This window comes from Culex quinquefasciatus, chromosome 1 (genome assembly GCF_015732765.1).
Source record: "Culex quinquefasciatus strain JHB chromosome 1, VPISU_Cqui_1.0_pri_paternal, whole genome shotgun sequence".
Taxonomy (NCBI): Eukaryota; Metazoa; Arthropoda; class Insecta; order Diptera; family Culicidae; genus Culex; species Culex quinquefasciatus.
Genome location: NC_051861.1, coordinates 98,926,931 through 99,071,109, shown reverse-complemented (window position 1 = coordinate 99,071,109; position 144,179 = coordinate 98,926,931). Strand labels below are relative to the sequence as shown.

The following is a 144,179-nucleotide window of genomic DNA, read 5'->3' as shown; positions in this document are numbered from 1 at the left end:
AACTATTTTGAAAAGTCGTCGTGGGCCGGATGAAATGGCTTCACGGGCCGGATCCGGCCCGCGGGCCGGACGTTTGGCAGTCCTGATCTATGCTAAGCTTCAGTGAACGCAAACACGACGCAAGCAGCTATTCGTTCTGAAGCCCCATGCTCATTCTCTGATCGAACCATGCGCCAGTGAAAACGCACAACGCGGGTTTTGTTTTCTAGCTTCGGTACGAGTCTTTTTGTGTGTTAGTATTTTGGTTCATCGTACCAGCGCACCACGACACGTATGAGCCAAGGTTGTTCACTCGGTCGAGCACTCTGTCGCAGTATGCTTCCCAAACCCACAAACGCCAATTTTCTGGCTTGCTTTAAAAGCTCACAATTTTGCCTAACGCCTAAATGTCAGTTTAGTGAGTAGGCGTTTCAAAGCTTTCAAAACTTTTAAGCGGTTTAACGTTACATCGTTTACAACACGGCAAATTCTCGGGTGTGGGAACACTTTCTGCCAGTCATTTTGTAACCACTTGTTAATTCTTGATATTTTGAAAAGTGAAAACAATACTCAGTGAATACGAACAATTTAGCGATAGGCTGAAAACATTACGAACATCGCAAATTGTGAGCTAATTCTCTTCCTCAAAAATAATTTGTTCTGATTTAAAAAATCGAAAATGCTTGTGTGTGAGCGATCCGGTCGTAGCAAATGAGGCAAAAAATGGGGCTTTTCAGTTATATGAAAAAATCAGGTTGAGTTTTGAATTGATAAATGAATGAACCATTCTTTATTTTGCTATTACTTTGAAAAAAAAAAATCGGTTGCAGTTATCTTCCTTTTGTAAGAAAGGCTCTATCTCACCCCAGGTGGGATTAAATCGGGTTTTTTTTACTTTTTTCAGACGTTTTTTAGACGTTTTCATTCATTAACCAACAAACTGAAACTTATAATTTTAAGCAAAATAACTCACGGATTGCTAATTCAATGTAAATTTATAAATATTTTTTTTAAGGTTTCTTGAAGTATTTTTGATATTTGTTGCAATCGTTACAAATTTAAAGCATTGTTAATGATTATAGATTTATGATTTTTTTTAAATTCATGATTTTAAAATGAAAATAAATTAAAATAAATTAGAGTAAAAAAGAAACTTCACAGTTTGTTCGAAATTTATCGTTTTCATGTTATAGCCATTTAAGGGTACACTTTAAGTGATAAGTAAATTTTTGTGTTTTAAGTAACGGGTAATTTTTTATCAATTTCACGAAATCTTTAAAAGTAGCCTTGACCAAAATTTCGATCACATATGGAAATAAAAAAATAGAATTGAAATTTATTTCCAGCAACTTTGCCCAAGACACAAAATCATTTAGATTTTTTTTCACGGATTCTGTACTATATTCATGGTAATTTTATTCAAACTATAGGGATTTTGAACGTAACAAATTAATAGAGAATGTTCAATTGCATTAAAAATAATTTTGTGAAAAGTCCTTATTGTCCAAAGTTTTTGGATTTTGAATGAACCTTTGCCGGTTTAATAAAAAATGCATATTTTTGAAAAATAGAAAATAATAAAAAAACAGAAAAAAAATTAGTCTAAAATTTAGATATCCTGTTAATATTCTTATAAATTTTTCTTTTTTGGTAGCTTTACGCGGTCAATCGCTGCCATTTATGGGTTTGATTGATCTTTAAAAAATAAAATCATTTTCGTCAAGCTAGTTAATTTTGTCACTGTTCCTGAACAAGACTTCTTCCAGCCCTTTAGGTGAACTTACCCCACTGTCTCTGTTGCTTTATTTGCACTCTGTGAGTTTGTTTGTGTGCGCTCTCGGCGGCTGTTCTCTTCATTTTCATTCACTTTTATGGTGGAAAAACAAGGCGACTCGTCGCGAATTCGCGACATCCACACGGCGGCGACCGTCGACGATGGGACGGGGAAAATGGAACCATATCCATAATAAATGCAAGAAAGAAAAACACACCAACGGAGCTTTTTCCTCTTTATCCACCCCACACCTCTCTGCCCTCTTCTTTCAACGCTAGAGATGAGGGGGTACACGAGCAAACAGAATAAACGGAAGATTTATTACCCTTCTCGGAATTTCCCAAAGAGGTGCGCTGCTCGAACCCCCCTCCTTCCGTCGCTGTGGGGCAACTTTCGAGATTTCGGTACAGCTTTCCCGGTCGCTCGGAAAAATTACACACAAAGTCTGAGCATGCCGTGGCGCGTTTCACCGGAGAAAATTTATTTCCTCTTCGAATGAATAATTCTTCTCTAACGGGAGTTACCGCGGCTACATCGGCAAGGCAAGGTTCCGGCCGCGTTCCTCTCGCATGCCAAATGTCCGCCGATCCGAGATCTGTGAGCGTGTGTGTGTGTGAGTACTGCTAAGCCGAGCGTATGATTTGTATCCCTCTGTCAGGACGGGTTAGTTTGAGTTCGGAGCTCTCCGAGGCTGATGAGATGTTTTACGAGCTGGCAGCCGGCAGCGGCGGGAGAAAAACAAGGAGTGACAGGATGGCAGCCGGGGTTGCCAACAGAGATGGATTAATTAATCATTGTTCGGGTGGGATTCACGGGAAAGTCGTACTGTTTTTAATCCTGAAACGTATAACACTGACGAACCCGGAAATGGCTGCTCCGAGCCCTCTTTGATTTCTGAGAACCTTTACTCTAAGAGGTATATTTGGTCCCTGATCACTAGGGTGCCCAGAAAAAAAATTACCCCCTGCTCCACAAGCGGAAAACAGTTTTTTGGGTTATTTTAAGCATCTGTGTAAATTTTTGACCGAATTTGGTTGAGATTAACCACCCATTGAGACCCGAGCCTAAAGTTGGTGAAAAAAATGTTTTTCAAACAAAAATTACTTTTTTAAATCGCTTATAACTTTTCAGGATCAAGTTTTACTGCTTTGGTATGTTCTACAAAGTTGTAGAGCATTGACTTTTTAATAAGAATCTCTCTTTTTGGAATATTTTGATGGAAAAAGCGCACCGAGCAGACCAAACCGTAAGAAAATTGGGTTTTCCATAAATTTTTTTTCGATTTTTCCCATACAAACTTCACCTTCAAGTATCAATGGATAAATGTTGACCTATTTTGCTCATATTTGGCCCAAAGTCCTAAAATAGCTCAAGGAACAATATTCAGCTTGTGGAGTGAGGTTTTGAGCAAAAGATCCATATTAGTTTTTTTTTAAGTTCCATTAAACCAAATTTTCAGTTTTTGCTTTTTGGGTGTTTTTTAATACCCCTGACTTAAGGCGGATTCAAAAACATCAAAAAACAAAAACTGGAAATTTGGTTTGTTGGACCTTTTCAAATTTTTTTTTTAAATTTTCCGATATCTCGTGACTGTGGGGCAGTACAATCCTTTTATTTTTTTTAGATCTTTACCAAGACAGCATTTTTAGTGATTCGTAGCTCGAAACCGTGAAGAGATTGAAATGTGGTGTCAAGGAAACTTTTGAGTAAATTGGACGCCCGATTTGCTGGAGTATTCTAAAATTAACGAATCCTCTCATTCTAGCAATGCACGAATCATAGAAACGTTGAAAGGGTGATTCTTAAGCAAAATTTGCTCGAAAAAATACTTTAAAAAATACACGACTGAGTTTAGGGAATAAAACTGCGATAAACTTGGCAAAATGGACTTAATTATACCCTTTAAAAAAAATCTTTTTCGTATAATTCTGATAACTCGTACAGAATACATGCATCCCCCTAATGTTACTGTTTATATACCATTTTTTGTTTTTGTCTGTCTTAAAAACTTTTTAGAACATTTTTAGATTCTTAAAAGTTAGTTAAGTTTTTTAAGTTCGGGAAACTTGCTTGAGTTGGCGAAGAATTATCCATAAAAACTTCCGAAATTGGTTTTATCCTTTTTATTTGCATTTTCTTAAGACTGTTCAAATGTCTGCCCAGCAGCGTGGAATTATCGTTATGCTAATAAAGCTATTTTACTTAAAATGAAGACCTCCTTTTTTGCATAAATGTCCCACATCAATTTTCATCACACATCACTAGTAATCTGGAGGAAAACCAGGACGGACGTAGCCTTATGTGTGGAAAATTGCCTTGCGTTTTCTCAGCTTGCTGTTTTTCCATTCTCTAAACTGTTCAGAATATGTGTGATGGCTGTAATACAGTTTTTTGCCAATATAGCTTTTTGATCGATTCGATCTTTTTTTATTTCTTTTTCAATTTTCTCCATGAGTTCTGGATTGCTGAAAACTTGTTTTTCAGAATCTATAGAATAAAATGTCGATTTTGCTGACGGAACTTACGGAACTTTCAAGATAAATAACATTATTTGTTATGAAATACTTAAAAAAAATCATTTGACATTATATTTTAATTTTAAGCGACAAACATTTTGTTGCATTTCCAAATACTTATTTTGAAATTCAAAATATACAAATCTTACAAAAAACTATTTTGCAAATATTTTCACGATTTTTAATTTATCTTTTTTTTTTGATTTGGATGAAACTTTATCCATGCATTCGAAAAGTTAAATGAAAAAAAAATAAATATAAAAATGCAATCGAAAATTATTGAACTTTTTTTGGAAAATTACTTATTTGTAAACTTTTCGAGAGTAAAAGCTTGATTTTAAAATTTAAAAATTTATTTTATCGAAAAGATCAAAAATATTCAAAAAAATTTGATTTTTTAACATTGAAAATCGGATCGAAATTTTAAATTGAAAATTACAACCAAATTAGGTGACACTAATAAAAATTATTTTCATCGATTCGAGTTCTTTGTGAAGAAATTTTCTCCACTTTTCAAATATATTGTTTGGGGTACTTTTTTCTCAAGAATTATTTTTAAAATGCAGAAAAAATATCAAAAACAAGCTTTTCCCGGCAAACTTCGTCCTGCCTTTTTTGCTTTCTTGACGTTTTTAGCTTGTTTGCTTATTCAGCCTCCTGTGATCAAAATTTGATTTTACGCAACTTTTCCCATACAATCTGCAGATTTTTCGGAATCGGTTCAAGAGTGGCCAAAGTTGTCACTTTTTGGCGTAAGAACCTCCCTTGGACTTATACGAACTCAACGCAACAAAAATCACCTCGATCCGACGCTCCGTACTGAACTGATTCGCGTTCGAACAAAACCGTCGATTTTTTTTATATACAGCAATTTCCCACGAAAACAGCATGATTCGAAAAAAAATTTCTCCGATCGGGCTCAAATTTTTTTTGTTTGGCCATTAGGGTGACCTACGCCGTGTTAGGGTGGTCTGAAAAATGGCAATTTTCGTCGATTTTCGCAAAAACCACTTTTTTTCCAAAAATCATATCTCCGCGCCATTTCATCAGATTTTAGCTGTCTTAGATGAAAAAGAATGGTGATTAGTTTGAATATTTAGGAAAAATAGTAAGATGTTTCAAAAATCTTGCTTAACATTTGAAAAGGTCGTATGAAAACTTTAAATGCTGTTTTGAAGGTCTCGGGACCAAAGAGCCTATGTCTGAAAATATTTTTATCGGATTCCTCGGAAAATTTCACATAACATATCAAAAAGTGGTAGAATTATGTTCTCGATACTCTGAGATACGAATTTTTGAAAATAAAAACTGAGTTTTTCGACGCGCCATGCGCAAAAATGGGAAAATTACGAAAACGGGAAAAAAATCGATTTTTTTCACTAAAACTGCGATAACTTGAAAATTTCAGATATTACCTATACATGTCAGGGTACCAAAAGTTGCGTATTTCAATTATGAAAATTTTGGTACCCTAACATGTATAGGTCTTCGCTTAAGTTTTTAAGTTATCACCGTTTTAGTGAAAAAAGTCGGTTTTTCCCGATTTCGCTATTTTCTCATTTTTGCGCATGGCGCGTCGAAAAACCCAGTTTTTATCTTCAAAAAATCGTATCTCGAAATATCAAGTATAACTTTACCATTTTTACATTATGTAATGTGAGAGCCTCGAGGATAAACACTATTTTCCTCAATAATCAAACTAATCACCATTCTAATTTATCTAAATCGGATGAAATGGCGCGGAGATATGATTTATGGAAAAAAGTGGTTTTTGCGAAAATCGACGAAAATTGCCATTTTTCAGACCATCCTAACACGGCGTAGGTCACCCTAATGGCCAAACAAAAAATACGAGTCTAAATTTTTCGGCCAAGGAACCCCCAGAAACATTTTGAGCCCGATCGGAGAACTTTTTTTTCGAATCATGCTGTTTTCGTGGGGAATTGCTGTATAGATAGATAGATGTATACCAAAAGGTAGCAAAACATGAAAACGGTACAATTTTTTTTTTGTGTTTAAACATGATTTATAATAATTGTTTTGTTCAGGTTTTCGAAACTTTAAAAAACATGTCTCCTAAACCAGATTTTGCAGCATTACGCACTATGGCTCAGAAGATGTATTTTTTATGATCCTACAACATGTAAAAAAAAAATTTTTTTTTTGGGAATTTAACTTGTAATGATAACCGTGAACCTATTTTCGAAATTCGTTTAAAAAAGTTCAAATCAAAAATGGAAATTTATGTAGAAAGCAATAAATTAAAATTAACAATTGATTGAATAATTGGGTTAAATTTTTCAATTGAATATAATTCGTTTTGTCCACAATAACAAATGTATACTTGCAGACTCGATCAACAGCAAACACCATTATTATGCAAATTAACTGAAACTGCTAACTCACGAACTGTAATTTGATATTTCCCACATTATTTTTTGTATCCTCGTCCAGCCCATTCCGGCACTGGCAGTAATCTTAAAACCACGTCAAAACGTTGAATTATTTAATAACCACTCTCCACTGGCTGGCTGCTGCTAACGAAATTAACAATTATTAGTTTTGACGTTAATTGACGAGTCGTGCCGTTTTTTGCGCAGTCAAATGCCAACCAGCAAAACCAGCCGGTAATACATGAAGCCCCCCCGCTCCCTGATCCTGGACTTCGTTTCAACTCAATTAAAGTCAATTTAGTTTAAAGCTAGTTTCGTGAGTTTCTTCATTTCGAGAGCCACAACAAAAGGCGCACTTCTTAGTACGGACTGCTCTGTCGCAAAGTTTTGTGACTCGTTCGGAAAAGACAGAAAGTCAAGAGCATAACCTAGAATTAGAGTAATTGAATAATTAAGGAACGCTGGCCCTGCAAGCCACCACCATTTTAATCTGAATAATTGATCACGAACCGAGCAGCAACAGTTTGCGTTAAACGACGTGACCGGGAGCTGCCACGAGGCCAGTAAAGCATCCCCAATAACATCATCGTTAGTGCTCGCCCGCGCCGCCGGAGTGAGGTTCTGTGGGAAGTCGGACATTTTGGACAGGGGGTGGTTATTCTGTTAGAATTTCGGTTCAGATTTGTATCATAAGAAGACTTTCTCTAACTCTGAATCTGACTCTGACTCTGACTCTGACTCTGACTCTGACTCTGACTCTGACTCTGACTCTGACTCTGACTCTGACTCTGACTCTGAATCTGACTCTGACTCTGACTCTGACTCTGACTCTCTGACTCTGACTCTGACTCTGACTCTGACTCTGACTCTGACTCTGACTCTGACTCTGACTCTGACTCTGACTCTGACTCTGACTCTGACTCTGACTCTGACTCTGACTCTGACTCTGACTCTGACTCTGACTCTGACTCTGACTCTGACTCTGACTCTGACTCTGACTCTGACTCTGACTCTGACTCTGACTCTGACTCTGACTCTGACTCTGACTCTGACTCTGACTCTGACTCTGACTCTGACTCTGACTCTGACTCTGACTCTGACTCTCTGACTCTGACTCTGACTCACTCTCTCTGACTCTGACTGACTCTGACTCTGACTCTGACTCTGACTGACTCTGACTCTGACTCTGACTCTGACTCTGACTCTGACTCTGACTCTGACTCTGACTCTGACTCTGACTCTGACTCTGACTCTGACTCTGACTCTGACTCTGACTCTGACTCTGACTCTGACTCTGACTCTGACTCTGACTCTGACTCTGACTCTGACTCTGACTCTGACTCTGACTCTGACTCTGACTCTGACTCTGACTCTGACTCTGACTCTTACTCTGACTCTGACTCTGAATCTGACTCTGACTCTGACTCTGACTTTGACTCTGACTCTGACTCTGACTCTGACTCTGACTCTGACTCTGACTCTGACTCTGATTCTGACTCTGGCTCTGATTCTGACTCTGGCTCTGACTCTGAAATAGTTCTGCCTCCGAATTTGAGTTGCGTTTTTTTTACAAATTGGCCCCGAATAATTCCCCAGAGAATCCGATCCTGGGCCATGTGTTTGGTATCCCGGGCGGAAGCCCACCAGTTTTTTTTCCAAAAGTTGGAATAATTGATGGCCTGCCGTTAAAAATGACAAAATTGCAACCGTTCCGACCATCCATCAGTGGCGTCATCAGTTTTAACTGCGCGCCGTCCCATGTGGACCTTCGAGGGCCACGTGGGCCCTACCGCTGCCCATAGAGACACATACACATATAAATTTCAAATGTCAAGTGCACACAAACAAAAGAGCGGTAAACATCCGATACATCGGTCGCGAAGGATGGTCCGCGGGAACATTAAAACGGGGTTCTAAAAGTTCAAAACCCATCGCAGCAGCAGCATCCTGCCAGTTTGGTTTGGTTGGGTGGTTTTGCTGGGTCCGTTCGTGACAGCAAGATAAATGTGACACGTGTTTGAACAAATATTACACACTGTGTGCAGGCCACCACGCTGAATGGAAGTTGGGAGGATGGTCCACCACCACAACGCGCTGGCTGGGTAGGGGATGGAAACGTTTAGTGGGTGGTTCTGGTGAAAAATGGACTTATCATTATTTAACGATCTGTGGTAAAAACGCCACTGAAATGTAAATTAATGTTTGAAAAGGTAACCATTACTGTCATGAAACATTCACTTGCAATTTTTGTTTTGCCAGCATACCAATTGGACTCGTTGTATGAATGATTTTAAAATGATCAAATCAAACCAGAACAATGTTTTTTTTATGCTTCTTAGGCCCCTAAACAACTCCTCAAAATTTGCGCATTGAATTTCAATTTTGTATCAGAATTAGTATGGAAAACCCCTCTTTTTTAAGTTTTAGCTTTTATAATTTTTATTTTCCACCTTTTTTTCAAAACAACACAATAGCGTTAAAATTGAGAAAATTCTTTAAAACTTTCCCGAAGAAAGTAATCTTGCTTCTGTCAAAATGTCAAAACTGGTCTAAAACGTGTTTTTTGCTCGGAAAAAACGTTTAAGACCAGTTTTGAGGACGCTGTATATTTCCACAATTTTAACGCGATTGTGTTGGCTTGAAAATTTAGTGCAAAATAAAAATAATAAAAATCAAAATGTCAAAAAGAAGGTTTTTTCATACAAAATTGAAATGCAATGCGCAAAGTGTGAATGCAACCAAACGCTCCCAAATTTTGGTAAGTTGTTTAGGGGCCTAAAGGCAACCGAAAAAACATATTCTAAAAAATCGAGCCATCCTAATACCTTTTTCAACAAATCCAAAGTTGGTATTTCAAAAAACCTAAATAATATCTGTTATTTGCCTTAGTAACTTTGTAGGGGCCTTACCCATGATCGAAGAAATAATTTTGCGTTATTGTTCGATCATAAGTTGTCGTAAAAATTTGACTAGATTCTGTAACTTGAGACTGGCCATTTTTGCGATTTAGTCAGATATGTGGAGGCTTGTAGGCTAGACCCATATGAAATTTTTTAAGGTCTACACTCCTCGAATATCTGACTAAATCGCTCAAAATGCAAAGTGCCTTTAAAGTACCCTAAACGCGAATAAAAAATGATTAAAAAATAAATAAATTAAAATGCTTCAAGAAATATGACCTTAAACCTTCGGACGAATGATTCTCCCGACATTTTGTAGTTGAATGATCATACTTGAAGCCTACACCCAAAACTGGACATCGGCTTACGAGAGGATAAAGAGCACGATTCGGTAGTAAAATGGTACTGTGTGCGGACTGAGAGGATAAATCACGAAACTAGCGAGAGTACTTTACTCATGGGTTCATCTTCAAAAAAAGTTCATCTATAAAAAAAGCACCGGTACCGAAACTCGAACCCAAGACCTTCGGCATATTGAACCGTGCCTATGCCGTATGGGCCACAATGGTTCGGTGACTAAGTGGCGGTCATTTGTCCATATAAGGCACTCAATAGGATGAACTGTTCCAATGAACGAATGAACACGCGAGAGGACTTTACTCTCGCATAATAGCACTTTCCTCACGTTTCTTTTCGTGAGGACTATCCCCTCGTTCTTTAACTTTGGGTGCACTCAACGTAAAGATAAAGCTCCGGCGTCTTGGACAAAGTATGTGGAATATTTCTGCCCTACAATTTTGCGCACTACAGTCCAGACTCGATTATCCAAAGCCTCGATTATTCGAAGTTTCAATTATCCGAATTTCGATTATCCAAAGGTTTCTATGGGACTTCGGATAATCGAATCACGTATTTTTTTTATTTTTTTTGTTTATTACATAAAATTTGAGTTGTTGATTGCCTATATTAAAAAATAAAATGCATTTTATCAATATTGCATCACTGCCATTTTGGCCGCCATCTTTGATTTAAAAATTCTAAATAATTTTATTTGTTTTATATTTTTTCTATCTCATCACCGTTTTAGGCTGCAAATTATTGAAAAAACACCTCTTTTTTCACATGTTCAAAAATGAAGGAGTTCGTACCGCCCCTCCGTCACGAGATATCAACAAACAGACCTCGGATTCATGATCAGGGACAAAAGTTACCCCTTAGGACTAAGTTTCACGCAAATCGAAGAGGGGTCGGGGTAACTGCTGTGTGAATTGGCGGAGAATTACCCTTATTAGATGTGGTTCCGAGGCCTTTGGATAATCGAGTCTGGACTGTGTCTCTATCTCTTAACTGTCAAAAGTTTGAAATTTCATAGTCTGCTGAGATGAGTTAAAAACAAATCACCAAAAGTAAGTCATGACAATGATAAACAAAGTTGTAGAAAATTGCATATCACGAAAATGTTTATTTTTAGCTCTAATCAATAAAGTTTGTCAAAAAAAAGCCTTTAGAACCACTGCACAGTGTTCGGAATGGCAAAATTAACTCTTTTATTTGATATCTTAGCGAAATGTTGTCTTCGGAAGAGTTGTTGGACTTGATAAGGGCTATCTTTTAAAGTTATTGACATACAGGGTGACGACCTTCCAGTGTGTCAACCAAAAACTAACTTTGTTGGATGACGTTGTAGGGCTTTGGTGTCTTTGGCAAAGTTGCAGAGGAAAAATTTTCTTGAAAGTTAGTTGAATGTGCAAATTTGTAGCTGTTATTCTTCTTCAGATATACGCATTTCTTGCAAAAATGGCCCAAAAAAACCTTTTTTAATGATAATTCAAAATGCTTTTCTTTTTAAATTAAATATGTCTTTATTGAACTTTCTTATAATAATTACATTTCATTTACATTCTAAGTGGTATGGCTACATGCTCTTCATCTTTGTTATATTTTTCGTTTTCTTATTAGCTGTTCACATTCATTTATTTACTTCAAATTGTTTTACATTTTTGCATTGAATCGAATACATTTGGGAAAAAAAGAAAAAAAAACACTAAAACAACTAATCCTAACTTAAAACTAAAAAAAAGTAAATTCATTGAAATATTCAAAATCATTAGAACGAATAAACTATGAACTGTATTTTAAGAATTCAAAATGTTAGTTTTTTTTTTTTTAGCGGCCTACTTTGTTCTGAACAGTTGTGTATGACATAAAATTACGCATCTTAGCCGAAGACAGCAAAATGTTATGAGCCTTTATTGAGGAGTTGGCAGTGCGTGGCCGAATGGTTACGCTGTCCGCTTTGTAAGCGGATGATTCTGGGTTCGATTCCCATCTGCTGCAACCTTCCATCGGATGAGGAAGTAAAACACCGGTCCCGGCCTTGGTTGTTAGGCCGTTAAGTCATTCCAGGTGTAGGAGTCGTCTCCATGCCATAAGTACAAACAACACACCAAACCAAGCCTACTCCGGTGGAATCGCTGGCGGCGGTTGGACTCGCAATCCAAAGGTCGTCAGTTCAAACACTGGGGTGGAAGGTTCCTTGGAGTAAAAAGAGGTTTGGGTGCTCTCTGTCTCGAAGCTTGGATGAATTTGGTTGCCGAAGTCCGGCGTTATAATTACGAATTTGTACGGTAGTCGGGCATGTACGTGTGTCAAACGCGTTTTGACCTGAATTTCCTTTGGCCAGTTGTCGCATTTAAAGCAACATTCAGCGTGCATCAAGATAGCACGACAAGATTGAGACTTCTCTCATATGAAGAGTGACAACAATGGACGGAGTTTCTGGGGGTTTTATTGAATATATCAGAACTTAAATTGAAATCTGGGGATATGTGATGGTCAAAAAGTGAGGCATCTTGAGCTGCAAAAATCGCTTTCTTAACTCAATTTGACCCAAAATGCACTTGCGTGCACGTGAAAATTGTTTGAACCGGCAGAAATATTATCTGGAATCGCTCATTTTTGTTGCTGGTCAAATTTAATAGAACATGTAAAAAAACTACTGGTTTAGTAAAAATTGGCGTTGTCTGGGGGATAATCTGCATGCTTTAAATATTAACTAGATGATTTTTTTTGTTGTTTTGCTAGAGAATCTGCTGGTTCTGCAAAATTAAGTTGCTGTTTTTAAATAAGTGCAGCTTCTGGATTGACAAAAAATCACATGATGAGAGAAATATTGGCAAATATCAGAAAATGACAATTTCATTTCTGAAAAATGAGTTTCCAAACAATTTGTAGCAAAGCTTACAGGTTGTTATCTATTTTAAAACGATCTGGTGACTTTCAACGAATTATTCTCACCGTATCTAAACACCTCTCGTTCGCGAAGTCATCTATCAGCGACACGGTTATCCAACACCCGTTTGTGACACGATCATGTATCGTTACCAAAAGCACAGTAAACTTTTGCCGGTGAAGCGCAACGCAACTGATCTCGCGACAAGCAAATAAAACACTCACTCTAATCACTTGGGCAAACATATTTTATTCATTTGTCACGCTAACACGCACTTTACATGCAGTTGGAGGCGCACCGTTCGTTCGCGCCCAGCTGCCTAACTGCAGGCGCACAAACTCCACGCGCGATGGGCGCGACATCTATCGGCGGAAGAAGAAAAAAATACACCTCTGAACAACGCTTGCACCAATATACATTGCATTGTGGACCGATGGGAGTACGCGATGCGTTACTGCACTATTTGAACAAGTTCGGTTGACAAGCGAAATGCAATTCTGCACGGTTGGTTTGAAACCGAAATTTTCTACGTCAAATTTTAAAGTTAATTTTGGAATTTGATAAGCCAAAACTGTTGATCCTTCATAAACTACAAATATTTTATTCTACTTTTTCCCCCTGATAACTCACCGTTCACAACCACCCTAGTCCCGAGTATCATCCACCAAACAAAACTCTTCGGAATGATTGGTCCAAAAGCTGGCAGCTTTTCTGCCAGCCCAGAGTGACAATCCTCCCGCTCTGAAGCTCTCTCCAAATGGAACAATTCCGTTCCGTGTGGCTATTCCGGCAAATGGCCCACGTGCGACACGGTGCCAATTCAGAACTTTTGCCATATGCCGGCCGTGGACGTCATAGCCATCGTGTCGCTGTTAATGGGCCATATTTTTTGCGCCACGCGATGCCATGTGTGTCCATGTCTGGCTGCTGTAGTGTCTGCCGGCCACAACTACCAACCGAGCGCGGAGCATCACAAGTATTTGTGTGTGTGTGTGTGTTATGGACGGACAGGACACTATTGAGTGCAATCGAGTAAACCGAGGGGGAATGTGCCAATTTTTCGCAGCAAAATTCTGAAATTTTTTTTTTGGTAAAACGTTCTTTAGGATTTTGCATTATTTCTTATTCCGGCTGAAATTTTTTTTTGTCCCTTCGGTATGTCCAAAGAAGCTACTCTGCATCTTTAGGTTGTCCATATAATTTGCCATACAAAGTTGGCAGCTGCCCATACAAAAATAATATATGAAAATTCAAATCTTTTGAAGGATTTTTTAATCGAGTTGGTGTCTTCGGCAAAGTTGTAGGTATGGAAAAGGACTACACTGAAATTGTAATGCACGATAAAAAAATTGGTGATTTTTCATTTTACATTTTCTCATTAAAACTTGATTTGCAAAAAAAAACAATGTATTTTTTTTCAAGTGTTTTTGGGGACTTTTCTGAAATTTCCAGAATATGCAAAAAATCTTTGACCGAGTTAGAAATTCTTGAATCAATACCGATTAAAAAAAACGATATATTGGTCGCCAAAATTTTTCAACTGCATTTTCTTTTAAAAAGCTGAGATAATTCTCGATATTTTGTTGATACGACACTTAGTTGCTGAGATATTGCCATGCAAGTGTTTAAAAACAGGAAAATTGATGTTTTCCAAGTCTTACCCAAACAATCCACCATTTTCTTATGTCGATATTTCAGCAAATAATGGCTTTACAATGTTAAAATTTGAAATATTCATAAAATTTTCCGACCTTTCCGAAAACAAATTTGGGTCATTCCAGGTCAACTGGGTATACTTTTGGGCTCGACCTTCATCGATTTGTATCAAACTTGGAGCGAACGTTCATCTATCGATAGTTAACAGAAATCCTAAGTTTGGTGCGGATCGGACCATTCCTTAATTTTTGGCACTGACCTCTTTTTGTCGATTTTCTGAAAAACTTTTTTTTATCATAACTTTGCAACTTTTCGAGCCTTAAATACCCCCTACTCAGACATGCATCGGCACAAAGAGCTATTCTTAACAGCACTCAGCTTGTTCTAGATGGCAAACAAGTTCTTCCAAAAGAGGAGTCAGAGCGGATGGACGTCTGCCTCTGAGCAATTCTCTCAGCTTTCGGTCATTCGGTTTCTTTTTTGTATTTTTTAATTCGGCTGAAACTTTTTGGTGCCTTCGGTATGCCCAAAGAAACTATTGTGCATAATTAGTTTGTCCATATAATTTTTCATACAAATTTGACAGCTGTCCATACAAAAATGATTTATGAAAATTTGAAAATCTGTATCTTTTGAAAGAAATTTTTGATCGATTTGGTGTCTTCGGCAAAGTTGTAGGTATGGATAAGGACTACACTGAAAAAAAATGATACACGGTAAAACAAATTTTGGTGATTTTTAATTTAACTTTTTGTCACTAAAACTTGATTTGCAAAAAAAACACTATTTTTATTTTTTTTTTATTTTTTGATATGTTTTAAAGGACATCAAATGCCAACTTTTCAGAAATTTCCAGGTTGTGCAAAAAATCTTTGAGCGAGTTATACATTTTGCCTTCCTCACTGAGGTAAGGCTATAATCCTGCTCTAAAAATGAACTTTTTATCAAAAGCTCGAAGACCCACCTTCATATATACATATCGACTCAGAATCGAAAACTGAACAAATGTCTGTGTGTGTGTGTGTGTGTGTGTGTGTGTGTGTGTGTGTATGTATGTATGTGTTCAAAAATCTTGCCAAGTTTTCTCAGCACTGGCTGAACCGATTTTGATCAAACCAGTTGCATTCGACTTGGTTTAGGGTCCCATACATCGCTATTGAATCGTTTGAAGTTTCGATAAGTAGTTCAAAAGTTATGTATACAAATGTGTTTTCACATATATCCGGATCTCAATTATATGCATGTCAACGATGTCCGGATCCATCATCCAACCCATCGTTGGTTAGGTAATCAAAAGACCTTTCCAACAAGTCCACAACATTGAAGATCTGGCAACCCTGTCTCGAGTTATGACCACTTAAGTGATATTTATGTACTTTTTTGAAGCCGGATCTCATTTAAATGCATGAAAACGATGTTCGGATCCATCATCCGACCCATCATTGGTTAGGTAATCGAGAGATCTTTCCAACGAGTCCACATAATTGAAGATCTGGCAACCCTGCCTCGAGCTATGACCACTTAAGTGATATTTATGTACTTTTTTGAAGCCGGATCTCTCTTAAATGTATGTAAACGATGTCCGGATCCATCATCCGGCCCATCGTTGGTTAGGTAATCAAGAGACCTTTCCAATGAGTCCACAACATCAAAGATCTGGCAATCCTGTCTCGAGTTATGACCACTTAAGTGGTATTTATGTACTTTTTTGAAGCCGGATCTCACTTAAATGTATGTAAACAATTTCCGGATCCATAATCCAACCCATCATTGGTTAGGTAATCGAGAGACCTTTCCAACGAGTCCACATAATTGAAGATCTGGCAACCCTGCCTCGAGCTATGACCACTTAAGTGATATTTATGTACTTTTTTGAAGCCGGATCTCTCTTAAATGTATGTAAACGATGTCCGGATCCATCATACGACCCATCGTTGGTTAGGTAATCAAGAGACCTTTTCAACGAGTCCACAACATCGAAGATCTGGCAACCCTGCCTCGATCTATGACCACTTAAGTGATATTTATGTACTTTTTTTAAGCCGGATCTCACTTAAATGCATGTAAACGATATCCGGATCCATCATCTGACCCATCATTGGTTAGGTTATCGAGAGACCTTTCCAACGAGTCCACAAAATTGAAGATCTGGCAACCCTGCCTCGAGCTATGACCACTTAAGTGATATTTATGTACTTTTTTGAAGCCGGATCTCTCTTAAATGTATGTAAACGATGTCCGGATCCATCATCCGGCCCATCGTTGGTTAGGTAATCAAGAGACCTTTCCAATGAGTCCACAACATCAAAGATCTGGCAATCCTGTCTCGAGTTATGACCACTTAAGTGGTATTTATGTACTTTTTTGAAGCCGGATCTCACTTAAATGCATGTAAACGATGTCCGGAACCATCATCCGACCCATCGTTGGTTAGATGATCGAGAGACCTTTCCAACGAGTCCACAACATTGAAGATCTGGCAACCCTGTCTCGAGTTATGACAACTTAAGTTATATCTGTGTACTTATTTTTCTGGACTTTAAAAAAATGGCTGAAATATGTGTCCAAACCACTCATATTACCCATTGTTGGTGAAAAGTGAGGAAGGCATCAACCACATAGGTGGATTAAATTAGTTTTTGAATCAATACTGATTTTTTCAAAAAATCGAAAAATTGGTCGCAAAAATTTTTCAACTTCATTTTTCGATGTAAAATCAAATTTGCAATCAAAAAGTACTCTGGTGAAATTTTGATAAAGTGCACCGTTTTCAAGTTATAGCCATTTTTAGGTGACTTTTTTGAAAATAGTCGCAGTTTTTCATTTTTAAAAATTAGTGCACATGTTTGCACACTTTTGAAAAAAATATTTTTGAAAAGCTGAGAAAATTTTCTATATTTTGCTTCTTTTGACTTTGTTGATACGACCTTTAGTTGCTGAGATATTGCAATGCAAAGGTTTAAAAACAGGAAAATTGATGTTTTCTAAGTCTCACCCAAATAGCCCGCAATTTTTCAATGTCGATATCTCAGCAACTAATGGTCCGATTTTCAATGTTAAAATATGAAACATTTTCCGATCTTTTCGAAAACAATATTTAAAATCAAGACCAACATTTTAAAAGGGCGTAATATTGAATGTTTGGCCCTTTTGAAATGTTAGTCTTGATTTGAAAATTTTGAAAATATTTTTTTCGAAAACGTCGGAAAATATCACGAATGTTTCATAATTTAATATTGAAAATCGGACCATTAGTTGCTGAGATATCGACATTAGAAAATGATGTGTTGTTTGGGTGGGACTTAGAAAATATCAATTTTCCTGTTTTTAAACCTTTGCATGGCAATATCTCAGCAACTAAGGGTCGTATCAACAAAGTTCAAAAATGCAAAATATAGAGAATTTTCTCACCTTTTCAAAAATATTTTTTCCAAAAGTGGGCAAACATGTGCACTAATTTAAAAAAATGAAAACTGCGACTATTTTCAAAAAAGTCACCTCAAAATGGATTTAACTTGAAAACGGTGCACTTTATTAAAATTTCGCTGGAGTACTTTTTGATTGCAAATTTGATTTTACATCGAAAAATGAAGTTGAAAAATTTTTGCGACCAATTTTTCGATTTTTTGAAAAAATCAGTATTGATTCAAAAATTCATAACTCACTCAAAGATTTTTTGCACATCCTGGAAATTTCTGAAAAGTTGGAATTTTATGTCCTCTAAAACATATCAAAAAAAAAAAAAATAATAAAAATAGTGTTTTTTTTTGCAAATCAAGTTTTAGTAACAAAAAGTTAAATAAAAAATAACCTTATTTTTTTAACGTGTATAATTTTTTTTCAGTGTAGTCCATATCCATACCTACAACTTTGCCGAAGTTTTAGTCGGATTAAAAAATACAAAAAAAAATCGAATGACCGAAATCTGAGAGAATTGCTCAGCCGCCAAATTTGTATGGAAAATTATATTGACAAACTAATGATGCAAAATGGCTTCTTTGGGCATACTAAAGGCACCAAAAAAGTTCTGGCTGAAACTTTTTTGGTGCCTTTAGTATGCCCAAATAAAAAATAAATCGACTGACCGAAATCTCAGAGAATTGCTCATTGGCTTTACACCCAGAACTGGACATCGGCATACGAGAGGATAAAGAGCACGATTCGGTAGTAAAATGGTACTGTGTACGGACTGAGAGGATGAATCCCGAAATTACCGTGAGTACTGTGAATACAAAGAGACGAGTTGTTCCTTTTAATTCCGCTATATATATAGCGGAATTAAAAGGAACAACTCGTCTCTTTGTATTCACAGTAATGCATTCTGCTAAAACGCTCAACCAAACCACAATTACCGTGAGTACTTTACTCATGGGTTTATCTTCAAAAAAAGTTCATCTATCAAAAAAAAAAAAACAGTACCGAGACTCAAGCCCAAGACCTTCGACATATTGAACCGTGCCTTTGCCGTGTGGGCCACCATGGTTCGGTGACTAAATGGCGGTTATTTGTCCATATAATCCACTCAAAAGGATGAACTGTTCCAATGAACGAATGAACATGCGAGAGGACTATACTCCTGTAAAATAGCACTTTCCTCGCGTTTCTTTTCGTGAGGACTATCCCCTCGTTCTTTGGCTTTACAAAGCTTTTTAAAATGCCTTTTCTTTAGCATATTCCAAGTTTAATACAAATTATACTTTTTCATAATTTCACACAAAATCGCGTTATCATAAATGTCAACACGTGTTTAACGATGAATGTTTGTATTTTTTCCTTCAATTTCATTTAGGATCATCAGTCGTAGATATCTACCGCTTCCTCTCCGGAGGTCGTAACTCTCGGAAAAGGAAAAAAACTTTTCAAATAACTCAAACACATCAAATTGTGGTGTGTGCTCTGCTGAAATGTGAACACAGACACACCAAATCAAACACGTTTAAGCACATCCCAGCAGCAATCATAGCTATCAACCCTCCTCAAATGTTCACCGAGCTGAACGATGGGAAATGTGGCGTAGATCGATTAAAAGTTTATGTAACTCTCTCTCTCGCTCTCTCTCGGCTCAAATGGCAACTGTGCGGTTTCTTGGCGAGAACAGGATGGAAAGTTTTATTGGCCTCGAAAAAAGAAAAACAACTGGAACTGCCCATGTCTGGCCTTGTGGCTCCGATAACGACCCACAAAAGGGGCAATCGATGCTGCATCAGAAGAGATACACCCTGCTGCCAGCAGCAGGATGTTATTTTTAGTCCGTTCGGATTCGGTGGTTGGAAAAGGTTTACATATGGGCTGGGGGGTTGTTACCGGTGAATACCACAAGCAAACTCGTTACCCCAAAAAGGCAATTCCGACTTCGATGGGGGGGGAGATCCCCCGATGCCGAAAGGGGCTTAATTTTTAATTTTTCAATCCTGTGGTGTAACCTTTCGAAAATCGATCTTCGGACAGGCTACTACAAAGTTTCAATTCAGCAGAAGTTTGTTCGGGGAAAGGAAAACAAGCTTGTTTTGTAGGCCAACTGAATCAATTTTCCTTTCCAAATAAATGTTATAATAATTCTTAGGAAATCTAAGCCAGGGTTTTCCCCATCAGAAAGACACAGAAGCTACGAAAATTTGCTGTCTATTTCCCACTGCAATTTGCGCACTTTACGCTCCTTTTGTAATGCTGACAAGCGATTTTCTACGCAATTTAATCACTCAATTGAACTCGAACTTTTAGTTGATTTAGTTTAAATTAATGTTGTTTCTGGAAGTGCATTCTGAATCTATCGTCGTCTTGCAATCAACCTTACTTTTTTCATCCAGCTCAACTCCGTAAGAACTTTTTCTCGTTATCAATTTGCCTAGGTAAACAACCCCCCCCCCCCACCCCTCCTCCCTCCTTCCGGAAAAGCTGCTTAAGTAAGCCAAACCACCCAGTCCACAGCAATCAGCCCGTGGATGGAAGAGATACCTACTCTTTGCAGGAGGATAGAAGCTTGGTAAACGCACTGCCCAGATTTGTAAATTGCGTTTCATCTCGATAAGAGCGACAGGAACTATAATAAAAGCACGATTAAAGGCAATCTGGCCCCAGGGTGCCCTGGAGCGTACAAGTAGAGCTGGGGTGGCAGGGCTTGCCAGCTAGAACAGGAATTTGTCTCAGCGGCGGAATGATGCTCGATAACTGGGTTGGGGAAAGCTTGGATTGGGACAGGGAGTTTATATAGATCGGTGGAAGAGCCATTACAGTAAGATAAACGGAACAAGTTTCAAGTCAGAAGGTTGGCGCACGGAATGAAAGAAGTTGAGTTTGGATTGAGTTCATAAGTGGTGGATTATGCAATTAAGTTGTTATTTTATCTGCAGAGCGAGTTAATATCTTGTTCATTGTGAGTTTTTTTTCATGTTTTCAAGTCTTTCAGTTTTCGTGAAATGAATTGTCATATTTTATTGGGGTGTCTATAGCAACTTTCTCATCAATATATATTGAAAGACTCTCAAAAGCATTGAAGACAATATTTTAAAACAATTCAATAGTTTTCAAGCTCATCAGTTCAAGCTTTCAGTTTCCTATTTTTTTTTTAATTCCAAAAGTATTGTACGATCAGTACTCCCAAAACTGGCAGCGCTTGTCTGAGAGAATGATGGTCTCGAGTCGAGAGAATAGTGGTACCATTCACGGACGCAGAGAACACAGCTCGAGATGGGCGATAGAACTATTCTCTCGAGGTTCATTTGCAAAAAAAGTTCATCCGTCAAACAAAAAACCAAAAGTGTCGAATCGAACCAGAGACCTTTGACAAACCAATCCAATGACTAAGCTGCCTCGGCCACCACAGCTTGGTGACCAAGGAGAAGTCAAAAGTCGATGTATGACACTTGTTGGAGATTTATTGATTCAACTAACGAATGAACTCATTTGTTATGATGGTGTGAGTTGGTACCATTATTCTATCGATTTTGACACTGAGCCCTCAATAAATTTTGAGAGAACGATTATCTCGACTCTGAATTTTGGGTGTACCTAGCTGGACTCGGACGTTGGAAACGACCGACGAAATAGGCGGTGGGTCAGATGCGAGCATAAAATGTCAAAACCTCCCCCACCTCCCTTTACTTTGTCTCACCATCCAGCAGCAGCTTTGTTGACATACAAACGGAGCACGCGGTCGCATGATGGCGGCATCGAGCCGCCATTAGGGGTGATCATGTGATTAAAAATGAAAGTTTTTTCAAGAAAAATAATATTTTTCCGACTGAATAAAAAATTTGCGATTTGTTCAAACAATTATTTCTGATGTCGGAAAAGTGATTAAAAACCAAAATTTTAATCCATACTTTTTTAATAAATTGAACTTTTTCACTACAATAGGGAACTCCTAGATCTATCTTCGACCGTTTCCAAAAAACATGAAAAGATGCCAGAAAAACGAGCTACCAGCTAAATCCACAATAAATAATTATCTTAACAAAATCTAGAAACTTTTCATTGTACTGATCGCTCATTAAAGTAATACTCGAGTAAAAATTTGAGTATTTAAAATTGCTTACCTTGTTAAGTTATTAGGAAAAATCTACTAAATAGCTTTATAGACTTGATCTATTAAGTTAGCATGTAGAATAGAGTTTACAGAATATTTTCTCTGAATGAATATCAGCATTAGTTCAATTTTGGTAGGGATACACGCAATTTCAAAATTAATAGCAAATTCTCCAAAATCATAGAATTAAGTTTGGATGCCATTCTATTATTTGAATGTTTAGGCTCGAGTAGAAATGTTGACAAAGAGTTCGCTAAGATCTATGGTTTTCAAGGGCATTTTCTCGTTTTTTGTTATTTTTTCCAAATAAGTTATATAACTCCAATATGAAAGAGCTTTAAAAACACATCATTCTTACAAAATATCGTTTTCATCCATATTCTGAAAAAGAGCGAAATTGCCGTTCAAAAGGGGCGGCTCTTTTTAAAGAGCGAACGAAAATGAGCGGCTCATTAAAAAGAGTGGTTTTGCCCACCTCTAGTAACAACTATTTTTTCTATTTCTATTCTATTCTATTTTCTGTCTATTACACTCAAACTCCGATGGTTTGACACCAACTGTCACTTTTTAGATTGACACCCCTTTTACACGGAGTTCACATACACTACCAAACGTTTTTTTATTGTGTGCGTGAGCGCAGTGTAAAAAGTGACAGTTCTTCACTTTTTAGTTTGGCTTTGACCAAAAACTAAAAAAGTGTCAAACGAAAGAGTGACCAACCACCGGGGGTTGAGTGTGTATAACCTATAATATACTGTTGTTCGAAAAAGATAACGTTTTCGATAACTGCGATAACTTTATGGTATATTTTTTATTGAAAAATTAGAGCTGGGTAATGATTTTGAATTCCTCGAAAATATTTATGTTGTTATTTTTAAATTATTTATTTTCTTCCTAGTGTAACAATTTTATAAAATGTTTCAAAATAAGTTTGTTCTTTTTTTAGTGATGACTCCCCTGCAATTCCCGTTGCTTTCATCGTGTATAATCGATAAATCGATTGGCAATTTCACCCAGTAACCACGACATCCGTTCGCAGCCCAGCCCAAAATAGCAATCTGGTCTCGTAAATTTCGATCTTTTTTCAGTGCGCTGCACGCACAAAAAAAAAAACTCATTTCCTCGCAAATTGTCCACTTTCGCTGATGCGTTTCCGTGGAGCACCTACACTGAAAATATTTTTTTATAAATGTGAAGATTGGCAAACTTTATTTGAAAATTGCACATCTTAAAGAAATGAACAGAATTAAACTGTGAAGAGACGATCCACATTTCCACAAACCATCCGGGAAAAACGCTTCTCCTCCTAACCTAAATCAGAGATGATACGAGATTATCACCCGGCATCGGTTTAGCAGATTTTTGATGGGGCAGTCAGAAAAGGAACGTCAGAAAAAAAAAAAAAAATCAGTGAAAGCATTTTTCGTGGCGAACTTTTTTTTTTCGTTGGTGACAGTCACTTGGCGTGGCTTGACAGAGCGGTGGCGATTAAGTTGTAATGACGGCGCTTTTCTCCGGTACTTAAGGGCATGTTACGCCATGATTGAGAATGGAGAAAGATGGGCCTTTTAAAGCTGAGATAATGGATACTTTAATTCGATGCCGTCGTGATAACTTGTCTTACGTCGCTTTTTGAGGTTCCGAGAAAAACGCGTTTTAATGTTTGACCTTGAATAAACAAACACGAGAGCACGCAATGTAAACAATAACAAACATGTTTTGTTTGCCTGACCATTCTGTGCACTATCCTGAAGTTTGGTTGAATTTGGTCGCTGGAGTCCCGAGTTATAATTACAAATGTTTACGGTAGTCGAGTTCGTACCTGTTTTAATCGCGTTCTGACCTGAAATCCCTTTGGCAAATCAATTTTCAGGCTCTGTCAAGGTAATAAAAAAAAGTTAAAGCATTTGTTTAGGTGAAAAAAATTGCTGCAATTTGTTCTATATAAAACAAAGAGAAAAAGATGTTTCAATCATGGTTTTTGCATGGGCACTATATTTAAGAGGCTAAAAATGTTAGTTTTTCTTCAAAAACAAAAAAAAAAACATTAGCACGGCTGTAACTCAGAAAAAGTGCACTTTATCAAAAAATCTGAAAAATTCTTTTTAATTGTAAATTCGAATTTACATTAAAAAAGCAAGGGTCCTGATTGTTCCAAAAAAAATGCTCTGATGTATTCCTACCGTTTGTCACTTCCACACCAATCGCTACTGTACACCTTCTCTTTATTCTCCCGCTTACTCCAATCGGATAGCACAGCGAATGGTCCAGAGAGACCGATTTTGTTAAGTCGGCAAAGTTTCGTTCGGTGATGAGTGAGCGATTTCTGATTTTTGAACTGAAAATCAGGACACTTGTTAAAAAACAAATCAATGAAAAAATTATACCACTGTGTCGATTTTTTCAAAACTCTTCTTTAACGCGGTCAAATACTTTTTGTCCTTGCTGAGCCATACCCTTAAAGTTGGCATTTTTTGTTCCCAAAAACATACCCAAAAATAAATTAAATCAAAAACAAATTAAATCAAAAATAGTGTTTTTGAGTAATTCACTTTTCAGTGTCAAAAAAGTTAATTAAAAGATCAGCAATATAGTTTGTGTATCTGTTTTCACAAAGTCCTTACTAATACTTACAACTTTTCTGAAGACACCAAATTAATCAAAACATTTATTTGCGAGATAGCTTTGGACAGCTGTCAAATTTGTTTGGAAGAAACGATTACAAAAAATGTCTTCTTTGGTCACGGGGAAAGTACCCACAAAATTAGCATAGCCTAGCATTGGTGTCTACCCGTAGTTCCTACTCTGTTATTGACCAGGACCTTCAAGATTGTTCCGTGGACCACAGATGAAGGGTAGGAACCAATCATCACCACTTCGCAACTTTCAAATGCCCCTATCATGCTAGTCAATCACAGCGCCGGCCACGACCAGTGGTAAGACACGGGGAAGTGGATGGGAATGTTAGTCCGATACTTGAGTGATGAAGACCGCTAAATCGGCTGCGTCTTCGACAAAGTATCACGAGAGATTTGAGGAGGTTAGTAAGATGGGTGTGAAGCCAGGATTCACCGTGGTAAGTGATGGCCTGTCAATGTTATTTATCACTCAAACGCTCGGGTAGTCATTTGACCCCTATTTTTTTTTTAAAGAAATCTCATAACTTTTGATAGAATTTACCAATTTGGATGCTTCCGGTTGCAAAAGATCCAGATTTGTCTATATTCTGAACTGTCAGATGGGGGACAAATATGGTCCACTTTTACCGGAGATATTCCGGATTCCGTTGGGGTACCTCGGCCCTCCTATTTGGGTTTTTGGTCAATAGAACAAAAACCATTTCTCAGAACAATGCCGGAAATGATGCAAAACATCAATCTATCATTGTAAAACATCGTCCTGCATAGATTCATGACATGGTCAAGACCTTCGGGCACCGGAACAGGTTCCAACCGGAAACGGTTCAGTGAGCTGATGTCGATTGGTGCCCAACTGGAACCGGCGACGATGCCCAGTAGGACTTAACCATGTCAACTATTTTTGCAGAATGATGTATTACAATGATAGATTGAAGTTTTGCATCATTTCCGGCATTGTTTTGTGAAATGGTTTTTGTTCTATTGACCAAAACCCCAAATAGGAGGGTTAAGGTACCCCAACGGAATCCGGAATATCTCCGGTAAAAGTGGACCATATTTGTTCCCCATCTGACAGTAAAAAATATAAACAAATCTGGATCTTTTGCAACCAAAAGCATCCAAATTGGTCCATTCTATCAAAAGTTATGAGATTTTTAAGAAAAAAATAGGGGTCAAATGACTACCCGAGCGTTTGAGTGTTATAGTCGTATGATCTTAGATTCATCTTGAAGAAAGCTTTCCAATTCGGTTCACCAAGCTTTTTTTTTGTGGTGAATTCTGGTCGTGTTGAAAGTTCAATATTCGCCTAACGAGTATGCAACCAGTAAGTTTTTCTTGAATTCAACTTTGCATTCAATATTGCAGGTTCACAGATTCCAATCAAGTTTCTTGGATTCTTATAGCATTCTTAATCCTTCTAGACAACTAAGCCTCGATGGTCTGGGGGTAAGCATTTTTGTCTGCTGACCCAAAGGACGGGGGATCGAACCCCGCCACAAGCTAATGAATTTTTCGTTCATATTCAAGTGTTCAGAATTCCTTCCTTCCATAATTTCTCGATAGGAGCAGATGGGAATCGAACTCAAAACTTTCCGCTTACAAAGCGATCAGCGTAACCATTCAGCCACGTCAGCCCGTCGTATAATGATTTTTCTCCAAAATTTTAAATGTTTTTTTTTTAAACTTTTGGAAATGATTTTTTTTCAATATTTCTGAAAGCCAATGACAATTTTATCAATTTTTTTGTCAAAATCAGGGGGAGGGGGCATACATTGTATTACGTTTATTATTGCATTTATAACGAAATGAGGTACATTCAGGCTTTTGCAAATTTTGTTTTTTCGAGACCAGATCACGCAACTTAAGGAAAAATATAGGGTATACGACCCTATTTTGGACCTAGTACCTATTTTGGACCTATTTTTATTAATCGAGGTGAGTAGTGCGGTGCCTGTGTGGACGCTCAGTCCTGTTTTTTCGTGTTATTTTCCGTCTCTTTTATGTCGCTGTTCGAGTGCATGGGGTGATTGGTCATTATAATTAAATAATGGCATCAGTAGTGCGGTGTCTGTGTGGACGCTCATTCCTGTTTTTTCGTGTTATTTTTCGTCTCTTTTGTGTCGCTGTTCGAGTGCGAGTAGTGCGGTGCCTGTGTGGACGCGCAGTCCTGTTTTTTCGTGTTATTTTCCATCTCTTTTGTGTCGCTATTTGTGTACATGGGGTGATTGGATTTCTTCTGATTCGTGTTGTTTTCATCTCTTTTGTGTCGTTGTTTGTGTGCATGGGGTGATCGATATTCTTCTTCTTCTTCTTTTTTCTTTATGTTTAGTTCGCGCGTTCGTTGGCCAATGAGTTTATTTTTGTCCTCTTTACATAGTTTTCGATAGAAACGATCCGAATTTTTTTCGAGACAAGCAAGTCGTATTGCTGGATTAAGTCCTTTCTATATCATCGATGATCGGAAGGCACGCCGACGAATATGTTTTAAGGCTTATGATATAAAATCATTTTAATGAATAAAGCCCTTCTTACATCACCGTTGATCGGAAGGCACGCCGACGAAGAATTTTGGAGGATCGCGGTCGAATTAATACTATATTTAAAATTCTAGATAGCTATCTTTCGGATTCGATTGTGAGTAGCGGGACTTCGCGGTTACTATGCAACGTATTTTTTGGAGTCTTTTTATATTTTGAATTTATAAGTCCTTCTTTTATCATCGTTGATAGGAAGGCACGCCACCGGTTAAGTTCGTTTAAGTTATTGTTTTAATTTCATTACAATCGGTTACGTGGTGTCCTATTTTCTTTTCGTTTATATTCGTTGATCGTAATAATTTATTCCAACTGGCAGCTTTAGTATTAACTCATCTACTATTTTTGACATTTGCTCGCGTTATCTTAATTGTACCAACAGTAAAAATATACTGATAAGTCCAGCCCATAGCACTACCGCTCGGTTGGCACGCGTTCGATTAAAACAAACTTTTTAAATAATCAATTATTTATCTTTCCGCAGCCGGCTGCCTAAGATTTAAAATTTCAACCGATAAACAAAATGCTCATGGTCACATCACTGCCACTCGTGAATCCTGACCTCATACCCATCTACTAACCCCTCAAAACTCATGTGATACTTTGTCGGAGAAGCAGTCGATTGGGCGGTCTCTATCACTCAAGTATCGGACTAACATTCCCATCCACTTCCCCGTGACCCTACCACTGGTCGTGGCCGGCGCCGGTATTGATCAGCATGATAGGGGCCTTTGAGAAGTTGCGAAGCGAGGAAAGATAGCACCCACTTATCTTCCACGGCTCGTGGATGTAACTTCTGGAGGTCCTGGTCAATAACGGAGTAGCAACTGCGGGTGGGCACCTATGCTTATGCTTAGTACCTATTTTGGACCTATTTTTATTAATCGAGGTAGTTCAGGCTTTTTAAGTACGAATTCACTGAATCCAACCAACAGAAAGTGTAGGCAGGATCGTTTTGTATCTTACCTCTTCCAAAAATGTTAACATTTTTGATTATTTCCACTTTTTCAGCCACTTTTTCCAACGCCATTCGAACTTCCTTTCATTTTCCTAGCACATCGATTAGGTCCAAAAATTCCGGCCTCGTTGCTTATCAGATTTGGCTCGCGACACCTTGATGATTTTTTCTGTTTTGCACTGACACCAAGCAATTTCGTCCGGTTTCCGAGCAATGTAACTGTTGTTTATTTAATTCTTTCTTGTTTTCCGTCACTAAACCATTGAAATAACTATTCTATTATCGAAAAAACTCATTTCAAAATATTTTTTCAAATCAGCCGCGTTGGATCAGTTTTTGGAGCTACTTTGCCGTCGGTTCAAGGCTATCACCAACACATGCATAACAAGGTGTTGCCAGTTTTGTTTATCAATTTTTTTTCGATATTTCATTGAAATGGATTGAAATTTTATAATTTAATATTTTGAATTGAATTTCTTTACTGTAATTATTTGAATGAAATCTAAGCTTTAAAAAGCAAATGATTAACAGAAACAATGAAAATATGTTTTTTAAACGATAAAAATGCAAATTGATGCTAGAGATTTAGATGATTGTTAGGACCGATTGCAAAGTATCCCAAAATTTAAACTGATGTTGATTTATTTTTGTCTTAACATCATTATCACCAATTTAGCCGCATATATTTTTAATTTTCGCTTCAAAAAATGCAAACTGGCTACCCTGTCTGAATTGAAGGGGAAACGATTGAAAACCCTAAAGGGTCTAGTTCATTAAATCGTCAGCTGTCACCGTGACAGGAGCTGTCAACATCGCTTACGAGTGGTTTATGAAAAAGTCGTATGAATTAAATTTAAAAAAATCTTGAGTTAGTTTTAAAAAGATCCTAAGCGCTAGTTGTAAACATATCAATTTTTCGATTAGTTCTCGATCAATTAACGAATTATAAATAAAAAAAGCTTTGAATTATCATCTGCACGTCTTTTAAATGCTCTTTACTGGAAAACAAACAAAATTTGATTTGGTTCAGAAAAAAAATCAAACATGTGTCGGTGATCACGATGGCTTTCAAGACGTATTGCAAACTAATCAGAATACATATGGAAAATATATTTTTTGAAAGTTTTATCTGATTTTTGCATATTTATCTATATATATAATTTTTAAAAATACAGGTATAACGATTTTTTTCACAATTGGCAGCGTTGGTTTATAATAAATTACACTTTTAAAATTTACCGTGTCAATCATGTTAGAAACACAATTAAACAAGCTAGAAAAATAAAAATCTTCGAAAAAAAATTAGCATAAGAGGTTAATGCGATGTTAACATTATGAATTTTATGATTTGAGACATATAGCCGGGGTGAGATGTGCTCAAAGTACCTCATGAAGAACTTTTCATGAAATTTTGAAAAGTTTAAAAAGTTAGTTAACTATAACTAAGAAAATGTTGATAAATAGCATTATTTTCATCTTCTCAACGTGTCATGATTTTTTCAATGAACATGATTTTGAATCGTAAAACGGAATGCATTTTCGGATTCTTTGGACAATCTTCTACTAGGAAAACACAGAAAAAAAAAATTCTCGAAACCGTGAAGTCAGTTCACGATTATGAGAACCACGAAGGAATATATTCACGTTTATGGTGCAAATGCACCATACTCATGAATAAATTCCTTCGTGAATCTCACATTCGTGAACTTAATTCACGATTACGGGAATTGATTTTTTTTCTGTGAAGGTAAAATGAGTAATATAAATATTATTCAATATTATTTGTTTTTTGAAACATAATTTGAAAAAATCTCATAATTTAAAGGCATTTCCAGTAAAACAAATTTCATATAAAATGTGAAAACTTTTGATTCATTCTTTAAATTCAGTTATACATGTGATATAAATCCATAATTTAATAAACAAAACTTGTTTCAACGAATTTCAGGCAAAGTTTTGAATTTTTAACAATATTACCTAAAATTTATATGTATTATATTAAAAAGTTTGTATACATAATTTACTAAGTATTGACATAAATGGTTTTCTTAAAAAATATATCAGCAACCTAAATGATGGTAAGTTCGAAGTAAAAATAATGTTTGAAAACCTCAAATATGCTTTTAACAAGACAAACTATGACTATCAAAGGCACCCTGGTATTCAAACAAAGATTTTTTTCAAATATAACATTGTTTTTAAAGTGCAACATGTAGTTAAACTTTTTGTCAAGCAACTGTAAAGTTTAACATGACAGATGAGAAAGTTTCACACCAAGTTACAAGCTATAATCTCCCTTTAAAATTTCTTGATTGTTTCATAATATTTGAACATAAGCTCTGCGTAAAGTTTAGAACCTTTTTTCATTGTAACTTGTAATGTATCTGTGTCATTCATTTAATTTTAAGATGAAGTGTTTTTATTGCGAGTAATAACGGGTTGTCTTTTATGTTCTAATGCTTGAACAATTAGGTCGTAAGAATATGCAAATTGTAAATAGGACAGAGACCTGCTAAAGATGCGTGAGTTTCCATTCAATATGATTAAAACACGTTTTCAAATTCAAATCCATTGTTTCATCATAATTGTTTAATTTCTGAAATAAATATTTTCCAAATTATAATTGTGGATAGGCCCTTTGGTTTATCAAACCGAGTTTTTGTAAGTGTGCGTGTTGCCGCCGCACGCCGCAATTCGAGTTGTCCAAATTTCAGCCAATCAGAGTGTGGGTCCAAAATAGGTTCAACGATGTCTCCAAAATACATTCAGTAAGTCCAAAAAGCATCCAAAAAATGTTTTACTTGAAATGCTTATTACAATGGAATGGTTAAATTATTTTAAATTTTCAATAGTACACTTTGTTAAGCATAAATTAAGGCACAAAACAATCCTGAAACGAGCCAAATTAGTTAGACCGTTCCTGAGAACTATGCGAACTATGTTGACGCTTTGCATAGTAGGTCCAAAATAGGGCCATATACCCTATATAAAATAGGCTTTGCAAAATCGACTCATAAAATCAAGGGACAAGTTTTTTTTTCTCAAAGAGCTGCAAAAAAAAAGAGAAAACGAAAAAGAAGTACTAAAAGCCGAAAATAATTTCAAATGCCTTTTGGGTTAAAAATAACATTCAGCATGTTGGCCCATTTAAAAATATTTTGGTTATTTGTAAAACTCTGATGTAACGTCATGATTCGAATTCCCGGACGCTTCGAAACCCGGACACTTCAACTTGCTTTATCAATTATTTGGATATAAGTGCGCATTATGAATGTCAAAACTGTGTTATTTGATGAATTCTAACATCAACTTTCATTTAAAGATTGTTTGAACGCTGTAGTTAATGCCGAAACAATTAAATAAAATAAAATTATAAGTTTACCAAAAATGCGAAACATTTCAACGGAAATATTTCATAGGCGTCCGAAGCACCGGGAAGGCAAAGCATAAATTAGTGGTTTTGATTTCCTTAAGTTCTAGCCATTTTTTATATAAACTATCAATTGTTTTGATGTTAACAGCTTATTTGAGACCTAAAGAATGCCATTCACTAACATTTCAGTCCAAAATTGTGCTATTCATAAGTAAAATCGAGTGTCCGGAATTCGAAGCAAAAGTGTCCGGATTTCGAATCAGCTCTTATCAGTGTCCGGGATTCGAAGCACAACAAGTCATTTTAATTTTCAAATTCTGATGAAAAATTGTTAGAAAAGACATATTTTGCATGCATTCCCTTAACACTGACTATTTATACTATATCCTGATGATATTTCTACATTTCCAACTTATTACATGATTTTTTGCCAGCTATAACAAAAATAATATGGTACTAAGTGTCCGGATTTCGAATCATGACGTTACAGCACCGCAGAAAGATTTTATTGAACGAAGAAGCATTTTTCTTTCATCTATAAATATTTTGAAAACTAATGAATAGGACGAATGCATTTTAAAACACTTTTTCCATTCTAATGTAGAACCATGGCTCGTTATTAAAAAAATTATGGTTTTTTACTTTTAAATATTATTTGTATCAGCCAAACTTGGCCAAAAATAATGCATCGGTCATGCTCTAGAGCTCAAAAGTTTACTATAATAAAAATAAATACAATACAAATAAATTGAAAGGATGGAAGTATGAAAAAATGAGTTGTTGGAGAAAAAGTACAATGAAAAAATCGAGTTTTCTTTTTTTCAGATTTTAAAACATATTTGCAAACTACAAATGATTATAGATTGTTTATTTGGACTTAAAGAATCGATGTACCGTAATCTGGAGTGAATCGGGACTACAGTCTGAATAGGTACAGCAGTTTTTAGAGCACTTGAAGCTTTTAAATTTGGAAATGGATGTACACATTTTGTTGGTCTGAGTCTGTTCTAACCGAAACCAACCAGAAAAATTAAAATATTGTGCTCCAACATGGTTAAAAATGCTGTCCCAATTCACCCCATGTGTCCCGATTGACCCCAGTTTACGGTACAAAGTTTCTTCAAAATCAAAAATACAATAAAATTTATTTGCATAAACATACTGAACTGCTCAGTAGTGTATTTAAGTATTTAAGGGGACTAAAAATGTTTCGAAATAGTCAAATATTGTGAAGAAAATTAAATTATAAGCGCTCTATCATTCTTTTTATCTCTTTTCATAAAAGCCATTTCAAAAATCCATTATCTCATTATTCATTTCACCTCTAGATTTAAATTCGTTCAACTTTCTTTCGAAAGGCATCGCTTCAATTTCCCACCAGCAGCAGCTGCTTCGGCTTTTGGTGGGAACCAAAACACATTTCAAATTAATATTCCGCTCACATTCAACAGTTTCCCGCCCCTGGCCGTTGATTCGAGCCTCATTCAATTGCTTTATTCTCATCCCTGTTCCCTTCTCTCTCTCTCTCTTTTTGTGTATTTATTTACAGGAGCGGATTTGCCTGAGCTACTTTTGCACCCACCACAATCCCCCCCAACCCTCTTCCCTCGAGGGGGGTGTGTCGACGCCGGTCCGCGCAAATCCAGCAAAAGAACAAAAACCGGACGCCAGTTGCCAGTTGAGGCGGAAAAAAGGGCATCCTCGGCGCGGCGGGAACCTACCCCAAAAATAACCACGCCATTAGGTCGAACGAACAGGGTTTCGACCCACCTCATCAACCCCCGTTCCCAGACAGACGGAAATGAAAATTAAACCAGTGAACAGGATGTTTTCGGCGGTTGATACAACGGAACTTGACGTCCGAAGGGTTGCGCTAGAGGCCCTGGGAAGGGTTTGAGTGAAAAGTTGGGATTTGCAGCGGTTGCCGTTGGACAATTCATCCTCGAGGAGGTCGCTTGAAGGAGTCTCCCCGCGCTAGGCAGGGTCCCTCCCCGGCTCGAAAATGCTAATCAAGGCGAACATTTGGGTGTACGTGTTTCAACTTGTGGTGATGAAAGGTAAGTTCTGGGAGGTGATGTTCTTTTTTGGGAATTTCTGGGATGAAAACTATTGGAGTTATACGTCGTTTTTCAGTTTTAACTCGTATCATAATTAATCTCAATGAAAAATACTCTCCAACATTGTTAACGCAGTGTTATAAACAATCCAACAAATCTCAAGAATAATCCCCCAATTTAATATACATTTTCTCGCCAAAAACCATTTCTCTTGTGACATTTGTTTAGCACATTAATAATGCTGTTACCACTGAGAAGCAGCAGCAGTCAGTGGAAGCCACAGCATCTTTTCCCGAGCTTCTCCGTCGTCATGAACCGCCGTAATTTGTCGACAAAATTATAGCTGTGGTTAAGCGAAATCTCCATGATAAACTGACAGCTATCATCGAAAACTGTGTGTGTGCGCCTCTGTATCTTGAGTCTTTAGAGTGAGAGAAATGCTTCTCCTCCTCCTCCTTCACGTTCTGTTGGTAGCGTCGTCATACACAACTCGGAGCAAATCATGTCAACGTTCCAACTTGTTCCTCCAGCACTCAGTGCTTCCAAGTTTTGAAGGAGAGCTGGAGACTGCAGGAGCTATACACAACTTAACTCGCGGAACGAGCGAATGCAAAATCTTCCATCATCTTAGTCTGTGGGGGGAGGAGGATGTCTTCTCGGGTTTGAGTCAACTTGCAGTGGGGGCAGCTTCGAATTTCTGTACGAAATCTGGGGATGCATTTTAGCAGTATTTATTTTGCTGTTCTGAATTAATTTCAAAGGTTTGTAACAAAAGGATAAAGTTTGTAACAAACCCATCACCAAAAAAAAAAATTTTTTTTCGATAGCTAATTTTGCTGAAATATTTTGATGGAATAAAACCTCTGAACAGTTTTTTCAACTATTACTTTATGGTTAATATTTAGATTTTTAATATAATATAACAAATCATTAATACGAGAATATAACGTGACTCAAACTATCGAGTTTTCTTTTGTGCAATTATTTACGAAATCGGCAAGGTTCCTAAAAATTCAATTTTTGAACTATTCGTCTATGTAAGTTTTCATACAATTTCAGTACCACACATCCATACAAAAATTGTATTTAAGTATTTTAGAATCTATAACTCGGGAAGGAATTTTCTGATCGATTTGGTTTCTTCAGAAAAAATAATGGTTTTTGATGAGGACAATAGGATAATAGCTACACTCTAAACAAATATTCTGTGTTTTAACTAACCTTTTTCTACAAAAAGTAAAATTCCAAAACCCAAAAAAAAAAACATTATTTTTCATTCGCTTTGGTAGAATAATAAAAATGACAATTTTTGAGCCACATACAAGTATGAACCACCAAAATTAGCTAGGAATATTTAGAATAAGCGAAATGCATTCTATTTTTTTTTTTCAAAAATATTTTTATGTTGGGCTTTAAATTGTAATCTAAAAATAATTTAATTCAAGCTGTAGTTAATATATTTCACAATTTTTGTTTCTCTTTTCAAAATCGGCAAAAAATAATACGGCAAAATATATATTTTCAAAATATGTAATTCAAAATTTAAGCGAAATTTATATGCAATCAGCTAAAAACAATTAAGAATGTATTCCCATGCATTTATAATCATTTTTATCATGATTCAGTTAGTTTTAAGACGATTTAAATTTTAGTGAATTTTCTGGAAAAAATATATTTCGTGAAAATTTATATTTTTTGAAATCTGATGATTGCAACCCAACACAACTGATGATTGCAATCCAACAACTTTTTCATTGAACTGTTGAAAATCTGGCTTTAAATTCCAATATTTATATCTTTTGATGTTATTGATGGTCTGAACAGAGGGACAAAAACTTTGAAAAATATGTGCAAAAATAGTTTACGATCGAAAATAATGAAATATTTTTAAAATGACAAAATTTAAGCCATTTCAAACGGCGTTAGCCACAGTCACATACACTTTGGCTCATTCGAAACGTGAAGCTTAATTTTGAAATTAGAATTTTTTCAAATATTTGGCTTGAAAGTATGGAAAATTTACAGAGACTTTCTTTGAAGACATTGAAAATCGGATAAAAATTGTTTTCATAAATCGTCAGTTAAAACTTAGAGGGCTGGTTGGAAAACACTTAAATTTCAATTTAATCAATTTAAATTCTATCGCGGCATCTATCTGTCTAATTATAACAGTCTAAAAAATTGCATGAGTTTCTTTTTCAAAATATTTTGTAGGAGCTATTCTCATCTTTTCAGATAAGTCAAATATTTTAGGGTTTAGTGAAACAAATTAAATTTAGCCGTTTTACAGTATGAATATTTCCACCATATAAATTTGCATGTAAGTTTGCTGAAGAGCATCCGTTATTTGGTAAATTCTTCGTTCACATTCGTTATAGTGCGTCCAATTTTTTCTGGTTTTGAAATTCCCGGGAAATCCTGGAATCCCGGGAAATTTTTGAAACAGTCATTAAATCTATGTTTTTTTATAATATTTGTTGTATTTTTTCAAGCTCTAAATTATAGAATTAGTTTATAACTGTAAATACTGATAATCTACACATCAAACTTAATAAGGACATCTGATTTTGGATAGTTTTTTTTGTTATTTGTTGTGCTTTGGATTTTTAATGAACTGCAATTCTAAACCAATGTGATACTAATAACATAAGACTCTTATAGATATATACTTTTTATAAGAAAAGCTTAAGCATTTTTTTCAAGGGTTTAACAAATAAAATGATACCAGTCAATGTAAAATTTTAGATAAGTTTAGACTTTCATGTTTTATATACAACATATTTTACAAATTACCTTCAAATCACTACCTTCAACTGAGGAAAATCGAGACTACATTCTGAGATTTTAGCTATAAATTTGGAAATCGGAGTAAAAATTGTTTTGGTTTGTTCCAGTTTTAACTGAAATCAACTCTTAAAAATCAAAACAATATGCACAAAAATGGCATAAACAGCTGTTCTTATTCAATATATTTGTCCTAATTGCCACAAATGCCGTTGTTTGATGAAAAATTATAATGTTTTTTTTTAAATTTAATTTAACAGCAATTAGACCCGTATTTTTTTGTTTGGCCATTAGGGTGACCTACGCCGTGTTAGGGTGGTCCGAAAAATGGCAATTTTCGTCGATTTTCGCAAAAACCACTTTTTTTCAAAAAATCATATCTCCGCGCCATTTCATCAGATTTAAGCTGTCCTAGACGCAAAAGAAAGGTGATTAGTTTGGCTATTTGGGAAAAATAGTAAGAAGTTCAAAAATCCAGCTTAACATTTGAAAAAGTCGTATGAAAACTTAAAATGCTGTTTTGAAGGTCTCGGGACCAAAGAGCCTATATCTGAAAATATTTTTATCGGATTTCTCGGAAAATTTCACATAATATATCAAAAAATTGTGAAGTTATGTTTTCGATACTCTGAGATACGATTTTTTGAAAATAAAAACTGTGTTTTTCGACGCGCCACGCGCAAAAATGAAAAAAATGACGAAAACGGGAAAAAATTGACTTTTTTCACTAAAACTGTGATAACTTCAATATTTCGGTGATGACCTATACATGTTAGGGTACCAAAATTTTCGTAATTGAAATACGCATCTTTTGGTACCCTAAGATGTATAGGTCATCGCTGAAATTTTGAAGCTATCGCAGTTTTAGTACACCTGGAATGACTTAACGGCCTAACAAACAAGGCAGGGATCGACATTTTACTTCCTCATCCGATGGAAGGTTGCAGCAGCTGGGAATCGAACCCAGAATCATCCGCTTACAAAGCGGACAGCGTAACCATTTGGCCACGCACTGCCACGTAATAATAATACATATATAGTACCCATAGGACTGCAGTCTTTTCAAAAATACATAAAATTTAACAGAAAATATTTGAAGCGCTAGGTATTTAGTGAATCTGTAAAATATATTTTATTATTTTCTTTTTAAGCCAGATGATTGCTGATATAAGCTGAAAACAATAATGATATAAAATTCTTCTTCATTACTAGGTGTTCAACTGTTCAACTATTCACCTATTTCCACAACCAAATCTCAATTCTGACCCATTTTTTGAATGAAATAATTTTTATTTTTTTAGATTTCCAAAAGAGTGTCCACGTAGTGAATAGTCCAGACTGGTGGCAAGCTTGTCAAAAAGTTAACCTCACTTTTGACAGTCCATATAGGGTGAATGCTCCATAAACTGGTTGCACAAAATAGGGTATACAGGCCATTTATAAGTAAATTTGAAAATAAGTTTATTTAATATTTAGGTTTGTAATTTGAAATTGTTATTTATTGTCTAGTTATTTTTTTTTGTTAAGACCGAGCCATGCGGTAAGGCTTCCGCCTCGCAAATGGGAGTTCAGAACCCGGTGCGGACCAACATAGCTGGTGATCGTTTTCCTTCTGGATACGATTTCTAAGTAAAGGAAAGGTAGTTTATCGTCACAAGCTGTACATTATCTTCTTGGAATATTGACATTTAACCTCATTTAACACTAAAATATGTTAATAAAGTTAACATTAAAAAATGTGAACGATTGATTTCGTCCTCAAAAGGCTGGATAATATTAAATTTTTTCTGGTTATTTATTTTTCGACAAAACATATTAAAAATTATTCATCAAAAACACAATTTGAAATATTTTTTCACAAAAAAAAACTTTTTTTCAATTGCACATTTGCTGTCTCTTTTACCCTATATTTAGCGTCAGAGGGGTAAAGCGACCAAATAGCGGGGTCCACGGTCCAACCAATGTGAGTATCGCGGCCCATACATACAATTTGACAATCTTGCCATCAGGCTGGAATAGTCCCAGTTTTGAAAAAAATCCGGATTTTTTGTCCCGGGAATGGAAGGGATGGACGCATTGAAATTCAACGCAATCTTTCGATGTTACCATTACTGACGAAATAACGCATTTTTGAGTTAAATTATTTTCTTATTTATCAAAATAACATTTTACATGATTTGAGATTGGTGTATCATAATTATTTGGAGGTTCTTTTTCATTCCTCTATTTTAAAAACAGTTATTTTACAATTTGGAGTAAATGTACAAAACAATTGAATATTTAAAAGTTTTTTTTTCTGAAATTGTCTTTCTGCAATTTATGTTGTACCGGTATTTGAAAAAAGGTGGGGTTTACTTAAAAAGATTTGCCTTTAGGCGAGCATGGATTTGAGGATTTTTTCAAAAATCCATATCAACCAATCTTTGATTATTTTTGAGTTGGAAAGAAGAACACTCAAAATTTGAGAAAAAATACGAATTTTAATAGAAACGGAATGGTATTGAATCATACTTAACATGGTAAGGAAGTGTTTAAAGAACCTCGTGTTTTCAACAAAATTTAAAAGTTTAAAAGTTGGTTAACTGTAATTAAGAAAATATTGATTATCAGTTCAATGAACATGATGAACGCAAATTAAAATACAAAAAATAAACAAGAAAAACGCATATAAAGTGAAGAAAAGTTGATCGCGAAAAATGAAAATTAACATAACATAACATTGGTGTCTACCCGTAGTTGCTACTCTGTTATTGACCAGGACCTCCAAGAATTGCTCCGTGGACCACAGATGAAGAGTAGGAACCAATCATCACCACTTCGCAACTTTCAAATGTCCCTATCATGCTAGCCAATCACAGCGCCGGCCACGACCAGTGGTAAGACACGGGGGAAGTGGATAGGAATTTTAGTCCGGTACTTGAGTGATGAAGACCGCTAAATCGGCTGCGTCTTCGACAAAGTATCACGTGAGGTTTGAGGGTGTTAGTAAGACGGGTGTGAAGCCAGGATTCACCGTGGTAAGTGATGCGGCCGGTCAAATCTATTTATAGTCCTTAATTCTTCGTATGTTCTTGGATTCATTTTTTTTTGAAGCTTTCCAATTCGGTTCACCAAGCTTTTGGTGGTGAATTCTGGTCGTGTTGAAAGTTCAATATTCGCCTAACAATTATGCAACCAGTGTCCTTGAATTCAACTTGCATTCAATATTGCATTTTCCTGTTCTTAGGTTAACACAGATTCCAATCAAGTTTCTTTGGATTCTTATAGCATTCTTAATCCTTCTAGACAACTAAGCCTCGATGGTCTGGTGGTTAGCATTTTTGTCTGCTGACCCAAAGGACGGGGGATCGAACCCCGCCGCGAGCTAATGAATTTTTCGTTCATATTTAAGTGTTCAGAATTGTTCCTTCTTTCCATAATTTCTCGATAGGGGCAGATGGGAATCGAACCCAGAACCTTCCGCTTACAAAGCGAACAGCGTAACCATTCAGCCAAACCTACCCCAGTTGATCGCGAAAAATGAAAATTGAAGATTTAAATAAAAAATGCAATTGTGCAATGCAAAAAAAATAATCAAAGGTTTAGTGAAGAACTACTCCACAACGCACCAACTTTGAACAACTGGCATGACGGCTGTACTTGTGGCCCTCGGTTCGGTTCGCCTTCAACTAGAATTGCAAATTTCTCTTCACTTACATTTTGCGTGTTATCAACTTGAAACAGCTTTCCAACTTTGGGCGCACATATGCCGAAATTACATTAGCTCATCCTGGCAAGGCACATCACTCTTCTCTTTTAAGCTTAGTTCCTTGTCGCACTGGTAAACGTAGTCTTGAGTGAGTGACGTCTGAGTGTCTGGGTTGAGAGGCAGAAGGGGGAACAGTCCTTTCCGGGGCAAAAGTTGTTCCTTGCCTTGTTGGAGTTGAATCCAACCGTGCATGAAGTGGCGGGACGTTGAAAGTTTGCGTCGAGTTGAGGTACTCTGACAAATTGTGCACATTTTGTGATTGAGCAAATGGCCGTTTTGAACAAGTTTTACCTTCTCCCGTTCGGGGAAGATCCGAAAGTTTTCTTCGGAAATCCAATCAGCGCCGGTGTCATGTAAAACAGACCCGGAGATCACCGAGTCAGTGTTGCCTCCCCGAAAAACTGTTCCACAACCCGAAATTGATATAATAAAGCAATAAATCGAGCGGAAATGTAGAACCCTGGAGAAAGGAGCGCTTTCTCCTTGGTCCGAGCAAATTTGTTCCTCCCTGGACAGCGACCTTACCGCTTGGTTATGGCTCGTTGGCCAGAGGACCTCGCTCGTCCATGTTGCGAATTTTATTGCCTTTTTATCGCCCTTTTGCCGACGACCCTTGAACATGACCCGTGCCGGAGTTCTACTAGCGTAATGGTCGCGGCGGGATGAGGTTTAGGGGGTGGGTGTGCCGGCGCGGCAGATCCATTTCCTTTGATTGGGGCGTGTTAGCTGTAATCTAAGCTCACCTTTTTTTTATGGAAACTAATTTGCAGAACGGCGCACAAGCAGTCGTAATAGTGGTTTGAGGGTTGCGTAATAACAGTGGATTTCGGGTGTGGGGGATTAGTGGGGTTGTTGGTGCAAATGGCTGGATAAATTTGGGTTTGTTGAACTAGGATGAAAATCGGAAGGGATCCAGAGCTTGAGCTTATCTTTAGAAAGCCACTCCGGAGTCACAATGATCCGAATTGAATTGGTATTGGTCGTTAAGCTTTCAAATTGTCGCTTAATATCAGTACCGTTTCTGGAACAATTTTCAAACATTTTTTTCAACTAATTTTTTTCCACGAAAACTGTGGTAATTTTATGGCATTTTACCGTTGAACGACATTAATTGACAACCGGAGCCGATGACTTGTTTACCGGGCTTCGACCAACTCCGAGTGTCAATTAATCCGGTGTACATTCTGTCAAAGTTTCAGGCAGCAGCATTTTCCCTTCACATGGCACCGCGGTGATAATGGAGGGAGGGCACCACGTGCCCCTTCCTTCTCCTCGTCATTAAAGAAAGACGTAAACGAACTAAACCAATTTCGTGCCTAAATTCAATTGAATTATCTGCTCACTGGCAGAGACCCCGTCAACCGCGCCGCCCCCCTCCCATTCCAACGGCTAATTCGCCGAACTTTATGCTAATAAGACTCACTAAAAAGCCATTGTCGTGTCTGTTGGTCGGTGCGACTTTCGTCGAATGCCCTCCTGTGTCTCAGCGGGATATTGAAAGGACTCTCTTCTTACCAACAATTTTCCATTTCTGCTCGTTAATCTGCCGCTATTTGCCGCTTTTGTGACGGCGCGGAAGCGTATTGGATTTGGCATTGACAGGCCAATTTATCAGAGACGAGCCCGGTGAAGCAGTGCTTGCTAATTGGACAGTTCACGAAAAACGACCTTCAGGGGAGGCACTTGAAACCGGATTGATTTGAGCTTAGTTAGTTTGCATGTTTTCGCGAAAGCTGTGATTTTTTTTGCTGTTAAATTTTAATTTGCATGCATAATGGCCAGTTTCAATACAGTTTCCAAATCCAAGCAGTTTGTGTTAATATTGATATTTCTATTACTTCTTCTAAATGAGTACCTTGAATTATGAATTATTACTTCACAACTCTCAAGATTTTTGAAGTATTAATAAATGTAAACTTGTATCGAAAACATTAAGAAACTACTTAAAAAAACTCCTCTCTCTCCTAAATCAAGCAATTTCGGGAATGCTAAATCAAATTAAATTTTCAATTTACGGAGTACATCAACCAGAGGCTGGCATAACAAGATATTTGTTACATGAGCAATTCTCTGAGTTTTCGGTCATTCGTATTTTGTATTTTTTAATCCGGCTGAAACTTTTTTGGTGCCTTCGGTATGCCCAAAGAAGCCAATTTGCATCATTAGTTTGTCCATATAATTTTCCATACAAATTTGGCAGCTGTCCATACAAAAATGATATGTGAAAATTCAAAAATCTGTATCTTTTGAAGGAATTTTGTGATCGAGTTGGTGTCTTGGACAAAGTTGTGGGTATGGATATGGACTACACTGAAAAAAATGCTACACGGTAAAAAAATTTTGGTGATTTTTTATTTAACTTTTTGTCACTAAAACTTGATTTGCAAAAAAAACACTATTTTTAATTTTTTTTATTTTTTGATATGTTTTAGACGACATAAAATGCCAACTTTTCAGAAATTTCCAGAATGGGCAAAAAATCTTTGACCGAGTTATGATTTTTTGAATCAATACTGATTTTTTCAAAAAATCGAAATATCGGTCGCAAAAATTTTTCAACTTCATTTTTCGATGTAAAATCGAATTTGCAATTTTTTTTTTGAAATTAAATATGTCTTTATTGAACTTTCTTATAATAATTACATTTCATTTACATTCTAAGTGGTATGGCTACATGCTCTTCATCTTTGTTATATTTTTCGTTTTCTTATTAACTGTTCACATTCATTTATTTGCTTCAAATTGTTTTACATTTTTGCATTGAATCGAATACATTTGGGTAAAAAAGAAAAAAAATCACGTTAACAACTAATCCTAACTTAAAACTAAAAAAGTAAATTCATTGAAATATTCAAAATCATTAGAACGAGTAAACTACAAACTGTATTTTAAGATAAATCCTCCAAGCGTTCTTACTTGTTCCGCACGAGTCTTGCAACCACGCAGTGTTGTTGTCATCTCGATGAAAATGTTCAAAAGTTCTTGTGGTGAAAACAGGTCATTACTGCCTTCATCCGTTGATGCTGGTTGGTTTTCCCTCGGTTGCTGACTGAAGCTTGGAGGTGTTGTATTCTCTGCAACTTTTTGCCGCTGATTCAACTGCAATGGCTGCAGATTTGGAACCACTCGAACAGATCCTGCTCCAGGTGACGCCAAAGCAGGAAAATCCACGTCCGTGAAAGTTGGTGGTGTTTTGCGACGATTTGGTTGGTGCCTCGTCGTCGCTTGCTGCCGAATTTTCACAAACTCAGCACGTTTTGGGCAGCTTCGATTCTTGGTCGAATGGTCGCCGCCGCAATTGAAGCATTTGGCTTCAATGTTCTCGTTGATTGTTTCGCAAGCTTGAGTTTTGTGCTCACCTCCGCAGGTTCCACCATGTCCAAACTGCAAGCAATTCGAACATTGTGTCACGTCACGGTGCACTGGACGATAACGTTCCCAAGTCACGATGATGTTGAAAATTGCCCGAACTGCTTTCAGCTCAGACGGCGTTGTCGATCCTTTCTCGAGATGAACCTGGTACAGTTGATCACGATACTTGATGTCCTTTTTGTGTCTCGTCATCTTGAAGACTTCGATCACGTTCAACTTAAGAGTTTTGAGCTCTTCTTTCAGCACACTCACATCCATGTCGTACAAGCCACGGAGGACCTGTTTCATGGGGCGTTTACCTGGATCGTCATGGCTGTAGTATTCAATCTTTGTGTTGTTCAGGAAATCCCGAACGTAGTTGTAATCCTTTCTGGTAGGTAGCAGAATTTTGAGTCCATCAGCACACAAGCGGATGGAAGCTCGTAAAGCACCAGATTTGATAAACCCGGTCAGCCACTTTCGCACCGAATCCGATGAAGATGTTTTCACAAAAATGGGTGGCAACTTTTCCCGTCGTTCAAATTCTTCCTTCTCGCTCACGTCCACAGGGAGGGTTGCAAACTGGTTTCCAGACGAATTTTGAGCGTCCTTGCTCAAACTGCCTGGCTTTGCAGGTAGCGCTTCGGCATTCTTTAGCTTCTTCAAATCTGCCGATCCTGCTGGTGAGGACCGCCTCTTTTTCTTGCCGTGAGGCATTTTTTGCACTTTTTAGCACTTTTTTGGTTTGTGAGGGATGCACGTCTGACTCGCTTCTCTGCTGATCGCAGACTGAATCGAATTTGCAATCAAAAAGTACTTTAGTGAATTTTTGATAAAGTGCACCGTTTTCAAGTTATAGCCATTTTTAGGTAACTTTTTTGAAAATTGTCGCAGTTTTTCATTTTTTAAAATTAGTGCCCATGTTTGCCCACCTTTGAAAAAAATATTTTTGAAAAGCTGAGAAAATTCTCTATATTTTGCTTTATTGAACTTTGTTGATGCGACCCATAGTTGCTGAGATATTGCTATGCAAAGGCTAAAAAACAGGAAAATTGATGTTTTCTAAGTCTCACCCAAACAACCCAACATTTTCTAATGTCGATATCTCAGCAACTATAGGTCCGATTTACAATGTTAAAACATGAAACATTCGTGAAATTTTCCGATCTTTTCGAAAAAAATATTTTCAAAAATTTAAAATCAAGACTAACATTTTAAACGGGCCAAACATTCAATAAAATTAACCAATATGGGCCGGATCCGGCTCATGAAGCCATTTCATCTAGCCCGCGACGGCTTTTTAAAAAAGTTCTATAACCGGCCCATAAACTGCTCATGAAATATTCAATAAATAAATTGATTGTCTGAATTTAAAAAAATAGCTTAATATCAAATTTTCACATATTGTGTAACCAACCAAAAGAGCCACGCGGCCGCTTTTTACAAATTGAGTTATTTTCTATACTTGCAATTAACTCGCATAGGCATTTGGATGGTGTTAGCTCTGCTGAGCTTCGGTGACCCATTTTTACGCGGTCCAGCCATGCGTGAGGTACCTTAGCTTGAATCGACAAGCCCCGCCCTGAAGAACGTTTGGACCAATCGGATTCAAACGTTATCGAACCCCGGCTTGAGCAACTTTGATTTTTCATAAAATTTTCAAATATTATTACAAAAAATAGGAATGTTTTGTTGAAGGAGCGGCCGTGGCTGACTGGATACGGTGTTCGCTTTGTAAGCGAATGGTTCTGGGTTCGATGCCCATCTGCTCCCAACGAGAAAGTTAAGAACACATAAATTTGAAATTGAACGAAAAATCAAAGTCGCTCTTGGCGGGGTTCGAACCCCCGTCCTTTGGATTGGTAAGCAAAAATGCTAACCACTACGCCATGACGACTTGGTAAGCTTGGACTGGAATTAGGAATACTGTTACAGAGAGCGAGTTGTGGCGCTATAACCACGGCAAATAGTGTCCAGGGCATTCGTGGAAATACAATGTCCCATCCCAGAGGGGCCCGGAGTACCAAACCTTCTTAGCATGGTGCTCCCAACGAATACCATCAAATCTCGGAGCGTATGGTGGTGTGTCCCCACGCTTCTTCCTTCCCTGTCGATTCAGAATTGTGTTGTTGTTCGAACACTCAGTGCTCAAACTCAACCCAATTACGAGTCATCTCTGCGATACGGCTTTACGCAGTAGGCCTGGCCGCTTTAACGCTTGTGATGTCTCAATGCATTTCAATGCAATGGCACACTACAAATGTTAATAAATGACAAGAAGAGTGCTAGGCGTCATCTAACCTAAGGCACTCTCCAGGATCCCTTCGAAAGATTGGCTGCGCTAGGGTCTGATTAGATTAGATTAGATTAGAAAATAGGAATGTTTTGTTGTTTTTATTCCGTTTGCAATAAAAATTTGCTAATTCAACATATTGTTTGAATTTTGTATTTTTGTATGTATTTTTAAATGTCTTCGTTTCAAATTCACATTTTTTATGTTTGAATGTAATTCTTATCATTTCTATATTGATATTTTTGATCTGCAAAATGGTGTAAGAAAACAAAATCATCCGTTTCGTAAAATTGTGAAATATTTAATTCAAATTGGATTGTTGTCTAAAAATGTACAAAAAGCCACTAAATTGAAATTGCTTACAGTTTTAACTGAGTTTACTTTAAATTAAAGTTAATATATTTTTCCAGAACAACTTTTCAGTGATAAAGTTTTATTCGATGCCAAATTTCGTTTGAATCAATTTTATCATGTCTAATTGATATTTTTCTAATAATGTGTTGAGGAAATTAAACTTTAAAAATTGCAACCACCAATGAAATCTAAATGTTTTTTTTTAATTAAAAAATGATAGCAAAGTACATATTTCATTGCAATCGACAAAAGCTTTGCAATTCCAAACAAATAAAAATTAAAATAAATCAAATAAACAAATTTTTGAAAGTTAAGTCAGAAAAAAATAATTTTATTTGCAATACCAGTTCATTTATTTGTGTACATAATAAAAAAATGAAAAAAATGTGTATTTTTTCATCTTTTATCAAACATTAGTTCCGGTCCGCCACTGCACTGCAAGCCCATGAATAGATGATTTCTATAAAAAGTTATATAACAAATACTATTACAGAAATAAAAAAAGGTGCAATAAAAGTTTGTACACCTTTCGAAAAATTAACATAAATAATGTTATTTGTTGACAAATCAGCATAAATCCAACCTCCCAACTCCAAATAGGCATCCTTGACTGATTAAAAAAATAATTTGGATTGAATATAAAGTTCACTAAAAACTTAGTATAAAAGTTTATATAACTCTGGAAATTCTATATAAAACTTATCTAATAGTAGTTTATGCAAGAAGTTGCAAAAAGGGATTTTTTCAGCACGAGTCGTACATTTATCCAACGAGGTTCACCGAGTTGGATAAATACGAAGAGTGCTGAAAAAATCAAGTTTTGCAACGAGTTCTATACAACATTTTTTGCAATTCCAAAAAAACACACACTGAGTGAAATTTTATGTCAAATTTTCATGTATTTTTCAATAAATCATTTAAATCAAAAAATGTTGAAAAGCACTTCTCGAAACAAGTGCTGAAAAGTTCAACTTTTCAGCACCCATTTGAGTGCTGAAAGTAGAACTTTTCAGCATTTATTTGAAAAGTGTTGCTATTCGATTCTGTTATTTTTGGTACAGAAGTAGGCTATTTCGTTGTTCAAGAATGACAGGAAAAGTAAGTAGTTTCACGAATTGCAAAACTTAATTTTGCAAACTTTCAATTTAACTAAATGTCAATATATTACCATAGAATTGCTAAATAAACATTCTGGAGTGGGTATAACACCGTTTTGGGGGTCTTTGTAACGATAGAATAGATTTTTCGTTGGAATTTCGTACCAACCCGGAATTACGTCGTCGGAAAATCCACCGGCATCCGAACCGGTTCACAATTCACAAGTCAACCTATGTGTCATCGGAAACAGGATTTTATGATATGGTTTCTTAAAAAAATAGCTAGCTAGAAACAGCTTAGAAGCCTTTTAAGCCTTATTTGTAGCTTTAGATTGAGTGGAGTTGTTTAAGGGAAAAGAATTATTAAAACCTTGTCATGATTCAAGATTCACGGCAAAATACTGAAAAACGTCACTGAAATCCAATATCCTGACGAAACATCTCCGTAAAATACTGAACTAAATTATACCCATCCTTGCGTTCACGTCACTTTCAAAAAGTTCCGTGGATTGCGTCTCCGGCAAACTTCCAGACAACACAATATGAATTACGGTCCCAAAACTATAAACTCAATTACAGAGAGAGAGAGACCTCTCAGAGGCATATTTCCTCCACCGACGAAAGAGTGTGTGAATGTGTGTGGCGTGAAAACGACAACTTTCCCGGGCTTTCCCATAAATTTGAAAACCGCCATGGACTAGGCCTCCGCAGGCCATGTGTCGTACAGCTGTAATTACGAGAGGCCTCCCACTGACTGGCTTGCTGGCTCCGACGTCAGCGTTTTGTAGTTGGCAATAAACTTTACGACGAAAGGCGAGCACACACTTTAAATTTGCTAGTTAATATATGTGAAATTGGCGTCCCGCTGATGGGCTTCCTGCTGGGAAAACTACAGGTTTTTCGGTTTGTAGTTTTGTGGGGAAAAAGTACTATCCGGAGTTGGGTTTTGTGGTGAGGAAATAAAAAGATTGTATCGTACCCATGATGGTCACAGACTTTACTTGATGAATATAATTATTTGGCTGATTATTTTTTACTTCTATAAAGAATTTAAGTTAGATAAAAATATGATCTTTAAATAAGGTGAAAAATAGTCAATTCCTAATTTTAAGCGTTTAAATGCTTTAAAAGATGATGCCCTACTCAGACTGTAGACCTGATTTACCCCTGTTGACGGTGTTATTATTTAAAAAAATGATTTCACTTTCCACTGTTTGACCATACTTGAGGCACACCAACCGTGGGTGACATTGAAATTCCCCAAATGTCGAACCCGTTTTTCATCGCCGCCCCAGACTTTGGCAAGCCCAAAGAATAGGCAAAACTTTTCGAGACCGTAACTAGAGTTAATTTAATGAAAATTCCTGGTGGAAAAACGGCAGTAATTACGCGGGAAAGCGCCACTTGCCGAGTTTGTCCCACCCACCGACTTGGCATTGTTTTACCAGATGTCTAATTTGTAATTTAAATTAGTCACAATTAAAGACATTTTCCGCCCGTCACCACGCGCTGGGCTGTCGAATTCTTTCAGGGGGTGTTGCGGAAGGGAGGGGTGTGAAACTTTTCCCTTTACTTTCGAGATGCTGAGCGAGCTTTTCACTCAACTAGGTTGGGAAAAGGGAGGTGGGGGACGGAGGGAAACTTCACTCGAGTAAATTACGACATTCTTGTGATTGTTCGACAAACGAGTGGGGAAAGGGTGTAGTGCGTGTGCTTCTAGACGTACACAGAGCGAGTCCTTTTAGCCACGACCATTGCTAAGTAGCTTTGAGAAGGAGGAAGCTTTTTGTTTTCTTGTAAAACGAACTAGAACGCAGTTATTAGCAAACAAATGGCAAGCTCACTGATGAATAAAAAAATATCTATCAAGCTAATGCAATAGTTTTGAGAAAATTTCAAGCATAACAAAATTAAGTTGTGTCAAAATTTTGTATTAATTTGAACAAGAATTCAATCCAGAAAAAATCCAAACTTGGATTCCGTAAAAAAAGAATGGCATTCTTGTCCTTGAAAATATATAACAGAAATAGCTTAGAGATGCCAAGATTTTGAGGGTTCCCGAGCATGGCCAACTTGAAACTTCCAACAATCTCATAATTTTTCCAAACAAATGTGTTTCCTGGGCTTTCCTACAAACATTCCGGAGCATTCCTCGTGCCCGTAATCCTGCGGTCATAATTTCCGCCCAACTTTACCGAAATTCTTTACCCAATGGTCCATGTAAAGCAACCCTTGCCGACCTCCCTCAAACTGCACACCGTCCAAATCCAATCCACCTGACAGAAAACTCTGCAAAAACCACACACATGCTGCCCATGAACACATCTTCGGAACAAGTTTGGAATTAGTTTACTGTACCCCGGCGGTGTCTGCCCTGCCCGCATCTCGGACCAGATCTCTGACCTTCCCAATGACTTGTAGAGTTCCCGGCGACTTCCCAAGCTGCCGCTGGTGTGGGGGGGTTGGAAAGTTCAAAATTTATTTGTACCATGTGGTGACTCACTCTGCCTCGCTGCTGGAACTTTGGCCTCGATCTTGGAGTCCCCCCGGTGCGGGTAAGAAACGAGCAAAGTTTTGCCCCCCGGAACACGGATGGTCAAACTCTTGGCCAGCGTCGTTCCTGGCAATATCAGCAGCTGCAGCAGTCCTGTCCGACTTTTTCGACTTGCTCGCTTTATAAACATTTGCTGGAGGAAGCCCATTCGAAATTCCTTCCGGAGCGGAATTCGGAGCAAGTTTTATTAGTTGAAATCTTACAGTTGGGTCTAATTTTTGCCACCCGGAAGGCCATTCCGAGGAGTGCTGAAATTGCTGTTTTGAATATTTGCAACTGGAATGGTGGGGAACTTTCGTTTGTGCGCAAAAACAGGAAGTATTTGAAAAATTGGATTGCTTTCCGGAAGGGTGAAAGAAACAGGCGAGAGCACGCCAGGAAATGCGATAAATCGAACGAAATTATTGGCTTTTGCGCAGCACCGCGGGAGATTTGCACTTACGTTGGAGGTGCTTTGTTTTGGAAAGCAATTCCACTGCAATTCAGAGAGTAGATTGTGGAATAATACACTGAAGTATTGTTTTTTAAGTTGAAATAGAAATGGATTGTAGCTCAAAAGATACATTTTTTTTTAATTGTTAAAAAGTATTTAGAGCAGAAATTTCAAATTGAATCTGATATCTATGGAACGGCTGCTGCATCTCCATCGACTCAGAATCAAAATTGAACAATTTTTCATTTTGGGTAATGATTTAGCTGATTTTCAGGCTTCTCTATGATCAAACTAGTCATTTTGTAACAACAATCTGTAAATCAATATTTTGATAAAAGATTTTCTTATCAATGTAATGTCATGAGCAACTTTGTGAAGGACAATAAAAAAATGCAACCCTTAATAACTTACCCATTTCCTTATTATTTTTTTCTAACAAAGAGTGAAATTCTTAAAAACCTCTTATTAGTTAGGATTATTTTTTGAGTTAACATCGAAGTGTGGACATTGAGGGTAACGTGGAGACCTATTTAAAAATCAATATCTACAGATTTTAAATGAAAACTGCAAATGACTAAATGACAAAACCAGTACTTCTAATGAGCACGAAAAAATCTGATAAGTTTGAATATTTCAACTAGTTTTGGCACAATTTGTAAATGTAAAAGTTTCCCAAGACTCGGCGGAACTTCGTTGAATACTACTTTTTGAGTGTTGAGAAATAAGGCTTTAAATAGACTCTATGGCAATAATGATGCTTATTATTGTTAAATGGTATTTTTTATTATGTCTGAGATATTTACGTGTAGTTTTCGGTAGAAAATGCCACTGGACATGACTTGGGTTAATTTGGGCATAACCTGGCAGACAAAAAAAATGGAACATCTGTGATTCGTTCGTTTTATTATATTTTTTATAATATTTAAAATGCTGAAAATCGGAATACATCACATTTATCGTTAAACTGAACTTGAAATTTCGTTGCCCTAAATAAATTTACCTGTAATATTCAGGGCAGATATAGAATCAAATTTTAAATTTGAAGGGCTACTGAATTGAAAATGAATAACGTCCTTTTTGGTTGATTGCATTATTTATAATCCTGTCTTCAAATTTTAAATGAATTTAAATTAAAGCGTCGAAATTCAAAAATGTTGAATCTAATGACAATTAAAATGACATTATTCCATTCACAAATAAATTTAACTCATTTATACTTTTCATTTTTATTCATCTAGCATTAAACATTCCATATGTCCATATTACCCCGATATTCTGGGGCGATTTTTGCGATAAACCCATTTTTCAATCAAATTTATCAAAATCAATTCAACATCCCTTCAAACAGTATGTGGGCTCTGTGGCAGAGCAATTTCCTTAGGGTGTCCAAATTACCCCACACTTTTCTGCCCTCAAAATATGCAAATTTTTTTTTAAAGAAATGCAAAAACCACTTTACCTTTTTTGATAAATGGATAACATAAAGAAATCTGTCAATTGACGTTTAATGTGAATATATGCGAATCAATATAAATTTGAAATTATGAATATTTTTTAGTTAAAGTGTTTACTTTAGAGAAAAATATTACAAATAATTGGAAAAGGTCACTTGAGCAACTCTCTACGAAATCGGCCGAATTAGACCATTTTTATTTTTTGTATTTTTTGATTTGACTAAAACTTTGTGGGGTCCTTCCCTGTGACCAAATAAGCTATTTTGCGTCATTGGTTCACCCATACAAGTCTCCATACAATTTTGGATGCTGTCCATACAAAAATGGTATGTAAATATTCAAACAGCTGTAACTTTTTAATGAATTTTCTGATCAATTTGGTGCCTTCGACAAAGTTGTAGGTATTGTTGAGGACTTTTGAGAAAAAATAGGTACACGGAAAAAAATGCAGATTTTTTAATCAGCTTTTTTTTCACTAAAACTCAATTTCCCAAAATACGTATTTTTTTATTTTCGAGATTTTTTGATATATTTTAGGGGACAAAAATCCGCAACTTTTGAGCTATAGAGTAATATAGTCAAAAAATCTGCCGCCGAGTTATGAATTTTTGAAAAAATAGTGATTTTTGGAAAAAATCGAAGTTTTATGCAAAAACAAATTTGACATTATTTTTTAAAGCAAAATTGAATTCGCAATCGAAAAGTACTTGACAGATTTTTTGATAAAGGGCTCCGTTTTCAAGATAAAGCCACCGAAAGTTTGATTTTAGTGAAATATTTGCAGTTTTTCATTTTTTAAAAATAGTGACCATGAGTGACCATTTCTAAAAATTTTTTTTTGAAAAGTTCAGAAAATTTGCTACAAAATTGTCTAAGAGATATTAAAGATTGGACCTCGGGTTGCTGAGATAAAACACGAAAATTGAAGTTTTCTAAGTCTCACCAAAATAACCCACCATTTTCTTATGACGATATCTCAGCAATTGATGGTCCGATTATCAATGTTAATACATGAAACATTCGTGAAATTTTCCGATCTTTTCGAAAAAAAATACTTTGATTTTTTTAAATCAAGACTAACATTTTAAAAGGGTCAAACATTGAATATTACTCCCATTTAAAATGGTAGTCTTGATTTAAAAATTTTCAAAATAATTTTCGAAAAGATCGAAAAATTTCACGAATTTTTCATGTATTAACATTGAAAATCGGACCATTAGCTGCTGAGATATCGTCATTAGAAAATGGTGGGTTATTTTGGTGAGACTTAGAAAACTTCAATTTTCGTGTTTTTTTTAAGCGGCTTTTTTTAAAAATTGAAAAACTGCAAATATTTCACTAAAATCAAACTTTCGGTGGCTATATCTTGAAAGCGGAGCCATTTATCAAAAAATGTGTAGAGTACTTTTCGATTGCAAATTCAATTTTGCATTAAAAAATAATGTCATACTTGTTTTTGCATAAAACTTCGATTTTTTCCAAAAACCAAAATTTTTTCAAAAAATCATAACTCGGCGGCAGTTTTTTTGACCATGTTTCTCTATATCTCAAATGTTGCGGATTTTTGTCTCCTAAAACATATCAAAAAATCTCGAAAATCAAAAAATACGTATTTTGGGAAATTGAGTTTTAGTGAAAAAAAAGTTGATAAAAAAATCTGCATTTTTTTCCGTGTACCTATTTTATTCTCAAAGGTCTTCAACAATACCTTCAACTTTTCCGAAGACACACATTGATCAGAAAATTCACTCAAAAGTTAAAGCTGTTTGAATATTTACATACCATTTTTGTATGGACAGCAGCCAAAATTGTATGGAGACTTGTATGGGTGAACCAATGACACAAAATATCATATTTGGGTATAGGGAAGGCCCCCACAAAGTTTGAGCCAAATCAAAAAATACAAATTAAATCCATTTCCGGTTTTGGTAGAGAACTGATCATTAGTTATATCGATTGCCCCAATGTTTATAATTTCTCTGCAAAACTCTTAAAGTGATCAGATTAGGTGTCGGAGTCGGAGCCGGAGTCAACAAATTTTGGAAAGCTGGAGTCGAAGTCGCCCAAGTAACATTTTTTTCCAGGAGTTCTACAAGAGCTCTTCAAGATAGCTACAGCATAGCAGTTTGGACCGCGGTAGGATAAAATTCTCTTCAAAACTTCTTCAGGAGTTTGGAAGAGTACTTGAAGAGAGTTTTATCCTACCGCGGTCCAAACTGCTATGCTGAAAACTTTGTAGCTCCTGAAAAAAGGCGGAGTCGGGTCAGGCTATAGTTGGTAGGCCGGAGTCGGAGTCGGAGCCGGAGTCAACAATTTGTGGAAAGCCGGAGCCGGAGTCGGAGTCGGAGTCGGAGTCGGAGTCGCTTGAAATATGTAATTTTGCCAGATTCAGATTCGGCGGGCAAAATTACATGGAAAAACATATATTAAAACAATTTTAGAATATCGTTAGGGTGGTTCCATATGGTTTTCCCTTGAAAATTTTACTTTTTCAAATGAAGATATCTCGAGTTTAAAGAAAAACACCCCAGAGATTTTTTCAGTGTTTGTAGTGCTAGATCTTTTCTTTCATATGCAACTAGGTGCATAAAATTTGGTTTGTGTCTTTTCGAGATATTTAAGTTTTAAATTTGCATATTTTTTACCTTTAAATGACTGTAACTTTTGACCCTTAAGTCCAAATTGACATGTCAAAAAAAATTGTTCGTTTTTTAGAACTCTAAAAGTGCTCCGAGTACCACTTTTCTCTAAAGCTTAACCCTGAAATGCCACGTTCAAAAAACTGATTTTTGAAGGTTTGTTGAGATGCTTTCTATAAATTTGGTCATAGAAGGCGTAGATTACGAGATAAAATTTTGGTGTCTTCGACAAACTTGCTTGGATTGGCAAGCCTAGATATTCCTGTAAAGTTAGATTTTCAAAATCTCCCTATTATTCAACCAAACCAAAAGTTGCCCCTTTCCATTTGCAACAACTCTTCTGAAGACATCAGAGCTCGAAAACATCACAATTTTTCGGAAAATCCATTTTCCACTTAATTTTGCGATCTGGACCACTGTGCATTGGCTACTATGATAAATAACGGGAAAGCATATGTTAAAATTTTACCGGGTTGGCAAAAGGCACCAAAAAAACGATACTTAATCCACCTTTAGGTGGTTGGTGCCTTCCTCACATTCATAAAGTCAATAGATTCAGTAAAAATAGCAACATTCCCTTAACATGTTTAACAAATCAATTTTATTACTGATTTCTTTTGATTGGGTTCGCAGACCTTCAATTTTTCTGGCTCATCGGCAAGGTCTGATAAAAAAACCTATCCAACGAAAGTTCACATAGAAGATTCAGACATAATTTTTACTGAAATACCTGAGATCCGGCATCCAAAAAGTGTATAAATAACACTTAAGTGCTAATAACTTTTTATAGAGTTGTCAGATCCTTGATGTTTTAGGCTCATTTGAAAGGTCTTTCAATTATCTAACTAATGATGGGTCGCATGATGGACCCGGATATCATTTTTACTGAAATATCTGAGATCCGGCCTCCAAAAAGTGTATAAATAACACTTAAGTGCTAATAACTTTTTATAGGGTTGTCAGATCCTTGATGTGTTATGCTTATTGAAAGGTCTTTCAATTATCTAACTAACGATGGGTCGCATGATGGACCCGGACATCATTTTTACTGAAATATCTGAGATCCGGCCTCCAAAAAGTGTATAAATAACACTTAAGTGCCAATAACTTTTTATAGGGTTGTCAGATCCTTGATGTTTTAGGCTCATTTGAAAGGTCTTTCAATTATCTAACTAATGATGGGTCGCATGATGGACCCGGACATCATTTTTACTGAAATATCTGAGATCCGGCCTCCAAAAAGTGTATAAATAACACTTAAGTGCTAATAACTTTTGATAGGGTTGTCAGATCTTCAATATTTTGGGCTCATTGGAAAGGTCTTTTTAATACCTTTCTGAAAATGTATAACATGATAGGGTTTCTTGCAAAAACCACCCTTTTTACAATCTTCCGGACATACGCAAAAATCGTTTTTTTAGCATAACTTTTGAAGTACTTAACTAAACTTGCTGATTTTAAATAGAGACCTATGGGACCCCAAGACGGATCGAATGAGACTAATACGGTCAAAATCCGTTCATCCAGTCCGGAGATAATCGAGTGACAATTTTTTGTCCACCCACCTACACACATCCACACAGACATTTGCTCAGAACATGATTCTGAGTCGATAGGTATACGTGAAGGTGGGTCTACGAGGTCGAATTAAGAAGTTCATTTTTCGAGTGATTTTATAGCCTTTCCTCAGTAAGGTGAGGAAGGCAAAACTTTGTTCTGATTTGATTTGATAATTTTTAAAATGTTCCATATCATGATGAGCCAGTCTACTGCGTAATAAGTGAAAGTTAAGAAGTTCATTTTTTAAGTGATTTTTTATCGTTTTCTTAGTTAGGTGAGGAAGGCAAAAAAGCTTACAAAATAGAGATATGATTTGTTTTATTTTATATTCAACTAGCTTACGAATCAATACATCAATCAGAGTGCTTTCTCCCATTATAACGTTTTACGAGATTAGTAACCTGCAGACAAAACACTGACGCCAGATCGAACCCGATTCAACCGTCCCCTTAACATACTGTTGCTCAACAAAGAACATGATACATTTCCATACCAGGCCTGAGGAGAAATGAGCCTTATGCACATCAGCCTTCTCAGCTCAAAGGAAATGGAGTTATTCCGTCCATCAGAAGCCCCATCACCCTCGGCCATCATCAGATATCATCACCAAACAAGATCCTTCAACTTCGAGCACAAGGCATTCAAAGGATGTGGCAATCCTGGTACACCTTTTAGCTGATTGGAAAAAAAAACTTCTCTTTGATGAAAGGATTTGCCTCCTCCGCAAGATATCAGGAAACGGTCCGATTTGTCCAGATCCGGCAGTCTGCCTGCTTCATCATTGATTGGTTCAGTGTCCTGTGAATGGAAGGAGGTGACAAGCTGGAATAACCCAGTGGGTGATTTGGACACGTTGAAGGAAATCTGATTTCACAGGAAGAATCAATTTGCTTCCAATAAAGGTGCTCCCGCTTCTGCGGGGGCTCGTGAACACATTTCTCATACAAATCGTGACCAACCGATCTAACTCACAATTAGCAGAACATGGAAAAATGTCGCTGGGGGTAATAAATCGTGGAAATTACTGTCACCATAAAGCTCACACCATTTCTTGGTAGATTCTTTTTTGTTCACGTTTACAGGGAGCTTATCGCAATGCAAGGTTTAAGCACGGGAACCTTAACCAACGTTGACGGGAGTGACTTTGGACTTGAGTCATCTCCAAAACTTGTCGGATTTCGGGGTTAACTCCTGTTGGTAGCATCGCTACTTGGAAGGCACGTCGACAAAACGGAAGTCAATCAACAATTTCAAAGAAACCCCTCACGACGGTACTTTTGAAGCAATTCAAGCAAAATGCTTCTACAGCTATTTTTCCACCATTTGCCACTATCGGGTGACTTCAATCTGAAACTCACGGGTGGAAATTATTGGTCTCCACTCCAGGAAGCAAAGGCAAAGGGGGGTGTCGGGTCGGGATTAATGGGTGACATTTTTTCCCTCCACATTCGAACCTCCTGCTTCTCTGGTGCTGCTGAGGTGCTGGCACACAACCCAAACCATTGTGACCTCTTAATTACACAATTAAGTTGCTTTTTAACGCGATTGTTCCGCGGGGTAGATTTCGACCAGGCACGCGACGCCAGGCCATAAAAGCGCACCGGAATGTCATCCGATGGAAGGACTTCCTTGATGCATGTGGTGTGTTGTTGTGGTGCCGTGTGCGCGTATTCAGGGCCGGAAATCGGAAGCATGTTGAACATGTGAGAAATGCGATTTTTGCATGTTGGTTGCTGCTAGGGTGTTATTTGGTGGTGTGTGATTTTTGACATTTGGATAATGTTCATAATGATTTTTTTTTCGGTAGAATTTGCAGTTATTTTTTCTTCAGAAAGGAATAAATCTGGAAAGTCAAAACTAAAAACTATTGATTGAAATCAATTAACAAAAACATAACATCAATATTCCTAAATTTTGCTTAAAGCAAATTAAAAAAAGGGTATTATGATGTCTAATGTAGTCATTCTGCATCATTAGTTCGTCCATATTTAAAAATCTATATGTTTGGAAGGACATCACATAAAAAACATTTTCGGAAAATAACAAATTAATTAAGATATAAGATCATAAAAATGCCATCTTTAGAACTGCGGCCCAGATTGTCAAAATTACGTCGAAAAAAGTCGAATAAAAATATTATGACTTAATTATTTTTTTCAATATTTGAAACATTTTTTATTTTTTTTGTTTTAAATTGGCAACATTGTCTAATGAATTTTGGAAAACTCAAGCCAAAGCTCAAATGATGGAATTTTTGTCTTATAAAACATATCCAAGTATTTATTTTTTTTTACAAAAATGTTGTTTTACACATTTTCTTGTGAAAAGAATTTGCATTTTTCACAAAAATGTTGTTTTACGCATTTTTTTCTGTGAAAAGATTTTTTTTAAAGAAGTTCTAAGCAATACCTATAACTTTGCCCAAGGCACCAAATCGATCAGAAAATCCGTTCTAAAGAAACATGTTTCTGAATCTTTGACTAGGGTCATTCTCCGCCAACTCACACAGCAGTTGCCCCGACCCCTCTTCGATTTGCGTAAAACTTTGCTCTAAGGGGTTATTTTGGTTCCTGATCACGAATCCGAGGTCCATTTTTCGATATTTCGTGACGGTGGGGCGGTACGAAAAAAATACTTTCAAAAACACACGATTGAGTTGTTGGGGTTAAAAATTCGAAAAACTGGTCAAAAATGATCAAAATCATAACTTTTTCAAAAAACTTTTATGTAAAATTCTGATAACTCCTGAAGAATACATGCAAACTCCTTATGTTTATATAACAAAATTTTTGTTTTTGTCTGTTCTACAACTTTGTAGAACATTGTTACACTCTAAAATGTAACCCTGAAAAGTTAGAAAAAACACGTAATTTTAAAATGAAAATTTTTGTTCTAAATGAGAAATGACCCTTATGGGTTATTTCAGATTCGAAAAGTACATTAAATTTCCCATAAAATGACATGTCTCACGATTTTTGACAGCTGAATAACGGGAAATGGCAGCGATTTTAAAACTATTTTTTAACTTTTTTTTAATGAAAAATACGTTTTTTTCGGAATTTTGAGTACGCCATCCAATCGGGCATCTAATTTTACACAAAAGTCTCTTTTTTTTTGCTGAGAGCTTTAAAAAATCTTTTTCAGGTGGGGCAAGTGTGAAGAGATAGAATTGCTGCAACAACCTATTTTATTGGGAAATAAATACATAAAAGTACTTACGTAAAATATTATTATTTAATCTAAAAATGAAAGAAACGTTTAAAATACATTCTAATCTGATGTATCTGAGTGATAACCGTTCAATTGTTAGTAAATTAACATGTTGTTTCATGCATTGTTCCTCTTGCCCCAACGGGTAGTTCGTCTTGCCCCACTTGTTGAGAAGAACGTACGGAAAATAAAAAATTTTAAAATCAATTTTTTACATTAAAAAACAGAATTTTTAAAAAACTTGTTCTATCATAGTCTTAGTCAAGACCTGAAATAAGATGATTATAAAAAATACGACAAATTTTTTAACGTTTTTAGTGGGTTTTAACGAGCATTTCCATAGCTTGTTACACTTGCCCCACTTTCCCCTAGTCTTTTTGTATGGACAGCGGAGCAATTCGCTACGAAATCTGCCGATTCCGTGCGTTTTTATTATTTGGCTCAAACTTTTGGGGAAGACCAAAGAAGCTATTTTGTGTCGTAGGTTCACCCATACAAGGCTCCGTACAATTTTGGTAGGTGTCCATACAAAAATGATTCGTAAATATTCGAAAATCTGTTTCTTTTGAAGGTCTTCGGTAAAGTTGTAGGTGTTGATGAGGACTATTGAGGAAAAAATGGTTCAAGGAAGCTGTTTTTTTTACAAAAAATCAATTTTCCAAACTTAATTAATTTATAATTTTTGATTTTTTTTAATATATTATTATTATTTGACTTCAGATTTTAATGTAAATATTTGTAATTTGGAAAATTGAACCTTTTTAAAATGTTAGTTCCAAAATCTTAGAATTTTTTTTTTGGAAATCAGAAAATTTTACAAATGTTTCATTTTTAAAGATTGAAAAGACCATTAGGTTCTGAGATATTGCTGCTAGAAAATTAAAAATTGTTTGGGAGAGACCTCAAAAAAATGTGAATTCAACTTTTTTCAAAAATTTCTCAAAATTCTTTTTTTATTTTGTTTTATTCTTCAGGTTGAATTTTATAGAAAATTGTCCAAGGAATTTGATTAAAAATTATTTTTATATGGTTTGATCAATTCTTTAGATTAGTGCGCTGACCACGGAGACGCGCTGTCTTGTTTTTGCATGCACATTTTCATTTCTTTTGTGTCGCTGTTTGTGTGCTTGGGTGAGTGGTTATTATATATAGGTGAAGGGATTTTATTAAATGATCATTATATTGCATTATTATATTTATTTGATTATATAACCACACTATATTTTACACTTAACACATCATACAAAACACATATCAAACTGTAAACAGGAGCGTTTGGTACGGTATGTCCACGCATCCTTCCTTCCCTGTAGATTCTGTGAAATGTGATCCGTTCTCAGAATCCTCTCTGCGGTAAACACAACGTAGTAGGGCTGGCCGCTTTAATTTTTGCAATACATTTTTGGGTGTTCTCAGATGTACTGCAATTATTAATAATGACAAGAAAAGTGCTTGGGGCGTAATCTAATCACAAGACTTTCCAGCATGCTTTCATCGGACTGGCTGCGTTTGTGTTAGATTAGATTAGATTAGATTATATGGTTTGATCAATTCTTTAATTTTTTATTTTTTTATCGCCTACGGGTTCCCCGGACAATTTTACATAACAATCAATGTAAACCTCAAACTAAAATGAACCATTGGCGCGATACAGTGATTTGACTGAAAAAAGTTTGATTTTGCGCAGCACTTGGAAGTACATGGTGTGCTTTTCAACAAAAAGGGATGAATCCCGCATAGTTCGGTTTTCATATGTGAGAAACTTATTTCGGATTTGAATTCATAGGAAATTTTTATTCTTAAAACGTTAAAATTTTATATTAGGGGGCATTTCAGGGTTAAATTTAGTTTTTATCGAATTCCTTCGACAATTTTCTATAAAATGCAACTTATAGAACGTCTATTGCTTAAATAGTTACAAAGTTATGATTAAAAGAAAGAGGGTTTGTTTTAGAAAATCGTCAAAAAAGAAGGAGGTGCCAAAATAGAAGGATGGTCCAATCAGCACCAAACTTGGGATTTCTGTTAACTATCGATAAATGAACGTTCCCTCCAAGTTTGGTGGGTAATTCTCCGCCAACTCACACAGCAGTTGCCCCGACCCCTCTTCGATTTGCGTGAAACTTTGTTCTAAGGGGTAACTTTTGTCCCTGATTACGAATCCGAGGTCCGTTTTTGATATCTCGTGACGGAGGGGCGGTACGACCCCTTCCATTTTTGAACATGCGAAAAAAGAGGTGTTTTTCAATAATTTCCAGCCTGAAACGGTGATGAGATAGAAATTTGGTGTCAAAGGGACTTTTATGTAAAATTAGACGCCCTTTGTTTCGTCGTCCGTGTCTGTCGCAGGTAACCATAAACGGCCATGATCGATGACTACCGTCATCTGGGGTCAATCGGGACTACAGTCTGAATAGGGACAGCAGTGTTTAGAGCAATTAAAAGTTTTAAATTTGGAAATTGATGTACACATTTTGTTGGTCTGAGTCTGTTCTATCCGAAACCAACCAGAAAAATCAAAATATTGTGCTCTAACATGGTTAAAACTGCTGTCCCAATTCGCCCCATGTGTCCCAATTCGCCCCAGTTGACGGTACCAACTTTTTCAAAACTTTTTTTCGTAAAATCGTGATAACTCGTGATGTTTACAAGCAAACCCCTTATGTCTATATATCAAAATTTTTGTAATTGTCTGCTCTACAACTTTGTTGAACATTGTTACACTCTAAAAAATAACCCTGCAAAGTTAGAAAAAACACGAAATTTTAAAATGAAAAATTTTGTTCTAAATGAAAAAATGACCCTTCTGGGTCAATGTAGATTCGAAAAGTACATTAAATTTCCCATAAAATAACATGTTCCAAAATTTTTTACAGTCGAGTAAAGGAAAATGGGAGAATTTTTAAAACTTTTTTAGTGTTTTTTTCGATGAAAAATACGTTTTTTCGGAATTCTGAGTACGCCATCAAATCGGGCGTCAAATTTCACATAAAAGTCCCTTTGTTACCAAATTTCTATCTCATCACCGTTTCAGGCTGCAAATTATTGAAAAACACCTCTTTTTTCGCATGTCCAAAAATGGAAGGGGTCGTACCGCCCCTCCGTCACGAGATATCAAAAAATGGACCTCGGATTCGTGATCAGGGACAAAAGTTACCCCTTAGGACAAAGTTTCACGCAAATCGAAGAGGGGTCGGGGCAACTGCTGTGTGAGTTGGCGGAGAATTACCCATAACTGGAGCGTTTAGTGCGGTTTGTCCACGTCATGCTTTCTCCCCTGTAGATTCTATGAAATTTGAATCCTCTCTTCGGTTAACACAACGCAGTAGGGCTGGCCGCTTTGATTTTTGCAATACATTTTCGGGTGTAATTATTTTTTAATAACAAGAAAAGTACTTGAGGCGTAATCTAATTACAAGACTTTCCAGCATGCTTTCATCGGACTGGCTGCGTTTGTGTTAGATTAGGTTAGATTAGATGTTTTAGGGTAACAAAACAGCCATCTCATCCAAACATTTTTTTGACTAAAAATTTGTTTCCATGAGTGACAATGATTGATCATTTTTGAAAACATGTTTTTTTCGAAATGTCAATTAAGAAACATTGAAGATTGGAGTCTGGTTGCTGAGATACAGCGGATAAAAGACAAGAAAATTGAAGTTTTGAAAGTCTCACCCAAACAGCTTCTCATTTTCTAAAGCCAATATCTCAGCAACAAATGGTTCAAATTTCAATGTTAAAAAATTAAACATTTGTGATTTAATAATTCTTTCGAAAACAAAAATATAAAAAAAAATGAAATTCGTCCCTTTTGAAATGTTAGAATGTTAGTATTGATTCCAATGTTTTCAAAATAACCTGCGTTATGCTTTGATATTTGATAATTTTCTAAATTTATGTTCTAATCAATTTTCATACACGTTACCAATGCAAGTCCAAAAAGAAGAAGAAAAAGAGAACTCTACAAGAAACTTAACGCTTAACCGGTTTCTAGCAGCAAAACCTCTTCCTCGTTTTATGACCCTCTTCTCGAAGACCTTTATCACTGGCAATAACTGGCCCGGGCGCACGCTGACAGTCGAGCAATTAAGATTACACGCAACGCACAGCCATGTTCACGGGCTCAACTTGCCCCCACACGCCGTAAGATAAATCATTAATTAAGCCAGTGTGTGTGTGTGGGCGCTGTGAGCCACATGCAAGGCCCCCTAACCCCACGTGGCCTGGTGTCGTTTGACTTACAACAAATGGTCACGAATGCGCGTCCTTGTCTTCTGCCCTAGGTCTGCGTTCCGTGTCATTGGTGGCCATTCCCATTCGGAATCCGTTCTAGATCGCTCACCGGGGAGGTGAGGTGGGGGTGTTGTGTGTGGACTGTGTTATGATTTACCTCCCCCAACAAAAGCTACTAACTGCTGCGTCCCCTCCCTCCCCCCTCACAATGAATTGTGTGCGAGTGTGATTAAGGGCGCAAGGTAGCCGAAAATGGCTCTCAAATTATTTTTTCACTAACATGCTAATTTCTCGAAAACTACAACACCTATCAATCTAATTTATAGTTTGTTCTCTTGGGGGATGTCTAACGAAGATTTTCCGCCACGATTGAGATTGATAAGTTGAATATGGTGTTCTCATATGTTACCAAAACTTACCATTTTATAAAATTTTGTGGATTTGACGAACTTCTGGTAAAGCGTGGAGGCACAATGCCATACAGAGAGCCCAAATCAAGTACAAGCAAGCTTCGCAAGTCAATTCCCTCTGGAACGGCGTTTAGTTTCATTAGATTTGAGGCTTAGTATGGTAATTAGAAGCAATTTTCTAAATAAATATTTTCAATATTTTCAAACCATTCGACATCATGCAACACGCGTGCAACACGCGCGTGGCATACATACGTTGTACGCTACAACAACAACAAAGCAAGCAAGCAGCAAGCAAGCAGCCGTGCAGACAGCAATAGGGTATTCACTGTAACCAATTTATGAATGGTAACTTTTACAAACATCTTATTCATTTTACTAAATAGTTTTGTTCGTTTTTTAGTTTTATGAAATTTGTGTACAATCGATTACGATTTTATATTTCATTTTTCGTTGAAATCTGCTCAATTCATCATCGATTCTTTCCCAAATTTGATTAGATTTTATTGCTGTGCGTATAAAACAAAAAGTTCAATATTGTATTTCAATAAAGCTTCAGAACTCAAATCAATATTTTGTAAAAGAAGTCATCGGTTTGAGTATTACTCTATTTCCTTTCTGCGGGCGTCTACCACGTTTGTTTTTGCTGCGCATGATAGTAGTTGTGCCGGGCCAAACGGGCATGAAGCGTGGTGGTAGTGAAGTGTGCTTGCTTGTTGTGTTGCAAACGGATGCGGGATGATGCATGCATTTCATAACTTTTAAGATTCTCAAAACATTAAATATGTTTAGAAAACCAGTTGAATTCTTTAGTATACGGAAATGACCTTTACATAAACTATTTGCTTCTCGTACAAAAAAATATTAAGAGTTATCTTGAAAATGTTTGCAATAAGTTTTGCAATAATTTGTTTTATTGAACAATTTTTTTATAAAATTTTCCAATAAATTAGGATATATCTACAGAACAAATTGTCTGATCGATGTGTTGTCTAGGGACAAAATGAAGATGCCTAAATCAAGAAATTTTATAAAAGTGTATTAGGCTGATGTAAATATTATTTAGAAGTTTATGTCCCTCGACACAAGTAAAGATCGCAAAGGGGCCCAGTCACGAAATTCTAGCAGAGTTCTAGCATAGTTCTCACAGAGCTGGAAATTCTTACAGCATTCAAGCATAAATGTTCCACGATTCTAGCATGATTCTGGTAGAACCAGCTTTACTAAAATATTTCGTGACTGGGGAGGGGAAGTAGAATAAAAGTATTATTTCAAGCCACGATTTCAAAATATAAAAGAATAAAATAATAATAATTCGCTGGCCCCTAATTTTTTTAAAACATTTTTGAAGGAAAGCGTAATAAACTCTGAAAAAATTGCTTCAGACCTATTTGATTTCATATTGTTATTGGATGCTTTGATGATAATTTCGAGCATCCCCCAAACATTATACCTCTGTACAAAATCGACATCCAAAATCTTTTGAGTAAAAGTTGTTTTGATGTATTTTTCAAAATAAAAAAAATAATAAAATTAAGAAAAACAGAATGTTTCAAGAAACCTACTTTCAGACAAGAAGTTGATTTATTGATTGAAAAATTATATATTTTTTAATGCATTCATAATTTTTCAGCGGAATTTTTTTACTAAATGTTGTTTCACGCTATGGACTTTTTGATGAAGTTTATTCGTCCGAAATAATAGTTTGGAGCCTAACGATTTCATCGAATGATAAAAAATACAGAAGACTAATTGGGAAAATTGCATCATCGATTAAATTTATCAAAAATAATTTTAAAATGTATTTTTGTCAGCGTTAGAATATTTTCAAACATAAGCAGTTAAAAACAATTTGGATTTTTTTTTCGCTTTTCCTTTCCATTTATTTTTAACAAAAGCAAGTTTTTATTTGTTTAAAAATTTAGTTTATGAGCGGTTTCCTACGATTTCGCAAATCGACTTTTCTTTTTTTTTATTTGGATGAAACCCTATGTCAAAAGAAGCAATTTTGCATCATTCGTTTTTCATGCCAATCTCCATACAATTTTGGGGGCTGGTCATACAAAAGGGTATTTAAATGTAAGAAATTCTGTATCTTGAGAAGAGATTTTCTGATCGATTTGGTGTCTTCGGCAAAGTTGTAGGTTATGATCAGGACTAAAAAAATCATGTGAGTTTTTGCAAACGAGCAGCCTTCGCATAAATGTCCCCTAATCAAAAACAGCAAGCTGAAAAATGCAAGGCAACTTTGTCCCACACAAAAGGCTACGTGTTAAGTTTTCGCGAAAAAACTGGATTTCCTCCGGTTTTCTAGAACACAGCATATTTTAGTTTCTTTTTTTATTTTTAAACAAGCTGCATCAATAACGCAAAATTGATGAAAATGCATATGGGACAATTATGTGTTTTTCAATTTGAAAAAATCTATGAAGTTTTGCATTTTTCAAAAACAGAGCAATAGTAGCTATTCAGCTACGTGTTATAAGCAGGGTTTAAAATAAACGATTAATATTTAAAAGTTTATACAATATTACCTACTTGACCAAGATGCCTAGCTCATATTGACGTTCTTCCTCCCCACTCTTCGACATTCTGATAGCCGTGTGGGCTAAGGCGCAGTCCTCTTTTTGTGTGCTGTGTGGTTTGAATCCTGTCGGTTGCATTTTGACTCCATTTAACTATTGTTGAGTATTTGACTATCTTCCAGACATCATTTTAAATTGAGTGATTTGTAAATCTTTCAAGTGAGGCCAATTGATAACTTCTCGAGAGAAGGTATATATTTATAGGATTAAATTTGGCATGTAAAGCTCTTTTTGAGGGAAATGAGATTCAAAAAAAAAATTTGGTGAGTGTTTTACACTTTTCTGATTTTGAAGCGTATGGACAAAACAATACAAGTAACAACTGGAAGTTTGTTTGATTATTTTAACTAAATGATTTTAACAGTTATTAACAATATTATTCTTTGCTGCTCACGAAACCAAGAGAGTAATATATAAATATATTTATTTGCTTCAAAATTTAAAGAGTCTAAGCCAAAAATATTTGGAACATCGCTTTTTAAAGTTTTCAAGTTATTCAAATTTGATTTAAAAGAGGGAAAATGATCTGAACACCTTTTTTAAAATCCCCTGTACAATTTTTTTTAAATGAAACCAACTACTTAACTAATAAATTAACTTTTCTGCTAGAAAAAACAATTATTGAGCAATTCTCTGAGATTACGGTCATTCGATTTTTGTATTTTTAATCCGGCTGAAACTTTTGTGTGGATGCCCAAAAGCCATTTTGCATCATTAGTTTGTCCATATTATTTTTCATACAAATTTGGCAGCTGTCCATACAAAAATGATAGCTGAAAGTTCAAAAATCTGTATCTTTTGAGGGAATTTTTTGATCGATTTGGTGTCTTCGGAAAAGTTTTAGGTATGGATATGGACTATGCTGAAAAAATATGATACACGGTAAAAAAAATTATGGTGATTTTTAATTTCACTTTTTGTCACTAAAACTTGATTTGCAGAAAAACACTTTTTTTTATTTTTTTATTTTCTAATACGTTTTAGGGGACATCAAATGCCAACTTTTCAGAAATTTCCAGGTTGTGCAAAAAATCTTTGACCGAGTTATGGATTTTTGAATCAATAGGGGAGTTTGGGGTAATATGGACAGTGGGGGTAATTTGGACACCCCTTTAAAAATCACGTTTTCTTCGGATATAAAGTGAAAACGGCAATTTAAGTGATAAGGCTAGTACTAGTAATGGCCTAGGAGTATGGACAAACCAAAAAAGTTGGAATAGGTTAAGTAGTTTTGGTATAATGTGTAAAAGTTTCCAAAGGCCGGTTGGCACTGCCTTAAATTCTAATATTTGAAGGTTAGGAAATAAGGTTTTGCAGGGTTATATGGCAAAAAAGTGGACATTTTTGTTTGGGGGTTGCTTGGACGATGCCTGAGATATGTACGCATAAATTGTGCATTTTATCCATTTTTATCAAAAATCGCAATTTATGATAGAATATGCTATGGGGGTAATTTGGACATGGCTAGTGGGGTAATTTGGGCATACCTGAAAGTCTACCTGTCAGGCAACAAAAAGTAACTTTCATGGTTGGATGAGTTTTTAAAGGGATTTAGATAAATTTAGTGGGATTTAATATGTCAAAACAATCAAAAATGAATGTGAGCAATGAGAACTTTCACAAACCCCTATTTTTAATTTAGATAAATTTATTCCAATATTCGAATTGATGAAAATCTGATTACTGTACATTTGGCGTTCAACAAGATTCTAATGTTGATTGCTTTTAATTAACTTCTTTGACATTTCTAATTTCTATGCTGGTTTACAATAATATTTAAATTTGAAGAGCTACAGAATGTAAAAATTAGAAAAATGATATTTTCAGGCTAATAAATTCTATATAAAGATTGATTTATATAAACATAAATGATACCTTAATCACTAAAAACAAGTATAGTGTGCCTGATCCAGCATCAATGTTTAAATCATTTCAGTATTAATGATTAAATTATGTATACTACACTGAACTATTTGTTATCTTCCTATTGAATTAAAGTTCTATCACAAAATCATTATTTAAACCATTGATGAAATATTGTGAGCAACACTTCAAAATATAAAGCAATTACAAAACCAGGTTGAAGGATAAAAACATGCTCAAAAATCAAATGTTAAACTTATTCTTCAACATGTGTCCAAATTACCCCACAAAAGGTGTTCATATTACCCACAAGGTATGTCCATATTACCCCACAAGGCATGTCCAAATTACCCCACAAGGCATGTCCAAATTACCCCATAGGGTGTTCATATTACCCCACACAAAAATGTGGGGTAATTTGGAACCTTTTAACTTTGCGATAAAAATGGGGTTTTCATCAAAATTTATCGAAATGAATGACATTTTTCCATCAAATATGGTCTCTTTTATCCTCTGTTGTCATCCACATTCCTTTAAAATATCCATACAGCCCGTAACAGAGCAATTTCCTTAGGGTGTCCAAATTACCCCACACTCCCCTACTGATTTAAAAAAAAAATCGAAATATTGGTCGCAAAAATTTTTAACTCCCTTTTTTGATGTAAAATCAAATTTGCAATCAAAAAGTACTCCAGTGAAATTTTGATAAAGTGCACCGTTTTCATGTTATGGTAATTTTTATGTAACTTTTTTGAAGATCTTTTTTTTTAAATTAGTGCACATGTTTGCCCACTTTTGAAAAAAAAATCGAAGAGCTGAGAAAATTCTCAATATTTTGCTTTTTTGAACTTTGTTGAAACGATCTTTAGTTGCTGAGATATTGCCATACAAAGATTTAAAAACAAGAAAATTGATGTTTTCTAAGTCTCACCCAAACAATCCACAATTTTTTAATGTCTATATCTCAGCAAATAATGCTCCAATTTTCAATGTTAAAATGTGAAACATTCGTAAAATTTTCCGATCTGTTCGAAAATATTGTTTTAATTTTTTTTCAAATCAAGACTATTATTTTAAAAGGGCCAAACATACAATATTACGCCCTTTTGAAATGTTAGTCTTGATTTGAAAAAAATGAAAATTTAGTTTTCGAAAAGATCGGAAAATTTCACGAATGTTTACATTTAACATTGAAAATCGGAGTATTAGTTGAGATGTCGACATTAGAAAATGGTGGGTCACTCAAACAGAGGGAGACTTAGAAAACATCAATTTTCCTGTTTTTAAATTTTGTATGGCAACATCTCAACAACTAAGGGTCGTATCAAAAAAGTTCAAATAATCAAAAATTCGTAACCCGGTCTAAGATTTTTTGCCCATTCTGGAAATTTTCTGAAAAGTTGGCATTTGATGTACTCTAAAACATATCAGAAAATAAAAAAAAAATTAAAATAGTGTTTTTTGCAACCCAAATTTTAGTGACAAAAAGTGAAACTAAAAATCAGCAAAAAAAATTACCGTGCATCATTTTTTCAGTGTAGTCCTTATCCATACCTAAAACATTGCTGAAGACACCAAATCAATTAAAAAAATTCCGTCAAAAGATACAGATTTTTGAACTTTCAGCTATCATTTTTGTATGAACAGCTGCCAAATTCGTATGGAAAATAAAATGGGCAAATTAATGATGCAAAATGGATTCTTTGGGCACACCGAACCCACCAAAAATGTTTCAGCCAACAACTGAACAATACATTTGTTATAGCTGAAATCTGTGAATATAAAAAAAATTAACAAAAACAAAATGGAAACAATCAAAATTCATTTTTCTGTGTTGATTTTTTGGTTTTAGCTTATTTCAACATATTTTGAATATAAGTGAAATAACAAAGTGCAAAATGCATGTTGCATGTTTCTTGGATTTTTTAAAGTAAAGTTTTAATCCCTAGATATTACAGAGTTACAGAGCATTTTACAAATCTCATTGATTTACATTTTTTAAATCGCGGCTTGACATTCAAATTCTTATTATTATTTTGCCATCCCTAATTTGGATCTTTGCCAAACAGGAAAATATATTTTACCTCCACATGAACAAAACAATATTATTTTCTTTCAAATTTATCGAGGAGCATAAACTTTTGGTATAATAGGGGACCTCATACAACACTGTGAGCCTCAAGAAACAAGCATTTTCGATCATTACCCTCTGAACGGCGATCTTTTTACATGATTGGAAACCTAGCATAACGATTAGATATATTAAAACAATAATATAAGTCAATGTTTTCAAATCACCCAGCATTTTGTAGCATGCGCGTATGCTCAGTTGGTTTGTGCAACAAAACACATTGTTGTGTGTGTTTTGATGCACGCAGCAGCACAAACAAACTATAGCAAGGATCCACGCCGAGAGCGATAGGGTAATGTTACTTATGTTTCTCATATAACAAACATTCATTTTCTAAGAGTTTGTTTTTCATTTAATGGGCTTTAAAATTTGCTGGAATAAACAAAAACAATTTTACATTATGCTAGATGTAAAATCATATAATACAAGATATTGAACAATATATTTCGAGATTTTTTGCTATACAAATTTTAGCCTAATATTTTACAATTACTTTCCCAACAATAACAAATATTTTGTAAATATATCTTCTTGTTGAAATAAAATAAATCAACTCTACATAGTTCACTTATATAACAATTACCCTATGAATCTCTTTGTGGCATCAACAAGCGTGCTGTCGCTGCTGTGCTGCGCAGCGTATGATAGTATTTGTGTTGTATCAAGCGAGCATGATAGTATACCTCCGGTGGTTGGTCACTATTTTGTTTGACACTTTTTAGTTTGTACCCCGTTGGTTGGACTAAGTCAAATAAAACTAAAAAGTAACGAACTGTCACTTTTTACACGGAACTCACCATTATTATCAAACCATACTTTTTTCAGTTAAAAAGAGTGTCAAACTAAAAAGTGTCAATTTAAGTGACAAAAAATGTTGTCAAACCGTCGTAATTTGAGTGTAGTTATTTGTATTTGCTTGTTTTATTGCAACCGTTTACCGAATTGCGATCTTGCATAATAATCAACGTTAGTTTTTATTTGATTTCAAATATTTATCGATATGCGAACATTTACTACTGAGTTCAAAATCAAAAGCGTTCATGAAAATGGGAACCTCGAACAAAGTGTTCAAATCATATGGTACGATTTTGAAAAACGTACCGTGAAATTTGAACACTTTGTTCGTGGTTCCCATTTTCATGAACGCTTGTTCACGATTTTGGAACTCTTTTTCTCCGTATGGAGATTAGAAGATATCCTACACTAGAAATTAAAAAATCAACTAAAAGAAACTGAATTAGTTCATTAGTTTATCAGTTGATTAGGGAGCGTCTTTTATTACGTAACGCATTTATTTTGCTTTTTACCCTCTTTATGTGAAACATTCTCATCACATTTATTTTCATTAGATTTTTTCCATGTTTAAATCATCAAGAAATTACTTTATCCAAAATTTCCTTATGGATAATTCTCCGCCAACTCACAAACTTTGTCCTAAGGGGTCCCTCCGCCACGATATATCGAAAAATGTAGCTCTTATTCGTGATCAGGAACAAAAATTATCCCTTGGATCAAAGTTTCACGCAAATCGAAGAGGGGTCGATTCAACTTTTCCGATTTCGTGTGAGTTGACGAAAAATCGCTCCTATACAAGTGCCTTTTCTGGCAGGCCATGATGCAGACTTCCAAAATTATTTCAAAAATATCAAATAAATAAATAAATTGTTCGCTCTACAGCATGGTCTTAGAATTCTTTTTTTGCAAGATTCCTACTCGAAACTGGGTGTCCGAAGGCTTGAATCTGTGAGTCGATCCAAACGACTTCTAAACCTGGACCCCTGGGTTAGGCCGCGACCTACATTTACTCCCCATCTGACGGAAGGCGTGATCAGACAAATCTCGTCTCGAAAAATGCAACTGAGCCGACTAGGATCAAACCCAGGCTATCTGGGTGAGAAGCAACCACGCTTACGACTACACCACCGAACTCGAAATCGTTGTCAGAATTTCACTTTGCAGAATCGAATCAATTTGGTTTATCTGATTATTGGTAATCTGAAATGATGGCCAATATGGCATTAGCAGAATATTGAGAATTTATAATTAGTTACCAATAAGCTGTACTCAAAGCAAATAACCTAAATGTCGAGTAATAAAGTACGGGCTGTTTTTGAAAATGTCTGGTGAAATTATTTGAAAAAAAAAGTATTCAAATTTTGATCTCATTATCTTACTGATTGTATTGATAATTAGTAACAAATGTAATAAGCATTTTTGTATAATGAAAATTGTTTTCAATCATTGTAGGAAACAATTTTAGCTAAAAGCATGGGAAATGTGAATGTGCTGTTTATGTATTCGTAACATCATTACGTCAATCAAAATGTTGCGCAACATGTTCAAAAATGTAGCACGGAAGAAGAACAACACAACTTCCCGGCCTACCTTGGGTCCTTAAGCTAAGAGTAATTACAAATGATACACTTTCAAGATTTTTGTTTTGGACAACATATAAGAATAAATGTTCTACTTTATCGGTTATTTGGAGAATTTTGTAATTATTTTACTTATATTTGACAGTATACTGCTATGGCATACTTTAATATTCATACAAATTTGTTATTAATTATTACTAATGAATGAGTTTTTATGACTTCACTGACCAGCCAGCTCAAATTTGTTCAAACTTATAGTATTTTTCCAAAATGATAAATTTTGAAGACCTGTTAGAACAATATTCGCATTCATCCAATAACTTTTTTTCCAATTTTTGTGAAAAAATGTGTATGCGCAAATTAAAAAAAAATTGGATAACAACCCTTGTCTTTTTGCTGACACTCCTATCAAATTTGACATTTCTTTAGAGGGTGGAAATAACAAGCATTTTTTTTGAAACAAAATTATCTCAAACAGTCCTCAGTAACAGGTACAACATTTTACTATTTTCCCTTTTTCTTAACTGTGCAATTTAATGTTTCATTTTGTGATCATGTGAATTGAATAACGAAATTGGAACATGCCGTTTCTGTTTATTTTGTTAATTGAAATAATATCCCCCACAACAAGACTCCAGGAAATGTCTCCGAATCGTGGAAATCTGCCTCTCGTTATGATGGGGAAAACGATCCCCCGCCGGTAATGCTTCCAAAACATCTTGGAGGCATGTTTTTCGTCTTACGGAAAGCTGAGATATTTCGCAGATATTTTAATGATGTGTTTTTCGCACTATACACCTGAACTGCCGCGCCACTGGTACTGTTGCGGGAAGAAACATGATGCTGTTTTTGGAGGCGTGCTCGAGCATGACTGTGGATACACCCACTACTACTAGGGCTAGGGCATGGTAAACTCAGGCTTAGGCTAGAGTGGGTCACTGTAGGAATTTCTATACGTGGCAGCAAACGAGAGCCAAAAATTTAGAGTGTTGTTGTTTGCGAAACTTCTTGTGGTGCACAGTAGTTGAAGGTTTCATTAAATTTCACGAGGGGATTGGTGTAACAGGAGCTGTGTGTGGGCAAAGGCAATGACACTAGAGTTGAGCTTGCCATAAACTAATATGATTTTTTTTTAAACCTAACCTTGGAAAATAGGTGCCTTGCGTGACTTACAAATAGTACAAAATATACTTAAAGAGTTAAATTATTCATTGAATAAATGTCTCACGAAAATAATAAAAATCTGAGAAAACCAGCATTAAATCGACCTAGCTCAAGATAAACTCCACTCAAAAGAAGGGTAAATTTCCCTGCCAAAGCTGCAAGGAATCCCCCGTTAACGAATTCTTATATTTTTACATTCATCCTTTTTTTTCTAAGCGCATCCCCCTTTTTTATATGAGGGGCCATAAAAGCACACGACCCACGCGCTTCAAAGAATCCTGAAGCAATACAAAAAAAAAAAAATAAAAATAACGACGCGTTTTTTCTTCACCCGGTGGAAAGCCTTCTCCGGCAAAGCTGCTCAAACTTTTCACCGGAATGTCCCATTCATGCGTGCTTTCGTACCTCGCTCAGAACTCCTTGAGGGGAGGGAGAATAAGAACTTTGTTGTTGATTGTTGCATGCGAATTTTTCGCCAGACTATCGAAAAGGTACAAACAAACTTTGGGCTTAGGACTTTTTACACTCAGTCGCATTGAAAAATTTACTTATTTTTGCAAGGATACCTGAAATAAAGTACGGTGAACCGGAGTAAAATTTATAAGATTACAATTTATTTTACATAATATGTAAAATAAATTGTAACTTATCAATTTCACTTCGGTTTACCGTACTTTATTTCAGATGAAATTGTGAAAAATAAGTATTATATTATTTAACCAGTAAAACTATTCTCATTAGCAATTCGCTGCAAAATCTTTTGCACTTTGGTTTTTCGTAATTTTCTATTTACCTCAAACTTACAATTTTGGATGCTAAAAAAATAGTACGTAAAGATTTGAAATATATCTTCTTTTGATATAATTTTCTGATCGGTTTGGTGTCTTTGGCAAAGCTGTAGGCATTGATGAGGACTATTTAGAAAAAATGGTACAAGCAAAAAACATGCCGATTTTTTATTAACTTTTTTGCTTTCCCCACTGAGGTAAGGCTTATAATCCTGCTCTTAAAATGAACTTTTCCGATAAAGCTCGTAGACCCACCTTTACGTATACCTATCGGCTCAGAATCGAAAACTGAACAAATGTCTGTCCGTCTGTGCGTATGTGTGTATGTGTGTTACCAATAATGTCATCCAGTTCATTCAGCACTGGCTGAACCGATGTAGACCAAATCGGTCGCATCTGATTCGATTTAGGGTCTAGTTGCGATAAGAAGTTCAAATTAAACTGAGTTAGAGACGATTTTAAGCTCAACATTTTGCCGTACGCAAAGCGGACTTTCAAACTTTCAAAGCGTTTTTCTCGAAACACCGAGTTGATTTACGGGTGCCACGATATCTCGAGATGGGATGGACCAAATTGGTTAAAATTTGGGGTGAAGACTCTCAAGACATATCCCTTGTGCATGACGAAGCCCAATTTTGAAATGTTGCTTTCTTAGCAACTACAAAAATCAAAAACTAACGATTTTTTTTTATGAAAAACACAAACATATTTTTTTTTTTCATAAAATAAGTTTTAGAAAATCGGCTTACGTCATGCACACAGGACCGGTTTAATGAGTCTTCACCAAAATTTTGAGCCGATTTGGTCAAGGCAATGTCGATTTTTGAAACTGCTCACTTCAAATAGCTGTATCTCGGCAATGATACAACCAAATGTCTTCAAATATGTTTTGATGATTCATGAAAATGTATATTTTAATGCTCTGAAAACAAATTTTAAATAAAATTTAGTGTGTGCTCAAACCATCCTCTGACTTTTTTTTGTCGATATACATGTAGAACATAAAACATCGGCATCTGATGAAAATCAGGACAAATGTATCGAATTAGGACAGGTGTTTAAGCCAATTTTTCTGCAAAATGTTTTTTTTATTGATTACTGTTTAAACAGGAACAGAGCAAGAAAAATTACATCGATTTCCAAATGTACCTATTAAGACTGTAGTCCCGATTTTTCTCAGTTGGCAGTAGTGATTTAAAGATAATTTGTAAAATATGTTTTTTATGAAAAAAATGTCTAGATGAATCTAAAATTTCACATGGATATGTTTCCTTTTTTTTAGACATTTTTAAACAAGTTATTGAGGCTCATATAAATGAATAGAAAATAAATATTTTTCTCAAGATTAATATTTTTAAAACATGTACTGGGGTAGGCCTCACAAAGTCCATGCACTATTTTGGAAAACAAAGTTTTTGCAATAGTGTTTAGAAAAATAGTTACGTTAAAAATTCTTAGTTTAAATTCCGAGGTGACTTTGATAGTCGTAGTTTTTCTTGTCAAAATCATATTTAAGATGTTCAAACTTTATTTGTACGTTAAATGTACCATCACTAAACTAGATGATATAGTTTTTAAGAAAAAATCAATGTTTATATTTAGTTAACTAAGTTTATAAGCTTTTTAACAAAAAAAAACATATAAATTTTAGGTAAAATAGTTAAAAGGTCTGAACTTTACCTGAAATTTGTTAAAACTATTTTTTTATTTTTAAAATTATCGATTTAGGGGAAATATACCCATTTTAATCACACTAAGCCGTTCGACCAATTCTCATCTTTTTTGCCGTTTTCCGCTATTAAATCATCATTTTTAGATTTATCAACAATGAAGAGTTGCTTGCTCACTTTTATTTGAGCAATTTATTACTTAGGAACAGTCAAACACACTTTATTTAAGCTGTAATTCATGATCAAAGTGCTGATAGGCCGATAATAGAAATAGGCAGAGAAAGGGTATAGTTCCCCTTAATTGCATTTAATACTGAATTCGAAGCACGACACACAAGTTTTCACATTTTACATGAAATTTGTTGAATTGAGATTGCATATAAATTTGGATATTTATTATTTACAAACTTATTCAACCTTCTCCTAGTGGAAAATTGTCCAAAGAATCCGATTATGCATTCCGTTTTCCGATTCAAAATCATGTTCATTGAGAAAATCATGACACTTTGAGAAGTTAAAAAAATGACTTTCATCAACATTTTCTTAAGAGCGAGTTTTTCACCAATGTGTAACAGGTCGTATCGAGGTGCTCCGATTTGGATGAAACTTTCAGCGTTTGTTTGTCTATATATGAGATGAACTCATGCCAAATATGAGCCCTCTACGACAAAGGGAAGTGGGGTAAAACGGGCTTCGAAGTTTGAGGTCCAAAAAACCTAAAAAATCTTATAATTGCTCGCATTTCCGTAAAACTTCATCAATTCCAACTCTCGTAGATGAATTTGAAAGGTCTTTTGAAGCACTTCAAAATGGGCCATAGACATCCAGGATCGGCTTGACTTTTTCTCATAGCTTTTGCAAATTACTGTTAAATATTGATTTTTTTAAAACCTTAATATCTTTTTGCAACAGCCTCCAACACCCATACTCCCATAGGTCAAAAGATAGGTAATTTCATGGACTATAAGCCTACGGTATTAACTTTTTGGCCAATCGCAGTTTTTCTCATAGTTTTTTGATTTTTCTACAACAATCATTTTACAACGTTAGTTTTTGCCCTGTAGGCCTCCATAACGGCACTTTTTGGTCTCAATTTTGTCATATTCGGAATCCTCGGAAAATTTCACGTTAGTTAGAAGTATTGGAGTGGTAAATTTGATTGGAAAAATTGCCATTTAGAATGAATTAAAATATTTTTTTACAATTTGTTGGATTTGGGGTGAAACAGGTTTTCGCCTACTTCATACAGCATTTGACGTATTGATCACAGAGTAAATAAGATCGGTTTCTTTGTACAAAAATGTTTTATTTAATTGTTTTTTAAATCAAATTTACCACTCCAATACTTCTAACTAACGTGAAATTTTCCGAGGATTCTGAATATGACAAAATTGAGACCAAAAAGTGCCGCTATGGAAGCCTACAGGGCAAAAACTAACATTGTAAAATGTTTGTTGTAGAAAAATCGAAAAACTATGAGAAAAACTGCGATTGGCCAAAAAGTTAATACCGTAGGCTTATAGTCCATGAAATTACCTATCTTTTGACCTATGGGAGTATGGGTGTTGGAGGCTGTTGCAAAAAGATATTAAGGTTTTAAAAAAATCAATTTTTAACAGTAATTTGCAAAAGATATGAGAAAAAGTCAAGCCGATCCTGGATGTCTATGGCCCATTTTGAAGTGCTTCAAAAGACCTTTCAAATGCATCTACGAGAGTTTGAATTGATGAAGTTTTACGGAAATGCGAGCAATTTTAAGATTTTTAATGTTTTTTCGACCTCAAACTTCAAGCCCGTTTTACCCCACTTCCCTTTGTCGTAGAGGGCTCATATTTGGCATGAGTTCATCTCATGTATAGACAAACAAACGCTGAAAGTTTCATCCAAATCGGAGCAACTTGATACGACCTCTAGAACAAACCGAGCAGAATTTACAAATACTGCCTCTTAACTATAGTTAACTAACATTTTAAACTTTCCAAAATTTTATGAAAAGTTCTTCTCGTGGTACTTTGAACACTTCTCTAACATGGTCAGTATGATTCTTAATTATTCCTTACGTATTTTAATTGTACTCTTCATTTTGCAAACCTATCAAAGTCACCCCGTTTTATGGTATTTATTTAAATTAATTATGACAAAATGTCATACAAGTTTAATTTTTTACATTGAAAATCAAACCAATAGAGGAAATTCTTGTATGTTTGGCAGGTTGAGCACTCGCTTCTTACTCCGTCCAATTAGCTGTTTTTCACTATTTAAACAACTTATTTTGTAAAACTGTTGATAGGAACTTGCTTGCTCACTTCCTAGTGAGCTATTTATCACTCGATTTCAGTTGAAAACGCTTTTATGAGCTGTAATTGAATGTGCCAAAGCGCTGATATGGCAACATAAGAGGCACGATGAAGTTAGATGCTGTTCCCCTGCTTTCCAAAATACTGAGACTTGAAAATTTAAGACTTCGTCGCCATCGTGCTAACTTGTCGTACGTGCATTTTGGGCCAAATTGAGTTAAGAACGCCATTTTGTGCAGCTCACAATGCCTCACCTTTTTACCTTCACAGATCCCCAAAATTCGATTTCAATCCTGAGATATTCAACAAAAACCGAAAAAACTCCGTGCATTTTTGTCACTTTACATATGAAAGTAGTTTCAATCTTGTCGTGCTATCTTGTCACTCCATGAAAATTGATGTAAGTGCGACAAAAGGCCAAAGGATTTCAGGCCAGAAAAGTCAGGATGCGTTTGTCGCACGTACAAGCTAGACTACCGTAAACATTTGTAATTATAACTCGGGACTCCAGCAACCAACTTCAACCAAACTTTGGGACAATGCACAGAATGGTCAGCCAAACAAAACGTGTTTGTTATTGTTTACATTGCGTGCTCTCGTTTTTGAATATTCAAGGTCAAATATTAAAACGCGTTTTTCTCGGAACGTCAAAATGGCGGGTGCGACAAGATAGCACGACGACGTCGACTTAATAAATAGATGACTCCGAAAAAAAAAACTATTTTTTTCACAAAATTTAAACTTCAGGAGGCTGTATTTCAGCAACCAACAGTTCGATCAACACAGTCAAAAACAGTTTAGATCTTTTCCTTTGACAACAAATAATATCTGAAGTAACAGATTTGGCATCGTCCTAAAACCAAGCGCCTTTTTTAAAAACCGTGTTTTTCTGTTTTTTTTTTTGAAAAATCCTAATCATACACAGACACGGAAATGATGAATCTCAAGTAAACTAGTACGTATGATTTGTTGCATATTTACATCAATTTGCATTCAAATTTACATGTTTAATGACGGGCAAAAATTAATAATGTAACTTTCGGATTTATTTTGTGTACCCAATAACTTTTTTTTTACACAACTGAGTGTACTTCGATACACGGCCCTCATCATCTGGAAAACCGGTTCTCTGTTCTTTCCCCAGAATAAAGTCTCCAAACAAGATTCCAAACTCGTGCCGATCCAAGCCAAAACATTTTCCCTTGCTTGGCTGGATGGCTCATTAAATCCGAGCTGGAATCTGTTGTTGTTTACATTGTCACTTCAAAGAGAGGCCCGCTGTCCTTTCACGAAACTAACAAATTTGTTTTTCTTTTCTTTTTTCCAGTAACCTACGCCGTGTACGGTCTCGACAGCGTCCACATCCGCGTTCCGCAGGCCGTGGCGCTGGGCAGCTCGGCGGTGCTGATCTGCGAGTGCGACCTGCCCGACGAGGACCTGTACTCGGTCAAGTGGTACAAGGGCAAGCACGAGTTCTTCCGCTACACCTCGAAGGAGATCCCGTCGATCAAGATCTTCCCGAAGGCGGGCATCAACGTCAATGTGAGTATACGGGGTTTGACGTGGTGTTGCACGGTTGATTTCATTGCAACTTTTTTTTAAAGGTCGATCACTCCAACGCAAGCCACGTGATCCTGGGCAACGTGGAACCACACACCAGCGGGAAGTACAGCTGCGAGGTGACCGAGGCGGCACCCTCCTTCCACACTAAGATAGTAACTAGAGATTTAAATGTAGTAGGTGGGTCTCAACCAACAACATGGCTTGAAGGGTTTTGCAAACTCAACAACATCCCGCTTCTTCCCCCGCAGATTTACCCAAAAGCGATCCGGTGATAGTGGACATGAAGCCGTACTACGGCGCGGACGAGTTTCTCGAGGTCGAATGCATATCAAACGAATCACTGCCCGCGGCCCGGCTCGAATGGCTCATCAACGATCAGCCGCTGGGCGTGATACAGCCCCCGTCCAGATTGGAGTTTCTAACCCTACCGGCGGCGGCCATTGCAACCTCCGGGAGCGGTAGCAGTAGCAACAGCAGCAGCGGCACCGATGGCAGTACCTCCACAGTGACCGCCACTAGCAGTAAGAAATCCACCAAGTCTTCCCTGCGCCACAAGTCGGACGAGGAGTCCAGCGATTTGACAAACTCGCTTGAAGGTGGTGGCGGCGAGTTGGCGGTTCCGCTGGCCATGATTGCTTCGGCGGCGGCTGCCCTCTCGCTGACGACGAGCTCGACCTCAACGGGGTCGGTGCTGCCCTCGCCGGCGGCCATCCACGCTGGGAGTTCCAGTGGGAAGTCCGGCGGTGGCAAGAAGGCGCTGGTGAACAGCCGGTACGAACGGTCCGTGGCGCGGCTCAAATTGCTGCTCGGGCATGAGCACTTTGAGGAGGGGAAGATCAAGGTAAGTCATATTGTTCCCAAATTGTACCAATCAGATCTAAATCAAATCAGAAAATTATAGGATGAAAATTATGCGCACTTTCAGCATAATTACTCGCTAGTGTACATGAAAATCGTTTCCAAATCATTAATTTTCTCGTTCATCTGCATTTGACTGACCAAAAACGTGATTAAATTTGTGAAGGTTGCTTGCTTTTCTGTCATTAATTTCCGCTCATTACACATTCTCAGTATTCTGCAAATAATTTCCCTTCCCCGTACTCAATTCCCCCTTCCTGACCAGCTTCCCACCATTCTGCACGTTAAATCAATTTGATGAAAAGCGCTCAATTTTCACCTTTAAATTTGCGAGGATCCCCCCTCCGGCAGACAGACCCACCTCAATTCCATTTTCCACCAAAACCGCCCTTTTAATGAAAATCGATGACTTAAAAACCCGTCAATCAGTGTCATTGGTCACCTCCAAGCCCCCCCCCTCCACAATTCAACAGAACTGGAACGAAACCAACTTTTTTTTACCGAATCCATAAATTTGCTGCAACGTTCATTATCGTTTTCCATTTTGGCAGATTTGGGTTCTTTCAAAATCGTTATATACATTTTATTTTTTTTGCCTCTTTTTATTTTGCCATTCACAACGTCTAAGAATGTCAGGCCAGCAGGTGCTCCGTCTCAGCTGATGGGATGGATTTTTCCATTCAGTCTCTCTGTCTGCAGTTTTCCGAACCTGTCAACTGAGCGCAAGCCAGGCCGGAAATGCGACAAGTTGAGTCAGGCTGGGAGAAGGGGAGAGTAAATCCTGGATGAATGCAACTAAAAGTGCAGTAAGGATTTTGAAGTTATTTTTTTTTTATTAACCAAAATCAAAGATTTGTTTTTCAGATCATAGCCCAGGCCATGAATGGACTTTTGCAACAAATATATATTTGAATCTTTATACCAGCTTTGAGAATTAGGAGAATTTTTGTTTTGCATTGTTTTAAATTTTAAAGTTTACGTTAAAATTAGGTAAAAAAGTAATTCAATCATATGGTTAAAAGAATCATTTTCCCATCATTAAAATTAGTTTTTTTAGATTTAGGTCTGAAAGGGTTAAAGAGAACAATGTATAAAACATTTTACTCCCTGAAAAATATTGCTTTTTAAATTTTTTGTTTTCACACAAAAAAAAACGCAAATATTTTTAAAAAAATCAATAATTCTTAAGACATCTACATACGAGTGGTTCTATCCCATTCCTATGAATTTCATTTCCAAAATAATCATTCCTCAGAATATACCATCCTCGAGATGCTTTTCACCAGAAATTCTTTCGCCAGAATTATTTCAGTTTTACCAAAAGAAAAATACATTTTATTTAAGAATAAGAAGGATTTACTAGTTTTCAATATCTTAACAGAAAAAAATCAATTCTCGGAATCGTGAATTAAGTTCACGAATATGAGAACCACGAAGGAATTTATTCATGAGTATTGTGCATTTGCACTACAAAACGTGAATATATTCCTTCGTGGTTCTCGCATTCGTGAATTTAATTCACAATTTTTAGAATTGATTTTTTTTCGTGTTCACTCTTACAATTCTGCATTTTTCTAATCTTCAAATCTTCAAATTGCAAATCTTCAAATCTTCAAATCTTCAAATCTTCGAATCTTCAAATCTTCAAATCTTCAAATCTTCAAATCTTCAAATCTTCAAATCTTCAAATCTTCAAATCTTCAAATCTTCAAATCTCAAATCTTCAAATCTTCAAGTCTTCAAATCTTCAAATCTTCAAATCTTCAAATCTTCAAATCTTCAAATCTTCAAATCTTCAAATCTTCAAATCTTCAAATCTTCAAATCTTCAAATCTTCAAATCTTTAAATCTTCAAATCTTCAAATCTTCAAATCTTCAAATCTTCAAATCTTCAAATCTTCAAATCTTCAAATCTTCAAATCTTCAAATCTTCAAATCTTCAAATCTTCAAATCTTCAAATCTTCAAATCTTCAAATCTTCAAATCTTCAAATCTTCAAATCTTCAAATCTTCAAATCTTCAAATCTTCAAATCTTCAAATCTTCAAATCTTCAAATCTTCAAATTTTCAAATCTTCAAATTTTCAAATCTTAAAATATTCAAATCTTCAAATCATCAAATCTTCAAATCTTCAAATCTTCAAATCTTCAAATCTTCAAATCTTCAAATCTTCAAATCTTCAAATCTTCAAATCTTCAAATCTTCAAATCTTCAAATCTTCAAATCTTCAAATCTTCAAATCTTCAAATCTTCAAATCTTCAAATCTTTAAATCTTCAAATCTTCAAATCTTCAAATCTTCAAATCTTCAAATCTTCAAATCTTCAAATCTTCAAATCTTCAAATCTTCAAATCTTCAAATCTTCAAATCTTCAAATCTTCAAATCTTCAAATCTTCAAATCTTCAAATCTTCAAATCTTCAAATCTTCAAATCTTCAAGTCTTCAAATCTTTAAAACATCAATCTTTTAATCAAGGGTTCTGAATGCTCAAAATCAACCACTCCATTCGCGAGCACAAACAGCAGACGACGCGATACTGCCCTGATGAATTCCTACCGTTTGTCACTTTCACACCATTCGCTCACGAACACTCTCTCTTCTACTCTCCTTCTCACTCTGATCGGCTCAGTCTCCGAACGGCTCAGGCAGGCCGAACGTCTCCGATCACTCTGAACTCTGAACTGAAAACATTTTTCTCTGATGCACTGCGTTATACTCATTGATTTGGGTTGCTTAAAATCAATGTTATCAATTAAATTGTGCATTTATTTTGATTTCATAACATTATACACACCATTCAAAGAAACTTCCACCAAGTAAAAATCAAATTGATGGCAAACTGAGGGCGTGAAGACAAAAAGTCTTCGCTGAGCATGTTAGTGTATGAGTGTCGTCGAGCGACGGAGTAGGCAAATATTTTCACGATGTATTTGTTCGCTACGTGAACAGTTCGGGCCACTCGCTGGCTGCTTGCGAGTCTCATTCGCTCATGAATGCTAGCGGGTTGGAATAGGCGACGAATGGCTAGGCGATGAGTGAATGTTCATTAAACCGAAAATCAGGACCCTTGCTCTTAATCTTTCATATCTGAATATCTTTTAAACCTCAAATCTTTTAAAAAGAAGGGCGAATCTCCATTAATTTCGGAGTTCTCGCAAAACTTTACTCTTTTTTACCAAACCAACATCAATATTCATTTCTGGGAAGTGGTTAATTCTGGTGAATCCTTTTTTCTGGGTTGTGAGTCATTCTGAGGAATGGGTTAAAACCGATCCTATCTTGTTGACAATCAAATAACCTTATTTTTCCTGCTCATTTTTCTCATGTTATTTATTACATGAGAGTCAATGCTTGAAAATAAATCTGTCACTGAGTGTGGCTGCCCGACACTTGAAAGAGCTTTCTGTCAGCGATCATTTTCGAAATCGAAATTGAATCGCTCACACACAGCGCCTTTTATGATCGTTATTGCTTGGCGACGGTCGGTAAACAAAGTCAAAACGAACGAAAAATGAGAACCTCTCAAGCAGCCGCCCGAACGAAACAACGTGCTCTTTCTCTCGTTTTTCGTCTCTCTCTTTGTTGTGTTTGCTGTGTGGTGACAGAAGCCACTTGATTGCGACCATGGGAGAGATGATCGGAATCTCGGTAGAATGTCAAACGACCGTTCTCTGAGCGAATGTATTTCTAGAGGTAGGTCAAAGACTGTGTGAGTACGTGAAACGAACGAAAGTAGAATGTCAAAATCAGGTTGTTCTGCAAGGTTTGTAAATGAAGTAAGGTAAGGTGGGATTTTCCAGCTATCAAAATAGTTTACACGAAACCTTAATTTTATATGAAGATTTTCAGATAAGTGAAAATTTGACCATAATCCATGCCAATTTTACCGCTTTTTCTGTAGAGTTGTTAAGCAAGCCAAACTGGTGGTGGTGGTGGTGAAGACGATTGGACTGTTCTGCCACCTATCACAAACAAAGTTGATATTTCGTAAGCACTGCATGAGAGTATCAATATAATTTTGTCTAACATGACAAGTTGTTCACAACACCAACCCTTGGTCTCCAAGGATTAGAATGTTAAATACCAATAATCATACCAGCATTGACAAAATGTAAGAACTAAATTAGAGAGGAATACCTGAATAATTTTATATTTTTGTAAAAAATATAAAATAAAAAATAAAACTTATTTATTTAGGTACTTTTTTAACACTGGAACGCCCAACGCATGTCCAACTTACACGGACGCCCAAGCCTCCCAAAAAAGTTGGAACGGTAACTTCAAAACGCCCGTTCTCGGGCATAACTCAACCAATCGGGAAGATTCTTGTTCCCAGTGATTTGTAAGAATGTCTAGATGATCCTAAAATTTTGCAGAACTTGATTTGAACAAATCTGTAATTTCTGCGACCGAAAACATCGTTCCAACTTTTTTTAAACGACTGCCTCCGCGGAATTTTGGGCGAATTTTTTTTACACTCGAAAAAAAAAGTTGGAACGATGTTTTTGATCGCAAAAATTACAGATTTGATCAAATTAAGTTCTGCAAAGGTCTAGAATCATCTAGACATGCTAACAAATCACTGGAAAGAAGAATCATCTTGATTGGTTGAGTTATGCCCGAGAACCATTGAGTTGAATTTACCGTTCCAACTTTTTTGGAGCCTTGGGCGTTGGGATGTTAATCGATGAACTTGATTTAAAAAAAAATTCTCTATTGAAAAGGTCAGAAAATTTTACAGAAATTTCAATATCAGAAGTTTGACATTGAAAATCTAACCATTAGTTTTCAAGATATCGTCAATCCCAAATCATTTTGAATCCTTTGTTAGGCTGTATCTCAGAAAGAGAAAATGTTGGGAAATTTTATCAGCTCTTCAAAAAAAATTTCATAGCTGGACAGCTTTTCTTTAATCTCTGGAAATATTACATTACAGATCAACTCCTGAGCAGTTCTCTACGGAATTGGTCTTTTTTCTTTAATTTTAATTTTTGTATTTTTTAATCCGGCTGAAACTTGTTTGGTGCCTTCGGTATGCCCAAAGAAGCCATTTTGCATCATTAGTTTGTCCATATAATTTTCCATACAAATTTGGCAGCTGTCCATACAAAAATGATATGTGAATATTCAAAATTCTGTATCTTTTGATGGAATTTTCTGATCGATTTGGTGTCTTCGGCAAAGTTGTAGGTATGGATATAGACTACACGGAAAAAAATGATACACCGTAAAATTTTTTTTGGTGATTTTTAATTTCACTTTTGTCACTAAAACTTGATTAGCAAAAAAACACTATTTTAATTTTTTTATATGTTTTAGAGGACATAAAATGCCAACTTTTCAGAAATTTCCAGAATGGGCAAAAAATCTTTGACCGAGTTATGATTTTTTGAATCATTACAGATTTTTTCAATGTAAAATGTAAATGGAATTTGCAATCAAAAAGTACTTTAGTGAATTTTTGATAAAGTGCACCGTTTTCAAGTTATAGCCATTTTTAGGTAACTTTTCATTTTTTAAAATTGATGCCCATGTTTGCCCACCCTTGAAAAAAATATTTTTGAAAAGCTGAGAAAATTCTCTATATTTCGCTTTTTCGGACTTTTGTTGATACGACCCATAGTTGCTGAGATATTGCCATGCAAAGGTTTAAAAACAGGAAAATTTATGTTTTCTAAGTCTCACCCAAATAACCCACTGTTCCTAATGTCGATATCTCAGCAACTAATGGTCCGATTTAAAATGATAAAATATGAAACATTCGTAAAATTTTCCGATCTTCTCCAAAAAAAAAAATATTTTCAAAAATTTTAAATCGAGACTAACATTTCAAACGTGCCAAACATTCAATATTACGCCCTTTTGAAATGTTAGTCTTGATTTACATTTTTTGAAAATATTATATTCGAAAAGATCGGAAAATTTCACGAATGTTTTATATTTCAGCATTGTAAATCGGACCATTAGTTGCTGAGATATCGACATTAGAAAATGGTGGGTTGTTTGGGTGAGACTTAGAAAACATCAATTTTCCTGTTTTTTAACCTTTGCATGGCAATATCTCAGCAACTATGGGTCGTATCAACAAAGTCCGAAAAAGCAAAATATAGAGAATTTTCTCAGCTATTCAAAAATATTTTTTTTAAAGGTGGGCAAACATGGGCACCAATTTTAAAAAATGAAAAACTGCGACTATTTTCAAAAAAGTTACCTAAAAATGGTATTAACTTGAAAACGGTGCACTTTATCAAAAATTCACTAAAGTACTTTTTGATTGCAAATTCCATTTTACATCGAAAAATGAAGTTGAAAAATTTGTGCGACCGATATTTCGATTTTTGAAAAAATCTGTATTGATTCAAAAAATCATAACTCGGTCAAAGATTTTTTGCCCATTCTGGAAATTTCTGAAAAGTTGGCATTATATGTTCTCTAAAACATATAAAAAAAAAAAAAAATAAAAATAGTGTTTTTTTTGCAAATCAAGTTTTAGTGACAAAAAGTGAAATTAAAAATCACCAACATTTTTTTTACTGCGTATCATTTTTTTCAGTGTAGTCCATATCCATACCTACAACTTTGCCGAAGACACCAAATCGATCAGAAAATTCCATCAAAAGATACAGAATTTTGAATTTTCACATATCATATTTGTATGGACAGTAGGGTGCCCAGAAAAAATGACCCCCAGCTCCACAAGCCGAAAACTGATCCCTAGGGTATTCTAAGCCTCTGTGCAAAATTTGAGCGAAATCGATCAACATTAACCCATTGATACTCGGGCATGAAGTTTGTATGGGAAAAATCGTCAAAATGTATGGAGAAACGACACAGTTTCGTAATACTCCCTGTAGGTGGCGTTGCGAGTGTTCAAAGTTTGCCAAACGTGAGATTCTTATGTGAAATTTAATGCCCAACAACTTTGTAGAAGAATGCAAGACGATCCGAGTTAACCCCAAAAAGTTATTAGGATTTTAGTGAAGTGGTATTGCCACTAAGGAAAGCAAGCATAAAATTGTAATTTTGGGATATTTTTTGTTAAACAAAGAAAACAAAATCAACAAAGTATGAATTAGACTAAATCGATCCAGCTGAATCCGAATTTAAAGGTTGATAGGCGAAATTTTCAAAGAGACGCAAGACATTCAAGATGGCGGCCAAGATGGTGGCTGTATAGAAAATGCTAAACACAAAGGGTATTATGTGACCTGCAAACGACTACTCAAATTTAACTAATCTTGGGGCTCTGAACACGATTAAGACCACTACAGACTTCCAAACAGACAATGTTATTCAAACCAAGATGGCGGCTGTATAGAAAATGCTAAACACAAAGGGTATTAGGTGACCTGCAAACGACTACTCAAATTTAACTAATCTTGGGGCTCTGAACACGATTAAGACCACACACTTCCAAACAGACATGGTTATCCCTCTACAACCCAACCCCGCCTTTAGACGGGATTAGATTTAAAAAATCGCCAAAAATCCATTGTTCAACAAATTTTTGATCTTTAAAAAGCATTGGAAAGAAGAGCCCTTAAATTTTAAATACTGTGTGGGTTGGAAGTACTTGATTATTGTGAGTGACTTCGTCAATGTTTTTAAAAATGTATTTTTTAGGGGTCAGCTTTGGCAGTGTTTTTTACTAACATTTCCTAGACTTTAAGTAAAAAGAAGAATGCAGTATTTTTTCTAGTGCCCCAGACTAATGATTATGATTAGAGGGTGACGATTCTCGAGATTTTCAATTTCCCGGGAATCGAGAGTTAAATTTGGCCATTTCCCGGGAATTCCCGGGACCCGGGAGTTTTTTTTCTTTGCCAATAGTGGCAATAATGTTAAAGGAAATGTAATAATATTGCTTCTTTTCAATCAATTAAGTTACATTTAATCATACTTATTCTATGGAACGTTAACTTCAGTATCCTTTTTATCTTAGGAACGATGTCTAACTTTTGATATTTTTTTATTAGTATGCAAATACCAGATCGTTTCTTGTGCTATTTGGGACTCAAAATTGTAGTTTAATATGTTAAAGAATCATTATTCGCACTGTGTGATTTTTCAAAAAATTCACAAGCTGGTTGCTTTAACTACTAATTAGATTTTTGTGAAGTAAAAAAAAATAACTAATATATAATTTTCCAGTACCGGAATATTTGCAATATGATAAACAACAACAATTTAAACTTGTTTTTTCCTTTTAAAGGTCAACTGTAAATACTGATTGAAAAAATATTTAGAATTATCAAGAAAATCTGAATGTTCACAATTGGTGAACCGTAAACATTACAAAGATTGATAGAATGTTTTTTTCCAAAATATAATTGAATATTGAGGTGACGTGAAACACAAAATGACTTTTTGACATCGAAAAAGGAAATTACCCTAGAGACTTAGGGAAAACAAGGACCTAGCGAAAACAGATTATGAGAACCGCTTTGCTCGAGAAAGGATATGGAAATTGAACTTATTTTGAAAAAGCTTTTCCTTCTTAGAAATAATATATAAAAATAATTAAAAAAAAACTTCAGATTTCATTTCTGGGGTGTAACTGCTAAGTATGCTTTAAGATAAATTCTGGGGTCCAAATTCTCTTTTTTGGTTTCTTTCAATTATAGTTATTGGAATTTTCGACAAGTTAAATTTTATTTTTTTTTTAAAAAGAAGATCAGAGAAGCATTAGTTTATTCGAACTTGGACATCGAACATTGAACTTCCAATATTCTAAACAATTTAGAATTTTTCAAAGAATTTTTTGATTAGTTTATATAATTTTGCTTCGAAATTTATAAGTATGAAATTTCCCGGGAGTCTCGACCGAATTTCCCGGGAATCGAGAGGTCCAAAAATAGACAATTTCCCGGGAATTCCCGCTCGTCACCCTCTAATTATGATTATGAATTTTGATTTGTATTTTAGTATTTTAGTATTTTAGTATTTTAGTATTTTAGTATTTTAGTATTTTAGTACTTTAGTACTTTAGTACTTTAGTATTTTAGTATTTTAGTATTTTAGTATTTTAGTATTTTAGTATTTTAGTATTTTAGTATTTTAGTATTTTAGTATTTTAGTATTTTAGTATTTTAGTATTTTAGTATTTTAGTATTTTAGTATTTTAGTATTTTAGTATTTTAGTATTTTAGTATTTTAGCATTTTAGCATCTTGTATTTTAGCATTTTAGTATTTTAGTATTTTAGTATTTTAGCATCTTGTTAATTTTTAGTATTTTAGTATTTTAGTATTTTAGTATTTTAGTATTTTAGTATTTTAGTATTTTAGTATTTTAGTATTTTAGTTTTTAGTATTTTAGTATTTTAGTATTTTGTATTTTAGTATTTTAGCATATTTTAGCATCTTTTAGTATTTTAGTATTTTAGTATTTTAGTATTTTAGTATTTTGTATTTTAGTATTTTAGTTTTTAGTATTTTAGTATTTTAGTATTTTAGTATTTTAGCATTTTAGTATTTTAGTATTTTAGTATTTTAGTATTTTAGTATTTTAGTATTTTAGTATTTTAGTATTTTAGTATTTTAGCATCTTTAGCATCTTTAGCATTTTAGTATTTTAGTATTTTAGTATTTTAGTATTTTAGTATTTTAGTATTTTAGTATTTTAGTATTTTAGTATTTTAGTATTTTAGTATTTTAGTATTTTAGTATTTTGGTATTTTAGTATTTTAGTATTTTAGTATTTTAGTATTTTAGTATTTTAGTATTTTGATTTTTTAGTATTTTAGTATTTTAGTATTTTAGTATTTTAGTACTTTAGTACTTTAGTATTTTAGTATTTTAGTATTTTAGTATTTTAGTATTTTAGTATTTTAGTATTTTAGTATTTTAGTATTTTAGTATTTTAGTATTTTAGTATTTTAGTATTTTAGTATTTTAGTATTTTGTATGTTAGTATTTTAGCATTTTAGTATCTTTAGTATTTTAGTATTTTAGTATTTTAGTATTTTAGTATTTTAGTATTTTAGTATTTTAGTATTTTAGTATTTTAGTATTTTAGTATTTTAGTATTTTAGTATTTTAGTATTTTAGTATTTTAGTATTTTAGTATGTTAGTATTTTAGTATTTTAGTATTTTAGTATTTTAGTATTTTAGTATTGTAGTATTGTAGTATTTTAGTATTTTAGTATTTTAGTATTTTAGAATTTTAGTATTTCATGATCTATAGGATTTTCTATACAGCCGCCATCTTGGCCACCATCTTAGTTTGAATAACCTTGTCTGTTTGGAAGTCTGTAGTGGTCTTAATCGTGTTTAGAGCCCCAAGATTAGTTAAATTTGAGTAGTCGATTGCAGGTCACATAATACCCTTTGTGTTTAGGGTTTTCTATACAGCCGCCATCTTGGCCGCCATCTTGAATGTCTTGCGTCTTTTTGAAAATTCCGCCTATCAACCTTTAAATTTAGATTCAGCTACTTTGTTGATTTTGTTTTCTTTGTTTGACAAAAAATATCCCAAAATTACAATTTTATGCTTGCTTTCCTTAGTGGCAATACCGGATTAGGCCTTTTGGCCATGTCGGTTGGAGACCACTTCACTAAAATCCTAATAACTTTTTGGGGTTAACTCGGATCGTCTTGCACTCTTCTACAAAGTTGTTGAGCATTAAATTTCACATAAGAATCTCACGTTTGGCAAACTTTGGACACTCGCAACGCCACCTACAGGGAGTATTACGAAACTGTGCCGTTTCTCCATACATTTTGACGATTTTTCCCATACAAACTTCATGCCCGAGTATCAATGGGTTAATGTTGACCGATTTCGCTCAAATTTTGCACAGAGGCTTAGTATACCCTAGGGATCAGTTTTCGGCTTGTGGAGCGAGGTTTTGAAACATTGGCCCATATTCTGGGCACCCTAATGGACAGCTGCCAAATTTGTATGGAAAATTATATGGACAAACTAATGATGCAAAGTGGCTTCTTTGGGCATACCGAAGGCACCAAAAAAGTTTCAGCCGGATTAAAAAATACAAAAAAAATCGAATGACCGAAATCTCAGAGAATTGCTCTCCTTTGTTTGTTTTCCGAGAACGTTGTTTCGTGCTTTTGACGGCTTCAGTCTTTTCAATCAGCGAATTCAGATTCGCTGATTCGAAGGCAGTTCTATTCGAATCAACGAATCCGCTCTGTTTAGGCACAGAGTAGCTATAACTTGAAAACGGTCATGTAAAAAAACATTGTAAAGTACTTTTCGATTGTATTATATGTATTATTTATTGTACACTAAATCGTATCAAAAAACTTCGAAAATTGTAAAATACATAATTTGGGAATTCAATATTAAGCCATAAAAAGTTAAATACAAAAAGGAAAAAAATGTTTTCCGTTTACATTTTTTCTACGGAAGAGTCGTAATCCTACAACCTTGCCGAAAACACCAAATCTATCAGAAAATTTCTTCTTAAGATACAGAATCATAAAAAAAAAGAATCGCGGAAAATGTTACATTAAATGCTCGAAATTCAGGTAAGAAAATAATTCTCCAATCTTATTGTTTCCCTCCGCAAGAAAGGTAAAAATCTGGGTCGCGAAAGATTTTCAGATAATGGCATGTCGCTGACAGCTTTTCCATTCACGAGGCTTCCCTCCCCCAAACAAGTCACCGGGAGTGAACTGCTGGGGATGTCGGCGGCACCATTTTCCCCTGTCTTTATGTCTATTTCTGGTACAGCTCCCGTATGGTGGAGGGTGTGTGCATGTTTGCAAAATTCAGCGCAAAACCGTCGTCAAAAAAGAGAGAGGAAAAAGTGAGTAGTAGTACACAGTGAATCTAAATTTCAATTTCCCGCGAGGAGGCGCCACCACAAAACAGCCCCATTTTTCCGCGCACAGCGCCCCCTAAAAGCGGTTTTATGGGTGCCGAAAATGCTTGCGCGGAAAATGTCGCCTGTCATTGCGGGATGGAAAATTTGGCCAAAGCCGAACTGTTGCTCCGTTTTTTTTCCTGGTGACGCGTCCTGAAGGATTTGGGCTGGAGGATGGAACGTCGTAATCAGTCGGGGGTTGTTTAAAGATTTGAGATAAAATTACCGCTACACATGGAGTGACACATTATTTAAGCTGAGACAAATGTGGAAACGGAGCGGATGATTAAGGGAGGAAAATTACCATTGGTAGATTTAAAATCAAGCATCCCAACCCCCCAAAAACATTTTTGATTAAACTAAACTGCATCAACACCATCGCATCGCCGATGGTGTGGCAGTGATAGTGACGACAACCAGCTGGAAACGGTTTTCCGGAAGGGCAGGAAAAAAAAAGGGACAGACCCATTGTTCCCCTTGTCATCGTGACAGGGCCCGTCCCGCTCAGACGCAGAGTGACGGCACGGGAAATGATGACGCGGCTATCGCGCATTAGAATCTAAATTCCATTATACCGGTGGTGCAGCAGAAGCCGCAGCCGCAGGAAGAGGTTTCCAATTGAAACCACCGCCAGATTTGATCTGATGAAACCGGAAATGGCCTCCAATGGCGGGGTGCATCAATGCTTGCGAACACGTTGAAACAGTAGCGGTTGATTGAACGCTCTTTTCAGCGAACTGGATTGATGAATCGATATGTTTTTGATGATTTTCTGTTTCGAATCATATTTTGATTTGAAGATACGATCTGAGTTGAGTCATCTGTTTAAATTTACAGATCCTCTGACATGTTTTGTTGCTTTTTCCAACTTATTTCAAATGGTAAATTAAAGTTTGATGCAAAATATTGCATTTTCTCATAAAAATATCTGCCTTTTTTACTGAAAAAGGCAATAATCCTACTTTTTTCATAATGTTTTCACAGAAAGCTCGTAGTCACCTTCATTTTAACCAATTGACTCACTATAAAAAAATAACAAATGGCTGAACTGATCCATGCCAAACCGGAATCGGTCCCCCAATTTTTGGATCCGATTTTGGGAACTGATTTTTCTCTGTTTATTGAAATATTAAAAAACATGATTGGATCGGATTAATATATGTTAGTATTGATTAGGACTATTCTGAGAAAAAAAAACATAGTTAAACTCTTTAAAAAATGCTTAATTTTTTATTCTAATTTTTACCAAATTTTGATTTTGAAATACTGCCGAAAATCTGGTTGCTTAAGCAAACAGGAAATTGGAGGCCTTCTTTACATCACCAAAATAGCGTCAAATTGTTGAGAGACGACATTGTCCATTTCTCTCGAAGGTACACGCCGCGCGGCATTTCAGAAAGTGCCGCAGACACTGTTGCCATCGATTTTCTCCACTTTTGGTGCAATAAAAAACATTCCCGGCAATAATGCCATGCAATTCAAAGAAGAAGATCAACAAAAACAAAACGCACAGTATGCAATTTGACAGCGCGCATTTGCCGAAAGTGCGGAGCGTCGTTTCGAGACTGGTATGCCGCGTGTCCTTTTCGGGAATACGCGCAATAACTTTGCAAATAGGCGTAAGATTTTCAATTTAAAAAAAAGAAACTATCGTAAAATGTTCCAATCTAAGGAATAATTGTACATTCAAAATTTACAAATCAACTCTCTCAAGTCTCAAAAACACTTACTTTCATAGTAAGTAAAAAGTAAATCTTTCCCAGTTCCTGAGGGGAACACCCTTGAAGAGTATCGGGGCCGGCATCTACAAAGCGGATTCAGTGGCAGTTTCATTCTCAACTTAATGTTAACATGTTAAGGTTAATGTTAACATTCCATAGGTCGCCTCCCTAAGGTGTCGTGATAAGGTTCAGTTTGTGACGATACACTACCTTCCCTTTACTTAGCAATCGATTCCAGAAGGGAAAAGATCACCAGTTGTGTTGGTCCGAGCCGGGATTTGAACCCCGATCTACGAGGCGGAAGCGTTACCACTGGGCTACGTGGCTCGGTCATACTTTAATCCTGTTGAGTAATTATCTGCGTTTTCTCAAATCGACTTTTTTGTATTTTTTTATTTGAAAGAATACATGCATGTCAGAGAAGCCATTTAGCATCATATTTTTTCTTCATACAAGTCTCCACGGAGAACAAAGAGTTCCAAAAAGAAATGCCATGGTACGTTTTTCAAAATCGTACCATGGGATTTGAACACTTTGTTCGTGGTTCTCATTTTCATGAACGCTTGTTCACGATTTTGTGAGCTCTTTTTTCTCCGTGTCCGTACAGTTTATGGCCTGGTCATACAAAATGGTCATGTGAAAATTTGGTGTGTTCGGGAAAATTGTAAGTATGCATAAAGACTTTACTGGAGCACGATTTTTTTCCAATTTTACTTTTTATCACTCAAATATTAATTGCTTAAATACGTATTTTTTAAATTTATAAATTTGTGTGACATGTCCTATACCGGAAGTTTTTTAAGTAATTATTTTCGGTTTTTTTTATTATTGTCAAACAAATTTTTCAATATTATATTTAAGATGCATAACCAAATTTGAAATCGAAAATGACTTTACTTACTAATAACTTGTAAACGGTGCACATTGAAAAATAAATAAATATCATTTGAATTGCAAATTTGATTTTGATTTGTTTTTTGAATTTCTTCGATTTTTTTAGATTTTATCCACAAATCACAATGTTATCAAAAAATTGCATCTCCGGTGCCAGAATTAGCACCATCCTAATCTCTAGCACAAAAGATGTCCGAATACAGCTAATCGATCAGAATATTCTCAAGATACAGTTTTAGAAAATCAACATGCCCGTTTCGGAAGAACAGATCTAACAAATTGTATGGAAAAATTAATAATGCAAAATGGGTTCTTTTGACATAGGGAATGTATTGATGAACAAAATTGCATAAAAAAACGAAATAAAAAAAGTCGAATACTTCGTGAAATTCTAGAGAATTTCTTTCAGAAACTGTATAGTAAGATCTGGGTGCTGAAAAGAGAGAATGCGTTACGTGATTTCCAAATGATCCCCAATACTGCAGTTGTAAACAAAAACAAAGCAAGTAGCTATTTGCAAGCTTTAGCGTGACATAGTTTTTATTGCTGTCGAAATTTGATGAATCAAAGCAGCATAAATATTTCCAGGATGTGCATTGTACATTTTCAACACAAATATATTTTCTGAAATCATAAGGAATATGTCTTTTACAAGAATAAGGCTGCAGTGCCGACTATCCAGACGGAATCAAACAATGCTTCTGGATGGAGAAGACCCCAATGATTTCATAAACAATTAAATTCAAAGTTATCAAAAAAATGATGATCTTGGCTTCGACCTTCTTGAGATTTTTTCATATCTAATCCAGGTCCTCAAATGCCACTGGCTTTCCATTCAAGCAAAAAAAAAAAAACGATTTTGGATGATCGTTTACAATACAGTCATCCTACATATTCGGAACTAAGTGGTGCGAGCTGTCAGTTATGGTCAAGGTTTGTAATCAAAAACAAAAAAAAAAAAAACTGGTATGCTTGATTAATACAAAATAATATTAAATTTAGTAAAACTATAATAATATTTATTTCGTACAAAGTATCTTAATGAACATAAAAAGCATACCGTCAGTGGGGGTGACATTGGGTCTGGGGGGTGAGATTGGGTCAAAGTGATTTTTTACGGATTTTATCATTTCTCAGGTTATTTCTAAATCTCTCTCCCAGAACAAATCCTGTTATTTTGGCAGATGCCTAAATTTGGGGTACGTTTTTGGCCAAAAATGACCTCTCAAAAAATCATTTTTGTAATATTTTTGTTAGAATTGCTCGAAAACTACCCAAATGTTTGAAAATCTCCACTTCAAACATTGTAGCGTGTCAATACGATTCCCTCGAACAAGAAACACTGTTGGATTACTTGTTTTTACCATATCGTTGTATTCGAGCATCATTTTAGTGTCATTTGACCCAATGTCACCCCCTCTAAGGGGTGAGATTGGGTCAATTTTCAATCTATTGGCATTTAAGGTAGTTTTCATCGAAATCCACCATATTTTGGGGAAAATGTTAGTAAACTATCTAAGAACAAACCTACGTTGAAAGATTTTCTATGTTATTTAAATTATTTTTGTTATTAAGAAATTACGAGAGGTGTATCGTTTTTTGACCCATAGTCACCCTCACTGACGGTACATAAGTATTTTTTAAATTTATTTTTCCTCGAGTTGTAATGCTTTCCGCAAAGTTGATCGTTATTTGACACAATTACAGCTCTAGATATTTTTTATTAGGTCCTATAAACGTATGAAACACAACAGCTTATAGGACCTTTTTAAAAAAAAAACTCAGGAATTGATTTTAACTTGAAAAACAATAATCACATTTCACGCAGATCAGGGTCGTCAGAAAACTTACACAACTCTATATTTCGTCCATGTTTCGGCAAAAACTTAGATTTGTTACAAACACTCACAAAACAACGTTTTTTGAAACAATTTCATTTCACCTAAAAATCATAAAAACTTAAACAAACTTAGAATATTAAAAAAAAACTTTACGAAAAAAATAAAAATATTTTCAGTTCGAAAATCTGGCATACCATTACTTTTGAGAGCCTTGAAACGCTGGTGCAATTATGACAGTTTGAGCTGGTGTGAACACAGCGGCAGAACGCGGAGTTTACACGAAAGAATGCCGAGCAAAACACTCTTTCTTGTTCTCTCTTTTCCTATCTCTTTCTTGCTTGTGTGGGTAAGTTTGGCGACAGTCATTTGAATGCAGTTATGGGCCAAGTGATTGGAATTTCGGTCGAACTGTTCAAAGAGGTGGTGAGAGTCAAATGACTGTGAGAATGACTTTGGGTTGCGCTCATTCTTTTGAATGTGTGTGGGCGAGAACAGGGTATAAATGTCAGAAGGACGTAGCAAAAACGAAAGACAAGCTCAGTCTACTGACTCAGTATGTTTTTAGTTTTCCCTATGCAATGATGAGGATACTCAAGACTGTTTAAAAAAATAATGTTTGGAACAAAAGTTGACCACTGCCAAATGAATTTACATTGTTACTTGGTAAAGGTCAAAGTAATGTTGTATTTGAAGTTTTCGAATATTTGCCAGGCATTTTTTGCAGCTGTCGAAATAAATGGAGGAACAAATGATGTAATATGAAAATGTTGAAAATGATTAAAATTTAAGTCAATTAATAAATTACAAAAATAAATAACCTAGAATTCGCGTTCTATAATATAAGAGGTATAAAACATCTTTGTTCTAGCTCAACCCAAGTGTCAAAACAAAATTACATTACATTCCAAGCTTCGAGCAGCCAGTTATTGACGACATGAAATCGATTCATCCCCAAAGCCCCCCCCAGCGATAAACGTCTACTCGTTAAAATCAATTTATTGCAATCGAATCACATTCAAAATTCCAACCCGGCTGCTGGCACTTGTATCGATTGCACCCACTTCAACTTTATTGAGTGTGGTGGCTCCCCCCGTCTTTTCGACAATGACTTCCGTCAAAGTGCGCTTGCGAAACAATTTTTCAATCATAGAAGTGAAGCCACCAGCCTCTTACATATCATTTGCACCCTCTTCGAAAATTCATAAATTTTATTTCGTCTTCGACCCACTCCCACGGCCGGTTGTTATGCTTTGCAAGTGTGTGTGTTTGTATGTTAAAATAAATCGAACTGTTCTATTCTGGTGGCCCAGAAATGTTAGGGGTGTCCCAATTTCCCCCCGCACATGACACGCCACCACCCCCTTGGAAAATCCCCACAAGGCATGTCGGGGTCAATTTTTTTTCCATCAAAGTGTAAATTTCAATTATCACCACCACGTGGTCAAAAACAATGCCAAACACATGTGTACGTGTGTGTGTGAGTGAGAGAGGAGTACCTGATGGTGGTGTTAACATCCCCACAAATTTTCCGCCCGTCAAGTTTAGCACACAATTCGGAATTCATGAAACACTCTTTTTTTGTTGTTGTTGGTTTGGCTCGTTCCGTTGACTCCCTGATGACACTTGTGCACTCAGTTACGGGAAAACGTAGAATACTTAAATTTGTAAACAAAATCAACGTTTTATTTAAATTTACGATATTGTCAGTTCAAAAACACAAGATTGCTGAAAGCTTGATAAGAGAAAATGTAGCCTTTAAAAATATTCCAACTGACACTCATTTTTGAAAAAAAATCATAAAATTTAGTTTATGTTTTTTGTTTTTTTTTTTTTTTTTTTTTTTTTTTTTTTTTTTTCAGAAATCGTTTATTTAATAATGAAGCCTACCACTTACAAAAAAAAGTTTTGAGTCACATTAAAGTCTGCTTTTTAATTTTAAAAGAGTATCTCAGAATTTTTTTCAAGCTTGTTAAAATATAAACTGATAAAAAATATTATTATTTTACGCAAATTCTGCCATTTTTCGTTACCTGCCTACAAAAAAACAGGAAATTTACTAACAAAAAATCAATTGATCGGGATTTTTTCATAAATTTTGAAAGTGATAACACATATTTGTGAAAATATTCAAAGTTTTTAACGTATTTTCAGAAAAATACTCAAAATTTCAGTTTTTTCTATATGGGTATCAAATGATCGGGATTTTTTTCATACATTTCGAAAGTTATAACTAGGGTTAGTGAAATTTCACAAATTTCACGATTTCGCGGACAACGTGAAATCCACGAAATTTGGCCTTAAAATTTCATGTTTGTGTGAAAATGTATCGATTTTTCTCAAAATAATTTATCAAAGTAAAAAAGGAATAAAAATAATCTTATCTACTACTGTAGAATTAATCGATTGAATATCCTGGTTTAATGATTAATATAGGGTGAGTGATTTTGGACGATTACGTGGACGGCGTGAACTTCGTGAAATTTCAATTTTCTCATTTTTTTTTAATTACAACTTAATAAATATTTCATCCAAAAAGACTATTTCATTAAATTTTATTAGTTTTCAATTAAACAGCTTAAATATATATATATGTCAAGTTGATATAAACCATTTGAAGATGTGTTCAGATTTTTGAGTTTTTTTTTAGAAATTTACTAAATTTAGTAATATTTTCATTCGCTGTATTAAAAACATTACTGCTATTTTATTTGCAAGGTTTACTTTTGAAAGAAAAAAAATCAAGCTTTGTTTTATTCATGATAAAATGAAAAATATTTGTTTTGTCTTTGGAATCACATTTTAAAAATATGTCAAATTTTTATGAGCCTGTTTAGTTTTAACGATATTTGTTTATTTGAGTGGATGATTCCCGTGAAAGTTAAAAAATACTATTTTTTTGTTTCCTTTTTTCATTTAGAATAATAGTTTTGATTTTATTAAAAATAATATTATTTTTGTAAATTGATTTCAAATTAAGTTTTTGAAAAGTGAGCTAAAACCCCTAAAAAAAATGTTAAATGTTTTAAATGTCGCAGAAAATTCAATTAATTTTTCTCATTTTGACTGGACAAGATTGTTAAATCTTGCTTTGATATTAAATTCAATAAGTAAAATGATATAACAGAAGTAAATTAACGAAAACATTTTATCTTTATTAGTCGAATAATGAAAGAGCAGTTCAGTAAATGAGAATACGCGTGCCCTACATTTTGCTTTAAAATTTTTATAGAGAACCAGAAGGATTATTTTGTTTTAATATTAGGAGATTTTTTTTGTGTCGCATTCAAATTTAGTGATTTTTTTTTAGTTTTTTGAAGAATAATATATAATGAAGCATGAAAAGCAGTTTCTGTGATTTAAACATAGGATTTCGAGCGTAGAAAATCACTAAGCCTAGTTATAACACACATCTTTTGAAAGTAATCAACGAAAAACGAAGTAATTAAAATTTTCTCAAAACTACGTATTTTTGAAAAAATACCAAAAAAATTTTTTTTTATACAATGAGTATTAAATGATCGTTTTTTCATAGATTTCTTGAGTAATAACACAAATTTTTGAAAACACTCAAAATTTCACAAAGGTACGTACTTTCAAAAAAAAAGTACAAAAAAAATTCAGTGTTTTACTAACAAATTCCAATTATATGATACCCATATTATGAAAACTGAAACCTTGAGATTTTTTTTCAAAAGCACATAGTTTTGTGCAAATCTTGAGTATTAAAAAAACATCTTTCGAAATGTATGAAAAATTTCCAATCATTTTATACCCATTTTGTGACATTAGTATTTTTTCAAAAAGACGTAGTTTTGTAAAAATTTTGAGCATTTCACATAAAAATTTTGAGCATTTCACATGCTTACTATCGATATTTATGAAAAATCCCGATCATTTGATACTCATATTGCAAAAAACTTAAATTTTGATTATTTTTTTTTCAAAAATACGTAGGTTTATGAAAATTTTGAGCATTTTCACAAATACATGGCATCTCTTTCGAAATGTCTGAAAAACTCCCGATCATGTGAAATGTGTAGTATTTTTCTGAAAATACGTCGTTTTTTGAATTTTATTTTCAAAAAATCTGCTATAACTTACAAAATGTATGAAAAAACCCGATAATTCGTTACCCATATTTTTAAAACACTGAAATTTTTAGTATTTTTTCCGAAAAAAAACGAAATTACCCACCTAGAACAAAAAACAGGAATTTGACATTGGAAGGGAAATTTTATGCACTTTGCGAATCTGCCATAAATTTTCATTTAGAACCAACAAAAAAAAAAAAGATTTTAAAATAGTTACAGGTTATTTTTTACAGTTGGAATAATCGCAAAAATATATTTTTCGCTTGCGAACTATTTTCACCTGTGAAAACGAGTGGAAGGGAAACACGCAAAAGATAATCACTCCGGAACATTTCGAATAAAATAAATCAGTTGAAGACATCACTGAAATTAATTTATTTCCCAAACCATTTTTCGACGTGTGACGTTACACCTGCAAGTGTAGTAGTGAAATCAATGTTCCGTCGAATAATTCAGATGGTGATTTTTCCGGTTTCATTTTACCGATCTGTCGTGCGCGAGAGAGAAAAGTCATGATCCCTTTCGATGTTTTCTCTAGATGAGCGTCAAAAGAGAGACTCAGCAATGAGGGCGCGAGTTGAGGAAAAGAAGAGGAGTGAAAGAAAGACAATGCCCAAATGTTAGTTTTTTCCATCACTTCTTGAGACACTAAATATGAACAGAAAGGTTTAAAAAAGTTTCAATGAGACATCGTTTTCACATTGCAGAAAGCTTAATGCAATGAGTTTTAAAATAAATTTTTGTTTGACTTGAGTGCACTTTGCAATTTCAACCCGAATTCGTTGGCAGTTTTATTATTCGCACAATATTTGTGGCAACATGAAAAATGCCACCCCCTCCCTCGAGCTGCACCCCAATTTGACAGGGAAAAAGCAATTCAAAACTCTTGCCATCCAATCAAATGAAATTTGTTGCCAACGCTCTTTTCGGGGCTTGCATTCCCAACACATATCTCGTTTGTTTTTCGCGTGTATTTTATTGTTGTTGTTGTTTTTCGTTTTTTTTTGTTCATACCAACTACTCACACACACACTGCAAATCCCACTTCCTGAACTACACGAAACACTCGCGAAGCAAACATCACACGGTGGATCGGGAAAATAAAATAAAAGCTCACTTTGAAACACATTGAACTTTTATTTCTTCACACGTGTATTTCGCTGTTATTATTTTATTTGCGAAAGCCCGAGCGTTCTCGTCACACACGTGTCCTTTCACGTGCATTTTTTACGACCTTTATTGTTTGAGTTGCGGGGTGAAAAGTGAGAAAAATCCATCATTTTGCCATAAATGTCCCATCGAATCGACTGTGAGGGATGGGGTGAAATGGACCAAGGTTGAACGAAATTTGGAGATTGAAATATTATCTGTCTGACAGTTTAAAGTATTCAAATCAATGAAGAGTACTCGCACAGAAAACTCCTCTTCAATCTAGATCACGAGTGAGCCACGATTGCATTGCACTCGCTGTTTCAAGAGAGCATGAGAGAAGAGAGTTTACAATTAAGATCAATCGAAGTTGATAACAAAAATAATAATACAAATTGTGGCTAGATAAATGACAGATCAAGTTTGTAAACAAGTTATATGAAATTCGGTTCAGCGAGTTCTAATCACGCATTCACTGTTGATCGAATCATAGGAATCGTTGACAAGAAATCAAATCAGCCAGCGATTGGTTGCTCACTACACACCAAATCCTTCATATCGACGTGATCGTGCCATCTTGTCACACTTCCTTTTTTGACGTTCCGAGAAAAAAAAAACGCGTTTTAATGTATGACCTTGAGTAAACAAAAAATAGAGTACGCAGTGTAAACAATAACAAACACGTTTTGTTTGGCTGACCGTTATGTGCATTGGGCCTAATTTTGGTTGAACTTGGTTGCCAAAGATAGTCGGGCATGTACGTGTGTCAAACGCGTTCTGACCTGAAATTCCTTTGGCCAGTTGTCGCCCTTACAGCAATTTGCAGTGTGTGTCAAGAGAGCACGACAAGATTGAAATTTCTTCATATGATTGAGAGCGGTAAAAACTGGCGTTCTTAACTCAATTCAGCCCAAAATGCACGTGTGACAAGACAAGCACGACAATGCCGATTTATGAAGTACCCGATTCGAGTGGTAGAAATGACAGTTCTCCCATAAGGAATACAATTTAGATGAAAGCAATAACTGTTCGAATGGAAATGCTCCATTGTTTATACCTTCTCGATAGCTGGTGACGTTGGATTCGAGCAGCTTGAGTGGTGTGGTTGTCAAAATCGCTATCTCTGACTGTGACACTTCGATGGGAACTAACTTTGTTTATGTTTTGCATTTCCTGCCACGGTCCATTGTTCGTTTGTTTTTGTTTCGGTTCTTCTGATATAAAACCTTGGTATGTTATTTATGTTATGCTGTGTGAATTAAAATAGACGAAGATCTTCGTACCTGTCAGAATATCTAACCTCATTTAACCTAATTTGTTTTCACATTTCTTTCAGCCTTTAATATGAAACAAATACTTTTTTTTCTTAAATTTACGCTCTTTATTTTGGTATTTTCCCTAAAAACTAATCACTTATCCTTCGTTCACCTAAAAAACGACTGCAAATAAGCCAACGTCGTCTGATGATCGTTGGACTCCCACCGGATATTCTCCGCCACGTCCTCGTGCTCTTTCAGTGCCATTTCCATCCGAACGGCATCCAGCGTGGCGTAACTCACCTCACCTCTCAGCAGTCCCTGCAGCTTCAAGTGCTCATCGCACACGATCAGCTCGTAACTTTCCTTGTTGTCTTTCCGCGCGGTCCGTCCCCGGATTTGCGATTTCTCCTTCGAGTCCAGCGAGAAGAACGTCTGAATGACGTGCACGCCGCCATCCTTCTCCACGGCCACGTTCGACTTGTAGTCAACTCCGCGGCCCATTCCGCCGACTGGAACCGTTCCAGGGTGGAGTCGTCCTGGAAGAACACAATCACGGCACGCTTGGATCCGATGGCGGCGTGAGCTTGGGTGAAGATTGCGCTCATTCAGCCGGGCTTGGTGGACGCGTTGGTGAAGTGTTCGAGCGGATTGAAGTCGATGTTGGAACATCCGAAGAAGGTTGGCATCACCGAGCTCTTGCGGATGTTGTACAACCGTTCGATGCAAAGCTGTATATCATAGGTACTCGCGATCTTGCTTTGCATTAGTGTGAGTGCATGACTCCGTGCCACTAAAACCAAAACAATAACAAACGAACAATGGACCGTGCCAGGAAAACCAAAACATAAACAATGTCAGTGTCAGTGGAGTGAGAGAGTCAGAGATAACGATTTTGACAACCGTACTACTACACACTCAATCGCGAGTACCTTAGGTAGAAAGCCATGCGTTCGATGGCCGTTTTCTCCTGCTGGTTCAACGTTGTCAAAGTTCCGGTAACGCCCAAGATGAGCGGGAAGTTTTTGGGTAACATGGCGTACGACAGAGCGCCACAACAAATGTTCAGATAGCCGTAGTTCTCCTCGATGTCCACTTTGGGTGCGAAGTCGTGCTGCTTCAGGCGGAAGTAGTTGAAGACGGCGTAGTAGGGCACCTTGCAGAAGGACACAAACTTTTCGTTGTACACTCAACCCCCGGTAGTTGGTCACTTTTTCGTTTGATACTTTATTAGTTTGTACCCTGTTGGTTGGTCAAAGTCAAACTAAAAAGCGACGAACTGTCACTTTTTACACGGTGCTCACGAACACTATCAAAAAACCGTTTGGTAGTAAGTGTAAGCTCTGTGTAAAGAGGTTGTCAAACTAAAAAGTGACCCCGTTCGATTGACAACAGTTGGTGTCATCCTTCCGGTTGAGTCTGTAGTCCTTCCAGTGCGAGGTATACAAATATACCACAATGGAGCACCCGCAGTCGAGCAGTTTTTGACAGTTCACTCCATAAGAAATACATTGTAGAAAAAAGCAAAAACTGCTCGAATGGAAGTGCTCCATTGAGCATTTCCATTCCAGGAAGGTGCTGTGTCCTATCACTCCTCTAGACCAGACCAAAATCCATGATAAAGCTGTCAGACCAAATCTGTCAGACCAAGACTGTCAGACCAAAGAGCAAAAAGTAAACAAACTTGGTCTTCGACGTAGGTGCACACAAATCAAGAAAAGAAAATTTGGGAAAGAATTTTGTTTTTCCAATTCAATAACTGGTTTTGGGCTGCAAAATTGAATGTACGTAACAACAGGCAATGAAAAAATGATTTGAATTGGTGATTTTATGTAGAAAAGCTGATAAAATACAATCGATGCTCCAAATAATTCTCAAAATAATAACTCCATACATTTTTTTGCAGCTGGTAATGGTACGTATAAATTCAAACAGCTGTAACTTTTGAGTGAATTTTCCGATCAATTTGGTGCCGTATTTTTTACGTATTTTTTGATTTTCGAGATTTTTTGATATATTATAGGGGAAAAAACCCGCAACTTTTGAGCCATAGAGAATTATGATCAAAGAATGTGCCGCCGAGTTATGAATTTTTGAAAAAGTAGTGATTGCTGGAAAACATCGAAATTTCATACAAAAAATGGGCAAATTTTTTAATTCAAAATTGAATTTGCAATCAAAAAGTATTTTACAGATTTTTTGATAAAGGGCTCCATTTTCACAATATAGCGACCCAAAGTTTGATTTAAGCGAAATATTTGCAGTTTTTCGATTTTTCAAAAATAGTTATTATAAGTGATGCATGACCATTCCCAAAAAATTTTTTTTTGAAAAATACAGAAAATTTCTTATGAAATTGTTTAAGAGACATTGAAGATTGGACCTCTGGTTGCTGAGATGCAGAGGCTTTAAGAAAAAGAAAAACGAAAATTGAAGTTTTCTAAGTCTCACCCAAACAAACCACCTTTTTTGCCTTCCTCACTGAGGTAAGGCTATAATCCTGCTCTAAAAATGAACTTTCTATTAAAAGCTCCTAGACCCACCTTCATGTATACATATCTACTCAGAATCGAAAACTGAACAAATGTCTGTGTGTGTGTATGTGTGTGTGTATGTGTGTGTGTATGTGTGTGTGTATGTGTGTGTGTATGTGTGTGTGTATGTATGTATGTGACCAAAATTCTCACTGAGTTTTCTCAGCACTGACTGAAACGATTTTGATCGAACCAGTTGCATTCGACTTGGTTTAGGGTCCCATACATCGCTATTGAATTGTTTGAAGTTTCGATAAGTAGTTCAAAAGTTATGCATAAAAATGTGTTTTCACAAATATCCGGATCTCAATTATATGCATGTAAACGATGTCCGGATCCATCATCCGACCAATCGTTGATTAGGTAATTGAAAGGCCTTTCCAATGAGTCCAAGACATTGAAGATCTGGCAACCCTGTCTCGAGTTATGACCACTTAAGTGATATTTATGTACTTTTTTGAAGCCGGATCTCACTTAAATGTATGTAAACTATGTCCGGATCCATCATCCGACCCATCGTTGGTTAGGTAATTGAAAGGCCTTTCCAATGAGTACAAAACATTGAAGATCTGGCAACCCTGTCTCGAGTTATGACCACTTAAGTGATATTTATGTACTTTTTTGAAGCCGGATCTCACTTAACTGTATGCAAACTATGTCCGGATCCATCATCCGACCCATCGTTGGTTAGGTAATTGAAAGGCCTTTCCAATGAGTCCAAAACATTGAAGATCTGGCAACCCTGTCTCGAGTTATGACCACTTAAGTGATATTTATGTACTTTTTTGAAGCCGGATCTCACTTAAATGTATGTAAACTATGTCCGGATCCATCATCCGACCCATCGTTGGTTAGGTAATTGAAAGGCCTTTCCAATGAGTCCAAAACATTGAAGATCTGGCAACCCTGTCTCGAGTTATGACCACTTAAGTGATATTTATGTACTTTTTTGAAGCCGGATCTCACTTAACTGTATGCAAACTATGTCCGGATCCATCATCCGACCCATCGTTGGTTAGGTAATTGAAAGGCCTTTCCAATGAGTCCAAAACATTGAAGATCTGGCAACCCTGTCTCGAGTTATGACCACTTAAGTGATATTTATGTACTTTTTTGAAGCCGGATCTCACTTAACTGTATGCAAACTATGTCCGGATCCATCATCCGACCCATCGTTGGTTAGGTAATTGAAAGGCCTTTCCAATGAGTCCAAAACATTGAAGATCTGGCAACCCTGTCTCGAGTTATGACCACTTAAGTGATATTTATGTACTTTTTTGAAGTCGGATCTCACTTAAATGTATGTAAACGATGTCCGGATCCATCATCCGACCCATCGTTTGTTAGGTAATTGAAAGGTCTTTCCAAAGAGTCCAAAACATTGAAGATCTGGCAACCCTGTCTCGAGTTATGACCACATAAGTTATACATTGTGTTCTTTTTTTCTGGATCTAAAAAAATGATGAAACCACTCATATACCCATTTTTGGTAAAAAGTGAGGAAGGCATCAACCACATAGGTGGATTAAGTTAGTTTTTAATGTCGAGCTGCTAATAGTCCGATGTTCAATATTAAAACATCAAACGTTGGTGAAATTTTTCGATCTTTTCGAAAACAATGGTTTTAAAAATATTGATTCAAGACTAACATTTTAAAAAGGGCGTAATATTGAATTTTGTAACCCCGGATTATTTATATTTCCCCTAATGTCATGAATATTCAAGAGAAAATTCTAGCTTACATTCTGCATGAACACCATGCATTTTACTCAACATTCCATAAAAATATAAAAAAAAATCAGCAGTGCCAAGACTGAACAATAGTGGTTCGCCATTTCTCACATTTTGGCCCTACTCACACCCACAAGAGTATTCCACCACTACCAGCGCATGGTGCTATTATGGCAGTGCGCCCAGCCAGCAGCAATTTGTGCGAATGTGAGCTTTGAAGTCGGTTCAGGACTTGGACCGAGTACGTCCACGGGAAGGAGGTTTAGGTTGGTGGTGGGATTGAATTTCAAATAAATTTCGAATAAAACTTTTTTTTTTGCTCGTTGTTTTGTTGTTTTTCTCTCATATGCTATTTTTTCGCGCACGCGAATCGCTGTACGGCGATAAAAACAACAATTCGCAACAATACACTTCAATGAGAATGTGTATGTGTGTGTGTGGATCGTGCATTTTTTTGCGTCCGAATGTTTTTCGATAATAAAAGTGCATTGCGAATGTGTGTGTGTGCGAGGGGCACGAAGAAAACATGAATCTGCAGTTTAACCAACAATATAATCTGGTTTGTGTTATCGTCGCTATAAAATGCAAGTGTCGGTGTGTGACTCTGTCGGTGTGTGCACGTGACATTTGTTTCGGTCAACAACAACTGATGCGTAATCTGCTGCTGTGTGTTTCATTTCAGCTGGCACACTGGCGATTAGAAGTTTTTCGAAATTGGCAGGGCCAGCCAGCACTGGCCCTTTCGCTTGACTAATTTTATTTGACTTTATTTGAATTTGCCGGGAATTGAAAATCAACTACTGGATCACTGAGCTGTGGATTGAATTTATTTGCGCGTGGGTGCACCAGAGATTGGAAGTTTTTCCGGATGGAAATAAAAGTTTGCGTTCAAGGTTTTAATCGTGGGGAGTGGAATAGGAAATTTCTAGTGATTTGGATTGCAATTCCAGCAACAAAAAAAAACTATTTACAATAAAGTTTGATTATTTTTACAACCAGGTAGTTGCACGATTGGTTCAGGAAGTTCAACAATTTTGAAGAAAAGAAGACAACAACTTTCTTGGTTGCTGTGTACTCTTTACAAATGTTTTTTGGATATTGCCTTATCACGACTTCAATCCAACCCGGGAGCATGTTGACAGCTCCCATACAAACTGAGCGTACCCCTTTTTGTAGGCCCAGGGGGCCTAAGATGGCGGCCTTCGTTATTATCTAGCCAAATTTTTGAAAATGACGAATAGTTTAAATTAATATAGTTTTTGCCTTGTTTCTGTTTAAAACGACAAAATAAGCAGTGTGGAATCATTTACTTAAAAAACTTGTTTAGAAGATACGCCACGTTCAAATATTAGTCTAGAACAGATAAAGTGAGCGTGCCGCGAAAGCCGTCACGAAAAAAAAGTTTTCCATGCAAATTTCGAGTTGCGTATTTAATGGGCGGAACTCGAGTAGGCCCACTGGCCATCTGTCGGTGAATACGCGCAACTCACCAAAATTGTCATCTTAGGGTCCGGCAGCTTCAATCAGAATTCGTTATGTTGCAGCTCAAACTTATTTTTTTCTTGAATAATTGAGAAATATTGTATGAGGAGTTTCGAATTTAACCTGGACATACAAATTTTTTTCCTAGGGATCCGGAACATCTTCATAATTAATTGAATTTCATATTTTTTACGCTATTACTACTAACGCCAATAACAAACATTATCTTTCAATATGTAACAATAATTCATCATCACATCATTTCAATCTAAATGCTAATGTAACGTAGTTATTTTAAATGCAATTTTTATATTTAGAACCTGCAGTTTCAGTGAAAAAATGTTTCCAAGGCCTGGTCCGGAGACTTTCAAAACTGCCCATCATTAAAAAAACGGCTATCCTCCACTTTTGGCAAAATCAAGAATTTTGCTCGAGGTGGTAGAGGATTTTTGTAAAAACCAATTGGCTAATATTATATTTCCCTTTAAGTTTGCATACGACCTTTTTGAAGTTTTTGGCTAGATTTTAGAAAATTCAAACTAATTTTTCTTGAAAGGCTATTTAATCCTCCTTCATTTGCGTCCAAGAGCGGTAAAGTTATGATTTTTGAGAAATGTTTTTTTTTTGCGCAAATCGAAAAAATGCCATTTTATTACTACCCTAAGGCGGCGTAGATCACCCTTATGGTAAAAAATAGGGGTCTAATTGTAGATTTTTTCAAAAGATCCTATAAACATATGAAACACAATAGCTTATAGCACATTATTGTCTGTGTTTATAGGACCTTTAAAAAAAAACTCTTCTTATTTCGGCCAAGGATTCTCCACTCCAATTTTGACCCCGAACAGACAACTTTTGTTCAATCATGCTGTTTTCGTTGAGAGTTGCTGATTTTTTAATGTGTTCTATGGAATTCAATAGACATATTTATAGCCATAGTGCAAAATCTGGTTCCAAGGATTCCAGAGACTTTTTGAAAAAATGTGATTTTTCAAAAATATCGTATGTTAACCCTCTACTGCTCAATTTTTTTCAGAAATTTTTTATTTTTCCCGTGTTCAGGAGGTTATTTTGAGCAACTTTTGTTCTACGAAAAACTTTACTTCTTTTGTTTTATGTTTTTTTTGTTTTATTCTTAGAATTTTAATTTGCATTTATTTATGATTGTTTTTGGTAGTAGGGTATATGACCCTATTTTGGACCTAGTACCTATTTTGGACCTATTTTTATTAATCGAGGTAGTTCAGGCTTTTAAAGTACGAAAACACTGAATCCAACCAACAGAAAGTGTAAGCAGGATCGTTTTGTAGCTTACCTCTTCCAAAAATGTTAACATTTTGGTTATTTTCCTTTTTCAGCCACTTTTTCCAATGCCATCCGTATTTCCTAATTTTCCTAGCACATCGATTAGGTCCAAATATTCCGGCTTCGTTGCTTATCGGATTTGGCTCGCGAACCTTGATGATTTTTTCTGTTTTGCACTGACACCAAGCAATTTCGTCCGGTTTCCGAGCCATGTAACTGTTGTTTATTCAATTCTTTTATGTTTTTCATCACTAAACCATTGAAATAACTATTCTATTATCGAAAAAAACTAAATTCAAAATATTTTTTCAAATCAGTCGCGTTGGATCAGTTTTTGGACCTACTTTGCCGTCGGTTCAAGGCTATCACCAATACATGTATAACAAGGTGTTGCCAGTTTAGTTTATCAATTTATTTCGATATTTCATTGAAATTAATTGAAAATTTTTAATTTAATATTTTGAATTGAATTTCTTTACTGTAATTATTTGAAAGAAATCTAAGTTTTAAAAGCAAATGATTTACAGCAACAACGAAAATATGTTTTTAAACGATAAAATGGCAAATTGATGATAGAGATTTAGATGATTGTTAGGACCGATTGCAAAGTATCCCCAAATTTATACTGATGTTGACTTATTTTTGTCGTAACATCATTATCACCAATTTAGCTGCATATATTTTTAATTGTTGCTTCAAAAAATGCAAACTGGCTACCCTGTTGGAATTGAAGGGGAAACGATTGAAAAACCTAAAGGGTCTAGTTCATTTAATCGTCAGCTGTCACCGTGACAGGAGCTGTCAACATTGCTTATGAGTGGTTTTTGAAAAAGTCGTATGAATTAAATTTAAAAAATCTTGAGTTAGTTTTGAAAAGATCCTAAGCGCTAGTTATAAACAAATCAATTTTTTTAAAAAATTCTTTGAATTGCACGTCTTTTAAATGCTCTTTACTGGAAAACAAACAAAATTTGGTTTGATTCAGAGAAAAAAATCAAATAAGTGTCGGAGATCGTGATGGCTGTTACGACGTATTGCAAACTAATCAGAAAAATATTCATATGGAAAAAAATTACCGTATCAATCATGTTAAAAACACAATCGAACCAGCTAGAAAAATAAAAATCATCGAAAAAAAAAATTTGCAAAAGAGGTGCGATGTTAACTTTATGAATTTTATGATTTGAGACATATCTGATTACCGTAAATCTGAGTGACTTTGATAGGTTTGAGATTTTTCCGCAAAATGAAGAGTACAATTTAAATACGTACGGAATGGTATGGAATCATACTGACCGTGGTAGAGAAGTGCTCAAAGTACCGCATGAAGAACTTTTCATGAGATTTTTAATGGTTTAAAAGTTAGTTAACTATAATTAATAAAATGTTGATAAATATCATTATTTTAATCTTCTCAAAGTGTCATGATTTTCTCAATGAACATAATTTTGAATCATAAAACAGAATGCATTTTCAGGAAATCCGATGATCGAAGCAAGCCGTGCGCGCGTCATGACGTTTTAATTTTTGCTCCGCGTTTTTTTTGTTTTTATTTCGATTTTTATAGTTTTCTAAGTGAATTTTAAGTTTAATATTTTGATTGCGGGAGGTTCAGGATCGGATTTCGAGTGCTGAGCGACGGAATTTCAAATTGGAGGTCAAGAGAAGTGTCATTCGTAAGCTGGAAATTCAGTGGCAGTTTTTTGGGCAAGCAAAACCGTTGTCAGGGACTTTCGAGGGTGAGCTTGCCCTAGCTAGAAGCAGAACATTTTGAAGCTGCTGGTGGAAATTTCGGTGCTGTCGGGAGCGATCGATGCTGAATGGTGGTCGAAATGATCGAGTCAAAGATTTGGATTTGTCTCTATGTTTCGTCCTGGATCGTTTTGTCCTATCCCGGTGAGCTCTTTCCTTTTTGGATCTTCGTTAAATTTTCACGGAACGGAACGGACAAAAATATGGGAGTGGCCGTGGCTGACTGGTAACGGTGTTCGCTTTGTAAGCGAATGGTCCTGAGTTCGATGCCCATCTGCTCCCAACGAAAAAGTTTAAGACTTAAAAATACTTGAAATACGTAATATGAACTAAAATTAAAGTCGCTCGAGCCGGGGTTCGATCCCCCGTTCTATGGATTGGTAAGCAAAAATGCCAACCACTGCGCCATCACGGCTTGGTGAACTTTGAATGGAATTAGGAAAACTGTTACTACCAACTAAATACGCGCTGGGTTTTTGTCCATTTGGCAAGGATCCGGAAGTTCTGAATAACGTTTGAATCCGATTGATGCAAACGTTCTTTAGAAACGGGGCTTGTCGGTTCAAGCTGAGTACCTCGCGCACGGCTAGCCTGCGTAGAAATGGGTCACCGAAGCTCGACAGAGCTAACACTTTCCAAATGCCTATGCGAGTTATTTGCATGTATAGAATGTAAATCTAAAATACATGGAAACAACTCAATTTCTAAGAAGCGGCCGCGTGGCTCCGTTTGGTTGGTTGCACACACACACACACACACACACACACACACACACACACACACACACACAAACATAAAACGGAATGCATTTTCGGATTCTTCAGACAATCTTGTACTAGGAAAAGGTAAAATAAGTTTGTGAATAATAAGTCTTATTAAATATAATATGTTTTTGAAACATAATTTAAAAAAATCTCCTAATTTAAAGGCATTTTCAGTAAAACAAATTTCATATAAAATGTGAAGACTTTTGATTCGTTCTTTGAAATCAGTTAAACATGTAATATAAAACTATAATTTAATAAACAAAACTAGTTTCAACGAATTTCAGGCAAAGTTCTGAATTTTCTACAATTTCACCTAAAACTTATATGTATAAGGTTAAAAAGCATAAACTTAGTTAACTAAATATTGACATAAACGATTTTCTTAAAAATTATATCAGCAATCTAAGTGATGGTAAGTTCGAAGTAAATATAATGTTTGAACACCTCAAATCTGCTTTTAACAAAACAAACTATGACTATCAAAGGCACCCTGGTATTCAAACAGATTTTTTTTTCAAATATTACATTGTTTTTAAAAGTGCAACATGTAGTTAAACTTTTGTCAAGCAACTGTAAAGTTTAACATGACAGATGAGAAAGTTTCACACCAAGTTACAAGCTATTATCTCCTTTAAAATTTCTTGATTGTTTAATAATATTTGAACTTAAGCTCTGCGTAAAATTTAGAACCTTTTTTCATTGTAACTTGTTATGTATTGTGAATGTATCTCTGTCATTCATTTAATTTTAAGTTAATGTGTTTTTATTGCGACTAATAACGGGTTGTCTTTTATGTTCTAATGCTTGAACAATTAGGTCGTAAGAATACGCAAATTGTAAATAGGACAGAGACCTGCTAAAGATGCGCGAGTTTCCATTCAATATAATTAAAACACGTTTTCGAATTCAAATCCATTGTTTTATCATAATTATTTAATTTCTGAAATAAATATTTTCCAAATTATAATCGTGGATAGGCCCTTTGGTTTATCAAACCGAGTTTCTGTAAGTGTGCGTGTTGGCGCCGCACGCCGCAATTCGAGGTTGTCAAAATTTCAACCAATCAGAGTGTAGGTCCAAAATAGGTTCAGCGATGTCTCCAAAATACATTCAATAAGTCCAAAAGCATCCAAAAATGTTTTACTTGAAATGCTTATTACAATGAAATGGTTAAATTATTTCCAAATTTCAATAGTACACTTTGTTAAGCATAAATTAAGGCACAAAACAATCCTGAAACCAGCCAAATTAGTTAGACCGTTCCTGAGAACAATGAGAAATATGTTGACGCTTTGCATAGTAGGTCCAAAATAGGGCCATATACCCTATTTGGCCAATTCTAACTCCTAATATAATTATATTTTGCCTATCTAATTTTTTCACGTTTTTACAGTCACTTTTTCAATTTTTTACTGGGGACGCGCAGTCCTGTTTTTTCGTGATAATTTTTGTCTCTTTTGTGTGGCTGTTTGTGTGCATGGGGTGATTGGTCAGTATAATTGAATAATGCCGTCATAAGTGCAGTGCTTCTCGGGACGCGCAGTCCTGTTTTTTCGTGATAATTTTTGTCTCTTTTGTGTGGCTGTTTGTGTGCATGGGGTGATTGGTCAGTATAATTGAATAATGCCATCATAAGTGCAGTGCTTCTCGGGACGCGCAGTCCTGTTTTTTCGTGATAATTTTTGTCTCTTTTGTGTGGCTGTTTGTGTGCATGGGGTGATTGGTCAGTATAATTGAATAATGCCATCATAAGTGCAGTGCTTCTCGGGACGCGCAGTCCTGTTTTTTCGTGATAATTTTTGTCTCTTTTGTGTGGCTGTTTGTGTGCATGGGGTGATTGGTCAGTATAATTGAATAATGCCATCATAAGTGCAGTGCTTCTCGGGACGCGCAGTCCTGTTTTTTCGTGATAATTTTTGTCTCTTTTGTGTGGCTGTTTGTGTGCATGGGGTGATTGGTCAGTATAATTGAATAATGCCATCATAAGTGCAGTGCTTCTCGGGACGCGCAGTCCTGTTTTTTCGTGATAATTTTTGTCTCTTTTGTGTGGCTGTTTGTGTGCATGGGGTGATTGGTCAGTATAATTGAATAATGCCATCATAAGTGCAGTGCTTCTCGGGACGCGCAGTCCTGTTTTTTCGTGATAATTTTTGTCTCTTTTGTGTGGCTGTTTGTGTGCATGGGGTGATTGGTCAGTATAATTGAATAATGCCGTCATAAGTGCAGTGCTTCTCGGGACGCGCAGTCCTGTTTTTTCGTGATAATTTTTGTCTCTTTTGTGTGGCTGTTTGTGTGCATGGGGTGATTGGTCAGTATAATTGAATAATGCCATCATAAGTGCAGTGCTTCTCGGGACGCGCAGTCCTGTTTTTTCGTGATAATTTTTGTCTCTTTGTGTGGCTGTTTGTGTGCATGGGGTGATTGGTCAGTATAATTGAATAATGCCGTCATAAGTGCAGTGCTTCTCGGGACGCGCAGTCCTGTTTTTTCGTGATAATTTTTGTCTCTTTTGTGTGGCTGTTTGTGTGCATGGGGTGATTGGTCAGTATAATTGAATAATGCCATCATAAGTGCAGTGCTTCTCGGGACGCGCAGTCCTGTTTTCGTGATAATTTTGTCTCTTTGTGTGGCTGTTTGTGCATGGGGTGATTGGTCAGTATAATTGAATAATGCCATCATAAGTGCAGTGCTTCTCAGGACGCGCAGTCCTGTTTTTCGTGATAATTTTGTCTCTTTTGTGTGGCTGTTTGTGTGCATGGGGTGATTGGTCAGTATAATTGAATAATGCCATCATAAGTGCAGTGCTTCTCGGACGCGCAGTCCTGTTTTTTCGTGATAATTTTTGTCTCTTTGTGTGGCTGTTTGTGTGCATGGGGTGATTGGTCAGTATAATTGAATAATGCCATCATAAGTGCAGTGCTTCTCGGGACGCGCAGTCCTGTTTTTTCGTGATAATTTTTGTCTCTTTTGTGTGGCTGTTTGTGTGCATGGGGTGATTGGTCAGTATAATTGAATAATGCCGTCATAAGTGCAGTGCTTCTCGGGACGCGCAGTCCTGTTTTTCGTGATAATTTTTGTCTCTTTGTGTGGCTGTTTGTGTGCATGGGGTGATTGGTCAGTATAATTGAATAATGCCATCATAAGTGCAGTGCTTCTCGGGACGCGCAGTCCTGTTTTTTCGTGATAATTTTCGTCTCTTTTGTGTGGCTGTTTGTGTGCATGGGGTGATTGGTCAGTATAATTGAATAATGCCGTCATAAGTGCAGTGCTTCTCGGGACGCGCAGTCCTGTTTTTTCGTGATAATTTTTGTCTCTTTTGTGTGGCTGTTTGTGTGCATGGGGTGATTGGTCAGTATAATTGAATAATGCCATCATAAGTGCAGTGCTTCTCGGGACGCGCAGTCCTGTTTTTTCGTGATAATTTTTGTCTCTTTTGTGTGGCTGTTTGTGTGCATGGGGTGATTGGTCAGTATAATTGAATAATGCCGTCATAAGTGCAGTGCTTCTCGGGACGCGCAGTCCTGTTTTTTCGTGATAATTTTTGTCTCTTTTGTGTGGCTGTTTGTGTGCATGGGGTGATTGGTCAGTATAATTGAATAATGCCGTCATAAGTGCAGTGCTTCTCGGGACGCGCAGTCCTGTTTTTTCGTGATAATTTTTGTCTCTTTTGTGTGGCTGTTTGTGTGCATGGGGTGATTGGTCAGTATAATTGAATAATGCCGTCATAAGTGCAGTGCTTCTCGGGACGCGCAGTCCTGTTTTTTCGTGATAATTTTTGTCTCTTTTGTGTGGCTGTTTGTGTGCATGGGGTGATTGGTCAGTATAATTGAATAATGCCATCATAAGTGTAGTGCTTCTGGGGACGCGCTGTCCTGTTTTTTCGCGCTGTAGTTATAAAGCAAGATCGATCTTGAAAATTATTCCTATTAATCGGTGAGTTATTGTGTGCTTCAAGCCCTTGTGTTGAAAAGACCTTCCCATAGCTCCGTAGCTCGGAGGGCTCGACGTCGGTTGTTTGTGTGTTAAGTCCTCTCTATAGCATCGTAGCTCGAGAGGCAACGAAAATCAATACCTTATCTAGCTAACAGAAAGAAGATCGGAAGACACTTGATGGTTGAGTTCGTCGCGTCTATTCCGTAACAAATTCATTAACTAAATGATTATATAATTAAAAATCAGACTACGCTATCATTGCAGCGTTGCGTTTAACACCTCATTTTATAAATAAATATTATTTGGTTTTATCTTTCCACAGCCGGCTGTCTAAGATTAAACCATTTCATTAAAAAATTAACAACAGTTAAACGGGAAATGTCTCATCCGCAAACCGATTGTTTGCCTTGAGAATAAAATATAATACCTTTCAACAAACACTATGATTTTGGGTCGCATCATCATCTTCTATGATGAATCCTGACCAAACACCCTATCCTACTAACCAATTTTCAGGTTCCTGGCGCTTGTGGGGTGTAAGCACAGAGTAAATCAGCTGCCCTAGTAGCAACCTGCGCTAACTAACATTCCCGTCCCTAAAAATCGAGATCTACAAACTGACATGGCGGGCGCCGTTGGTGGCCAATGACTGTTACCTATTCGCAACTGATCTTGTTTTGGCAATCATGGTGTTTTATTTTTTCAGCGCATTCATACATGCTGTTGATAAGGGAAACACCACTAGATCGTCGAAGCCTATAATCAGTAGTGCTGAAAGGATATTACGGTTCTGTTCAGCAACGGAGGGGCAACCATGGGTGATCTCTCATGCTCATGCTCATGCTCATGCTCATGCTCACTTTTTCAATTTTTTACTTGTTTTTCACATTTTCTGTTATAGAATGGCACCATCATCATTAAAATTGTAAAAAATGCGTAGAGGCATTGTTTGGGACAAAAATTACTGCATAATTCTTTTCACTGAAAATAATGGAAATGTTTGTAAAAAAAACACAGCCATAGTTGACCACTAAAAGTCACATTTTTAAAAACATTGGCAAAGCCACATAAAACAAGTTAAATTTTCAACCCTAAAATTTTTAAGATTTCTTCTCTAAAATTCTTTTTAAAGATCAAAAATTGGTTGAAAAGTTGATTTTCGACGATTTTTTAGATCGAAACCGTCTAGAGACGGGGTTAGGTTATAGAGGGTTAAGTTAAAAAAAAATATTGATAGGTCATTGCAAATATTTTTCATAGTTTATGTCAAAATATTTTTCATATTGTTTTTTCATAGTTTATGTCAAAATTTTAAATGTTGCGTGGCTGAATGGTTACGCTGTTTGCTTTGTAAGCGGAAGGTTCTGGGTTTGATTCCCATCTGCTCCTATCGAGAAATTATGGAAGGAAGGAATTCTGAACACTTGAATACGAACGAAAAATTCATTAGCTCGCGGCGGGGTTCGATCCTCCGTCCTTTGGGTCAGCAGACAAGAATGCTTACCACCAGCACGATGCTCAAAATACCGCTATTATGAAAAAAAAATGCAATCCGAGATGTTGGGGTCTATCGATTCCTTACACCATAGGGCATCTCTGTGCAAAATATAAAAAAACATTCGCTGATGTAGTTTTCGAGACACAGCCGTTTGAAGATGTTGCATCCGATTTTCATCAAGAAAACCAAAACAATCTATACAATTTTAGCATTTCAAAGAATATTTAATTCGAGATAATGATGTTTTTTGCTTCATATGACTGTCAAGTATCTCTGGGCCAAGTTTCAGAAGGTTTGCTGATGTAGTTCTCGAGATACAGCCATTTTAAAATGTTATTTCCGTTATGTTATTGACAGTTATAGGAAGCAAAATTCATCATCATCTTGAAATGCATATTCTTTTAAGTGCTGAAATTGTATTGATTTTATAAATTTTCTTTGAAAAAATCGGAAATGACATTTCAAAATGGCTGTACCTCGAGAACTACATCAACAAACCTTCTGAAACTTGGCCCAGAGATACTTGACAGTCATATGAAGCAAAAAACATCATTATCTCGAATTAAATATTCTTTGAAATGCTAAAATTGTATAGATTGTTTGTTACATCTAAAAAGGGCTGTATCTCGAAAACTACATCAGCGAATGTTTTTTTTTATTTTTTGCACAGAGGTGCCCTATGTAAGGAATCGATAAACCCCAAAATCTCGGATTGCGTATTTTTTTTCATAATAGCGGTATTGTGAGCACCGTGACCAGACCATCAAGGTTTAGTTCTTTTAGTAAGAATGGTATAAGAATCGAAGAAACTTGATTGGAATCTGAGAACCTAAGAACAGGACAATGCAATATTGAATGCAACGTTGAATTCAAGAACTTCCTCGGTTGCATACACGTTAGGCGAATATTGAACTTACAACACGACCAGAATTTACCACAAAAAGCTTGGAGGTCTTGGTCAATAACAGCTATGGTAAAAAGTTAAGCTTTTGTGAAATGTTGTAACCTTTTCAATAACAATTATCAAAAAAAAAAAATGCAAATCAAGCAACGCGTTTGAAAAGGACTACAAAAAAAAGTTGTCCTCATTTCATATTTTAGATCAACTATTTAATTTTTGAAATAATTTGTATTAAAAAGATCAGAAAATTTCAAAAAAGCTAAATAAAAAAAATACTTGCTCTACAGCACTGCCATGGCGTTCTCGATTGCGAGATTCCTACTCGAAGCTAGGTGTCCAAAGGCTTGATTATTGAGGCACACCTAAGCTTCCATCCTCCCCGGGATTCGAACTGACGACCTTTGAATTGTTAGTCCAACTGCCTACCAGCGACTCCACCCAGGGAGACGACTCCTACCTGAACTGAGCTAACGACCTAACCTTTATGATGGACCGGGGTCAACATTTACTTCTCCGTCCGATGGAAGACGTATTATTACATATATATTACGTCTCTTTGGTCCATCTATTGACCTTTCGAGACACAACATGTAGAGAAATGTTATACTCTTTATATTAATTTTTAGTTCCACCTTAAAATTTCATTTCAACGTCTTTGCAAAACTTGTTCAATTTTTCATGCATTTCCGGTTTTCTGCACTATTTCAACAATCCCGAGCTCTGCATAATAAAGGGTCAGGGCCGTAGCCAGGATTTTTGTTCGGGGGGGGCTTGGGTGCAAAAATTCAAGGAGTATAAAAATCAGCAAATCATTTATACCATCACTTGGTTTGTGGTATAATTATTGAGATGAATTGTAAAATTTTAATGTAATGTATGCAAAAAAGTTTTCCAAGATTTTCATATTAAGTTATCAATGTATTTATTGAAGAAACTCGTTCGTCATTTTTTTTCTTTATTTTACCAGCTAGTTTGTATTAAAGGAGTAGAGAAAGTGTTTGGTTAAACGTCGTTTAAATTAAACTTGAATCAAATTTTTGAAAGCATAAATTTTTTTAAAAGAAATATCGATTTATGTAACCATAAGTATTATGTTTTCTGTATTTTATACTGAGAGAAATTTTAAACCGTCTGGATTTACATTTTCAGCTGTGTGATAATTGTGATGGTTTATTTAACATTTTTCATTTTCTAGCACAACATAAAACTCATAACTGGAATATTTGTTTTTCTTAAAATTTTATAAACAAACTTAAACAATGTTTTATTTTAATTGTTCTAAGCTATTGAAGCCATTTCATATTTTGCGAAGCTCCTGGTGCTCTCAAAAATAAATAATTTTAATGAAATACAAAAAAATATAATCGTTGAAATTTCAGCTTCTGAAGTGTCTCCATGGCAACAAAAAAAAATTACGTCGAATCTCAAGTTTACATCAACTGAGTTTACATGTGATTCATTTTTTCCGCGTCGAGTAAATTTACATTTTTTTCTGTGTAGGCCTATAATAAATATATATTTGAAGAAAAAAGATCAGTGCCTGTGTTTAATTTTAATGTGTTAAAAAATTTTGATAAAATGTATTAAATCAATTTTTAACGCCAAAATATTCACTGGAAGAGTTGTTAATAATGCATATGTAACCATTTTTAAATGCATATGTAACCGTTAAAATTTTCCTCGATTGCATCAAACATTAAAACGAATCATGTTTAATTTTAATATTCCGACTAAACGCCATTTTCAAATTCATTACTCATTGTATTCTGAAAATTGGTCCAGAATTTGAGCAAAAATAAAATTTTAAATCATGACAAATTAATTTAATCAGATCTCAATTCTAAAGATAATTTTTTAATAAAATTTTAATCTATATACATGTTTAATAATTTAGGATTGTAACCATTTATTAAAATCGATGTTTGTTCAAGCAATATCTTGACTCTAGGAACAAAACATTTTATGGTTTGGAAATTTTATATTCTAACCTAATCAGACCCTAGCGCAGCCAATCTTTCGAAGGGATCCTGGAGAGTGCCTTAGGTTAGATGACGCCTAGCACTCTTCTTGTCATTTATTAACATTTGTAGTGCGCCATTGCATTAGAATGCATTGAAACATCACAAGCGTTAAAGCGGCCAGGCCTGCGTAAAGCCGTATCGCAGAGATGACTCGTAATTGGGTTGAGTTTGAGCACTGAGTGTTCGAACAACAACACAATTCTGAATAGACAGGGGAGGAAGAAGCGTGGGGACACACCATACGCTCCGAGATTTTGGTTGTATTCGTTGGGAGCACCATGCTAAGAAGGTTTGGTACTCCGAGACCCTCTGGGATGGGACATTGTATTTCCACGAATGCCCTGGACACTATTTGCCGTGGTTATAGCGCCACAACTCGCTCTCTGTAACAGTATTCCTAATTCCAGTCCAAGTTCACCAAGTCGTCATGGCCTAGTGGTTAGCATTTTTGCTTACCAATCCAGACGGGGGTTCGAACCCCGTTTTGATTTTTCGTTCATATTCATCATTTCAAATGTGTTCTTAACTTTCTCGCTGGGAGCAGATGGGCATCGAACCCAGAACCATTCGCTTACAAAGCGAACACCGTAACCAGTCAGCCACGGCCGCTCCTTAAGGTTTAGAAATTTTATATTTACGAAACGTTGCAAAATTAAAAATAAAGAAAACTTTATGTAAGAATTCATAAATTGATTAGTTTTATCCTGTAAATCTAATCTTAGTCTGCACTTGAATTCAAACATACCAATATTCGAAGCATAAAAAAAAATAAGATTATTAAAACATAATTTATTGAAATGATTGAAAATTATTTTTTTAATTACTTTATTTAAAAATGATAAAAAATATTTTTTATAATTTAAGGATTTTTTTAGTTGTAATTATTTTATATTTTTTTATGTATTTGATTTTTTTCATTTTTGGAATTTCTGATTTTTTTTGAAATTATCATGTGTAATTATTATCTTATTTTTTTTTAAAGTAAAGAATACTTTATGTAAGAATTATTAAATCAATTACATTTTTCCTGTAAATCAAATCTTAGTCTGAATTTTGCTACTAGAACTATATTTTACTTTCAAACGAAAATTTTAAAAAATGTCCTGTAGTACGGAGGCTCTTAAAACTCCAATCTCAAGGAACGGTCAAGAAAAGGTTTACGAAAAGACTTCTCTTAAGCGGTACGCAGCTGAAAAGGAACAGAAACAAAAAGCGTCGTTTGATATTTCTTTGGGAGCAATATGTGTTGATGAGATTTTGATTTGTTTATTTGGATGCGACTGAAAATAACGTTTGAAAATAATGTATTCGCTTAAATAATATTGAAGAATTGCCTCATGAAGCTGACTATCAAAACGCTGAATCTTAAAATGCTGAAATAAGGGAAAAGCCATTACACTCACTTAATTTTCTGGTAAATATAAATTAATTTAGGAATACTAGAATTCAAACATAAAAATATTTAAAGCATCCAAAAATTAAGATTGAAAAAACATAATTTATTGGATTTTGAATAACTTAATTTTAAAATGATATTTTTTTTAGTTTAGGATTTCTTAAGTATCAATTATTTTATTAATTCTTCAGTTTTAGATTTTTAATTTTGGAATTTCAGATTTTTGATATTATTCTGTTGAATTGTTATCTTAAATTTTTATATTTTTTATTATTTTTATTTTTGATTTCTGGCATTTCTTTGTCTTATACCAAAAAAATTAAATCAAAATTATGAAAATTTAGAAATTTGAAAGTGTAAAATTTTTAAATCTTCAATTAGCCGTTGCGAATATTAATCTGAAGTTTATGTCACTAATTTCTGACCAAAGTTGAGAGGGTTACAAATCAAAACTACAAGCTATGGTTTTATTATTTTAAAAGTGTTCAAAACACACTTTAAATCAGTACAGTTGTTTTGCATCATTAGTTTTCAAAATATCTAGTTGATGGCGAAATCCTTTTTCGTGAGAAAACTTTCCGCGGTTCCGCGACATGTTACAAAAATTCTAAATATTTTTAAACGAGCCCAAACATGTCGTATATGATTATCAAAGCAGGAAAAACATTTCAAATTTGTTTTCCGGACCGACCTGGTCGCTGGCCTAAAAGACTTAATCGAAATAAGTTATTTCCATTAAAATTGTGAAGCTATTTTTTTAATATTGTATTTGCTCTCTGTTTTTTGGTCCATTTTGAAAAGGTGGCAACATAAACTTTGGAAAATATTTACAAATGATATTCAGAAATAAGAAATTATAAAAAAATAATAAAGAAATTTTAAAATTTTCAAAATGCAAATTCTAATCTGTAAAATCAAAAAAATAGAAATTAAATAGTTTAAAAATGAATTATTGATCAGAAATTATATAATTTGAAAGTGATGTTTAATTAATTTAATTTCAGAGTTTTTGAATCCAAGCTTAAATTTTTTTAACGTTTTGAATATTTTTATCATTTTATTTCTTCCTTTAAAATCGCAAGCTCATGCACAAAGTGAAAATTAGTTGATAATAAGTATTCACTTAGTTGATCTTCCGATTTTGATATATTAAATAAAAATTGGAGATTGGCCACGGTGGAAACTAAAAATGTGACCAAAAGAAAGAATTTTGGACGAGTGGTTTCGGAAAAAGGTTTACGAAAAGTAATAAAAAATACACACAGATATTTCTCAAGCATTTTTCTCTAAGGTCTTAGATATGTTACTAACCATATTCTTAAAACCAAAACGATAAAATTAGAATTGTATTTTTGATAATAGTCAAAATTCACTCAAATGTTTTTCATATTAAATGCTTTCGTTTTTGAAAACAAAATCTAAATATTTTTGAGAAATTATGATAAATTTTGAAAATGTAGAGAAAAAACATGTATTAACAGTTTAAAGGTTTTAATGCAAATAAAGGAGGGCTATTAATTTTACAATCCAAATTCGACTAGCCGAAGCCTCGATTATCAAAGTTTCGATTATCCGAAGTTCGAAGGACTTCGGATAACCGAATCAGGAACAAATGAAATCGGCATGTTTTATTTGCTTGTTTTTAACATCAAATTCGGCATCTGTTTTTAATGGTCAATACACCAAGTTTTTGCTTTTGGGTGTTTTTAATACCCCTGACGGTTTAAAAGCACCCAAAAGCAAAAACTGAAATTTGGTTTATTAGACCTTTAAAAAAAACACCAGAAATATTTCTTGACCTCCATTTTGACCGCCACATTGAATCCAAAAATTCTAAATTATTTTATGGTTCTTCAGGGGTCATACTTAAGTCCTACAATCAAAAATAAGACAACAAGATCTAAGGATTTTTGCTGTCCCTATTCAGACTGTAGTCCCGATTCGCCCCAGATGACGGTAATTTTTTCTATGTAGCCCCTTAGAGCAGTCCGCTCGGAAATTGCTATTTTCGAAGGTTAATAACTTTTAGCAAAAACCCAAAAAAATAAGGTGTCTTCGGGAAAGTTTTTCCAAATTTAAAGAAGATATTAGATCTGAAAATTGATAAGAACTGGATAGTTATTGCGCCTTCCATTGGTCAAAAACTGAAACAGTAGCTTTTCTCCATACAATTTGACGATTTTGCCCAAACTTGGTGGTCAGTGGTCAGAAAAAGCTCAAATTTTGGAACTTAGGCTAGTGATGCGTAAATCTTTGATTTCAGGATAGCCCCAAGTAAGCCCAGATTTGGACCATCCTAACCAATGTAATGCTAAAACTACAAGATAAATGAGATGTTACTGAATGGAACAATGTTCAAATCTGCAGCTCAATTTTTAAATATCCAAATTTTGGATCCATAATCTACAAAAACTGAGCCCGGCAATGGACAGGCAAATTACTTAGTTTGATCAATCAATTCTTGATTCTCTATCTTACAAATTATTTCTGGGAAGAGAATACACAATCATTGATTTAAGATTTTTTTAAAGTAGTTCAATTTAAAAAAAATTGGAAAAAATTTCGGGGGGGGGGCTGCAGCCCGGAAGCCCCCCCCTGGCTACGGGCCTGTAAAGGGTTCTCCTTATAATGAGGGAGAGGCAAATAGCCGACGAAATTGCATAGAAATCAGCTTCCAACTGGGCATTGAGGGCTCCCATAGCATCGGTCTGGCTGGGCAGCCGGTTGAATCACAGCATAATGAGGCAAGTTCATTACGGGGGGGACATCAATACTTTCGTAATAAGGCTAATGGCGGCAGCCCGGACCTCCGATGGACCAACCCAACTCTATGAAATTGCAATGTTTGAGTGCTGGCTGGGTGTGTTTGCTTATTGGAATGCAAATATTGGTTGGGAGGGATCGATTTTTCCCCCAAAGGTCACTCGCCGACTGGAATGGAAAAACGATGTTTATTCTGTCTTATCGATGGGTATCGCAAATGGCGGAGGAAATTACTCGCGCAGTGCAAACAGACGATGAAACTGTAATGAGTGATGGAGAAGCGTTTTTTTTTGTTCAAGAAAAGGGCTGCAGTTTGTGGTGGGAATGGGTTCTAATTAGAAACAGAACAGTAATAGCACTAATGCTTTAATTTTCTCTTCTTTTTTTCCAGGTGAAGTGCATCGCCCGGATATTCGACGTGTACGAACGGACGGCATTGCAGGTCGCCGACGAGAACTACCCCCAGGTGCGGGTACTGTCCAAGAGCGACAACGGCGTCCACTACTCCTTCATGAGCGACAAGGACGAAGGTAAGCGATGCTTTGCGCTATTGGTTTCGAATCTTTCTTACTTGTTATACTACTCTCTAATGAACGAAAAGGTTTTTTTTTTAATTTCTTAAAATGATGTCAATAGGATCAAAGTGAGGTATTAGAGGATACATGATTGATGCGCGTCATGTTCATCAGAAATGACTTTTTTCTAAACAAATAATTTGTTTTCATAAAATAACATACTTTTTTTTAATTCAAAATTTGAAATCCAAATCTTCTTTGCTGAATGTTGTTTAAAGAATCCGTTCCCGAGGTTAATCCAAGGAAATCATGCTTTCAATTTTTAGTTTCTCCGATAGTGCTCTTACCTAAACCTTAAAATATTGTTGTCAATCAGATCAGAAAATTTCCCATGAATTTGTCTAAACAGCATGAAGATTGGAAATGTACTTACTGAAATTCAACAAAAAATTAAATGAAACCGGGATAAATTGAGCATTTTTTCGCAAAAGAATCTGATTTTTAACTTGGTTGAACCGTTGCCCATCGATTCATTAGGTATTTTACATCATTGGTTTCTCCATGCAAGTCTCATACAAATATGGGGCTGTCCATAGCGAAGTGTTATACGAATATTTGAAAATCTGTATCTTGAAAAGAAATTTTCTGAACGGTGTCTTTGGCAAGGTTAAAGGCTATGATTCGGATTATTCGGAAAAAAATATATTTTGTTTAAGTGAACAAAAAGCGCCACATTTGAGCTATAGGATATGACGGAAGTTTTGTTTTTCTCCATGTTTTGTATTTTTGAAAATATTGATTTTTGCATGAAAATCCAGAAAAAAAACATTTTGATTGAATATTGAAATGATTGATTGATTGAAATATGAATCAAAAATTAATTTTGTGATTTTTGGCAAAATGGACCGTTTTCAAGTGAGATAAAGTTTCAGAAGATTTGTATTTTTGCCTTCCTCACTGAGGTAAGGCTTTAATCCTGCTCGAAAAATGAACTTTTGAAAAACAGCTCGTAGACCTATATTCATGTATACCTATCGACTCAGAATCGAAAACTGAACAAATGTCTGTGTGTGTGTGTATGTGTGCGTATTCCCTTGGTGCTCAAAATTCTTGCCAAGTTTTCTCGGCACTGGCTGATTCGATTTGAGTCAAATAAGTTGCATTCGATCCGGTTTGGTGCCCCATACTGCACTATTGAATTGTTTGAAAATCCGATAAGTAGTTCAAAAGTTAAGTATAAAAAATTGTCAGAGTTGCGAATCGGATCTCACATAAATGCATGTAAACTATGTCCAGACCCATCACCCGACGCATTGTTGGTTAGGTTATCAAAAGACCTTTCCTACGAGTCCAAAACATGGAAGTTCCTGCAACCCTGTCTCAAGTTATGACCACTTAAGTGATATTTATGTACTTTCTTGATGCCGGAACTCACCTAAATGTATGTAAACTATGTCCGGATCCATTATCCAACCCATCGTTGGATAGGTCATCAAAAGACCTTTTCAATGAGTCCAATACATTGAAGATCTGGCAACCCTGTCTCGAGTTATAACCACTTAAGTGATATTTATGTACATTTTTGAAGCCGGATCTCACTTAAATGTTGGATAGGTTATCAAAAGACCTTTCCAATGAGTCCAAAACATTGAAGATCTGGCAACCCTGTCGCAAGTTACTACCACTTAAGTGATATTTATGTACTTTTTTGATGCCGGATCTCACTTAAATGTATGTAAACTATGTCCGGATCCATTATCCAACCCATCGTTGGATAGGTCATCAAAAGACCTTTTCAATGAGTCCAATACATTGAAGATCTGGCAACCCTGTCTCAAGTTATTACCACTTAAGTGATATTTATGTACTTTTTTGATGCGGGATCTCACTTAAATGTATGTAAACTATGTCCGGATCCATCATTCAACCCATCGTTAGATAGGTCATCAAAAGACCTTTCCAATGAGTCCATTACATTGAAGATCTGGCAACGCTGAGTCTCAAGTTATGACCGCTTAAGTGACATTTGTGTATTTCTTTATTGAGAAACAAGCCTTAACTGACAAACTTCGTTCTGCCTTTTTTCGATTGTTGACGTTTTTGACTTTTTTGCTTATTCAGCCTCCTGTGATCAAAACTTGATTTTAACCTTTCCCATACAATCTGCAAATTTTCCGGAATCGGTTCCAGAGTGGCCAAAGTTGTAACTTTTTGGCGTAAGAACCTTCCTTGGACTCACGAACTTACCATACGAACCCAACGCAACAAAGAGCACCTCGATCGGACGTTCCGTGTTGAATTGATTCGCGTTCGAAGATAGATAGAATTTGTGTCCAAATGTTGGTAAAAAGTGAGGAAGGCAACAACTACATAGGTGGATTAAGTTATTTTTTTTAAAATGGTAACAAACAATTGCAATTTTGGTTTTAAAGTGGCCCAATAATTCGATTTAATCATCTTATGCCCTTTTGAATTGTTAGTTTTGATTTAAAATTTCTTGCTGATTTTTTTGACTGGAGATAAGAAAATTTCACTAAATCCCGGGCAGGTGGGAAAAGTACCAAATATCCTGTTATTGAATTTTCTTATGGAATTGATCCCTGCATAATAGTTTGATAACAAGTTATGTTATCATAACAAAGTTTGTTACTAAATCTTTTTATCCCGTCGATTTAGTAATAACAAATTGTGTTATCAAAACAAAGCTTCCCGGATGAACGAGGATGATTTAGTGAACATAAAGAAACATCAAATTACTTTATGGAAATAATAACGATTTGTCAAATTGTTGGTTTGAAAATATGGCGGTGATGTTTTCACAAATAGTTAGTATTTGCAAAATTGTTAATTTAAATTTGAAATGGTGCTAGAATTTGATCATATTCTTGAACATAAATTTATTATTTGTCAGATTCTCTTAATTTTTTTTCGAAAAGAATAAGTTGATGTGTTTTTAAGGGAATTTGAAAAAAAAAACTAGGAATTACATATGTTTAAGAACTTTTATTATCATTTATATATATTTTTGCCTGCGTCCACTTGTTTGATGATGTATTTCCGAAACTGGAAGTCTGGAGCAACAGAATGTGTCAAATGCGCAGTTATCCAAAACATATAGATCTGCACGACCTCCTCACCAGAGGTGCTATGTGTCTGCCGAATCTAACTGCAAACCGCCCAGTTTAATGCAGTTACACATTCTGATAACCTTTGCATAAGCGTTAGCTGCTATCAGGGTTATGCTTACAGTTGCGCTAATGCTGCTAGTGCTGCTCGTGATACATACGACTTGGCAGAACTCCTGCCCATTCCATCGTCATCGTTCCGTTGGGCGAGCTTGCCACGGCACTACCGGAAGAGCTGTTGGTCCCAGTACTGCTTATTGATCACTGATCTGATTCTGGCTGGACAGGATTTGCTGAAAGTGTCCATCGAGTACCTACGTCTCGGCTTTCGGATTTGGTGGTTCCGCCTGGCCTGCTTCCACAGCAGCTGGTAAATCTCGTACGTCCAGATGTACTTGATGTTCTCGCTCGATTGTTATTATGCTGTTCATGTAAATTAAAGTGGGATGAAAGTTGGTTAAAGCTATGGTCTACCATCAGGAGATCAAATAGCTTTACCTCTCGATCCGCAAATCGTTCAGCCTTGCTGCACAGAGCCAACTTCTCGAAGATGATCGCCTGCCGCAGTGGTTTCTTGCCGGCCTTTCCCTCTCAGACGATGCATTTGTTCTGTTGTAGCAGTCGACCATGCTTCTCTTGTGGACATCGCAGTCCCACAGGTAATCTATTGCGAGCAGGTCGTTACCGTGCCGCAACTTTAACGAGCCCATATATTCCGCCTTTGCAGCTACCACAATTCTTCCCGGATTACCACAGGCAAAGGCCTAAGCTGCAGCAGCACCAGAAATGCACTACCGACCTTGATCAGGTGGACCTTGCCGCAGGGAAATCTATAACGAGATGTTAGTGAACGCCATTTCCTACTTAATTTTTCTTTCTCACCACCAGTTTGACCAGGAATGCTGCTAGGGGAACTTGCACATTCACTCGTTCCGCTGGCCGCACAAGTCCTGAATGATATTTTCATGTAGCAGCTCCTGGGTATAGGTCTTGGCCACGTACCGAAGCGATCGCTCGTAATCGAAAACAGCCAAATCTTCTGTCTCGCTCCTTTGTAATGAACACCGCCCTCCGAAGCAACCAACGCCTGACATTCCGGATCAAACTCCGGCTTGAACACTTTGCTCTACATTTTATCGTCCTGCTCGCGTTCTCTTGACATTTCTGCACGGTCCTTGCCAACCGCAGTTCTATCGGTTGTCCAAGTTCCGATCACCGTAGTTACGATCTCGCTGCTGCTAGTGGTCAAGCGGGAATGCTCGGTCTCTGTCCAGGAACAAGGGTCCGCCGCGGGTCTGCGAGTGGCGCCTTCGGACGTCGAACATGGTCGTTCATGCTAAAATAAAAGCGTCTTGCAGTTGATACCCCTTTTTTCCCCTTTTCACTTTTTATTTACTTATTTTCGCCAAACCATTGGAGCCGGGAAAGCGATATAGAGGAGAAAAGCAACTCGCGACAAAATTTTGAGGCTAGGAATTTTGACAGGTATGAGTTTCATAAAGTATTCGCCTCTTTCTCTTCAAAAAAAATGGGGACAATGTAGCTGTCAAACTAGGCCAAAATGTTGAAGTCACTCACAAAATGAACTTTGAGTGATTTGAGTTCATTTCTGACGTCACGATTTTCTCCTCTATCTCCGTGCAAAACAACTTTAATGGGCAAATGTCAATATAGAAGGCCGACCCTGCTCACGAGAAGGATAGACTCTTTGTTTACGATTCGGCATTGGCCCATTTACATTGTTTTGCTAGATTTGGATTAGTTCAAAACTTAATCACACAAAGATTTAATTTTTTAACCGTGCACAATTTCACCTAATTCTCTTAACCGTGTACCATTTGGTTTGATTTATTTTTGTTTTGACGTTTTTTACGCTGTATCCTTTCATCGCGTCCGTGAATATTTTTTTGGTGCTTCGCTAGTGCACTGCAGTGAAAATTATAAAAAAAAATGATGCAATTTCTGGACGCGCAGTAAGATCTCGATTGCATCGGTAACATTTGCGTTCTGCTGCGGTTTCAGCGGATTCAACACGAAGACGGGGACCTTGTTAGCCTCTTCTAGAAAATCCTCCCGGACTAGAGGGAAGTGAATGCGGCGGCGGTGTGTGTACGTCATCACGATGTACGTCATCACGATGGACCAGGACGGAGGGAAGGGCCATTCTGACGCCTGCAGCAGCAGGATGGTGATTGCAGTAATATGGTATGTTTTATATGCGAAATTATGTCATTCTCGAATTGCTTTTGTTTGATTGCTCTCCTCCTTTTTCTCAGGTCTTCCCGAGCCAGCGCCCAACGCTGGCCCAAGGTGAAGGTCGAGCTGAGGCATCAGCAAACTCCTGATAGTTTGCCAACTCAGATCACCCAGACGAAAGTGAGAATTCGAACCAGTAAACGCCGAGGCAGTGCCGCTAAAGTTGGAGGGCAAGCATGACGCGAACAGATAGCAGATTTGACAGCTCCAGGACACCAAGTGTAAACAGATTCCAGTAGGGAGCATGGACATCGAACACACCCAGTAGCTGCTACAGGAGGTGGGCGTGCAAGCCGGAGGTAGAACGATCCAGATGATCTGTGGTGAGGATCAGTCAGCTCGAAATGTGCTGCAGGTTGCTCACCGACAAGAACAGCTGACAAACGTCTCCTAATAACGGGGTGGGTTAAGTTGGTGAAGGCGGCGAGTACCCTCTGAGAAATGTAACGCTCCGATCAGTCTGATGGTTGAATAAAATCAGGCTTACAAGTTCCGATCGGGGCGTTAAATTTCTCAGCGGATAGTAGCATCGAACCCAAAGTTACGAACAGCATTTGTTTATCGAAGGCGCCAACCGCAAGTGACTTTGCATCAGCTGATGACAGCATTGAAAGCATAAACAAGTAAACCTAAATTCCTTGTTTCAAGGATAGATACTTAGTGTTTTTGTTTTCTTTTCAGATTCTACTAGAAATGATCTAACGTAGCCAGAGATTTGCCATAGAAAATTAAAAATGTATATATTGCAAAATAATAAAAAAGCTTTTATGAAAATGAAGTTATTTGGTCATGCAATATTAAAATTCGAAATTCCCTTGAAATCCCAATAAGAATTATTTGACTTGAATGCATTTCAAATTGTATCAACTTTTTCAGAAATCGTAATTTACCATGAAAAACTGCTAAAATAACTATTTAAAACCATTAAAATACCATTTGAGAAATGGTGAAATCCCTAAAATATATACGCAAAAATGAACTTTCAAAAAGCATTTGATGAAGCTTCGCTAGAGGAAAAAAGTCAAAGTAGTTATGTCACAGACATAACCGGAATGGCGTAGACTTACGTAAAATTTAGATATGTGGACATGTGGGTTTTCCATATATTAATTTGAAAAATTAGCTATATTCTTTAAATAGATTTACGGAATATGATCATGAATGGGAGATGGAATTCAGCTAAGGGCGTTATTTCGGGGTGGTAGTGTTTGGTGGGAATGATGAACAAGAAGAACTCTTTCGTGAGAAAATTGGTGGCCCTAAAAAAGGACCGATTAGAGTTGGATGGTGGCGTTGGTCGCAAGGCTGCAGCCGGGAGATGTTCTGTCCAGATGGGTGATAGGCCGCGGTGGATGCTGCATTTTCTGAAACTTTTGTGGCACAAATATCCCCAAACGAATCAGCCTCGAGTAAAATTGGATCATGTTCCTCACTTAACTGCTCAAGATCGTGAGGCATGGCCGTCGAAGAAGACGAACGAACGGCAAAGAGAGGAAAGAAAGAGACGAAGGAATTTTAGCGAGCCGAATGGGGGGAGGGGGAGAGGGGGCATAGGGGTTGGGGGCGAGAGCAGCCTCAGAAAGCTGTTCAATCCGTCGCCCCCGAAGACCAAAATTTGTTCCTGAAATTTAAATTCAAATTAGCTCGCAACTCTTTCAACACTAGAATTTGATGAGACGTAAATCTTTCAGAAGCGCTCGCCGCGAATGCGACGAGCTAGTTGGATGTCCCGATTGTTTAACAACCAAGGCTTGACCCACGAGAGGCTTTTCGGCGGAAGGCAGCAGGCGCGCGCCTCCCGGGTGGGACGAGGGATGGGGATTGAAGCACCTCCGAACCACAGCAACCACGAAAGATCCTAACGGTCCGGCCATCGAGAGGCAACTGGCTGACGGTGACGACGAGAAGGCGATGCGCACTTCTTTTCCAGTTCTGGTCCCTCTCTCCTGCTGCTGCTGCTCTGGTCTCTCTCCTGCTGCTGCTGGGCTGAGCTTTCCTGCTGCTGCTGCTGCTGCCGGTCCGACGTCTGAGACGTGAATGATGGAATGGGCTCTGGCGCGCGTTCTTATGTATGATTTCGACCCGCTACTTCCCTCCTTTTCGCGACCGACACTCGGTCGCGTTGCTCGATGATTTTCTCCTCAAAATAGGTACTTGACATTCCCGTCCGTGAGTGGGAAGCGCTCATTTTGCTTGCAAAATCTCTGCATTTTGAAAACATTTTAAAACATTCAATTGTTTCAATAGTTAAACTATTTTGCCAACAATGAAAGTTTTATAGCAAATTGCTGAATAATTTTCGAATCGAATGGCACATAAATCGTGTCGATTCGATTAGAGGGAAGGAAGATATAAGCGTTTGACGGATGACGCAGTAATCCAGGGCCTTCGGCCCGGGTTTTTTGGAATGACACCCCAGTACCTTCGACAAAGACGTAAGTCTACGTCAAAATCAAATAGTGAATATTGCTAACAACATATATGGGGAATAGTTCACTATTTGAGAGACGGTGAGGAATTAAAAAAACGATTTACCAAATAGTGGCTACACTATTTGGTAAAATGTTGATTGAATTTTTAACAAATGATTTTCAAACGGTTTTTCTATGCGGGTTGTTATTGATTGAAATCTTTGAATGAAATTTAATACATTAAATGTATTTCGATCATGCTTTGTTATCCGTTTGTTTTGATTTTTTTTTGTTATTGACTTGATTTTGCTAGAAAAAATAATAACAATGCCAAGTATATTCAGTACGATTTCTCTGTTATTATCTGAGTTACTATTACAGCTAATCTGGGTATTTCAAAAACATGTTGAGATTTTGATTTAACAGGTTTTGAACTTCTCGTGTTATTATGAGTTACACTCAACCCCGGTGGTTGGTCACTTTTCGTTTGACACTTTTTTAGTTTGTACCCCGTTGGTTGGTCAAAGTCAAACTAAAAGTGACGAACTGTCACTTTTACGGCGCTCACACTATCAAAACAAACGTTTAGTAGTGTGTGAACTCCGTGTAAGAAGGGTGTCAAACTAAAAAGTGGGGGTCACTTTCGTTGGTTCGTTGGACAACAGTTGGTGTCAAACCAACGGGGTTTGAGTGTAGTAAATCGTATCGAAACTGGTTATTCTTGAGTTATTTCCACCTTCTTGGGATGTTACATTTTTTGGCATAACTAGAATACCTCATATTTCTTCTTTTTTTTCAGCAATCAGAGGTCCAATCAGGGTTACCAGGTCAAAATTTTAAAAATCTGGCAAGGTATCGATAAAAAATCTGGAAAATCTGGTAGATGAAATTCTAACAATTCCTGATAGTGAATTCCTAATTAATTCAAATTCTGGTAAAATTTAGATATTTAACTAATTTTAAGGCTTCGAAATGTTGAGTTTACATTTTTTTAAGAAAAGCACATTCGATTTTTTTTCAATTATATTTGTTCATTTCATTTAATAAGTTTATCAAAATGAGCAGATAGTAAAAAAATCTGGCAAAATCTGTCAATATTTATTATGGCAGACACAGACATTTGAAGAATCTGGCAACCTGGCGTCTCTGGGTCCAATCTTGAAAATTACTTAGACAAATTTATAGGAAATTTTCAAAAAAATATGAGTGGCCAAAACCGAAATACTGCAAAATTTTCCAAAAAATCAAACTTTGTGAGGATTTATCTTGAAAACGGTGCACCATTTTGAGCATGAGCATGAGCATGGTTGACTGCCAATGAGCTGCTACTCCGTTATTGACAGATCAGCTGAAGTTAAACAATGAATCAAAAATGATCAGTGGGAGCCAACCATCCGTTCACTGTTTAACCCCTGAAGACCCCGACTTTATTAGTCAATACCGGCGCCCTCCCAAAGCCTGCAGTTCAACAAAGGGAGGAATGTTAGTCCGATAGTTGAAGTTGCAGACTCATCAAGCACATAGTTTTTCGCTATATACTTGTTGATACCGCTTGAGACCGTTGAATCCACAGCATCTCCTTCAAGCATCACGTGATTATTTTTTTTTTGGGTTAGTAGGATAAGGTATTGGCTTTCGATGCCTCCCGAGCTACGATGCTATGGGGAGGACTTTCATAACAAACCCGTCGGCGAGCCTTCCGAGCAACGATGCTATGGGAAGGTCTTTCTAATTAGCACACCAAAACACTCGCGCACAGGTATTTAAATACTGAATAAATGTAATTTTTCATCACGATTACCCAGACGACATTGATGATAAAGGAAGGACTTTTCTACAGTCATTTACAGTAATACTTAAACTTATTTTAATGCAACAATTCACACGACGTCGTGCCTCCCGATCAACGATGATGTAGGAAGGACTTGAGCAAGCCAATCAGGATGAAACACGAAATAAAATTCTTTTCTTTTCACACACAATGCCACATAATTGACCGCGCGTCACCACCCAACTAATTGAACTCATGAAAACGGTGCACCATTTTTATTTGAAAATCAGTTTTTTGGGTACAGTTTTTACAATGATGTTTTACAATAATTGTTCAAATGCTACGTCCAGAGATTTTCGCGACATCAGACCCCCCTTGCTTCCTCCTGTCACCTATACCTTTAACATGGGCTGACACAACCTCCCCATCGTCCTCTTTCCGACCTCGTAATTTATGAACGAACTCTTGTTCGCACGAATCAGTGGCATAAAATGGCTTTTTTGGTCATAGGGAACGATTGAATTGAAAAAAAAAATTAAACTATGAGAATAACGCTCTAGGCCAGCTTGCTGTATTATTAGGCCTTTAAGGCAAATCTTCAAATGGATTTATATTTAATTCATTTAGTCTGTTAAATGTATCGACGTCGTCGTGCTATCTTGTCGCACCCGCCATTTTGACTTTCCGAGAAATACGCAATTTAATGTTTGACCTTGAATAAACAAAAACGAAAGCACACAATGTAAACAATAACAAACACGTTTGGTTTTGCTGACCATTATGTGCATTGTCCCGAAGTTTGGTTGAAGTTGGTTGGGGACCATCCATAAACCACGTGGACACTTTAGGGGGGGGGGGGTATGGCGATTGTCCAGATTTTTTTGTATAGACAATTGTCCACGAGGGGGTTCGAGATTACCAAAAAGTGTCCACGTGGTTTATGAATGGTCCCTTGCTGGTCCCGAGTCATAATTACAATTGTTTACGCGTAGACTACCGCGGTAGTCTAACTTGTCGCACTTACATCAATTTTCAAGTAGTGACAAGATAGCACGACAAGATTGAAACTACTTTCATGTGTAAAGTGACAAAAATGCACGAGTTTTCGGATATCGTTGAATATCTCAGTTGAAATCGAATTTTGGGGATCTGTGAAGGTCGAAAGGTGCATTGTGAGCTGCACAAAATGGCGTTCTTACTCAATTTGGCCCAAAATACACGCACGACAAGTTAGCATGTCGGCGACGATATGACGATGTTCAATGGTCGACAGTGACCAATAATGACGATCCAGCTATTTCCGCTATTGACAGCTCATCAAAGATGGAAGTGCCGTCGCGCACACCCCTGCCGGACTCATTCACCCCCGCGAGACGAATCGCTTTCAATCTGTCCGTTTTGAATTAATTTCCAAATCGCAAGCCAATATCGTCATCTGCGCTGAATGCACACATCTGAATAGATGCTCCGACACAACACACGCACACTGACCACCTGCTTCCGGCAATCAATTAGTGTCAATCCAGCGCTCGGTGCGCCCGTTGCAGAGAGCCCGAGTCAAAGCCACTCCATTTAATACCGGGACTTGGGCCGATAACAATTAATTATGGGAAACAGGTGGGCAGCGCCGTTTGAACGCATCATCATCATCAAGAGAAATCTCGACCTCCTTGTGTTGTGTTATGTTCTTGGATGGAGTCTCAAGTTCAGCACTAAGCAGCGGTATCCTATTTCAATTAATATCACATCTTGTCATAATCGAATTGCGAGAGCTATTAGCAGGAAGTGAAACTAAGCTAATAATGCGCAGTTGTGAGATCCCCCTACTTTGACGGGATTAGAAAGGACCTGTTCAAACTGGAACACAATCAATCAAGGGGACAATCTTAATTGAAATCAATGTTTACATGGGAACACCGTAAACTTTCTACGAGATCATCAGAAAGAGTCTTTATTTGTTTTGCATCAACAGTTCCTAGTATTTGTAACGTAGATTCCGTGATCACATTTCTTTCGAGTAAACAGTCTAGACATCGAAAGTGTGCGTGGTAAGCTAACAATATAATACGAAGAAATAGAATTAATTACGAACTTCGTCTGCTGACCGAAACTTCCCAGAACAACACTCTGCTAGAGCGTAATGTTGGTTATTTTTCTACAAATTCTCACACCTACACAAACACACAACTGGTTGTCCCACCGTTCCGCCCATTTGGAAGCTGTTTCAGTTCCCCACGGTGAAGCCAAACATGCATAAAAATTCAATTTTCTTGCCATTCGAACCAGAGAAAAAACCGCTCTGTCACCGTCGAGTTCCGTCCAGGAGTTTCATTTTTCTTCCTCTTCTCCCGCTTCTTTTTCCAGCGTCCTCCAAGGCGTCTTCGTCGTCCAGTTCGCAGCTGTTCCGGCCGCACCACTGGTGGTCATCGATGGTGTTACGACCGGTGCTGAGCTGGCTTGCTGGCAACACTGCCACCACCAAAATCACCGGTCAAAGTCAGCTGCAAGATACGGGCCAAAGTTGGACGTCCCAACTGTTGGGTGGGACAACGCTTGCGGCGTTTCTTCTCAGTTGGAATACTGGAGCTTCCGAGCTGCTGATAGCACTGCCGATGGCGACGATGTTGCTGCTTTTCTAACCCGGTCGAAAACAACAACAACAACAACAGATTCCGAGATTGGCCCCGACAGATAGGGCAGTTGATGGTCGCAAGGAACGGAAGAGTGCTGACACGGTAATTGAAACTATTTTTAAGTTCGACTGTTGATATAGGATTCGTTAAAGTGTGAAAATGCCAAATAACCTTTGAGTTGAATTCAGTTTAAAAAAAAATTCTTTGGTTGTTCTAGCATGATTTATACAATTTAGTTGATAAAAACAAGTGTTTTAGGTTAGATCTATTTTAAATACTTATACAAATGACACGATGTTGATGTCATCTTGAAAACATGGAACTTTGTTCGAAGGGGTAATTTTATTTTCTAAAAAATAAAAATGTTTATTCTTGAAACTTATTTTCAAACTTTTACGAAGATTTGAAAGAATTTAAAGAATTAAAATAATTTAAAGAATTTAAGGGGTGGCATACATGTAAAAAATCAACAAATGTCATATTTACGAATATTTATTCTTCTTCATGAAACTTTCAGGAGTGAATGGAAATTATTCATTGAAAGGATTTATCAAAAGATGATTTCCATTCACTCTTGAATATTTTATAATGATATTGCATGGTTGTGAGCGTTTTTCTCGAAACACCGAGTTGTTGACGATTTTATATATGAAAAACAGCAAAATATTTTTATCTTTTTTTTAAATATTTTTTTTTTGAAAATCGGCCTTCGTTATGCACACAGGACGGGTTTAATAAGGTTCATACCAACTTTTGACATTTTTGCCGATTTTCATATATTTAAAGAATTTAAAGAATTTAAAGAATTTAAAGAATTTAAAGAATTTAAAGAATTTAAAGAATTTAAAGAATTTAAAGAATTTAAAGAATTTAAAGAATTTAAAGAATTTAAAGAATTTAAAGAATTTAAAGAATTTAAAGAATTTAAAGAATTTAAAGAATTTAAAGAATTTAAAGAATTTAAAGAATTTAAAGAATTTAAAGAATTTAAAGAATTTAAAGAATTTAAAGAATTTAAAGAATTTAAAGAATTTAAAGAATTTAAAGAATTTAAAGAATTTAAAGAATTTAAAGAATTTAAAGAATTTAAAGAATTTAAAGAATTTAAAGAATTTAAAGAATTTAAAGAATTTAAAGAATTTAAAGAATTTAAAGAATTTAAAGAATTTAAAGAATTTAAAGAATTTAAAGAATTTAAAGAATTTAAAGAATTTAAATAATTTAAAGAATTTAAAGAATTTAAATTCTTTAAAGAATTTAAAGAATTTAAAGAATTTAAAGAATTTAAAGAATTTAAAGAATTTAAAGAATTTAAAGAATTTAAAGAATTTAAAGAATTTAAAGAATTTAAAGAATTTAAAGAATTTAAAGAATTTAAAGAATTTAAAGAATTTAAAAATTTAAAGAATTTAAAGAATTTAAAGAATTTAAAGAATTTAAAGAATTTAAAGAATTTAAAAATTTAAAGAATTTAAAGAATTTAAAGAATTTAAAGAATTTAAAGAATTTAAAGAACTTAAAGAATTTAAAGAATTTAAAGAATTTAAAGAATTTAAAGAATTTAAAGAATTTAAAGAATTTAAAGAATTTAAAGAATTTAAAGAATTTAAAGAATTTAAAGAATTTAAAGAATTTAAAGAATTTAAATTTAACGAGTTAAAGAATTTAAAAATTTAAAGAATTTAAAGAATTTAAAGAATTTAAAGAATTTAAAGAATTTAAAGAATTTAAAGAATTTAAAGAATTTAAAGAATTTAAAGAATTTAAAGAATTTAAAGAATTTAAAGAATTTAAAGAATTTAAAGAATTTAAAGAATTTAAAGAATTTAAAGAATTTAAAGAATTTAAAGAATTTAACGAGTTAAAGAATTTAAAGAATTTAAAGAATTTAAAGAATTTAAAGAATTTAAAGAATTTAAAGAATTTAAAGAATTTAAAGAATTTAAAGAATTTAAAGAATTTAAAGAATTTAAAGAATTTAAAGAATTTAAAGAATTTAAAGAATTTAAAGAATTTAAAGAATTTAAAGAATTTAAAGAATTTAAAGAATTTAAAGAATTTAAAGAATTTAAAGAATTTAAAGAATTTAAAGAATTTAAAGAATTTAAATAATTTAAAGAATTTAAAGAATTTAAAGAATTTAAAGAATTTAAAGAATTTAAAGAATTTAAAGAATTTAAAGAATTTAAAGAATTTAAAGAATTTAAAGAATTTAAAGAATTTAAAGAATTTAAAGAATTTAAAGAATTTAAAGAATTTAAAGAATTTAAAGAATTTAGAGAATTAAAAGAATTTAAAGAATTTAACGAATTTAACGAGTTAAAGAATTTAAAGAATTTAAAAATTTAAAGAATTTAAAGAATTTAAAGAATTTAAAGAATTTAAAGAATTTAAAGAATTTAAAGAATTTAAGAATTTAAAGAATTTAAAGAATTTAAAGAATTCAAAGATGTTTTTTTAAAGATTTTCTACTTTGCTCTGTTTTTAAGTTGATTTTCTTGCTAAGAACAATTTTATTTAACAAAATCGCCAAATCTTCTGCGATTTGACAGACTTGGTTATGTTTTTTTGTATTTAAAATTTTTGTTTCTCATAACACAATTTGTTGAAAATTTAAACAGCTTCAAAATTTAATGGACGAGTGATTGACGAAAAATTGCGTTATTGAGCTAACTTTTTCAAAATGAACTGATGTAAAATTACATAAAACATTAACTTTAATGTTATTTTAAGTAATTTTTTGCTGTTATTAATAGTAAGTTCGCAATCACCTTTTCGGACAAATTTTCATGGAAACTAAAGAGATGTGACTCATACTTTAAATTTCGCATTTTTCAGTTCTCGCTTCCCATCCCCCAAATACTGCCTGCCTTGGTCGAGTAATTTGATAAGGCACACCAAAGAAGCAAAAGACGCAGCAAAAAAAAAATCAACTTCGGAATGGAAAAATAACGAGCACCGCTCGTGATACCAATACAAGTCGAAGTCCTCCCCTCCCAACAACGTCTGAATCGAGAAAGACACATTTGCTTACGGTTTGTTGTCATTTGAATCGACGAGTGAAACAGTAGAGTTTTGTATTATAATGTGAATGTAAAGTGTGTAGACAGCAAAAAAGGAGAAAAAAAGCGAGACGTCGAATCAAGCGTCAAACGAAAGAGGAGCTATTTTTTATGTAATGATGAAGAAAATGCGACAGAGTCTAACGAGAGCGAGAGAGAGAGAGAGAGAAGGTAGATATTTAAATTTTAATATGAGATAAGAGATAACACTAGCTGATAGCGGATAAAACTAGAACAATACCATTAGGATAACGAAGAGAAGCTGCGCTGCATGCAAACCCTAGAAAAGCGAAAGAAAACAATTCGAACTGAACACGACGGTTGTACAGGATAACAGAGATGCTAAGCTATGATGTAAAGTGACACTAAGTATTATGACATATTGAAAAACATAAACTGCAAATAAAAAGACAAGCAAACTCTTGCAAATTTACTCCAAAGTTCTGCGAAATGGGTCAAACGAAAAAAATAAATAAAAATAAAATAATGAAACAGTAAGTAAATTTAAATGCAAACTCTTTGTGCTCTGCAGAAATGAAGAAGAAAAAGAAAAAAAAAAAACAGTGTAAAATTATCTGTGCAGAATGCGATTGTAAATTGCGCCTCCCTTTAAAACCGTTGTATATTGAGAGAGTATCTATTGATGAATAAAATCTGACAAAACAAAATGATGGCGAAGAGTTTTTTTTTCGTTTATCCGAAAATCACATTAGAATTCACAAGATAAACCGCAGGTTCCCCTGTGGCCTGGAGCGTCATAAGAGAAGGAACATAAACGGTAACCCCATTATCATCAGGGAACTTTTTTTTATTTCGTTTTAACATTCTATCAGCAGGTGGCTATGTAACAGACACAACCACTATGGTAAAGAACAAAATTAGATAGCAAAAATAAGTTCTTTTAGTAAATTTGAAAAAAATCGGAACTGTTGTATCGAAAACCACCAGCCCTTAAGTCAAAGTCCTTTGTCAAAATGGCAAGGTAAGTGTTAGTAAAACAAAACTTAGACAATATTTAAACTTAAATGCTGAGGCGTCATCCATACAGTACGTCACACTAAAATCGGCAAATAATGTTTTTTTTTATTCATAACTCTTTTTTATTAGGTCCTTTTAGGTGCTGTGACCAGGTTGGGACCGAGGATCGTTAAATAACTAATATATAACAAAAAAAAAAAAAACAACTCCTTAAACTCCATACTTGGAGATCATGTAACTGACGAGGGTTACTTGGTCCAAGCGGGTCTTGCAGGTCTTGAACCTGCCGATGTACTCGGAGAAAATGTCCCACAGCTCAGCCGAACTGTAGAGCACCTCCTCGGCTTCCTCCTTCGTGACTCCACCGTCTTCGGAGCCACTACTTTCTTGGCTTTTTCCTGCGGGGCGAGGGCGACCCTTCGATTTTCCGTCCGGAACTGCGCCCGGCAGCGGAGGGAACTCCGCCGGCGTGAACGCCGGAACTGCTGGACTCTGCTTCTCCGCCTTCCTTGCCGGCGGTTTCGGTTTCGACGCCTGCTGGCGCCTCCGGTTGAAGTCCGCACGCTTGGGGCAGCTGCGGTCCGTGGCTTCGTGGGCTCCAGAGCAGTTGGCACACCGCTTCGGTTCGGCTTCTTGGACTTTGCACTCGTCCGTCTTGTGGGGACCCCCACAGTTGTTGCACCTCCCCTTGAGGTGGCAGTTTCTGGTTCCATGACCCAGCTGCAAGCAGTTCTTTTAATGGGTCACGTTCGGTCGCTTGTTCCGGTAGGCCTCCCACCGGATGATAGTGCTTGCCACAATTTTCACTGCAGAGAGTTTTTTTTTCAGATTGGTGTATCCCTTGGGGAAGACCACAATGTACGGAGTTTCGTCCACGGTGGACTTTTCCTTCCGCTTGATGACATGCACCTCCAGCGCGTCCAGTTTTAGATCCCTCTTCAGCAGGTACTTGACTTCGTCAGGTTTCAGTTCATCAGGTAAATCACGAAGAACTACCCGATAATTTCGTTCGCTCCACCGTTCGTGGGTTTAGAATTCCACTTTCTTCTTCTTGAAGAGCTCTTGCAACTTGTCAAAATTTTTGACAGAGAAGCAGGTCACCTTGGTTCCAAATCGGGTTAGTTTGTAAATCGGGTTGAAACCAAATTTACAACTTTCCACTATTGTCACGAGCTTGTAAAAATCCGTGGTGCTCTTCACCACCAATGGTGGTTGCTTTTGTTTACCTGCCGACTGGCCGGGTGGTGAAACCGCCGGGGCGTCTCCTCCTCCTGCTGGGCTGGCATTGTTGTTGTTTTCGTTTTCCACTAGCGGGCTGAAGTTGTTGTTATTGAACACATTCTGCTCCACTTTTCCTTCTCCGACGACAGCTCCGGTGATCTCAGGGGTCTTCTTCCGCTTCCGATTTCCGGGGTTGAGTTGGAAATCATCCGGTCTCTTCCAACTCCATCCGTCAAACAACTCGAGGCACGATGCCTTTAGCGCGCACGTCACACACGTTTACTCTCTCGGAGCTGCCAGAGCCAAGTGGCAAAAAAAGTTATGATTAGGGCTTTTCGAAAAAAAAAAAAAACGATGCGTGGGAAAAATCGAAATTATTATATTTGTCGTCTAA

General features: G+C 35.9%; 1 protein-coding gene across 1 annotated transcript; it reads left to right on the top strand.

Annotated features, from left to right (window-relative positions):
* Nucleotides 1-33,252: 33,252 nt before the first annotated feature.
* On the top strand, nt 33,253-142,147 carry LOC119767000. Its single transcript, XM_038254107.1, has 7 exons — nt 33,253-33,536; nt 79,857-80,071; nt 80,134-80,269; nt 80,341-80,933; nt 126,205-126,343; nt 138,256-138,626; nt 141,363-142,147. The coding sequence occupies exons 1-6, from the start codon at nt 33,482-33,484 to the stop codon at nt 138,528-138,530; spliced, it is 1,413 nt and encodes a 470-aa protein (XP_038110035.1). The 5' UTR covers nt 33,253-33,481; the 3' UTR covers nt 138,531-138,626; nt 141,363-142,147.
* Nucleotides 142,148-144,179: the final 2,032 nt, after the last annotated feature.

Bases quoted from the DNA above. Each gene is read 5' to 3' on its own strand.
- LOC119767000 (XM_038254107.1), top strand. From the start codon at position 33,482: ATGCTAATCAAGGCGAACATTTGGGTGTACGTGTTTCAACTTGTGGTG. The intron at 80,270-80,340 runs GTGGGTCTCAAC...CTTCCCCCGCAG, and splicing joins TAGAGATTTAAATGTAGTAG to ATTTACCCAAAAGCGATCCG. The intron at 126,344-138,255 runs GTAAGCGATGCT...TTCTTTTTCCAG, and splicing joins CATGAGCGACAAGGACGAAG to CGTCCTCCAAGGCGTCTTCG.